This window comes from Oncorhynchus tshawytscha, linkage group LG26 (genome assembly GCF_018296145.1).
Source record: "Oncorhynchus tshawytscha isolate Ot180627B linkage group LG26, Otsh_v2.0, whole genome shotgun sequence".
In the NCBI taxonomy this organism is placed as follows: domain Eukaryota; kingdom Metazoa; phylum Chordata; class Actinopteri; order Salmoniformes; family Salmonidae; genus Oncorhynchus; species Oncorhynchus tshawytscha.
In genome coordinates, this window is record NC_056454.1 from 44,517,557 (window position 1) to 44,639,452 (window position 121,896).

The 121,896-nt window shown below is 43.9% G+C and overlaps 2 protein-coding genes and 1 pseudogene across 3 annotated transcripts; 1 reads left to right on the top strand and 2 right to left on the bottom strand.

Moving 5' to 3' along the window:
- Window positions 1-6,673: 6,673 nt before the first annotated feature.
- Window positions 6,674-16,671, bottom strand: LOC112234359 (NADH dehydrogenase [ubiquinone] 1 alpha subcomplex subunit 10, mitochondrial). The gene is made up of 10 exons (XM_024402415.2): window positions 16,486-16,671; window positions 15,922-16,090; window positions 15,431-15,646; window positions 15,129-15,215; window positions 14,773-14,894; window positions 11,856-11,923; window positions 11,673-11,727; window positions 9,619-9,704; window positions 9,381-9,489; window positions 6,674-6,924 (listed from the first exon to the last, which is right to left on the bottom strand). The coding sequence occupies exons 1-10, from the start codon at window positions 16,558-16,560 to the stop codon at window positions 6,856-6,858; spliced, it is 1,056 nt and encodes a 351-aa protein (XP_024258183.1). The 5' UTR covers window positions 16,561-16,671; the 3' UTR covers window positions 6,674-6,855.
- A 995-nt stretch (window positions 16,672-17,666) lies between these two features.
- Window positions 17,667-19,081, bottom strand: LOC112234323 (annotated as a pseudogene).
- Window positions 19,082-34,677: 15,596 nt separating this feature from the next.
- On the top strand, window positions 34,678-121,510 carry LOC112234324 (aryl hydrocarbon receptor). Of its 2 annotated transcripts, XM_042306690.1 has the most exons (12): window positions 34,678-35,210; window positions 68,601-68,788; window positions 107,292-107,392; window positions 109,294-109,383; window positions 112,902-113,022; window positions 113,215-113,354; window positions 113,855-114,057; window positions 114,329-114,438; window positions 114,537-114,678; window positions 114,810-116,649; window positions 116,845-116,939; window positions 116,970-121,510. In XM_042306690.1, exons 1-12 carry the CDS (start codon window positions 35,152-35,154, stop codon window positions 117,043-117,045), a joined length of 3,165 nt encoding a protein of 1,054 aa, XP_042162624.1. In that variant the 5' UTR covers window positions 34,678-35,151; the 3' UTR covers window positions 117,046-121,510. The 2 variants fall into 2 exon arrangements, with proteins under 2 accessions (XP_042162624.1, XP_042162623.1); XM_042306689.1 differs by having other exon boundaries at window positions 116,845-121,510.
- Window positions 121,511-121,896: the final 386 nt, after the last annotated feature.

The following is a 121,896-nucleotide window of genomic DNA, read 5'->3' on the forward strand; positions in this document are numbered from 1 at the left end:
CTGTGGCAGCTGTCCATCTCATTCACATTTAAGAGGTACTGATCCTTTGACACCCTGTTACACTGCTCTTCTGACACCCTGCTACACTGCTACCCTGTTACACTGCTCTTCTGACACCCTGCTACACTGCTACCCTGTTACACTGCTCCTCTGACACCCTGCTACACTGCTACCCTGCTACACTGCTACCCTGTTACACTGCTCCTCTGACACCCTGCTACACTGCTACCCTGTTACACTGCTCCTCTGACACCCTGCTACACTGCTATCCTGTTACACTGCTCCTCTGACATCCTGCTACACTGCTACCCTGTTACACTGTTCCTCTGACAACCTGCTACCGTGCTACACTGTTCCTCTGACACCGTGCTATTGTGCTACCCTGATACACTGTTACTCTGACACCCTGCTATCGTGCTACCCTGCTACAATGTTCCTCTGACACCCTGCTACCCTGCTACACTGTTCCTCTGACACCATGCTACTGTGCTACCCTGCTACACTGTTCCTCTGACACCCTGCTACTGTGCTACCCTGCTACACTGTTCCTCTGACACCCTGCTACCGTGCTACCCTGCTACACTGTTCCTCTGACACCCTGCTATTGTGCTACCCTGCTACACTATTCCTCTGACACTCTGCTACCGTGCTTCCCTGCTACACTGTTCCTCTGACACTCTGCTACCGTGCTACCCTGCTACACTGTTCCTCTGACACCCTGCTATCGTGCTACCCTGCTACACTATTCCTCTGACACCCTGCTACACTGTTCCTACTAATAATAACTGGCTCTGAATATACAATAGCTCTTCTCAGAAGATGATCTGTGCATGCATGCCAATGTGTGCTACCCACACGCGTGGAGTAAATCTTCTCTTCAAGTCTTTATATAGTAGAACCAGCCTGAATGATGAGGTTTCCCTAACAATCAGTGCAGGAGGGGCTGTAAAAGGGGGAGGGAGCATGTCATTTAAAATGTGTTGGTTTCATGATTGACTTGTCATTGAGACCTCCCATGTCCCCCGCCCCCGCGGTGGCAGCTGTCCATCTCATTCACATTTAAGAGGTACTGATCCTTTTACACCCTGCTACACTACTCTTCTGACACCCTGCTACCCTGCTCATCTGACACCCTGCTACACTGCTACCCTGTTACACTGCTCTTCTGACACCCTGCTACACTGCTACGCTGTTACACTGCTCCTCTGACACCCTTCTACACTGCTATCCTGTTACACTGCTCCTCTGACACCCTGCTACACTGCTACCCTGTTACACTGTTCCTCTGACAACCTGCTACCGTGCTACACTGTTCCTCTGACACCGTGCTATTGTGCTACCCTGCTACACTGTTATTCTGACACCCTGCTATCATGCTACCCTGCTACAATGTTCCTCTGACACCCTGCTACCCTGCTACACTGTTCCTCTGACACCCTGCTACACTGCTACCCTGTTACACTGTTCCTCTGACAACCTGCTACCGTGCTACACTGTTCCTCTGACACCGTGCTATTGTGCTACCCTGCTACACTGTTACTCTGACACCCTGCTATCGTGCTACCCTGCTACACTGTTCCTCTGACACCATGCTACTGTGCTACCCTGCTACACTGTTCCTCTGACACCCTGCTACTGTGCTACCCTGCTACACTGTTACTCTGACACCCTGCTACTGTGCTACCCTGCTACCCTGCTACACTGTTCCTCTGACACCCTGCTACCCTGCTACACTGTTCCTCTGACACCATGCTACCCTACCCTGCTACACTGTTCCTCTGACACCCTGCTACCGTGCTACCCTGCTGCACTGTTCCTCTGACACCCTGCTACCGTGCTACCCTGCTACACTGTTCCTCTGACACCCTGCTATCGTGCTACCCTGCTACACTATTCCTCTGACACCCTGCCACCCTGCTACACTGTTCCTCTGACACCTTTCTACCCTGTTCATCTGTCACCCTCTACCCTGTTCATCTGACACCTTGCTACCCTGCTCCCCTGCTCCTCTGACACTGCTAGACTGTTCTTCTGACACCCTGCTACTCTGCTGTGTCAGATGCTTTGATCTGCTCATTATGTTCTCCAACCCCTGGTGGCTTGCATCTACCTTGTCCTCTTCTTTCGGAATCCCTTCCTAGAGGTGATCGCTCAGTTCCCTTCCCCTTGTCCTGGGGGTGATCACTCGGTTCCCTTCTCCCTCTCCTAGAGGTGATCACTCGGTTCCCTTCTCACTCTCCTAGAGGTGATCGCTCAGTTCCCTTCTCACTCTCCTAGAGGTGATCGCTCAGTTCCCTTCTCACTCTCCTAGAGGTGATCGCTCAGTTCCCTTCTCCCTCTCCCAGAGGTGATCGCTCAGTTCCCTTCTCCCTCTCCTAGAGATGATCGCTCAGTTCCCTTCTTCCTCTCCTAGAGATGATCGCTCAGTTCCCTTCCCCTCTCCTGGGGTGATCACTCGGTTTCCTTCTCCCTCTCCTAGAGGTGATCGCTCAGTTCCCTTCTCCCTCTCCTAGAGGTGATCGCTCAGTTCCCTTCTCCTTGTCCTATTGGTGATTGCTCAATCACTCAGTTCCCTTCCACTCCACCAATCAGGCCTTTATGGTAGAGTGGTCAGGCTGAAGCCACTCCTCAGTAAAAGGCACATGACAGCCCGCTTGGAGTTTGCCAAAAGGCACCTAAAGGACTCTCAGGCCATGAGAAACAAGATTCTCTGGTCTGATGAAAGTAAGATTTAACTTTTTGGCCTGAATGCCAAGTGTCACGTCTGGAGGAAACCTGGCACCAACCTGGCACAGTAAAGCATGGTGGTGGCAGCGTCATGCTGTGGGGATGTTTTTCAAAGGCAGGAACTGGGAGACGAGTTAGGATTCAGGGAAAGATGAACGAAGCAAAGTACAGAAAGATCCTAAGCACACGGCCAAGACAATGCAGGAATGGCTTTGGGACAAGTCTCTGCATGTCCTTGCGTGGCCCTGCCAGAGCCCAGACTTGAACCCGATCGAACATCTCTGGAGACACCTGAAAATATCTGTGCAGCAATGCTCTACATCCAACCTGACAGAGCTTGAGAGGATATGTAGAGAAGAATGGGAGAAACTCGCCAAATACAGGTGTGCCATGCTTGTAGCGTCATACCCAAGAAGACTGAGGCTGTAATCACTGCCAAAGGTGCTTCAACAAAGTACTGTTTTTGCTTTGTCATTATGGGGGTATTGTGTGTAGATTGATGAGGAAAACAAAAAATTGAATCAATTTTAGAAAAAGGCTGTAATGTAACAACATTTGTAAAAGTCTAGGGGTTTGAATACTTTCCGAATGCACTGTAGACATACTATAGAGTCTGTTGGATCCAAATTGTAAGTGAAGGAATATGGGGTCTCAGGCGAATAAACTTCCTTGAGGTTGACGTAGACTGTCAATGTGACTGCTGTTTTAAATGAGAGGGAGCACAAATCTGTTTGGAATGTTTGATATCAGCTGAGATGTAAAGCTTGTCCAATCATTATGAGTGACTCATTCTGACTTACACAACTACAGAACTAACAGATTTTAGTCCACTCAGAAGAATCACGTTGGTGGATCCCAAGAAAGTAGTATTTATCCTTAAACTACAACACGTGAGCAATATTGATTTATTGGCATGATTTTGTTTTTTAAAGAGCATTGATGGATGATCATGGAAAATATTGTTCATTTAAGTGCTCTGGACAGATGTTAATTAAATCAATGTTGTATTACTTTTCAATTAATTGCATTGTTTATTACATTAATTACAATTTATAGTTTCTGATAATATCATATACCTCTGCTATTATAGCCTATTTTACTGGCAGCAGACATATAAGTATTTATATTATATAATAGAATCCTGAATATTCTCTCAAATCAAAGACTAAAGAACCTCCAACAACAACTGCTGGATAAGTCCCTCTGAGGACATTAAAAATGTATATTCTTAAAATGCTGATGTCATAATAGAAGCTTCTTGACATCAACTGCACCCAGGACAAAAGCACGGAGACTAAAAACGACACACCACAGTATGCATATCAAAGACAGAAAATGTACTGTTGCAGTGGCACAACAGTGCCCCCTTTTGAAACTGAGCCTCCTCTCCTACAGTGCAACTGCAAACCATCTCGACTGAGGCCACGGCACCTAATCTGGTTTGTGCTTCATAATCCTAAATCTCCCTCGTAGTCAACTGACAAAGAAATTGAAAAGTTGAGAAAACTTGAAAAATGCAGTTCCATGTTTCACAAATCCAAAGAAATTACTGACATAAGAAAACATTGAAATAGAAACCATTGAAACCAGAGAGCATTTTAGCATTGGACCAAGAAACGTTGGTTTCTTTGATTCAAACTGTCGATTACACTAATTTAATTGGGAGAAAGTATCATATGAAGTCCAAGACCCCAAAATCCCGTTGGGATCTATCAGCAGGATGTGCGTAATTGGAAACTTCCCCTTGTCTCACAGTACTGTTTCAGTACTGGCAATCAGGAGTTGATGAGTTACTACGAGACGCTAGCTCCTCCAGCTGACAAAATAAAGAGACATTTGCACTGCTTCTCTCGCAGAGCCAGAGCGATTTCTACAGATTTGGTCAGTGTGTTCAGGCTTAGACAACCGAGCCAGTGGGACCAAATACTGACTCCAGAGTCCAGACTGGCCGAAGATGGCATCGTATGGCGAAACGATCAAACTGAACTACCACATGGACTGTGCTGCTCAGTTTTCAGAGTTGGACTTAATTAAATATATTTTCAGCTGAATGGTTTATGGCCCCAGATAAAAATGTACTGAAGAAGTAGGCCATAACCTTCTAGAAGTTTAACTTCTTTTTTATCGTCATGATGCAGCTTACTCTTCGTCCTCCAGTTACCCTTTTGAATGTGTTTTCCAATTCTTGCACATGGTTGGTGTCTAGCTTTGTAAAATGATCCGTCTGAGCCGCCATAAGAGAGTTCTGTAAAACGGATTTCAACTGTGACCGTGACATCCTATAACAAGTCATGAGACTCATTTTATAATGGCAATTACCAAACTCTTGCTTCTCTCATGAGCTGTGAAAATCACTAGCCTACTGTCGATTGAATTCAAAGTGGCCCATGTGAAAATGGACTCAGGGGAGGGAGGCATTTGTTCATTGAAAGGTTTCACCCGCTAGAACCATTTGCACAGGAAAGATCAGCAGAGCTTCACTAACAGATCACAGTGACACTTTTAAGGTGAGGTTGACAAGGGCTCCTTTAACCTTCTTAATGTCGTCTTTTCAATTAACACTTTGGTAGAGGACAGCGTCGAATTGCCCCAGCCTACGGCTCTGCTCCTCTCTGTCCGAGAGTAACAGCACCCTGTCGTCTGTCTGCACTGAGCTACAGTGGTGTAGGTGTGTCAATACTGCTGGGTGTGTGTGTGTGTGTGCGAGAGAGAGATAGGGGGGAGTAAATGCTGAAGAGTCAGCTGGTGGTAAATTAATAGCAATCAGGCTCTTAAAGTCAATCTGTAAAAATAGAGAGGAATTGTTCTTGTTTTTTTATCTGAACAACAGAGGGGTATACTATATCTCAGGATCAATTATTTAGCCAGCTAACTTTGATAAACAACCAGAAATAACAATTGATGTTCTGGTTCAATAATAAATCTGAATTTAGATATGTTTTTGGCTGAATCAATTTGACCATGTCAAGCCCTCTGGATAATCCCTTTATCTGATCCACACTGATGGGTTCCGAGTTCTACACTTGAAAATATGAAGTATCCCTATTCATGTCACTGAGGGAGAGAGGGAATGTGGAACATTTACATTGCCAGAATATGTTATCGGTAGACATCAGGGATCCTATTGGGAGAAGTGAGGAATTTGGGGCTGAGGTCAGGTCAGATAAAGTGAGGAAGAACAGATATCACTAAAGTTCTGCCTAGCAATAAAGATGTCATGTTTAGAGGAAAGGAGGATACTTCTCCAAAATTGGGGTATATATATATATATATATATATATATATATATTTGTGCTGGTGGAACCATGTCTTTGTCGTATGCAGCTGTATAACCCAGTGTGTGAATAAACTTGGTTTGAGCTTTACTTATCTGTGAGTTTTTACTCTAAGAACCTAACAATACCACGAGACTGAAATGAGAAGCACCTGAACCGTCATCTGAATGAAACACAATCCTTCCCATTCATGAAATGCAAGCAAAAGTATATGTTGTCCTTAATGCATAGATCATAACTGCCGAGGCACATTTTATACACGTTATTTATAAATGCATTGTGTCTGATATGCAGCTATAGAACAGCTGGAAGCCAATTGGTTTGTGAGCCACTTCATTACAACAGACACGTTCGGTACAACAGGCACACTGTGAAGTCCTGCCGAATTGGCTACCTGCTTCCAGAGCCCCTATGGGGTTGTAACACCTCAATTGGCACTGAGTCAGTCACTGAAGCATCTGCTAAAGAAAAGACTAAAAGGACACATTATAATGATGCAAGTCGCTTAAACTGGGACAGCAAAATTGAAAGTTTCCTGAATAAAAGTCAGTAATATGACTTGGGATGAAAGAGGAGATATTTCAGCTCATCCTAATTGCTATTATCGTTCTTGAAAAAGCTAGATGCATATTTTAAACATGAAGGAACATTGCCATTTTAAAAAGTTTCAATTATTTTAAAAAGTTTTTAATGCGTACATTGATACATAGACAGAAGAGAACGTTGCTGATCGGATGAAATGGATGACCCCATATTTAGACTTCTCTGCCCATAGGGAGGAGTGAGCAGGTGCGTGAGGGAAGGAAACATTCATCTACACCAATCAGCTCCAGAGAAAGTCAGGTCCACGCAATCACTTCAGCCAGATGTTCTTATCTCCGATATCTGCGTTATAACCTTCAGCATACTTCTTTCCCAAGAGCTTTTGGAGAGAAAAGAAACATTTGTGAATTGAATTATATGGAGAGGTGACAGGGGAAATAGCCTATTAGGCATCCTAACACATCTGGGCTGTATTACCTGGAATAGTTGGCAAAAAATATCGCAAGAAAATGTAAGTGAGAAACAGACAGGTTGGCTAAAATTAAACAACTTAAAAGGGATATACTTCAGGATTTTGGCAATGAGGCCCTTTATCCACTTCCCCAGAGTCAGATAAACTTATGGATACCATTTTTTTTGTCTCCGTGTTCAGTATGAAGGAAGTTAGAGGTAGTTTTGCGAGCCAACGCTAACTATCATTAGCTAACGCTAGTTAGCAATGTCCTTCAAACCACAGGCAAATACATAAAAATGGTGTCCATGAGTTCATCTGACTCTGGGAAAGTAGATAAAGGGCCTCATTGACAAAATCCCAAAGTATCCCTTTAATACTGAGCATGTAATTAAATCAATTGGGTAATAGTTGACATGTTCTGAAACCCTCTGAAGAAGGGGGAAAGTCATAGCATACACTTTACAAAACAAATCATTAAAACTAAGCCAAAGCAAGGGGTTTCAATAATCATAAGTCCAAAATCAGTTGTGGGAATTGTTTGGGTAAGAAGAGACAAGTGAGATTCCACAGGACACTTGGGCATCTTTAAGAGTTCTATGATTTAAGGAGCCGGGCCTACTTATTCCCTTAAGCATTGAAGAACTAGCCACTCAAGACTCATCTATCCCTTGGACATGGGATGATAGTAAAGACTAATGGTAAAGCAAAGTGTTGTGTCACTGGGGGCGACATTGCAATCCATCACCCCAGAGACTTGGAAAACAGCACGGTAGGAGTTACTGCTAATGTGATAAGTTACAGCATTAGTTACTGCTAATGTAGTAATAAGTTACTGAATTAGTCACTGCTAATGTGATACAGCCACGCCGCTCTCTGTCACCCGGGCCACGCTACACCATTAGTCTTGTGAGTATGAGTAAAAAAAATAATCATTTTTTAAAAAGAGAGTCTAGTGTTAACAGAGTCCTACACGGCTTCTCTTATCCAGTACTGTTATCAGACAGCCAAAGAAGCTAAAAAATAAAGACATTTATTTACAGCTTCAAATACAATTGAAGATTGGAGAAGTTGTGTTTGATTGGAAATATCAATATTGGAGAGGTTTTATTTTGTTTACTTTGGGTTCTTGGCATCTGCAGTTCAACTCAAGTTTTTTACCTGCCGAAACCTAAATGAATCCCCAGACAAGCCCCTATCGATTCCTAGTTTTGTCAAACAGTACATGCTCCATTGCAGAATCCTACCCTGCACTTCAGCAGAAGTGAACTTTGTCAACATAAAAGTACAGAGGAGAAAATATAGACAACCTAAGCTCGCCATAGTTCATATTACCCCATGCTTATCCTCCCACTTGTTCTAGTATGATAATGCACACCATACAAAACGTTCAGCCCAAAAGACCCTGTAGCACATTTATATACCCCCACTTTACAGCAGCAGCCAGACAACTCATCTCCAGTCAATAAACTTTAAAAAGGTCAGAACAGAATGTTTTCCTGCAACAATGATACCAATGACTATTAGAGACATGAGAATATTCCACATCTGGCATCTCTATCATTCTATACATTTCAGTTTATGATGGAGGAAAAAATGGAGGAAAAAACATTGTGGACGGACACAAGCCAGAAGAGAGGGAGAAGGAAAAATACTACACAAAAAAAAAACTCTAATAAAAAAGGGTGAAAAGGAGTAGTGTTTAGGCCCAAACCTCATTCTCCAGCACGGTTAAGGCCCAAGCCTCATTCTCCAGCACGGTTAAGGCCCAAACCTCATTCTCCAGCATGGTTAAGGCCCAAACCTCATTCTCCAGCACGGTTAAGGCCCAAGCCTCATTCTCCAGCACGGTTAAGGCCCAAGCCTCATTCTCCAGCACGGTTAAGGCCCAAGCCTCATTCTCCAGCACGGTTAAGGCCCAAACCTCATTCTCTAGCACGGTTAAGGCCCAAGCCTCATTCTCCAGCATGGTTAAGGCCCAAACCTCATTCTCCAGCACGGTTAAGGCCCAAACCTCATTCTCCAGCACGGTTAAGGTCCAATCTCATTATTCTCCACTTCTCTCATAGTGTAGATATACCAGGTGATCAAGCACCACAACGTCATAAGAGGGGCTGAAGGTAGCCTAGTGGTTAGAGCGTTGGGTCAGTAACCAAAATGTTGCTGGATCGAATCCCCGTAAAATTCTGTCGTTCTGCCCTTGAACAAGGCAGTTAACCCACTGTTCCCAGGTAGCACCTCATTATTAATAAGAATGTGTTCTTAACGGACTAGCTGAATTAAATAAAGGTAAAAAATAAAATAAAAATTTAAAAAAGAGAATTGGTCTGGTTATATCAGGTCATCGTATATCATAAGATAAGTAGAGTGCTTTTCTCCCTTACCGATTTGAAGGCATAGTAGCCTGCGTCATACTCGTGAGCGCCGATGGTGACCTCAGGGAGGAAGTTGGGTACAAGGGTGAGGTCTGCCACCCTCATCTTGTCTTCCACCCTGGGGAGAGCGAGGCAGGAAAACAGCAGGCTGATGAGAAGGCCATGTACTAAATGTGACAGGAATGTAGCGACAACACTTAGTTTCAGGGCTACACATCTAGGGAACAAATGAAGTGGATCTACTTACAGCATTCTCATGTAGTGTAATGTGACGTCATCCTGTTCTACCCAAGGTCCTTTCTCGAACTTCAAGTCCTCAATGTCTTCTGCAATCTGTAGATGAGATAAACAAAAATAATGTAAGTCTATTTTGACAATAGGATTTTGTGAGGGATTGGATAGGCCTATAAAATAACATCAACAGTATGTTTGTGTTCTCATGTCTCCAATAGGGATGCAGCGATTCATATCGGTCCCATTTTATAGGTTTAAGATATGAGTGCATCAGGCTGTGTAAACCCAAACCGATCCAAATATAGCATGCATTGTTCAGAAAAATCGATTCAAATGTTATGCATCTCAAAAAATATTTTTAAATGCTCAAATTACCTTCTCTCTACCTTCGGAAATTTCCTCATATTTTGTGACAACGGTGTCCTCTCCTTCAGTGTTAAACTAAGCATGTAATTATTTTGGCAGCCATTGATCTACAAGTAATTTTCCAAGCCGAACAACCCCAGGCAATATTTGTATCATAGTCAATCTGCACGCAGCTTCGTGTGCACTGACCAATGAGAGGTAAACCTATTCCTGATCTGGCACATCTGCAGGTCACCTTCAGCATTCAAATGTAGGCAAAATGGCTTGCGCAATATTAGGCTTTATTTTTTTGAGTGACAACCAATGTAATAAGGCTGGGAATTGCCAGGGACCTCAACGATACAATATTATTGCCATACTTCGGTGCCGATGCAATATTGTGGTGAAGCTGTGGGACAGCTTTGTAAGGAATGACGTCACTAAATCATGAACTAATTGCTTGCATCTGCGTGCCTGTCCTGCAAGATGGTGATTTCAGAGCAAAAGTAGTGGAGGACAAAAACCAAAACATTGTCGCCCCCCTAACTGATAGTGTTAGATGCCCAGTGTCCCCTATGGCTCAGGTGACTACACACACACACCATACACAAATCCAGCTCAGAGAAGCCCCAGCTCATGAGCTCAATCAGAAGCAGATTTTAACTCAGAATGGAAAAATGAATGTGTCAATGCAACAAATGTTAGTGCATCGAATCGTATCGATTCATTCCTCTAAAATCAAACCAAATCGTATCGTTCCTGTATCGTATCAGAGCCCATGTATCTATTACTGAACTAAAATATAAAAGCAACCTGTAAAGTGTTGGTTCCATGTTTCATGAGCTGAAATAAGAGATCCCAGAAATGTTCCATACACACAAAAAGCTTATTTCTCTCAAATTTTGTGCACAAATTTGTTTTACATCCCCGTTAATGAGCATTTAGCCTTTGCCAAGATAATCCATCCACCTGACAGGTGTGGCATATTAAGGAGCTGATTAATCTTATGGCTTAGATCCCGCTAACAGGATGGATATGATGATCATTACACGGCATGATCATTACACTTGTGCGGGGAACAATAAAAGGCCACTAAAATGTGCAGTTTTGTCACATAACACAATGCCACAGATGGCTCAAGTTTTGAGGGAGCGTGCAATTGGCATGCTGACTGCAGGTATGTCCACCAGAGCTGTTGCCAGAGAATTGAATGTTCATATCTCTACCATAAGCTGCCTCCAATGTCGTTTTAAAGAATTTGGCAGTACATCCAACTGCCCTCAACCGCAGACCACGTGTAACCACGCCAGCCCAGGACCTCCACATCCAGCTTTTTCACCCTCGGGATTGTCTGAGACCAGCCACCCCGACAGCTGATTAAAGTGAGGAGTATCTCAGTCTATAATAAAGCCCTTTTGTGGACTCATTCTGATTGGTGAGGCCTGGCTCCCCAGTGGGTGGGGCATGGCTCCCAAGTGGGTGGGACCATGCCTTTTCAGGCCCACCCATGGCTGCGTCCCTGCCCAGTAATGTGAAATCCATAGATTAGGGCCTAATGAATTTATTTAAATTGCCCGATTTCCTTATATGAGCTGTAACTCAGTAAATTTGTTGAAATTGTTGCATTCAGATATTTCTGTTCAGTATAGATACACATCAAGTCATCTTGACAAGGGAAAGATGGCGATCCCTGGCCTCTAGTCACACATTGTATTTTCTTACCCTCTCGATGTCTTGTGCCTGCATTGCATCATAAGCAAGCAATTCTGCATTCTCACTGAAATACAGAAAAACTATCTCAGAAAAAGGTTAAACATCAAACAGCATGATGAGCCATCCATGGGGTCATCGCAGAGGTATCGAGCATAGTATTCCCTTCAATAGACAGCTTTGTAGTCCACCAACCTTATTTTGGGAAGGTAGGTCTTCTTGTACGCGTCCTCAATGCTCTTCAGATAGGGTAGGGGCACATCCTGAGGGTAAGACAGGATAGATTAATAAAAGACAGGAACAACACACATTAGTAAATAGGCTATTTGAAAAGTTTAAATAACTACACCACATTCAACACAATTCACTGGCTTAGTGTAAGTGCCTTAAATGGATTGAAGTTAACAAGTGGAACACTCAAAGTGGTCAACAAGCAGAAGAACGGTTTGGAACAGCTGTTGAAACATTCTCACCTTCAATGATCTGATTTGTAGAGCAGAAAGGTAATGAGGCCTAACTTGAGAATACTCTTGGCACACGCTATCACATGGTTCAGTGGGAACGGATACAGATCTATGCCAAGGACAACCCTTGTATTCTTATCCAGGCTTCAGTTTGATTTCATTCCTGTATTGACCACTATTAAGCTTAAACCCTAAAACACAGTGCAGCTTTTGGGCATATAGCCTGAACAAGATATTAGGTTATTTAACATGCATCCGAAACATTGAATAGCATAAGTTCATACACAGCCACATGTGCTTTTTTAACAGCTTTAAAACTGATGGCTGAACTAGGGGTCAACCGATTAATCGGCATGGTCGATTAATTAGGGCCGATTTCATAACAACTAGGGGTCAACTGATTAATCTGCATGGTCGATTAATTAGGGCCGATTTCATAACAAAATCGATAATCTGCCTTTTTGGACGCCGATTATGGCCGATTACATTGCACTCCATGAGGAGACTGCGTGGCAGGCTGACCACCTGTTACACGAGTGCAGCGTCAAAAAGGACCTTGTGGCTGCAAGGTGCCAAGGTAAGTTTCTAGCTAGCTTTAAACTTATCTTCACATAATCACTAGTTAACTACACATGGTTGATGATATTAATAGGTTAACTAGCTTGTCCTGCGTTGCATATAATCAATGCGGTGCCTGTTAATTTATCATCTAAATCACAGCCTACTTCAACTTCGCCAAATGGCTGATGATTTAACAAAAGCACATTCGTGAAAAAAGCCCAATCGTTGCACAAATGTACCTAACCATAAACATCAATGCCTTTCTTAAAATCAATACACAGAAGTATATATTTTTTAACCTGCATATTTAGTTCAAATAAATGCATGTTAGCAGGCAATATTAACTAGGGAAATTGTCACTGCTTGCACTGAACGCAAGAGAAGAGTCAGGGTATATGCAACAGTTAGTGCCGCCTGACTTGTTGCGAACTTGTGTTTCTTTCTAACAAAGACCGTAATTAATTTGCCAGAATTGTACATAATTATGAGATAACATTGAAGGTTGTGCAATGTAACAGCAATATTTAGACTTAGGGTTGCCACCCGTTCGCCAAAATACGTAACGGTTCCATATTTCACTGAAAGAATAAACGTTTTGTTTTCGAAATGATAGTTACCGGATTTTACCATATTAATGACCAAAGGCTCGTATTTCTATTTGTTTATTATAATTAAGTCTATGATTTGATATTTGATAGAGCAGTCTGAGCGGTGGTAGGCAACAGCAGGCTCGTAAGCATTCATTCAAACAGCACTTTACTGTGTTTGCGAGCAGCTTTTAGCAATGCTTGAGGCACAGCGGTGTTTATGACTTCAAGCCTATCAACTAAGTGCCTATAAGAACATCCCATAGTCAAAGGTAAATGAAATACAAATGGTATAGAGATAAATGGTCGACACGTCGTAATTCCTATAATAACTACAACCTAAAACATAATAACTGGGAATATTGAAGAACTGGGAATATTGAAGAACTGGGAATATTGAACCACCAGCTTTCATATGTTCTCATGTTCTGAGCAAGGAACTTAAACATGGGCTTTTTACATGGCACATATTGCACTTTTACTTTCTTCTCCAACACTGTGTTTTTGCATTATTTAAACCAAACATGAACATGTTTCATTATTTATTTAGGACTAAATTGAATGTATTAATGTATTATATTAAGTTAAAATAAAAAGGTTAATTGTTCATTCAGTATTGTTGCAATTGTCATTATTATAAATATATATAAAAATCGGCATCAGCTTTTCTTTGGTCCTCCAATAAATCGGTATTGAAAAATCATAATGGGTCGACCTCTAATCCATATACCACCACCAGGCTACTATTGTACACCATACACCCAAATAGCACCTCTAGCCTGAACATGTTATGTTGTTGGGGCTTTAAACTAAAGGCATTTTAAACTTGTCTCAAAGTCTCTACAGTGGTTGTGATCTATTTCAGAAACAGAAAAAGACTATGCTCAGCCTGTCACAAACGGAGAATGATGTTCTTAATTTGAATTTGTAATTTGCCAAATGCCTCTGGTAATCAGTCACAATTACAGAAATGAGTTGTGGCTTTCCAGCCTGCGCTGCCTATTTAGCACCTCTCACACTTGGCAGGCAGGCGGGCGGGCAGGCGGTCGAGCCTCACAAAGCCTGGTAGTTATTAGCATTGAGGCCCCAGCAATAATCCCCTCTTTAAAGATAATCACGGAGGGTACTACAAAGGAGTAGTCTGGTGCAAAGGAGGAATCTGGTGCAAATCAAGTTACATATGGAGTCTTAGAGTAGTGTTAACGACAAGTCATCAGTGCTTAAAACCTAGGCTATTTTCAACTTGCCTGATTTGATTCATACTTTAGATCAGTTTTCCAAAGTTGTGGGTCTCTGATTGGACTGAAGTGTAAATCAATATATGAAAAACTTGTAGCAGTGCCAGGCATTCACACAATTTACAATACTTTTTGGACAGGTCTCAAAATCGGTTAAATAAACAGTCACATTCCACAGGTTCTACATAACGGATGGTCTTTCACAGACAGACAATATGTCAAGAAGAGGTTAATATGGCTGATATTTTTTTTCTCTCACTACCTTGCCTGATGCCTTCAGCTTCTTCTGCACATCTTCTGCTGGCATGTCCACATAGATGACCAAGTGAGGGGGAAGGAACTCACAGATGCTGATACCTTTGATTTCATTGTAGTGGTCAACACCTGCATTACAGAACATACAAGATTCATCGACCTCAGCAATGTAAATTGCCCTCATGTTATTTATGGTGACATAGAGCAAAAAAGCTTCTTCACCCCGTTTATTTATTGAAAACAATAATGACCTTTCAATATCATGGCATTGTCAAGTTGATGTTAAACCTGATCCGATTCATAACAATACAAAAAGACTATTCAGATCTGTTCCACCCTTGTTATAGGGATTTCAGTACTTACACTGCTTTCTGATGTAACCCTGTTTGAACATGGCATCCACAAACACCATGTCACTGTAGGGGGAGCGCTCTAAGACCACACCTTGGCCTGGAGCGAGAGAAAGTTCATGACAAGAACATGAATAGAATAATGTTTAAGATCTAAATGCAAACAGACATTTAGAATAGCACTAGGCATTCATTTAACTACAGAAACACGTCAAGAGCTAAATGTCTGTTGTTTTTCCCCCAATAGCCTAACACAATCTTGCTGTCATTTTTTTGTGTGATATGCGAGCGCATTCCTTAGCCAACCAGCCATACCTGTGGTGAGCAGGTGTTCCATGGCATCTGACCACTGCAGGAGCCTCATGAGGTACATCCATGCCTGCAGCCGGTAGGAGTTCCCGTCAGCAGCCTTGGGGTCTCCGTAGAACTTCTCCAGGCTGCAGTTACCATTAAAGGCGGTTGGCAGAGGCGCCTTCTCCGCTGTCATCTTGTCCAAGTAGTGCGTGTCAGGCTCGGGCATGTACAGCATCCCTACAGACATCAGGCAACGTGTTAATGTTGTCAATCTTCAATGGGGGCAGGGGGGTCATTGTGCCCTTCTGTTTTGTCCCAGCAGGTAGGAAAGGGATTAAAAAAAGAAAAATGTTGGTACTAGCAGAGAATACCATAACTACGCCACATTGATATGCGCTTTAAATGAGTCATAAAAATGCAGATGATTGGCGTTATCAACTTCTAACCTACCAACTTATAAAGCCTAATAAACAAGTAGTTTATAACTGCATTGACAACAGCCTGATCATTACCCAGCTTTTCAGCCAGATTCTGGGCCAGCGCCCCCTTTCCTGAGGACAGGTTGCCATCAATGGAGATTATCTTGCTGTTCTCCTTGAACCTTGGAGTTGTTCTCTCGCCCAGTGCATATGCCCACCAACCGTACCGCAGGTTCCTTACTGAGCTTGTGTGAATACCAGCCTAAAATACAGAATATATGTTTATCAATGAACAGTAGTTCACAAATCAAATATTGAAATGTACTCAGTGTCAATAGAATGAGCATCTGAATGTCATGCTTCTGTCCTGTCCTGACTAAAATCCACCAGTAATGGCTGGTCCAACAGGCAACCTTCTGAGCTCATCTAGTAAACATTAGCTAATTAATTTAGCAGGCTAGACATCTTGTTTTGAGTTAAATGAAGCTAGCTGTTAATTATTTACAATACATTATTGCAGAATAGTTGTTGACAGACGCAAACCACACATCTGTTAGCATTAGGATTGTTGTTCTGGTGTCCTTGTATCAAAGCTTGTGAACTTGATGTCTTTCGTTGCGCTTGAGAGCATTTTGGCAATTCGTTTTACAACCTTACCGTCCGAATAGTTGTCCCTATTTTGAACACGGCTATCCCCGAGGGGAGGACCAACTGGAGCACCCGTACCACCATGGTTATTTTCCACCAGAACCACAAATCGTCTCCCAAATCGCTCTATTTGATAGTCCTTCGTTGCGCGACAATAACGCGTCGGGAGTTTTTTTTGTTGCCCGTAGTCGCTTAATATTGACGTTTTCATTTCAATGTGTGTGTGTGTGCGCGCGTGTGTGTGTGTGTGTGTGTGTGTGTGGGGGGTTCTTGTCCGTGGTCGCTTAATATTGACGTCATCAATAGTGTGCAATAGAATTGCCTGAAAGAAATAGAGGAATTTCAAATGTTCAAGATGATCTACCTACTGTCTCGTTTAGAAGAGTTACAGGGTGTGTTAACGGGTGGTATCCCGTCCTCCCGGCCGTTGGCATGGTGCAGGAGCAGATAGGATCAAAGTAGTGGAATGGTGTAGTTTGTAGTGGGTTTTTAATGAACGTAGGTGGCAGCTGAGAAGTATGGGTGTATGATATTTTACCGCAGAAGAGTTATAAGATGTTTTTGAGATGTTTTTCTTTTGATGAAATAGTGTTATATAGGGTTGGTTGGTGGTGCAATTTCTTATTTTTCCCCCTTCCTTTTTATTTTTGTATCACAAATGTAACGTGATCGAACACACACTACCAGTAGGTGGCGGCATGCACAAACAAAACGTACGAACACCATGATACCAAAGAAAAAGAAGCTACTGTCTCTTTTCTAACTTCTACTTTTTTTACTTTTTTTTTTTTTACAGTAAATGTTTTAATACAGCAAGTTGCACGCAAATGCTCTAACACTAAATCCCTTATGACGGTTACATGAAAAAGAGAGTTGGAACAGGAGAGAAAACATTAACAGTGTATGCCCCTCTGTGGTCTAGGTTCTAGAACAAAGTACATGCCCAGATTGTAGTAGATACAATTGGGAGACCACTCTAAACAATGTAATTTGCATTACATCAGTGGGACAAGAGATAGTAACAACATATGGCCGTAAGACTTGTTTATTGTAAATGCTTCAACTTTGCTGACCGTAAGAAACAGAAAGGGGTGTGGTATTTGTTATTCCAAAAATTGGAGTAGTTGACATTGGAATAACGGTTCATTCATCAATATATATTCAGAAGAACATTAAATTTTTTCATGAAAACAATGCACTCGGTCCTCATCACTGCAGGTTGTGTATCATCTCCTCTTTGGCGATGAGATGTGTGGTTTTGTTGACCAGGGACATGAGGGAGTTCAGTTTGTGGGACCAGTCGTTGAGCAGGTCGTTGGGGTCCTCTGGAAGTTGATGATGCCGGCTAGCCTGTCCACCTTGGCGTAGATGGTCTTGTTCACCACCAGGTTGGAGAGGAACTCCTCAGACTCGTCAATGGAGAGGTCCAGGAGTCCAGCCATCCTCTTCATTGTGATTCTTGTGTAATATTTGGCCATAATTCTTATATTGTGTTCCACCACTCTATTCTTGAGGTCCTTCCACCTCTTCTCGCCCTCCTCTGAGGAGTTGAATACGTCGGTGGCCGGGCTGTCGGGGGAGCCCTCCCTCAGCTCCTCCCCATAATCCTCCACCAGGGAGGCCCAACGCATTAGCTCAATGGTGGTGAACTGCTTCAGGAGGTCCTTGTATTTGGGTATTTCTTCCAATTTCTTGTCTTCGTTGATTCTGTGCACCAGGTCTGACTGCTCGTTGTCGTAGGGAGCCAGTATCACATACAGAACAACACTTTTCAGGGCGTGTTGCCATTTGGAGCTATCCTCCAGAATGCAGGGGGTATCATAGATGGCACAGTAGTGTTTGTAGATGGACAAGTAGGATCCCTCGTGCTGGTCTACTTGGATCATCAGATTGTAATACTTCAGCTTAGACTCCTCGGTGCCATCCTCTGTAAAGAACTTGGTGTTGATCTTCTTGCTGATGATCTGGGAGCGGATGTAGTCCTTGACAGCGATGCACAGTCTCATTTGCTCCAAGATGAACTCCACCTTCTCTTTCTTCTCCATGGAGCCGTATGTCTCCACCTGCAGCTCTTGGAGGATTGCTGCGGCGTCTTTGACCTCGCCATGCTGCTCCTTGATGTTTGTTTTTGTCAGCCTGGCTCGCTCAATCTCCACATAGATCTTTCCAGCGGTCACTGTGCGTAGTGTGTCAATGAGTCTCAGCTTAACGGTCAGGTCGGTCACGGTATCTACATACTTGTAACATTATTGCACCATCTTAGCAACAGCCCCTTTGAGCTGACTCCTCCTTTTAGAGAGCAGAGCAGCATGATGTTTTCATTCAGGGCATCCATGTCCTTCGCTTCATAGCACATCTGCACAACAGCCACCAGGATTCTGGAGGTTGACACCATGTCAGAAGCCGTTCTTGTTTGCATCTCCAGCGACAAGAGGCTTTCAACGGCCTCCTGCAGCCTACCTTCTTTTGCCATTTTGGCACACTCCGGTAGACGTGTATCTACAGTTGAACTGTAGTCAATCTCCATCTTCACAAGCTTGCCATCTGATCTTTCTGATCGCTCCACCCCTGCTGACATGTTTTCCGACATCGTAAGTTGAATACTACGGCGAATAGTCATACTTGTCATACTTGAGTAAAAGTAAAGATACCTTAATAGAAAATGGCTCAAGTAAAAGTGAATGTCATCCAGTACAATACTACTTGAGTAAAAGTCTGAAAGTATTTGGTTTTAAATATACTTGTCACGCCCTGGTCAAAGTATTTTGTGTTCATCTTTATGTATTTGGTCAGGCCAGGGTGTGGCATGGGGTTTTTGTAATTGTGGTGTGTTTGTCTTGGGTTTTGGTGGTGGTATTGGGATTGTAGCTTAGTGGGTTGTCTAGCAAAGTCTATGGCTGTCTGGAGTGGTTCTCAATCAGAGGCAGATGCTTATCGTTGTCTCTGATTGGGAACCATATTTAGGCAGCCATATTCTTTGAGTTTGTCGTGGGTGATTGTCCTTAGTGTCCTATGTGTACTCTCTGTTAGTTTGCACCAGATAGGCTGTTTCGGTTTTGTTTATTGTTTTTTGTAAGTTCGTGTTTCTTTGTTGTATTAAACATGGATCGCAATCGACACGCTGCAGTTTGGTCCGACTCTCCTTCATCACCACTAGAAAACCGTTACAGAATCACCCACCAACCAAGGACCAAGCGGCGTGGTAAACAGAGGCAGCAGCAACAGCAGCAGCAGGAGAAGCGACAGGTGCAGCAGGAGCAACAGCAGCAGCAGCAAAGGCAGCAGCAGGAGCAAAGGCAGCAGCAGGAGAAGCAACAGAGGCAGCAGCAGCATTGGGAGAGGCTGCACTCTTTGGATAAATGGACTTGGGAGGAGATCCTTGACGGACAAGGACCCTGGGCAGAGCCATGGATGGAATTGGAGCTGTCGGCGAAGCAGAGTGCTGAGTCTGAGAGTGTGGAGGATGTATTGGACAGAGTAGAAAGAAAGGTGTGGGCTTGGCATAGCATGCACGGCATACCAGTGCCAGCACCACGCATCAGGCCTACAGTGCGTCCCACCTGTTCAGCGCTGCCGGAGCCTTTCTCCTCTACAGCGCTGCTGGAGTCTTCCGCCTGTTCAGCGCAGCCAGAGCCTTTCTCCTCTCCTGCGCGGCCGGAGTCTCTCGCCTGTTCAGCGCAGCCAGCGCTTTTCTCCTCTCCTGCGCTGCTGGAGTCTCCCGCCTGTTCAGCGCAGCCAGAGCCTTTCTCCTCTACAGCGCTGCCGGAGCCTCCCGCCTGTTCAGCGCAGCCAGAGCCTTCCTCCTCTACAGCGCTGCCGGAGCCTCCCGCCTGTTTAGCGCAGCCAGAGCCTTTCTCCTCTCCTGCGCTGCCGGAGTCTCACGCCTATCTAGCGCTGTTAGAGTTTTCCTCATCTCCAGCGCTGCCGGAGTCTTCCGCCTGTTTAGAGCAGCCAGAGCTGTCAGTCTGCATGGAGCAGTCAGAGCTGTCAGTCTGCATGGAGCAGTCAGAGCTGTCAGTCTGCATGGAGCAGCCAGAGCTGTCAGTCTACATGAAGCAGCCCGAGCTGCCAGTCTGCATGAAGCAGTCAGTCTGCATGGAGCAGTCAGAGCTGTCAGTCTGCATGGAGGAGCCAGAGCTGTCAGTCTACATGAAGCAGCCCGAGCTGCCAGTCTGCATGAAGCAGTCAGTCTACATGGAGCAGCCAGAGCTGTCAGTCCGCATGGAGCAGCCAGAGCTGTCAGTCTACATGAAGCAGCCCGAGCTGCCAGTCTGCATGAAGCAGCCAGTCTACATGGAGCAGCCAGAGCTGTCAGTCTGCATGAAGCAGCCAGAGCTGTCAGTCTGCATGGAGCAGCCAGTCTGCATGGAGCAGCCAGTCTGCACGGAGCTGTCAGTCTGCACGGAGCTGTCAGTCTGCACGGAGCTGTCAGTCTGTAAGGAGCTGTCAGTCTGTAAGGAGCTGCCAGTCTGCAAGGAGCTGCCAGTCTGCAAGGAGCTGCCAGTCAGCACGGAGCCGCCAGAGCGGTCAGTCTGTAAGAAGCCGCCAGAGCTGTCAGCCTATATGGAGCAGCTAGTGCCGCCAGTCTGCCCAGCGCCGCCAGTGCCCCCAGTCTGCCCAGCATCGTCAGTCTGCCCAGCACCGCCAGTCTGCCCAGCGTCGCCAGTCTGCCAGACTCTTCCAGATCTGCCAGTCAGCCAGACTCTTCCAGATCTGCCAGTCAACCAGACTCTTCCAGATCTGCCAGTCAACCAGACTCTTCCAGATCTGCCAGTCAATACTCTTCCAGATCTGCCAGTCAACCAGACCCTTCCAGATCTGCCAGTCAACCAGACTCTTCCAGATCTGCCAGTCAACCAGACTCTTCCAGATCTGCCAGTCAACCAGACTCTTCCAGATCCGCCAGTCAGCCGGGATCTGCCAGAACTGCCAGTCGGCCAGGATCCGCCAGTCAGCCAGGATCCGCCAGTCTGCCAGGATCAGTTAGATCCGCCATTCAGCCAGGATCCGCCAGTCTGCCAGGATCCGCCAGTCAGCCAGGATCCGCCAGTCAGCCAGGATCCGCCAGTCAGCCAGGATCCGCCAGTCCATGATCCGCCAGTCAGCCAGGATCCGCCAGTCTTTCAGGATCCGCCAGAAGTGCCAGTCAACCAGGATCCGCCAGTCAGCCAGTATCCGCTAGTCTGCCAGGATCCGCCAGTCTGCCAGGATCCGCCAGTCTGCCAGGATCCGCCAGAACTGCCAGTCTGCCAGGATCCGCCAGTCTGCCAGGATCCGCCAGAACTGCCAGTCGGCCAGGATCTGCCAGTCGGCCAGGATCTGCCAGTCAGCCAGGATCTGCCAGTCGGCCAGGATCTGCCAGTCGGCCAGGATCTGCCAGTCGGCCAGGATCTGCCAGTCGGCCAGGATCTGCCAGTCTGCCAGGATCCGCCAGTCTGCCAGGATCAGTTAGATCCGCCAGTCTGCCAGGATCCGCCAGTCTGCCAGGATCCGCCAGTCTGCCAGGATCCGCCAGTCTGCCAGGATCCGCCAGTCTGCCAGGATCCGCCAGTCAGCCAGGATCCGCCAGTCAGCCAGGATCCGCCAGTCTCCCAGGACCCACCAGTCAGCCAGGATCCGCCAGAAGTGCCAGTCAGCCAGGATCTGCCGGAACCACCAGCCAGCCAGGATCTGGTAGATCCATCAACCTGCCTGAGCTTCCTCTCACTCCTGAGCTTTCTCTCACTCCCGAGCTTCCCCTCAGTCCCGAGCTGCCTCAGTCCCGATCTGCTCCTCAGTCCAGTGGGGTTCTGGGTGAGGACTACTAGGCCATGGTCGGCGGCGGGGTGGACTATCCAGGGACGAAGGGAGAGGGGACTAAGACATTAAATGAGTGGGGTCCACGTCCCGCGCCCGAGCCGCCACCATGGACAGACGCCCACCCGGACCCTCCCTATTGTTTTGAGGTGCGTTCGGGAGTCCGCACCTTAGGGGGGTTCTGTCACGCCCTGGTCAAAGTATTTTGTGTTCATCTTTATGTATTTGGTCAGGCCAGGGTGTGGCATGGGGTTTTTGTAATTGTGGTGTGTTTGTCTTGGGGTTTTGGTGGTGGTATTGGGATTGTAGCTTAGTGGGTTGTCTAGCAAAGTCTATGGCTGTCTGGAGTGGTTCTCAATCAGAGGCAGATGCTTATCGTTGTCTCTGATTGGGAACCATATTTAGGCAGCCATATTCTTTGAGTTTGTCGTGGGTGATTGTCCTTAGTGTCCTATGTGTACTCTCTGTTAGTTTGCACCAGATAGGCTGTTTCGGTTTTGTTTATTGTTTTTTGTAAGTTCGTGTTTCTTTGTTGTATTAAACATGGATCGCAATCGACACGCTGCAGTTTGGTCCGACTCTCCTTCATCACCACTAGAAAACCGTTACAATACTTAAGTCTCAAAAGTAAATGTAATTGTTAAAATATACTTAAGTATCAAAAGTAAAAGTACGAATCATTTAAAATTCTTTATATTATATATTTTTAATTACGGAAAGCCAGGGTCACACCAATGCTCAGACATAATTTACAAATTAAGTAATTTGTGTTTTGTGAGTCCGCCAGATCAGAGGCAGTAAGGATGACCAGGGATGTTCGCTTGATAAGTGCATGAATTGGAACATTTTCCTGTCCTGCTAAGCATTACAAATCTAACAAGTAATTTTGGGTGTCAGGGAAAATGTATAGAGTAAAAAGTACATTATTTTCTTTAGGAATGTAGTGAAGTAAAAGGAAAAGTTGTCCAAAATATAAATAGTGACGTACAGATACCCCCCAAAACTACTTAACCTCTCTGGGATAGGCGGGAAGCAAATGTCCCCCCTGGCCAGTTGCCAGGGAAAATGCGGGGCGCCAAATTCAAATAAAATACTATAAAATTCAAACTTTCATTAAATCACACATGTAAGATACCAAATTAAAGCTACACTCGTTGTGAATCCAGTCAATGTCAGATTTCAAAAAGGCTTTTCGGCGAAAGCATAAGAACCTATTATCTGATGTAGCACAACAGCAAACAAAGAGAGAGTAGCATATTTCAACCCTACAGACACCACACAAAACGCAGAAATAAAATATAAATCATGCCTTACCTTTGATGAGCTTCTTTTGTTGGCATTCTAATATGTTCCATAAATATCACAAATGGTCCTTTTGTTCGATTAATTCCGTCGATATATATCCAAAATGTCCATTTATTTGGCGGGTTTGATCCAGAAAAAAAACAGCTTCCAATTTGTGCAACGTCACTACAAAATGTCTCAAAAGTTACCAGTAAACTTTGCCAAAACATTTCAAACTACTTTTGTAATACAACTTTAGGTATTTTTAAACGTTAATAATCGATCAAATTGTAGACGGGACAATCTGTGTTCAATACAGAAAGACAACAAACTCACGCTACTTTTCCAGTCAGGGGCATTCTCAAAAGGTACACTTCAAATGACACAAATTCAAGATGGCCGTACTTCTTCATTACACAAAGGAATAACCTCAACCAATTTCCAAAGACTGGTGACATCCAGTGGAAGCGGTAGGAACTGCAAACAAGTGCCTTAGAAATCTCGTTTTCCAATGAAATCTCATTGAATAGACAGTGACATAAAAAATTAAAAAATCTGAATGGTTAGTCCTCTGGGTTTTACCTGCTACATAAGTTCTGTTATACTCACAGACATTATTCAAACAGTTTTAGAATCTTCAGAGTGTTTTCTATCAAAATCTACTAATAATATGCATATAATATATTCCTGGCATGAGTAGCAGGAAGTTGAAATTGGGTACGCTATTTATCCAAAAGTGAAAATGCTGCCCTCTATCCCAAAGAGGTTTTAAGTAGTACTTTAAAATGTTTTTACTTAAGTACTTTACACCACTGCTGTTGGTCTATAAGTACAACAGTACTTCAAACAAACACTATTTACATTTCAGCAGATGTGATCAAGATACACCATCCATAGACGCTAACTACTTTCGCCCCTATCAACGATAGTATCAAATCAAATCAAATTTGATTTGTCACATACACATGGTTAGCAGATGTTAATGCGAGTGTAGCGAAATGCTTGTGCTTCTAGTTCCGACAATGCAGTAATAACGAACAAGTAATCTAACTAACAATTCCAAAAAACTACTGTCTTATACACAGTGTAAGGGGATAAAGAATATGTACATAAGGATATATGAATGAGTGATGGTATAGAGCAGCATAGGCAAGATACAGTAGATGATATCGAGTACAGTATATACATATGAGATGAGTATGTAAACCAAGTGGCATGGTTAAAGTGGCTAGTGATACATGTATTACATAAGGATGCAGTCAATGATATAGAGTACAGTATATACGTATGCATATGAGATGAATAATGTAGGGTAACTAACATTGTGGTGGCTGTTTAACAGTCTGATGGCCTATTGTAACGACCCTGGGTTTATTATCACAGATATCGACTCTGCCGTTTGAGCATGCTTTTGCGGTACAGTTGATAGCGCACTGGACTTCGGGCTAGAAGGTCGAGGGTTCGAGACCTGCTCCCTGCTGTTTCATTACAGTATCTTCTGACCGGAGAAGTTTTGTTAAGAGCCTGAGGATTGCTCTAAACAAACCAGGGGTGTAAAACTCATTCCACGTGTGGCGGGTTTTTTAAAAGAGTTTTGACCACAAATACCAGTATAGGATGAGTCAACAACATTATTTTGGTATGAGTTGAAACTGCACTATGCTGAAATCGCTCCAAACATTTTCTGGTTGCAAAAATTCTAATAGTTCGCTTTTGTAGAGAATCATTGTACCATCTAAACTGCTGTGAAATATACACTGCTCAAAAAAATAAAGGGAACACTTAAACAACACAATGTAACTCCAAGTCAATCACACTTCTGTGAAATCAAACTGTCCACTTAGGAAGCAACACTGATTGACAATAAATTTCACATGCTGTTGTGCAAATGGAATAGACAACAGGTGGAAATTATAGGCAATTAGCAAGACACCCCCAATAAAGGAGTGGTTCTGCAGGTGGTGACCACAGACCACTTCTCAGTTCCTATGCTTCCTAGCTGATGTTTTGGTCACTTTTGAATGCTGGCGGTGCTTTCACTCTAGTGGTTGCATGAGACGGAGTCTACAACCCACACAAGTGGCTCAGGTAGTGCAGCTCATCCAGGATGGCACATCAATGCGAGCTGTGGCAAGAAGGTTTGGTGTGTCTGTCAGCGTAGTGTCCAGAGCATGGAGGCACTACCAGGAGACAGGACAGTACATCAGGAGACATGGAGGAGGCCGTAGGAGGGTAACAACCCAGCAGCAGGACCGCTACCTCCACCTTTGTGCAAGGAGGAGCACTGCCAGAGCCCTGCAAAATGACCTCCAGCAGGCCACAAATGTGTCTGCTCAAACGGTCAGAAACAGACTCTATGAGGGTGGTATGAGGGCCCGACGTCCACAGGTGGGGGTTATGCTTACAGCCCAACACCGTGCAAGACGTTTTTCATTTGCCAGAGAACACCAAGATTGGCAAATTCGCCACTGGCGCCCTGTGCCCTTCACAGATGAAAGCAGGTTCACACTGAGCACATGACAGACGTGACAGAGTCTGGAGACGCCGTGGAGAACGTTCTGCTGCCTGCAACATCCTCCAGCATGACCGGTTTGGCGGTGGGTCAGTCATGGTGTGGGGTGGCATTTCTTTGGGGGGCCGCACAGCCCTCCATGTGCTCGCCAGAGGTAGCCTGACTGCCATTAAGTACCGAGATGAGATCCTCAGACCCCTTGTGAGACCATATGCGGGTGCGGTTGGCCCTGGGTTCCTCCTAATGCAAGACAATGCTAGACCTCATGTGGCTGGAGTGTGTCACCAGTTCCTGCAAGAGGAAGGCATCGATGCTATGGACTGGCCCGCCCGTTCCCCAGACCTGAATCCAATTGAGCACATCTGGGACATCATGTCTCGCTCCATCCACCAACGCCACGTTGCACCACAGACTGTCCAGGAGTTGGCGGATGCTTTAGTCCAGGTCTGGGAGGAGATCCCTCAGGAGACCATCTGCCACCTCATCAGGAGCATGCCCAGGCGTTGTAGGGAGGTCATACAGGCACGTGGAGGCCACACACACTACTGAGCCTCATTTTGACTTGTTTTAAGGACATTACAAGTTGGATAAGCCTGTAGTGTGGTTTTCCACTTTAATTTAGAGTGTGACTCCAAATCCAGACCTCCATGGGTTGATAAATTTGATTTCCATTGATAATTTTGGTTGATTTTGTTGTCAGCACATTCAACTATGTAAAGAAAAAAGTATTTAATAAGAATATTTCATTCATTCAGATCTAGAATGTGTTATTTTAGTGTTCCCTTTATTTATTTGAGCAGTGTATTTTCCATAACCAAAAATATTGTATTTTCAGCTGTTTGAAGCTGGTGTACAAAACTGAAAGTAGAGAAGACACAAACACTAAAATGAATAACAGGAAGCATAGAAATAGCTCACATAGAACAGGTCAGACACTTCTTAGACTTGATTTCAATGAGACTGACAGATCTGTAACACTAATTTCTATATGAATTTGGTCGGGTCGCCCAAGAAGTTACATATTGCAGCTTTAACAGAATATTAACTTTAAATAGTCCGATGTTCACTGGAACCTGTCATAGACTCTTTTTTTGTTATTGCCCGAGATACAGACTGCTTTATTGATCCGCTAATACAGGACTGGCAAAGGCCCAATGCGGTAGGCTACATAAAATTGGGGAAAATTAGTTAGGCGTATTTGAAAAACGGACAGTGCATTCTGAAAATATTCAACCCCCTTGATTTTTTTTCTCAAAATGCTGTTACTTTACAGACTTATTCTAAAATGGATTAAATTGTGTTTTACCCTCATCAATTTCTTTGCAAATGTGTAAAAAAAATAGAAGGAACGATCACATTTACATAAGTATTCAGACACTTTACTCATTACTTTGTTGTAGCACCTTTGGCAGCGATTACAGCCACAAGTCTTTTTGGGTATGAGGCTGCAAGCTTGGCACACCTGTATTTGGGGAGTTTCTCCCATTATTCTCTGCAGATCTTCTCAAGCTACGTCAGATTGGATGGGGAGCGTCGCTGCACAGCTATTCTCAGGTCTCTCCAGAGATGTTCGATTGGGTTAAAGTCCGGGCTCTGGCTGGGCCACTCAAGGACATTCAGAGACTTGTCCCGAAGCCAATCCTGCATTGTCTTGTCTGTGGGCTTAGTGTTGTTGTCCTGTTGGAAGGTGAACCTTCACCCAAGTCTTAAGTCCTGAGCGCTCTGGAGCAGGTTTTCATCAAGGATCTCTCTGTACTTTTCTCCGTTCATCTTCCCCTCGATCCTGACTAGTCTCCCAGTCCATGCCACTGAAAAACATCCTTGTCCTTCTGGAATGTTCTTCCATCTCCACAGAGGAACTCTGGAGCTCTGCCAGAGTGACCATCGGTTCTTGGTCACCTCCCTGACCAAAGCGCTTCTCCCTCGATTGCTCAGTTTCCCGGGCGGACAGCTCTATGAAGAGTCTTGGTGGTTAAAACTTCTTCCATTTAAGAATAATGGAGGCCACTTTGTTCTTGGGGACCTCCAATGCTGCAGAAATGTTTTGGTACCCTTCTCCAGATCTGTGCCTCGACACAATCCTGTCTCGGAGCTCTACAGACAATTCCTTCGACCTCATGCTTGGTTTTTGCTCTGACATGCACTGTCAACTGTGGGACCTAATATAGACAGGTGTGTGCTTTTCCATATCATGTCCAATCAATTGAATGTACCATAGGTTGACTCCAATCAAGTTGTAGTAACATCTCAAGGATGATCAATGGAAACAGAATGCACCTGAGCTCAATTTTGAGTCTAATAGCAAAGGGTCTGAATACTTATGTAAAAATGTTTAATACATTTGCAAAAATGTCTAAAAAACTGTTTTCTCGTTGTCATTATGGGCTATTGTGTGTAGATTGAAGAGGAAAAACATTTATTTAATCCATTTTAGAATAAGGGTGTAACGTAAATCAAAATGTGGAAAAAATCAAGGGGTCCAAATTCGTTTCGAATCCATTGTATGTTTACTGTCACCGTATCGTATCCTGGGCAGAACATATCTGCCAGGGAGAAGAAAAAAATGTACTTTTCTATTTTTAACTTAACTTTTTTTATATATATTTTTTTAACTTCTTAAAGCATTGTTGGTTAAGGGCTTGTAAGTAATCAATTCACTGTAAGGTGAAATGCTTACTGGTGATTCACCTGTTGTATTCGGTTGTATTCGGTGCATGTGACAAATAAACATTTGATATAAGTAATTGTAGCCTTGAATACAAAAGCTCTCTTATTGCTTTGGAGTAACACCTGTAGCTCCCTGGTCCACTACACTTCCTTTCTGTCAGCTCAAGGTCATGACTTGGCGGCTGTTTCCCCTGTTGTCCTGGAGACCATGAATGTTGAACATGGCCTACTGTCAGCCTCAATCTTCTATATTTCATTCCTCCGACTTCAAGCTAATATTTCTCACTTAATTTCTGAAAAAAGAATGCACAAAGAGAAAAAAAGGTCAATGTATGTGACTACTTGCCAAGACTTGGTTAGAAAAGGTTGGGAAAAACTAAAGTAAAGTACCCTCCAGTAACCAAGAGACACCTAATCATGTATTACAGACATTTCAAACCTCATCATCTATAACAGAGATTGCATACCTCATCACGGATTGCAAACCTCGTCACGTATTGCAGAGATTGCAAACCTCATCATGTATTACAGAGATTGCATACCTAATCATGTATTACAGAGATTGCATACCTCATCACGTATTGCAGAGATTGCAAACCTCATCACGTATTGCAGAGATTGCATACCTCATCACGTATTACATAGTTGGCAAACCTCATCACATCTTACAGAGATGGCAAACCTCATCACATCTTACAGAGATTGAAGACTAATATTTGTTTAGGCCTCGCTTTATGAAAGATAGTTCACAGAAAGCTGTGAATGAAGATGGGCTGAAAGTAAAGTAACATAGATGCTGACTGACAGTTGCTGAGGCCAATGCAAAAGGGGCGATCTTCAAAACTTCTAGTGTGCAATTTGTGCTTCCGTTTAAAGATAGGCTGCACATACACATACAAGTAAGACACACACAGAGCATAGAAAAACCCATCCACCAAGCTCATCAATACCCACAACCCCACATAGACACATGTAAGTGCACCCAAGCACACCCCATTCATCCACACACACATGCGTCTTGAGACACACACACACACACTTATCTACAGGAACCAGGGTAATTAGTGAATAAAGTACAGCGGAGTAAAACAACAATACGCAATATTCAGGTATCACGGCTCGAACCCTGTGAGGCCAGTTATGGCATTTGGCAACGCATCTCTGACGAATTTCCTCTAGTTTATGGCAGGTTTTATTGAACTTTTCTGCAGTTCAGTGGATTTTACAGTGCCAATAAGGAGGCAATTTGCCTGCTTTGTTTATCATTAAACAACTGGACATCCATGGCAACAAAAGTAGGTTTTAGCGTTCAACCCGGTACTTCACTGAAATAGATACTTCATGGGAGTGATTTATATTCATTTGCCAAATATTGCATTGCTGTTTTGATCTGATCTGTGTAACCAATCTGCATGCTTTCATTCCATACTATTTATATTGCTGACCTATAATAGGAAAGGATACAGTACATTTGCTTCTGTTTATTAATGAAACAGACATAGTATATTTGATCGCTTTTTCAGTATAGAACATTTTTTGTTCTAAATCAAAGATTTCATGCAAGAGGAGAAGGTAGAGCTGGTAGTTGACCCCACAATCTGTTTCTTCTCCAGAGAGCAGAGGAAGATGTGAACACCGAGGGGCGGGGAAAAGACCACAAAAAATGGGACAACAATTATGGTCCTCTCTTCCCTGCATGACAGACATTGTGGTTTCTCCCCAACTCAGAACACACAGAAGCGATTGCCATAATTAGCTAATAACATCACCATTTACAGCTCGCCCGTTGCAGTCCAAATGGGCAAAAACCATGACACTCCCTGGACACATTATATGACCTGATGGTAATGGAGTAGCAGTTTTACAGTCTATAATGAGACTGAGTCACAAGTTGAGGTGTTATCATAATGCATGTGCAGCCTTCACATGCTACTGTCTTCCCACAGGATGTCACCCTGACCTTAGTTATCTTTGTTTTCTTTATTATGTTGGTTAGGTCAGGGTGTGACGAGGGTGGTTTGTTTAGTTTTGTATTGTCTAGGGTTTTTTGTAAGTCTAGGTGTTTATATGTCTATGGTTGCCTAGATTGGTTCTCAATCAGAGGCAGCTGTTTATCGTTGTCTCTAATTGGGGACCATATTTAGGTAGCCATATTCCTTGGGTATTTTGTGGGTTCTTATTCTATGTTTAGTTGCCTGTCTGCACTAGCTATATTAGCGGCACGGTTTGTTGTTTTGTATAGCTTGTTCAGTGTTATTTATTTAATTAAAGAAGTATGTAGGCTTAGCACGCTGCGCCTTGATCTCCTCCATATGACAACCGTGACACAGGAATAGATAGCATCATGTTTTCTCTCCCACTTCCCCCAGTGTGTATAGAATAGGGTTCCATACGAGTCTGCATTGCACAGAGGCTGGAGTAAAGATTTCTCCATCAGCAGCACAGTACTGTACATTTATGCATCATGCAATCTTGTGCATTCCTGCATTTCCTTTACTATTCAATTCCAGTTGTAGGCCTTCATGAGACTCAAACCAGTATGCAATTGGAAGAACAAGTTTATCAGCCCTGGATGTGATGCATGTGGTTGAAGCCTGCGCCCCTGTGAAAAAACAAGCTTCCAAGTCATACTAAAATTAACCTCATAAAGTAGCATCCCATTGTTGACTACAAGATACAGCACTTAACATTGCTGTGCTTAAAATAATATGGATAATATATATCTGGGGCTCCCCAGTGAGGCACTACATCTCAGTGCAAGAGGCATTACTACAGATCCTGATTCAATTCCAGGCTGTATCACAACCAGCTGTGATTGGGAGTCCCATAGGGTGGCGCACAATTGTCCCAGCGTCGTCCTGGTTAGGGTTTGGCCGGGGTAGGCCAGCATTGTAAATACGAATTTGTTCCTAACTGATTTGCCTGGTTAAATAAAAAATTGAAAATAATATCTGTCTGATGAACTGTACATCAAACATACTGAACTGTACATCAAACATACTGAACATCAAACATACTGAACTGTATATCCAACATACTGAACATCAAACATACTGAACATCAAACATACTGAACTGTATATCAAACATACTGTACATCAAACATACTGAACTGTATATCCAACATACTGTACATCAAACATACTGAACATCAAACATACTGAACTGTATAACCAACATACTGAACATCAAACATACTGAACATCAAACATACTGAACTGTATATCAAACATACTGAACTGTACATCAAACATACTGAACTGTATATCAAACATACTGAACTGTACATCAAACATACTGAACATCAAACATACTGAACTGTATATCCAACATACTGAACTGTATATCAAACATACTGAACTGTATATCAAACATACTGAACTGTACATCAAACATACTGAACATCAAACATACTGAACATCAAACATACTGAACTGTATATCAAACATACTGAACTGTACATCAAACATACTGAACATCAAACATACTGAACTGTACATCCAACATACTGAACATCAAACATACTGAACTGTACATCAAACATACTGAACTGTACATCAAACATACTGAACTGTACATCAAACATACTGAACTGTATATCCAACATACTGAACTGTACATCAAACATACTGAACTGTATATCAAACATACTGAACTGTATATCCAACATACTGAACTGTACATCAAACATACTGAACTGTATATCCAACATACTGAACTGTATATCCAACTTACTGTCAGTAACAGAGAACAGTGGAGTGTGAGAGCAGCAGTCGGGTGAGAGAGCAGCAGCCGAGTGGGAGAGCAGCAGTCGAGTGGGAGAGCAGCAGCAGTGGGAGAGCAGCAGTCGAGTGGGAGAGCAGCAGCCGAGTGGGAGAGCAGCAGCCGAGTCCACAAAAACTCAGTCAGCCAGCCATGTAGCTTCGCTTCAGACCGAACCTGTCTAAAAAAGACATCTTGCTACGGCGGTGATTGCCCTGCACCAGTGGCTGTCACGCAGGAATGTAGCGTGGCCGCATAAGCAAACGAGCATAATGAATTAAGTCCAACAGCTGCATGCTGGTTCTCTTTCCACCACCACGGTCGGAATTCTGTGGCGAGGACAGCAACCATGATGCTCAGCTCCCACATTCTGAATAGAACTCTGTCTGAATTGTTAATCTGCTGCATGTGTCAAACCTCCATTACTACTGGACTTCTGCTGAAATGTGAGGCAAGCTGGCTGGCCACAGTGCAGAGCAGAGAGAGAGATGCTTGGCCTGCCTGCAGCATTATGGCAACAGGAGTTTGACAAAAGATTAAATGTTGAAAAAATACAATTTGACAAAAACACTCACTCGTCTACAACTCTCACGGTTGTGTTTAATACAGTCGTTTCCCACCACCCTATGATGTTTTGTAATGAGAGCTTGAATCCAGGTAACAGGTAATGGGCTTGCACTGGTAAAAGAGAAGCCAGACCTGAAAAGCAGGTGACTGTTGGAACGTCGTGGCATTTGGCACAACCACAAATTCTCGCCCTATTTTTTTTCTCTCCCATCACCATTGGTTTAGTTGTTAGGGAAACAATTTACATGTCCCTAGGGCAGAATGTATCCTCTCCTATTGACAGACATGGAAGATACTCTATACATGCAGGTAGAGCCCCACTCAATTACCTCTCAATCCTGACCCTGTGTGGTAGATCACGAGTGTAGCTATGAGATTGTGAGCAATGTCTGTTCGTCTTTTGTTTGTGCAAGGCAATAGTAGCCTACTTTTACTGATAGAGCAGGAGGTGAATGGCGTTCACTGTCCGAATTACGAGCACACTATGAGGAAGTGTAACAGGGTTTTCTAGTCAACATATAGATATCCATTAGGATTTTGAATGGGCTAAATTGAACTTTTTATCAATCTTTCTCACTCTCCAGCCTGTACGTCAGGGTTGCACCAACCTGATGCTGATCCTGTTGCATACCTCAGCCCACCATCAATACCCCACTAGTCAGAAATGAATGTATTGTGATCAGTAGGTATATTATTACTGTTATTGCTATTATTATGTTATTACTGTTTATACTATACCATTAATAGTTGTATTTCACAAATACAGGCACAGATCCGCCAAAAACATCTGCACGAACTCTACTAAGCTGTGGTTCCCCCTAGCCAGACATGTCACCCATGATTATGCTGCTGAAGCACCTCGATACACCAACTCCTGGATACAGTAACTCCTACTGAAATGGCTTAGAAGACAAGCATTGGAGGACAGGTATATTAAACATTGTGTGTTTGAGCTACAGACTTCTGGGTTTCTTTTGCATCTGATGGTACTGACCATTAGTCTGTGTGGTTAACAGGGGCTGAGCTAGAGCAGCGGCGTTTGTTAAATAAGGCCAGGTCTTAAACCAAAATTGTCTAGTGTCAGAATGCTTTGGAGCTACAAATTACTAAAAGCTATCATGTTTTGCTCTATGATGCTACAAAAGAGTTGTTAGAAGGCCATAGGAAAAACATTTACCAACCAAAACCAACTTACCTGGTAAAATAAAACATGTTTTTAAACATTTACATAGTGTCTATAATACTGTAATAAACTCACATTCTGTAGTTGCTGTCACAAACCCCAAACTCCACAAGGTTGTCACTGACTAGTTTTGTTCCCCACCGAGCAAACAATTTCTGTACTTGCATCCATATAATTTGTTTGTTGTTTATTTTTATTTATTTTATTGACATTTGAATGCAAATGTTTATGACAAATAGTTTGGTGTTCTACTTGTAGCTCTGGTTGTCCTGAAAATAAAATTGTAAAACACTTAATTGTGAGGCTAATTACAAGGGCTGCTGGAGATGCAGACAAATGAAAATCAGATGTATGAAACGCTGGGACTCGGGACTGTTAGGGTTAAAAAAAAACAGCTCATAAGTTATCGGATTTCCTGAAAACGCCCCATGCCAGGAACGATAGACACATTTTACCTGCTGCAATAGAGCAGCTCAGAAACTGCTCCGAGCGTTGGGTTGTATACAGTCAAATCTACCCCTTTAGAATAACTATTTTGTTGTTTGTTTGAGGGTCTCTAGAGAGACTTCTCATGAACAAAAAGAACAGGAAATCACGCACATATTATTTACTCTGTTGATCGGGGGAACTTTCCGAAACTTGCTTCATCCCCCAAGCACTTCTGGATTTACGCAGCACGTCTATTACGGTCGACTTTGCCAGTGACTTTGACCGCTTGGGTCTGTCAAGTTAACGTCGCGGGGGATCTGCGTTAAGGAGAGACCGCTCTATTTGAAGGGATTCACGCACGTCTGGATATTAACTTCCCTTGTTAATTTGAGAACGGTCTCTGAGGAAGACAGTGGATGTTATTGTGTTCGTGTTTTTGGACATTTTGTACCAACTAATACCGCAGAAGCGTCAACATGTTGAGTAACACTGGAGTCTATGCTGTCAAGAAGCGGAAGAAGCCCGTTCAAAAAACGTAAGAATGTAATTTAAACCTGTTTGACCTGACAATAAATGTTTTGGGAAGTTCGATTTAAGTCTAGCATGAGCTGGATACAGAATGGCGCTTGATTTGATAATGTGCTGCATATCGAGTTCCATCGCGTATCATGGAGTTGAGCATTCTTGGCTATACATAAGCCTAGCCTATACATAAGCCTAGCCTATACATAAGCCTAGCCTTTTTATCCTTTACGTAAGGCATCTAAAGCCAATCATTCACTTCGTGTTGTTGGATTATTTTCTTCATAAATTGTTATTGGTTTTGATTTATTGCTAGTTTGCTTTTCCTGCTTTCTTCTGGGGTAACTGGGTTTCTTTCTGCACAGAGGACAAAGTCTCATTGTACGCATGCACCGCTCGTAAGAGCATGTGTGCAGTATTGATGTGTTGTGTAGCTGTAAATTTGTGCCTGACCAGAAGTTCTCGTGCCTCCCGTTTGTCTTTATCCCGGTCACCTTAAGAATCTCTCTTCGTGTATAGTTTATGTCTGGCATGGAATAGTAAGTACTCTTGCTTTAATCACAATCAAGTTTGAGAGTCTGCTGCACTCTCACGCGATGCTTACAGGTGGGCGGGGCGCGCGGGGGATTGCTGGCATGAGGTATGTTATTGTAATCTGATACGGTTCTCATTATGAAAACACACTTCTGCATCTTTTCCTACTTTTTTCACTTTATTGCACAACCTAGTTACAAAAGAAACATATATTTTGTAATGCAGTTTTTCACAACTAAGTAAGAATTACTAATAGGATAGCTGAGGAAAACGTTTTCCTTTATAGGAAATTCAAGTAGTGCAACGGTTTTGGGTTTGTTGTAATCTATGAGATTACTTTTACGTTTTTTTCCCACAAACATTTGAAGGATTCCAACAAAGTATTGAGAATGTGTCACATGCATTTATAATTAATAAGACCATAATAAGTATTTGCTTACTATAATATATACTTTTCTAAATAAAAAAACCCTGATATTACCAGGTTCACGTCGGTTTATAACAATATTAATGTAGTTATTTTTATGCATTCTAATTCTAAATACGTTTTCTTTACACTACGTGTCGGATTTGTCAAGCAACCAGACAAAATGTATGTTCAATGTAAACGACCTAGAGTTGATGGAATGTTACAGCTGTGTGTACAGTGTGTGTGTGTGTGTACAGTTTGTGCGCTTGCCTGTGTCTTATGTTGTCCCTGTGAGTGAAACAGTGGAGGCTTCTGCGAGGAGGAAGGGGAGGACCATCCTCAGTGACTTACATACAAATAAATTGTGAAAAGTTCAAAAAGTGATCCTTTTTAGATAAAACTATGCTAAATATATTCACATCACCAAATAATTTATTAAAACACACTGTTTTGCAATGAAGGTCTACAGTAGCCTCAACAGCATTCTGTAGGGTAGCACCATGGTGTAGCCGGAGGACAGCTAGTTTCCGTCCTCCTCTGGGTACATTGACTTCAATACAAAACCTAGGAGGCTCATGGTTCTCACCCCCTTCCATAGACTTACACAGTAATTATGACAGCTTCCGGAGGATGTCCTCCAACCTATCAGAGCTCTTGCAGCATGAACTGACATGTTGTCCACCCAATCAAAGGATCAGAGAATTAATCCAGTACTGAAAGCGCAAGCTACAGCTAACTAGCAATGCAGTGTATAAAATGTGGTGAGGAATTGACTCAAAAAGAGAGAAAGACAATAGTTAAACAGTTTTGAACAAATTCATTTCTTCAAAAATGGAGAAGAAGCAAGCGAGAGATTTTGTAGTATTTATATATTTAAAAAAAAAAATACTATCACTTTCACTTACTTAGCTAGCGAATGCAGCTAGCTAGTTTAGCCTACTCAAACACCCAGCTCAAACAGAGAGGGATGCTATGTTAGCTAGCTGGCTATAGCTATCCAATTCTGGAACTCTTCCAAGTCAATGTAAGCTTTTGAGTTTAGTAGTTTATTGCGCCAGGCCCACCGGTGTAACTGCTGAACTGCTTGCTGCTGACTGTACACTGTACTGCATGAATGTAGCGGGTTTACCAACATGTTAGTTCTAGTAGTTATGTTGACAATGACGTTAATATGGTGACAATGATGTAGCTGTTAGCGGTTATGATTTGAAGGTTTGGCTTGGAATGTTTTTTTCGCCTGGTCACAGACAGCTGATGTGTTGTGCACTGAAGTCCACAAGTGAAGGGAAAGGGTGAGAGGAGGTGAGCGCGTAAATGTGATAATTAATTATACAAAGATCAAAGGGATCATGCTGTTTGCATGTGGCTGATATGAAAGTGAACTGTGTTTGTGTTTGATCAGGGGTGTAATCATTCCACCGATTCTTTTTGAAAAATGTTTCTTAAATGAAGCAAACGGAACGAATCGGGGATAAACATACCGGAATTTATCCAATAGAATCTCTCATTTGCAACTGTTGGACTAATGATTACACCCTAGATCAGCTAGATGCAGGCAAGAGTGTGCAGGGCTGTATTGAATGTGTCAATATCTGTCACCTCAAATAACTCTTGATCTGTGCACCTACATTTTAAACGTTCATTCATCGGCTAGGTTCTAGCAACCTCATGATGGGTATAGGGAAAATTTGAGTATCATGTAGTTGCCTAAACCTATCGATGTTACATTAAGCTGGGTGAGTGGAATATGAATGGCAGTCATCCAATATGCTGTAATAGAAATAAGTCCATGCTTATGTAGCCAATGTGAAATGGCTAGCTAGTTAGCGGTGGTGCGCGCTAGTGGCGTTTCAATCGGTGATGTCACTTGCTCTGAGATCTTGAAGTAGTGGTTCCCCTTGCTCTGCAAGGGCCGCGGCCTTTGTGGAGCGATGGGTAACGATGCTTCGTGGGTGACTGTTGACATGTGCAGAGCGTTCCTGGTTTGCTCCCAGGTCGGGGCGAGGGGACGGATGTAAAGTCTATACTGTTACACTTATAAAAAAAATACACTATAAAAAAAATAAAGGGAACACTAAAATAACACATCGTTACCCATGAATGAATGAAATATTCTTATTAAATAGTTTTTTCTTTACATAGTTGAATGTGCTGACAACAAAATCACACAAAAATGATCAATGGAGTCACACTCAAAATTAAAGTGGAAAACCACACTACAGGCTGATCCAACTTTGATGTAATGTCCTTAAAACAAGTCAAAATTAGGCTCAATAGTGTGTGTGGCCTCCACGTGCCTGTATGACCTCCCTACAATGCCTGGGCATGCTCCTGATGAGGTGGCGGATGGTCTCCATAGGGATCTCCTCCCAGACCTGGACTAAAGCATTCGCCAACTCCTGGACAGCCTGTGGTGCAACGTGGCGTTGGTGGATGGAGCGAGACATGATGTCCCAGATGTGCTCAATTGGATTCAGGTCTGGGGAACGGGCGGGCCAGTCCATAGCATCAATGCCTTCCTCTTGCAGGAACTGCTGACACACTCCAGCCAGATGAGGGCTAGCATTGTCTTGCATTAGGAGGAACCCAGGGCCAACCGCACCAGCATATGGTCTCACAAGGGGTCTGAGGATCTCATCTCGGTACCTAATGGCAGTCAGGCTACCTCTGGCGAGCACATGGAGGGCTGTGCGGTCCCCCAAAGAAATGCCACCCCACACCATGACTGACCCACCGCCAAACCGGTCATGCTGGAGGATGTTGCAGGCAGCAGAACGTCCTCCATGGCGTCTCCAGACTCTGTCACGTCTGTCATGTGCTCAGTGTGAACCTGCTTTCATCTGTGAAGAGCACAGGCGCCAGTGGCGAATTTGCCAATCTTGGTGTTCTCTGGCAAATGCCAAACGTCCTCCACGGTGTTGGGCTGTAAGCACAACCCCCCCCTGTGGACGTCGGGCCCTCATACCACCCTCATGGAGTCTGTTTCTGACCATTTGAGCAGACACATGCACATTTGTGGCCTGCTGGAGGTAATTTTGCAGGGCTCTGGCAGTACTCCTCCTGCTCCTCCTTGCACAAAGGTGGAGGTAGCGGTCCTGTTGCTGGGTTGTTGCCCTCCTACGGCCTCCTCCACGTCTCCTGATGTACTGGCCTGTCTCCTGGTAGTGCCTTCATGCTCTGGACACTACGCTGACAGACACAGCAAACCTTCTTGCCACAGCTTGCATTGATGTGTCATCCTGGATGAGCTGCACTACCTGAGCCACTTGTGTGGGTTGTAGACTCTGTCTCATGCTACCACTAGAGTGAAAGCACCGCCAGCATTCAAAAGTGACCAAAACATCATCCAGGAAGCATAGGAACTGAGAAGTGGTCTGTGGTCACCACCTGCAGAACCACTCCTTTATTGGGGGTGTCTTGCTAATTGCCTATAATTTCCACCTGTTGTCTATTCCATTTGCACAACAGCATGTGAAATTTATTGTCAATCGGTGTTGCTTCCTCAGTGGACAGTTTGATTTCACAGAAGTGTGATTGACTTGGATTTACATTGTGTTGTTTAAGTGCTCCCTTTATTTTTTGAGCAGTGTATATTGTCCTACCTCATCTTAAATGGCACCAACCACCACTGGAATGAAATCATATACAGCTTTCTCAAATACTTGCCCAGTATAAATCCCCAAATGAAAAAGGAGTAACTTTAGGCCTGTGCAGAAATACTTCTCTGTGTTTCTGAAGATGTGGCCTGAGGATTCCTGGACAGCCAAGGCACAATTTATTTTATTTAACAAGGCAAGTCAGTTCGGGAACAAATTATTATTTACAATGACAACCATTGAGACTGACATCATCTTAGCATTCCAATATGGTTCAGTCCATTTAATTATCTCCTTCTATTTTTCTTCTTGCTTATGTACATTCACATTTGAGTAATTTAACAGATGCTCTTATCCAGAGTGACTTACAGGAGCAATTCATGTTAAGTGCCTTTGCTCAAGGGCACATAGTCAGATTTTTTTTTTTTTTTACCTAGTCAGCTCAGGGATTCAAACTGGCAACCTTTCATTCACTGGCCAGACACTCTTAACCACTAGGCTACCTGTCAGCCCAGGTAGGCCTATGCCTTCAGAAGTTTCTGGCCACGTGTGTGCAGTAAGTTAAAGCATTTTACAAGTGGTTATAGGCCTAATCATGTAAGACCAAATATGTGGATTACAGTAAAGGTATCTGATATTTTCTTTTTATTACCTGTAACTATTCTTTCCATATAAATTACATTTTTTTCTGTTAGGCCTATAAAATATACAATTGAACAGTACACGGACAACTGACACAGTAGCTGATGTAAAGTGTTTAACCGATCTGAGACTTTTCTACATCTTGTTGGGATTACTCCCAGAGCCAACTGTGTGAAAATATGGCTTAATTATTTCCTAAGGGTCATTAAAGTCCTTGTGGGAAAGATTGTGGGAAGGTGTGTGTTGGTGGGTGCGTCCATGCTTAAGTAGTATGTATGCATGTGTGTTTGTGTTTGTTAATACATGAGTGTGAGAGAGTTACAGATGGTTAAGATTTAACCTGTTAAATTCTGATTAGTTGTTTTTGGGCCTGGCAAGTTTAGGGCAGTAAATTGAAATTTAACTGAACTCTTACTGCTGGCAATATCATAAGAATCACCCTCCAATAAAGGTAATGCATAATGCGTTATGTTCATATTCATAGAGTTTGCAATGTATGTCAAGTCACCAAAAGTGCAAACATTTAGTAAGTATGGAAAGTAGAGGCCTTCACGTTCTGAAATGGACCACGGCCTTTTCCCATCCGGACCCGATATGCATAATAAAGAGACCCGTCTCAAACGGACCAGAGGACAACTAGTCCCTTTCTGTATATACCTGATCGGATCCAGACCTGATCAGAGTGAAAGAAACACCAGAAAAGTCCATTTTTAATCTACTTTATTAACCAGAGCTGATAAAGCGCCAGGGAGAGGACGTAGATAGAGGTGATGCTCTAGCAGGAGCCGTGCGTGCTGTGTGTGCAGGCTACTGTGAGTGAGCGAGTGACACAAGGAGCAGGGAAGATTGAGTGAGAGGCGAGCCAGAAACCAACCAAGCCGTCTCGCCCTATAGTAGACTAATAGCTGCCACTGCTAGGTTATTTATCATCCAATATTATTGGATGTTGTACCTTGTCTTGACTGTATCAAACCGGGAGAAGAATAGAGTTATGGTTAGATTTGCCAAATGGAGGGTGAGGGAGAGCTTTGTATGCTCTGTGTCTGGAGTAAATGTGATCTAGAGTTCCCCCCCCCCTTTCATTGCACAGGTGGCATGCTGGTAGAAATGTAGTAAAACAGATTTCAGTTTTCCTGCATTAAAGTTACCGACCACTAGGAGTGCCGCCTCTGGTTGGGCATTTTCTTGTTTGCTTATGGCTCTATAAAGCTTGTTGAGTGCGATCTCAGGGAAAGGGGGATACCTAGTAAGTTGTACAACCCGAAATGTGTCTTCCGCATTTAACCCAACCCCTCTGAATCATAGAGGTGCGGGGGGCTGCCTTAATTGACATCTGTGTCATCGGCACCCAGTGCCGGCCAGCAAATGTTTGGGGTGGTAAATAAACAGCTATAAAAAAAGAAAACTCTCTTGGTAAATAGTATGGTCTACAGGTTATCATAAGGTATTCTAAGTCAGGTGAGCAGAACCTCAAGACTTTGTTAATATTAGAGATTGCGTACCAGCTATTGTTAACAAAGAGACACACAACCCCTCTGAGCTTCTCCTCTGAGCTTCTCCTCTGAGCTTCTCCTCTGAGCTTCTCCTCTGAGCTTCTCCTCTGAGCTTCTCCTCTGAGCTTCTCCTCTGAGCTTCTCCTCTGAGCTTCTCCTCTGAGCTTCTCCTCTGAGCTTCTCCTCAGAGCTTCTCCTCTGAGCTTCTCCTCTGAGCTTCTCCTCAGAGCTTCTCCTCTGAGCTTCTCTGAGATATTATTGCATTTGAAAGTTTTGGCAATTGCAATTATGTATATGGTGTTATAGTTGTTAATAGGGTTGCACAGGGTCGGAAACTTTCCAGTAATTTTCAAGAATTCTTCCGGAAATTTTAATGGGAAGTTAAGCCCTGGAATTTGGGGAATTTTGCTTAAATTTATCAAAAAAGTTAGCTTATAACAGTGAACCTTTTTTTGGGATACACATAAGGCAATTAATTCTAGGTATTGTGGCATATTTTGGTTAAACTATTCCCAATTCAATGGAATTGCAATCGTCTGCATGCACAGTGTATTCTTACATCACATGTACAGTCGTGGCCAAAAGTTTTGAGAATGACACAAATATACATTTTCATAAAGTCTGCTGCCTCAGTTTGTGTGATGGCAATTTGCACATCCTCCAGAATGTTATGAAGAGTGATCAGATGAATTTCAATTAATTGCAGTCCCTCTTTGCCATGCAAATGAACTGAATCCCCAAAAAACATTTCCACTGCATTTCAGCCCTGCCACAAAAGGACCAGCTAACATCTTGTCAGTGATTCTCTCGTTAACACAGGTGTGAGTGTTGACGAGGACAAGGCTGGAGATCACTCTGTCATGCAGATTTGAGTTTGAATAACAGACTGGAAGCTTCAAAAGGAGGGTGGTGCTTGGAATCATTGTTCTTCCTCTGTCAACCATGGTTACCTGCAAGGAAACATGTGCCGTCATCATTGCTTTGCACAGAAAGGGCTTCACAGGCAAGGATATTGCTGCCAGGAAGATTGCACCTAAATCAACCATTTATCGGATCATCAAGAACTTCAAGGAGAGCGATTCAATTGTTGTGAAGAAGGCTTCAGGGCGCCCAAGAAAGTCCAGCAAGCACCAGGACCGTCTCTTAAAGTTGATTCAGCTGTGGGATCGGGGCACCAACAGTACAGAGCTTGCTCAGGAATGGCAGCAGGAAGGTGTGAGTGCATCTGCACGCACAGTGAGGCGAAGACTTTTGGAGGATGGCAGCAAAGACGCCACTTCTTTCCAGGGAAAAAAACATCAGGGACGGACTGATATTCTGCAAAAGGTACAGGGATTGGACTGCTGAGGACCAGGGTAAAGTATTCTCTGATGAATCGCCTTTCCGATTGTTTGGGGCATCCGGAAAAAAGCTTGTCCGGAGAAGACAAGGTGAGCGCTACCATCAGTCCTGTGTCATGCCAACAGTAAAGCATCCTGAGACCATTCATGTGTGGGGTTGCTTCTCAGCCAAAGGAGTGGGCTCACTCACAATTTTACCTAAGAACAAGCCACGAATGAAGAATGGTACCAACACATCCTCCGAGAGAAAGTTCTTCCAACCATCCAGGAACAGTTTGGTGACGAACAATGCCTTTCCAGCATGACGGAGCACCTTGCCATAAGGCAAAAGTGATAACTAAGTGGCTCGGGGAACAAAACATCGATATTTTGGGTCCATGGCCAGGAAACTCCCCAGACCTTAATCCCATTGAGAACTTGTGGTCAATCCTCAAGAAGCGAGTGGACAAACAAAAACCCACAAATTCTGACTAACTCCAAGCATTGATTATGCAAGAATGGGCTGCCATCAGTCAGGATGTGGCCCAGAAGTTAATTGACAGCATGCCAGGGTGGATTGCAGAGGTCTTGAAAAGGAAGGGTCAACACTGCAAATATTGACTCTTTGCATCAACTTAAACTTCTTATGGCTTCGCTAACGGGATCGATATGACAACAGCCAGTGAAAGTGCAGGGCGCCAAATTCAAAACAACAGAAATCTCAAAATTAAAATTCCTCAAACTTAGAAGTATTTTACACAATTTTAAAGATAAACTTGTTGTTAATCCCACCACAGTGTCCGATTTCAAAAAGGCTTCACTAGAAGCACGCCAAACGATTATGTTAGGTCTGCACCTAGTCACAGAAAAACACAGCCATTTTTCCAGCCAAAGAGAGGAGTCACAAAAAGCAGAAATAGAGAGAAAATTCATCACTAACCTTTGATAATCTTCATCAGATGACACTCATAGGACTTCATGTTACACAATACATGTATGTTTTGTTAGATAATGTTCATATTTATATCCAAAAATCTAATTTTACATTGGCGCGTTACGTTCAGTAATGTTTTGCTTCCAAAACATCCAGTGATTTTGCAGAGAGCCACATCATTTTACAGAAATACTCATCATAAATGTTGCTGAAAATACAAGTGTTATGCATGGAACTTTAGATAAACTTCTCCTTAATGCAACTGCTGTGTCAGATTTCAAAAAAGCTTTACCGAAAAAGAACACCATGCAATAATCTGAGTACAGCGCTCAGACAACAAAACAAGCCATACAGATATCTGCCATGCTGTGGAGTCAACAGAAGTCAGAAATAGCATTATAAATATTCACTTACCTTTGATGATCTTTATCAGAATGCACTCCCAGGAATCCTAGTTCCACAATAAATGTTTGATTTGTTCGATAAAGTCCATCATTTATGTCCAAATACCTCCTTTTTGTTTGTGCGTTTAGTACACAATCCAAGCTCACGAGGCGCGGGCAAGTCCAGGCGAAAGTTCAGACGAAAAGTAATATTACAGTTCATAGAAACATGTCAAACGAAGTATAGAATCAACCTTTAGGATGTTTTTAACATAAATCTTCAATAATGTTCCAACCGGAGAATTCCTTTGTCTGTAGAAATGCAATGGAACGCAAGCTAACTCTCACGTGAGCACGCGTGATCAGCTCATGCCACTCTGGCAGAGCCCTGACTCATTCAGCTCTCATTTCCCCCTCCTTCACAGTAGAAGCATCAAACAACGTTTTAAAGACTGTTGACATCTAGTGGAAGCCTTAGGAAGTGCAATATGACCCCATAGACACATCCTGACTGATATTCGATAGGCAATGACTTGAAAAACTACAAACCTCAGATTTCCCACTTCCTGGTTGGATTCTTTCTCAGGTTTTTGCCTGCCATTTGTGTTCTGTTATACTCACAGACATCATTCAAACAGTTTTAGAAACTTCAGAGTGTTTTCTATCCAAATATACTAATGCTATGCATATATTAGCAACTGGGCCTGAGTAGCAGGTAGTTTACTCTGGGCACCTTATTCATCCAAGCTACTCAATACTGCCCCCAGCCATAAGAAGTTAATGTAATTGTCAATAAAAGCCTTTGACACTTATGAAATGCTTATGAATTATACGTCAGTATTCCATAGTGACATCTGGCAAAAATATCTAAAGACACTGAAGCAGCAAATGTTGTGAAAATTTACATTTGTGTCATTCTCAAAACTTTTGGCTACGACTGCACAGCGGATTCTAAAGACCTTGCACACTAATGAGATGCTATTGAGCCCACACTACTACACTGTCTGAGCCAATGACTACATGCTTTCTGGTAAGTTCTGATTACAATACTGGGTGGGGTGAATATATTTTATATGACATACATAATTTCAAGTGCAAAACACCAATTGTTTTATTACTTTATTACTTGTTTTATTAACTTCTTGAGTGTAGGGGGCAGGATTTTTGTTTTTGGCTAAAAAACGTACCCATTTGAAACTGCCTATTTCTCAGGCCCAGAAACTAGAATATGCATATAATTGTCAGATTAGGATAGAAAACACTCTAAAGTTTCCAAAACTGTCAAAATATTGTCTGTGAGTATAACAGAACTGATATTGCAGGCGAAAACCTGAGTAAAATCAAACCAGGAAGTGCTGTTTTTCCTGAAAGCTCCATTGGATGCCTTGTCTCCATTTAAAGGGATATCAACCAGATTACTTTTCCTATGGCTTCCTCAAGGTGTCAACAGTCTTTAGACATATTTTCAGGCTTTTATTTTTAAAAATGAGCGAGAAAGATAACATTGCGTCAGTGGATAGCTCGGTGTTCGCAGAGTTTTGCTTGCGCAACAGAGTGGGGCAGCCATTGTCTCTCCCTCTCCTATTTAAAAAGCGACAGTCCCGGTTGATATATTATCGATGATATATTTTAAAAACAACCTGAGGATTGATTGTAAAAAACTTTGACATGTTTCTATGGACATTACGGATACTATTTGGAATTTTCGCTTGTGATGCCGTGACTGCTCGAGCCTGTGGATTTCTGAACATAACGCGCCAAACAAATGGAGGTATTTTGGATATGAAAATAATCTTTATGGAACAAAAGGAACATTTATTGTGTAACTGGGAGTCTCGTGAGTGCAAACACCCGAAGATCGTCAAAGGTCAACAAACAGATTACCGACTATTTCGAATCTCACCATACCCTCTCTGCTATGCAATCTGGTTTCAGAGCTGGTCATGGGTGCACCTCAGCCACGCTCAATGTCCTAAACGATATCTTAACCGCCATCGATAAGAAACATTACTGTGCAGCCGTATTCATTGATCTGGCCAAGGCTTTCGACTCTGTCAATCACCACATCCTCATCGGCAGACTCGACAGCCTTGGTTTCTTAAAAGATTGCCTCGACCTGGTTCACCAACTACTTCTCTGATAGAGTTCAGTGTGTCAAATCGGAGGGTCTGCTGTTCGGACCTCTGGCAATCTCTATGAGTGTGCCACAGGGTTAAATTCTTGGACCGACTCTCTTCTCTGTATACATCAATGATGTCGCTCTTGCTGCGGGTGATTCCCTGATCCACCTCTACGCAGACGACACCATTCTGTATACTTCTGGCCCTCCTTTGGACACTGTGTTAACAACCCTCCAGGCAAGCTTCAATGCCATACAACTCTCCTTCCATGGCCTCCAATTGCTCTTAAATACAAGTAAAACTAAATGCATGCTCTTCAACCGATCGCTGCCTTCACCTGCCCGCCTGTCCAACATCACTACTCTGGACGGCTCTGACTTAGAATACGTGGACAACTACAAATACCTAGGTGTCTGGTTAGACTGTAAACTCTCCTTCCAGACTCACATGAAACATCTCCAATCCAAAGTTAAATCTAGAATTGGCTTCCTATTTTGCAACAAAGCATCCTTCACTCATGCTGCCAAACATACCCTTGTAAAACTGACCATCCTACCAATCCTCGACTTCGGCGATGTCATTTACAAAATAGCCTCCAATACCCTACTCAACAAATTGGATGCAGTCTATCACAGTGCCAAGCACCAAGCTTTCAGAGCAGCTCACAGATTACTGCACCTGTACATAGCCCACCTATAATTTAGCCCAAACAACTACCTCTTTCCCTACTGTATTTATTTTATTCATTTATTTTATTTTGCTCCTTTGCACCCCGATATTTTAATTTCTACTTTGCACATTCTTCCACTGCAAATCTACCATTCCAGTGTTTTACTTGCTATATTGTATTTACTTTGCCACCATGGCCTTTTTTTTGCCTTTACCTCCCTTCTCACCTCATTTGCTCACATTGTATATAGACTTGTTTCTACTGTATTATTGACTGTATGTTTGTTTTACTCCATGTGTAACTCTGTGTCGTTGTATGTGTTGAACTGCTTTGCTTTATCTTGGCCAGGTTGCAATTGTAAATGAGAACTTGTTCTCAACTAGCCTACCTGGTTAAATAAAGGTGAAAAAAAGGTAAGCGATTTAATCTATTGCTTTTCTGACTTTCGTGACCAATCTACTTGGCCGCTAGTGTTTGTAATATTTTGTCTACTGAGAGAGATGTTCTTACATAAACGCTTGTTATACTTTCATCGAAAAGCTGTATTGAGATCTGACACGCCAGGTGGATTAACAACAAGCTAAGCTGTGTTTTGCTATATTGCACTTGTGATTTCATTTTTAGTAATTTAATTTGAATTTGGAGCGCTGCAATTCAGCGGGTGTTGATGAAAATAATCCCGCTAAAGGGATGGGTGCGTCAAGAAGTTAACGAGAATTTTATCTTTAAAATGGTGTAAATTACTTGTATGCTTGAGGAATTTTAATTATGATATTTGTTGTTTTGAATTTGGTGCCCTGCACTTTCACTGGCTAGCGGAACCCCAGTCCTAGACAGGATATAGCAATACCTCCCCCATAAGCATTCCTATCACTTCCATAGATGTTATATCCTTGTATTTATACTTCTGTGTCATCAAAGGAATCATCTAAGTGAGTCTTAGTAATGGGTAATATATGAATGGTGTTTTGCACTTGTAATTTCATGAAAATGAAATATTTTTAGTAATTCATTTGAATTTGGTGCGCTGCAATTCAGCGGGTGTTTATGAAAACGATCCCGCTAAAGGGATGGGTGCGCCAAGAAGTTAACTAGTAAATAGTAGCCTACAGCAAGTGTATTTAAATAATTTTTAACCTAACAATTTCTGCTTGTTAGTTTTTGCCACCATGTGGGTTTTAGCTTGCTTGAGCCTGCTAACTGAGAAGTGTTAATTCACCTGTTTCCATACATGTTTAATTTTTAAACATTTTATCTTACAGTTGTTTAACTGCTTAAATATTTATCTGTACATGGAATTATATTTGGGTTTCTTTTACACATTTTTTTCTAATCTTTACAGGCAAATGCCACCGTCACTATCTGATGTGTGTAGACATTTCACTGCAGCTAATTTTGAAGGAAAAGCTATGTACATTTGCAAATACTGTGCCAAATCATATGTGAAGAATGCAACAAAGATGCCGAATCATCTGCCCAAGTGCATAAAGTTCCCTCAGTGCTCACAGCAAGCAACCTCTGACAAAAGTCCCTCTATCTCTATTAGAGGTTGACTGATTATGATTTTTCAACACCGATACCGATACCGATTATTGGAGGACCAAAAAAGCCAATACCGATTAATTGGCGATTTAAAAAAAAAAGAAGTATTTGTAATAATGACAATTACAACAATACTGAATGAACACTTATTTGAACATAAAATAATACATCAATAAAATCAATTTATCCTCAAATAAATAATGAAACATGCTCCATTTGGTTTAAATAATGCAAAAACAAAGTGTTGGAGAAGAAAGTAAAAGTGCAATATGTGTAATGTAAGAAAGCTAACGTTTAAGTTCCTTGCTCAGAACATGAGAACATATGAAAGCTGGTGGTTCCTATTAACATGAGTCTTCAATATTCCCAGGTAAGAAGTTTTAGGTTGTAGTTATTATAGGAATTATAGGACTATTTCCCTATATACCATTTGTATTTCATTAACCTTTGACTATTGGATGTTCTTATGGGCACTTTAGTATTGCCAGTGTGTGTAACAGTATAGCTTCCATCCCTCTCCTTGCTCCTCCCTGGGCTCGAACCCTGGGCTCGAACCAGGGACACAACTAAAACAGCCACCCTCGAAGCAGCGTTACCCATGCAGAGCAAGGGAAACAACCACCCCAAGGCTCAGAGCGAGTGACATTTCACTTCGGTTACACCAGCCTCATCTCTGGAGTTGATAGTCTTGAAGTCATAAACAGCGCAATGCTTGACGCACAACGAAGAGCTGCTGGCAAAACGCACGAAAGTGCTGTTTGAATGAATGTTTACGCGACTGCTTCTGCCTACCACCGCTCAGTCAGATACTTAGATATTTGTATGCTTTTATGCTCAGTCAGATTATACGCAACGCAGGACACGCTAGATAATATCTAGTAATATCATCAACCATGTGTAGTTAACTAGTGATTATGATTGATTGATTGTTTTTTATAAGATAAGTTTAATGCTAGCTAGCAACTTACCTTGGCTTACTGCATTCGCGTAACAGGCAGTCAATCTCCTTGTGGAGTGCAACGAGAGAGAGGCAGGTCGTTATTGCGTTGGACTAGTTAACTGTAAGGTTGCAAGATTGGATCCGCCGAGCCGACAAGGTGAAAATCTGTAGTTCGGCCCCTGAACGAGGCAGTTAACCCAACGTTCCTAGGCCGTCATTGAAAATAAGAATGTATTCTTAACTGGCTTGCCTAGTTAAAGAAAGATAAAATAAATATTTAAAAAAATAAATAAATCGGCAACATCGGTGTCCAACAATACCGATTTCTGATTGTTATGAAAACTTGAAATCGGCCATTCTGATTAATCGGTCGACCTCTAATCTCTATGCGAGGTCAAAATTATGAATCAGACACCTTATCAATAGCAACAGCTCATGGTCCTCCTGGAATCAGAAGTTTTTTTTTTACTCAATGGGGGAACGTAGTCAGATAAATGCTGATTAATGTCTTGCTCGAGCTATGTATGCAACTGGTTCACCTCTGATGCTCACAGACAATGTGTATTGGAAGAGATTTCTGAATGTTCTTCACCCAGCATACACCCCCCCAACCAGACATGCTTTACCTACTCATTTTCTGGATGCAACAGAGTTCAAGTGAAGCTCAAGCAAATCATAGAGAAAGCAGACTGTATTGCAATCATCTCTGCTGGATGGTCGAATTTTCATGGGCAAGGAATAATTAACTACATAATCTCCACCCCTCAACCAGTATTCTACGAGAGCACAGCCACACCGGTCTCTATATTGCAGATGAGCTGAAGGCAGTCGTCAATGACCACAGAAGGTATTTTCACTGGTGACAGACAATGCTGCAAACATGAAGGCTGCTTGGTCTAAAGTGGAGGAGTCCTACCCTCACATCACACCCATTGGCTGTGCTGCTCATGCATTTATTCTGCTCTTCAAGGACATCATGGCACTGAAAACAATGGATACACTCTACAAGAGAGCCAAGGAAATGGTTAGGTGTGTGAAGGGTCATCAAGTTATAGCAGCAATCTACCTCACCAAGCAAAGTGAGAAGAATAAAAGCACCACATTGAAGCTGCCCAGCAACACCCGTTGGGGTGGTGTTGTCATGTTTGACAGTCTCTTGGAGGGGAAGGAGTCTCTCCAAGAAATGGCCATATCACAGTCTGCCAATATGGACAGCCCCATCAAGAGGATTCTCCTGGATGATGTATTTTCGGAGAGAGTGGTAAGCAGCCTGAAAATCCTGAAACCTATAGAAATAGCCATTTTACGGATTGAGAGAGGCCATCCTGTCTGATGTTCAGACTCTGCTTGCAGATGTAAGAAATCCGTACTTCCCTGCCCACTTCACTGTTGCTCCAAGCGGAAGAAACTGCAGTTCTGAAATACATTAAAAAGCGTGAAAACTTCTGCCTGAAGCCCATACACGCCGCAGCGTGTTGGACCCCAAGTATGCTGGCAAGATCATCCTGTCTGGTGCAGAGATTAACAAGACCTATGGTGTCATCACTACCGTGTCTCACCACCTTGGCCAGGATGAGGACAAGGTTCTTGGCAGTCTGGCGAAGTACACTTCCAAACAAGGGCTTTGGGATGGAGATGCAATATGGCAGTCGTGCCAACATATCTCATCAGCCAAGGGACTTTGTGGATCTGAGGTGCTTCCCCTGTTGCCTTCATCCTCCAAATCCCACCAACATCAGCCACCTCAGAGCACAACTGGTCCTTGTTTGGGAACACACACTCCAAAGCACGCAACAGGCTGACCAATACAAGGGTTGAAAAATTGGTGGTCATCTGGACAAATTTGAGTCTTTTTGAGCCTGTCAACGAGACATCCTCAACAAGGTTGGAAAGTGACAGTGATGAGGCCTCAGAGTCTGATGTTCAAGAGGTGGACATTGAGGAGGTCCAGGGAGAAGACATGGAAGCCTGGGAGGAAGACAACCAAAGCTTTAGTTTCTAGACTATAATTTTACAGATGTATGTTGAAAACATTTTTGGGAGATGCGATTGATCATTGGGGATCATTCAATGTTCCCTTTCTTTTGTTGTTCAGCGAGATCATCCCATGTGAAGAGTCAACTAATTTCATTAAAGTTAATTTCGTAACTAAAAAATTTTTTTTTTTTTGGAAGGATTTAATCATTTGCAATTATGTCTACTTATGATAAGGTAAAGGTTTATGTTTCTGTCTCCATATGATATGGTCAATTTATCCAATGCAAAAAACATCTACATTTAAATGGTGGTCATATTAATTTGTACATATTTCCGTTAATTCCCATATATTCCCGTTAATTCCCACGGAAAGTTTCCACCTCTGAATATTTCCCAAAATGTGCAACTCTAGTTGTTAATTTATTTCAGAAGGCGATAAAATGCTCACTATGAGAGTGCTTACCAGTTCTGCTGGTGTCAACATTATTTTTGGCCAACGGTGAGGTAGGGGGATTAGTATGTCTCTACTAGCTAACAATAGGAGAAGTGTATGTGTTGGTTCTTCTATCCTTATGGGGACCTAAAATTCCCAAACGTCCCTACAAGGATAGTAAAACAAGGAAACGTCTCCCTTGTGGGGACATTTCCCACGTACCCTTGAGTACAAAGGTTATTTTAAGCTTAGGGGTTAGGTTTAGGGTTACAATTGGGGTTAGAATTAGGGTAAGGGTTTAGTGGTTAGGTTTAGTTTTTTGGTTAGTTTTTTGGTTTGAAATGGAAATACATTTTACGTCCCCATGAGGATAGAAGAACAAAACAGTGTAGCTAATGGATGCGTGGCACAAAGCCAAAACAAACATACTACACAACAACATAGTGGCTCAATGTTCTATAGTTGTCTCATCTACAGGGAGGCCTCCACAACAGCCTAAACAAGTCAGTGTTCTACAGGGAGGCCTCCACAACAGCCTCAACAAGTCAGTGTTCTACAGGTTAGGCCACCACAACAGCCTAAACAAGTCAGTGTTCTACAAGGAGGACTCCACAACAGCCTCAACAAGTCAGTGTTCTACAAGGAGGACTCCACAACAGCCTCAACAAGTCAGTGTTCTCAGCTGAACTCTGGCTACAATACAAGTGCACTAGGATCAGTTTATTCTAACAGTACCTTAAGTGGTTGTTAGACCAAAGACAGATTTGAACAAACTTGTAAGGGAATAATGTACCTGAGTGTGCTACTGTTGTTTATGTGGTAAAATAAAATGTACTTTTAACTCAAAAAAATAATTTAGAAATCTCCATTGTCTCTTACCTTGCCCAGCCTAATCTGGGGAATGGGTTTTAGTTCGAGACAAGAAACCATTCTATTAAACAGAGTAACATGGATGGTGATATCATGGTGATACCAGCCTTCATAGCCAGTCTTTCTCTTTCAGACAGGCAGCAGCCATCATTCTGTCCAGTGGTGGGATTCAGCTGATCAGGCTGCAGCCCCCTGGGGGTTTCCTTGCCCAGGAGAGATGCCCGTCAGGCTGGCTGCAGGAGACCTTGAAGTGGGGTGTACATATGGCATGGGTGGTGGTGTGGAGCCGGAGCAGAGGAAGTAGATCAATCCATTTTCAGCCGTGACTAAGAGAGCTGAGGTGGAAGGAATGTTCAGAGTTCACCTCAGGACACACAGAGAAAAGTAGACGATGAAGAGAGGATATTGTGAAATGAAGGAGCTCTCGGTTTGTGTGTGCAGCCTATCCTTCAGTCTTTCAGTAGTGTACCAAGATATCCTTCAATCTTTCAGTAGTGTACCAAAATATCCTTAAGTCTTTCAGCAGTGTACCAAGATATCCTTCAGTCTTTCAGTAGTGTACCAAGATATCCTTCAGTCTTTCAGTAGTGTACCAAGATATCCTTCGGTCTTTCAGTAGTGTACCAAGATATCCTTCAGTCTTTCAGTAGTGTACCAAGATATCCTTCAGTCTTTCAGTAGTGTACCAAGATAGCATTCAGTCTTTCAGTAGTGTACCAAGATATCCTTCAGTCTTTCAGTAGTGTACCAAGATATCCTTCAATCTTTGTGTAGTTTACCAAGCTCCCTAGTGGCTCAGTGGTCTAAGGCACTGCATCTTAGTGCAAGAGGTGTCACTACAGTCCCTGGTTCAAATCCAGGCTCTATCACATCCAGCTGTGATTTGGAATCCCTAGGGCAGTGGGCCCAGTGTCGTCCGGGTTTAGCTGTCATTGTAAATAAGAATTTGTTCTTAACTGACTTGCCTAGTTAAATAAAGGTTCAATTAAAAAAGTATTTTGTAATGTCTATCCTTCAGTAGTACCAAGCTATCTTTCTGTAGTGTAGTAGGCTATCCTTCAGTTTTTCTGTAGTGTAGTAGGCGAACCTTCAGTACGGTATTTCAGTAGCCACTGTTGCAGTTTGAGTGTGTCCAGTCCACTATGTGGCTGAATAAGTCCATGGTTTCAATAATATTTCGATATGATTGTAGTTGAGGGTGTAGCCTACACATTTTTGGATGTATTCTCGGCCTGTTGAAAATACTCTTTTCATTTCATGATCCCCAACCACTTTGAGCAGACAAAAGCATGCCAATGGCATTACAACGTACTCAGTGCAACTTGATTCCCTTTGAATCAGAGTGAAGGGTCTTTGGGTTCAGCCAGACCCTGAAAGAAAGAGGGAGAGATGAGAGGTGAGGTAAACCTAGTTTGTTCTATCTCTAACAATGACTACCCTGATGTCCGTGCATGAAGCCCTGTGATGCACTGCAACCAAAGATGGAAAAAATGGGTCTGAATACTGGCTTTTGTCTCTGCAGGCATTTTTTTAAAGTGAGGTCAGTCTTGCTCTATTTCTGGGAAGTTATTGCTTGGGTCTAATGCCGGGAATTGAGTTATGGCTGAATTCCCTGCAGGCAATTCAATAGGGAAGAGGAAAAAAACAATGCCTATTATCATCAGCAATTGGGAAAACCTGTAATGGGAAAGTCACAAAGTATGGAAGAAACAGCTCTGGGAGAAATGGTGTGGTTTCTGTGGTTGTTGAACTTGACCAACAGCTGTTAGCCCCTACTGTTCACTAAGCTAAAGTCTACCAGTACATTGAGTTGGGTCTCTGGGATTAAATTGGTCTGTTGTGTTGAAATGAATTGAAACCTTATCAGGTTCCCCTTATCATGTTTTTTTATCTAGTTGGTGTGAATATGATTTCTGTCCCCTGAGAATTCATTATCATCCGTGTTTAACATTTAGCGCCGGCTGTCGGCCGTAATCAGCCGGGTACAGAGTCATTTAGTGCCGGCTGTCGGCTAATCAGCCGGTTACAGAGTCATTTAGCACTGGCTGTCGGCTAATCAGCCGGGTACAGAGTCATTTAGCGCCGGCTGTCGGCTCATCAGCCGGTTACAGAGTCATTTAGCGCCGGCTGTCGGCTCATCAGCCGGGTACAGAGTCATTTTCAGCCGGCTACATTTTCCACTCCACATTAACTAGGCTATTTTTTTAATTTAAAAGTTTAAATTCACTAGTCCGTCGAGCCAATTTCCCGCTAGAATGACCGATCTGCATCTGCTAGCAATCCCATTGATAGGAGAGGCGCCTGCCTGTCAGTCACAAAGTGAGCGATGGACCGTAAAGGAAATCGCACTACAAACTATCACCCTCGGGCACTTAAGGAGATCATGAATGTCATGGATATATTGGAATTAGTAGATATATGGAGACTTAAATATCCTGACCTAGTGAGATATACATGGCGGAGGCTTAATCAAACTAGTCATCTTGATGACATAAGAAAGTAATTCTCTCTGGCACCAAAAGTTTAAAAAGTGTTGATAGGGGACGGAATGCGGTCGTACCATCACGTAATTGACATATATATTACTCTTACAGAATTTCCACGTGGGCGAGGATACTCACAATTTTATCAAAGCCTACTGGATGATACATGTTTTTTAACTAGGACAGAATAATTTCTAACGGACATTTTCCGTCATAACATAGGTACAGCAGATCCCGTTATTGTATGGGACACTTTTAAATGTGCCTTTAGAGGCCATGCCATCCAGTACTCTATAAAACAAAGGCAATTTAGGTCAAGAGTCCATATTAACAAAATAAATTGGGACAGTGTTCTAGGACTAATAGTACAGATAGATAGCAATAAAAACTGTACCATAGAGGCACAGAATAAGTTTGAGGAAAAAAGAAAGGGAGGAACTTATTCAAGAAAGAGCCAGTGTAATATATTATAAAAAATAAAGCGAATTGGATGGAATATGGGGGAAAATGCACCAAATTATTTTTCAATCTTCAACATAGACATGCTACCAAAAAAATGTATTGAAACTTGTCACAAATGATGGAGTCACTCATGATTCACCGAACAATATTTTGAAAGAGGAAGTAAAGTACTTTAAGAATATGTTTTCATTTCAGTGTCCTCTATCTCCACTAACCGAAGCTAATTGTATGGATTTGTTTTCCTGTTAATAATGTCAAATTAACATCTGTACAGACAGACTCATGTGAAGGCCAAATTACAGAGGAGGACCTTATTGATGCAATTAAAGCCTTTAAGTCCGGGAAAACTCATGGACTGGATGGCATACCAGTAGAGGAATACCAAACTTTTTTTTTGTATACTCAGAGGACCATTATTAGCACGTTTTAACCACTCCTATATAAATGGTAGATTATCGGACACGCAACAAGAAGGTCTGATATCATTATTACTGAAACGGGATCCAAGTGGTATATGTAAAGATCCAGTCCATTTAAAAAATTGGAGGCCTCTTACACTTCAGTGCTGTGATGCAAAAATCCTAGCAAAATGCTTGGCGCATAGAATTAAAAAGATTTTGTCAGATATTATTCATCCTAATCAGACAGGTTTTTTTTACATGGACGATACATTGTAAGTAATATAAGACAAGTACTGGAAACAATAGAATACCATGAAATATCGGGGAAACCAGGCCTGGTTTTCATAGCTGATTTTGAAAAGTATTTTGTTAAAGTACGACTGGAGTTTATATATACATGCCTGGAATATTTAAACTTTGGAGAATCTCTATAAAATGGGTTAAAGTTATGTATCGTAACCCTAGGTGTAAATAAGGGCTACATCTCAGAAAGTTTTAAACTGTCAAGATGAGTAAAACAAGGTTGTCCACTATCGGCATATCTATTTATTATGACCATCGAAATGTTAGCTGTTAAAATTAGATCCAACAATAATATTAAGGGATTAGAAATCCGTGGCTTAAAAACAAATGTGTTGTTGTACGCTGATGATTCATGTTTTCTTTTAAAACCACAATTTGTATCCCTGCACAGCCTCATGGAGGATCTAGATACTTTTTCTAACCTCTCTGGATTAAAACCAAATGATGATAAGTCTACTATATTATATATTGTATCACAAAAAAAGACAACTTTTACATTACCGTGTAGTTTACCAATAAAATTGTCTGACGGGGATATGGACATATTCGGTATACATGTCCTGAAAGAAAGAACTTATCTCTTTTTTATAGAAAGTTAGGAAGGAAAATACCTGTCTATTTGTGGAAAATTCACCCTGATTTAACTCTTTAGTCATATCACAGTTTACCTATTTGCTTATGGTGTTGCCTACACCTACAGACCTGTTTTTTAAATTATATTAACAAAAAAATTATAATTTTATTAAAATTGCCTATTTAGGAATATGAATTCGGAGGACAGAAATGATTAAATATTAAAGCATTAGACCTCTCACTAAAGGCATCAGTCATACAAAAGTAAGAATGTCTCACCCCATGTTCAAGAATGGCCTTTTTCCCTTTTTTCAGTTTACAACGGCTCACTTTCGGCTATTTGAAAACGTAATAATCTCCAAAATATCATAATTTTTTAAACAAGCCTTAGAAAGTTGGTTGCAATTTCATTTTAATCCACCTGAAAAGATGGAACAAATAATACAACAACTGTTGTGGTTAAACTGAAATATACTAATTAATAAATAAAAAAACATATTTTCCGATAAAATACCATGTGGTCAAGCTGCTCCCACAACAGCTCAATTGGGTTGAGATCCGGTGACTGTGCTGGCTACTCCATTATAGACAGAATACCAGCTGACTGCTTCTCCCCTGAATTGGACTAGCATAGTTTGGAGCTGTGCTTTGGGTCATTGTCCTGTTGTAGGAGGAAATTGGCTCCAATTAAGCGCCGTCCATAGGGTATGGCATGGTGTTGCAAAATGGAGTGATTGCCTTCCTTCTCCAAGATTCCTTTTACCCTGTACAAATCTCCCACTTTACCACCACCAAAGCACCCCCATACCATCACATTGCCTCCACCATGCTTGACAGATGGTGTCAAGCACTCCTCCAGCATACTTTAATTTCTTCTGCATCTCACAAATGTTCTTCTTCGTGATCCAACACCTCAAGATTGGTCTGTCCAGTGTCTGTGTTCTTTTGCCCATCTTAATCTTTTCATTTTATTGACCAGTAGAAGGTATGGCTTTTTCTTTGCAACTGCCTAGAAGGCCAGCATCCCGGAGTCGCCTCTTCACTGTTGACATTGAGACTGGTGATTTGCGGGTACTATTTAATGAAGCTGCCAGTTGAGGACTTGTGAGGCATCTGTTTCTCAAACCAGACACTCTAATTTACTTGTCGTCTTGCTCAGTTCTGCACCGGGGCCTCCCACTCCTCTTTCTATTCTGGTTATAGCCAGTTTACGCAGTTCTCTGAAGGGTGTAGTACACAGCGTTGTACAAGATCTTCAGTTTCTTTGCAATTTCTCGCATGGAATAGCCTTAATTTCTCAGAACAAGAATAGACTGACGGGTTTCAGAAGAAAGGTCTTTGTTTCTGATCATTTTGAGCCAGTACTTGAACCCACAAATGCTGATGCTCCAGATACTCAACTAGTCTAAAGAAGCCTGTTGTATTGCCTCTCAACAGTTTTCAGCTGCGCTAACATACTGTAAGTGCAATTCCTCAACAATATCTTAAGATTTCATGATTTTCTTACAGATGTCTTAAATTTCTTCTTACAAACTTCTTAAATATCTTCTTAAGATGGTTGTCGCTAGGCAGCCAATTTAGCTAGCTATCTAGCTATTAATGGCAATCATGTTATCATATTTCATGCTGAGATTATTGTTCAAAAACATGTTCTTGGGTTTCAAATAATCAATACTAAAAATTTGAGATTAAACTTGTGAGTGAATTAAATGTCAAATTGCTTTTATTAGCTTATTCTTTCACTGCCCTGAGTTTAAGACAAGGGTACAGCTATCTTGGAATTAAGAACATTTCCAAGGACAAATCCAAGAGCTTTATTTTATTTTTGCTTAAGGAGAAACATAAGAAATAACACTAACATTTCCAAAAACCTTTGTGAGGAATAGCAACTTTGCTGAACTTTCTTCATAAGTCAATAGTGAAGGAAACAAAGAATACATTTATTCTTAAAGAAGGTTTTGTGAATTTTGGCCCTGGACTAGAGTTTACTAGGCTGGTTAACTAGGTAGCTAATGCTGGCTAGCTAGCTAGCACAGAGTTTGTAACATGCTAACAATAGCATGCTAACGATAGCTAGCTAATGACCACATAGAACAATGACGGTTAGTTGTAAAAAAAATATTTGTAATAACGATACTCCATAATCGTAGGTTCCCAAAATCAAGCAAATGGTACTGAACTCATGACAAAATAACGTTTTGAAATTATAGTGGCTTTTTATATATATTATTTGCTTAGTGACATTGTGAATATCATATTTTGGGCTTTTATGTATCTTGTCTGGTTTAGGCATGAGAAAATGACTGAAGTCCCAAATTCTCACAAGATACTGTGAGAATTTGCACACTCACGGATATGGAGCCTCAGACATAAAATATCCAGTCACGGATTAGGAGCCACTCCTTTCCCAAAAACCTTCTCAATTATATGTTAACTAGCCATATAGTTAACTATCATATAGCTGTATGCTTACCTGGCAGAATTATATTATAATTATTTTGAATCAATCCAGTGGATATTTGTTTTGCAAGCTCTACCATCATGTATGCTACATAAACACAGCTAAACAACAGGCTCTTGCTAGGTGTGCACTTAAATGAAAGAATAGCTACACCCAAAAATCTAAATTTCCCAGAATTCAAAAGTGGTCTCCTGATGTGGTTTAAGTATTGTTGTGAACTTAGAACATCCAATGTAGTTGTTTTTATATTTAAAAAGTGTGATTTTGAGAGTCAAAACCTGGGAAAAACTGGAAAAACAAAACTTTAATAATGTGGGCTATTAACGTAATTTTCTGTTTGAATAAAATACATAATCTGAAGAACAAACATCATTGTGGCATCTCATATCTTGCTGTAAAGCTGTAAATAAGACTAATCCCAAGACAGGTTAAATGTTAAAAAGGTTTAATGTTCTCTTAGATAAAAGTCCTGATCATATAGGCATATCTAAAACAACTAACAATATTTTTTTAAATTGTAAAGTCACATGTAAAGTCACATCTTTCTCAATAAACTCATTAAAGTATTCAATCATATAGCTGTGTATTTCTGATAGTCAAGTCATTAGAATGTACCAGAGGACACCAAAATTTTGGCAAAGAAATAACGAACCCATACCCTCATCCATACCCTCATCCATATCGACAGAGCCGTGGTGGAGCTTCAAGTTACTCGGTGTCCACATAACTGAGGACTTAACTTAACCTGGTCCTCTCACACCAGCACAGTTGTGAAGACGGGACTCTTCCCCTCAGGAGGCTGACATGATTTGGCTCCTCAGATCCTCAGGAACTTTTACAGTTGCACCATCGAGAGCATACTGACTGGTTGTATCACCGTCTGGTATGGCAACTGCACCGACCTCGACCGGAAGGCCCTTCACAGGGTGGTGCGGATGCCCCAGCGCATCACTGGGGAACAGCTCCCAGCAAACCAGGACGTACATCCCAGGCGGCTTTTGATAAAGGCCCGAAAAATATCCAAAGACTCCAGCTACCCAAGACATGGACTGTTTCTCCATGCTCCCGTCCGGGAGCCGGAACCATTCATCAAGGCTCAGACCAACAGACTCCTAAACAGCTTCTGTCCCATGGCCATAAGATTGTTAAATAGCTAACAGGTACTGCACTCCCTCTCCTACAAACTGTCCATATGGACTCTATGCCCATCCACAGGTCTCTACACACATACACACACACACACACACACACACACTTTATCTGTCACTCTTACTCACACGCAAACACAAATTTCTCATGCACACACTCACATACACCCTCACTCATACACTCATTACTGACCACACACACTTACACCACCTCACATCTACGCTGCTGTTATACTGATTGATGATTAGATGTATTAATAGCATTACACTGATGTTCATTGATTATTGTTTGCCATTACCATTAGTAGCTAATATTTATCCTGCTACCGGTCACCATTACTCATATTTTTATGTATAAACACACCTCAACCACTCCAGTACCCCTGCACATTGAAAAAAGTACTGACACGGACCTGTATATACTTGTATTCTTGTGTTTCTTCAGCTTATAGCGTACTTGTTGTGTGTTTTTTATTTTAATTATCTTTTCTATTATTATTTTATAGTTATTACTATCACTGCAGTGTAGGGAAAGAGCTCTCAAGGTTAACATTTTCACTATACTGTTTTACAGCTGTTGTATCCTGTGCATGTTGCTATTAAACTTAAACTTCAAACTTTGGAACAGATGCCATTTAAACAATGCCCTTGAGATAAATAGCAGCTGCCAGTCCCCCAACCCTTAACCCACATTTGAAAAAGTGAAATGGTGTATTGAAGACGTGCACTTTAGTTCAGAAATGAGCCTGGGTTCTGTTCTTGCTCCAGCGGGTGCGAGGGGAGTTAGAGCCTCCGGACTACAGTCCCAGCAAGCTTGGCTTAAGCCTGAGCACGTGTGTCTGATTTGCAGTTAATGGCATGTGTCTGCAAGAGACTCATAAACTTGACTTTGGCCTTCAACAAGAGTTTGTCCCAAGACATTATCACCAAGTTGCCTGTGAAGTGAAATACCACAGGGAGCAAAACAAAACAAAGACCTCTGATAGCTTCCGTTGTGCTTGAAAGTACTCTATTTTGAGAGTGAACATTTACAAAGGAGCATTGTGTTTATTCTATAGATGTGAACGTTTACAGACATTATTTGTTGACATTAACAGATGTCCATTTTATTTCCATATTTTTTCACTATACAGGCTTTTTGTATTGCAGAAAGTTTAGTCTTGGAGAAACTGTAGAGAGGAGTGGCTAGGAGTGATGTACAGTACAGTACGGAGCGCTTTGCTCCTCAAAGCAGGAAATCTCTGGCCTCAGATGCTGCGACTGCCTCCACTGATTCCTATCTCCTTTGGCTAATAATGTACACTATAATATACACTGCTCAAAAAAATAAATTGAACACTAAAATAACACATCCTAGATCTGAATGAATGAAATATTCTTATTAAATACTTTTTCCTTTACATAGTTGAATGTGCTGACAACAAAATCACACGAAAATGATCAATGGAAATCAAATTTATCAACCCATGGAGGTCTGGATTTGGAGTCACACTCAAAATTAAAGTGGAAAACCACACTACAGGCTGATCCAACTTTGATGTAATGTCCTTAAAACAAGTCAAAATGAGGCTCAGTAGTGTGTGTGGCCTCCACTTGCCTGTATGACCTCCCTACAACGCCTGGGCATGCTCCTGATGAGGTGGCGGATGGTCTCCTGAGGGATCTCCTCCCAGACCTGGACTAAAGCATCTGCCAACTCCTGGACAGTCTGTAGTGCAACGTGGCGTTGGTGGATGGAGCGAGACATGATGTCCCAGATGTGCTCAATTGGATTCAGGTCTGGGGAACTGGCGGGCCAGTCCATAGCATCAATGCCTTCCTCTTGCAGGAACTGCTGACACACTCCAGCCACATGAGGTCTAGCATTGTCTTGCATTAGGAGGAACCCAGGGCCAACCGCACCCGCATATGGTCTCACAAGGGGTCTGAGGATCTCATCTCGGTACTTAATGGCAGTCAGGCTACCTCTGGCGAGCACATGGAGGGCTGTGCGGCCCCCCAAAGAAATGCCACCCCACACCATAACACACCATGCCACCCCACAAGTTCTCCACGGCGTCTCCAGACTGTCACGTCTGTCCCATGTGCTCAGTGTGAACCTGCTTTCATCTGTGAAGAGCACAGGGCGCCAGTGGTGAATTTGCCAATCTTGGTGTTCTCTGGCAATTGCCAAACGTCCTGCACGGTGTTGGGCTATAAGCACAACCCCCACCTGTGGACGTCGGGCCCTCATACCACCCTCATGAAGTCTATGTCTGACCGTTTCAGGAGACACATGGACATTTGTGGCCTGCTGGAGGTCATTTTGCAGGGCTCTGGCAGTGCTCCTCCTGCTACTCCTTGCACAAAGGCGGAGGTAGCGGTCCTGCTGCTGGGTTATTGCCCTCCTACGGCCTCCTCCACGTCCCTTGATGTACTGGCCTGTCTCCTGGTAACGCCTCCATGCTCTGGACACTACGCTGACAGACACACCAAACCTTCTTGCCACATCTCGCATTGATGTGCCATCCTGGATGAGCTGCACTACCTGAGCCACTTGTGTGGGTTGTAGACTCGTCTCATGCTACCACTAGAGTGAAAGCACCGCCAGCATTCAAAAGTGACCAAAACATCATCCAGGAAGCATAGGAACTGAGAAGTGGTCTGTGGTCCCCACCTGCAGAACCACTCCTTTATTGGGGGTGTCTTGCTAAATGCCTATAATATCCACCTTTTGTCTATTCCATTTGCACAACAGCATGTGAACTTTATTGTCAATCAGTGTTGCTTCCTAAGTGGACAGTTTGATTTCACAGAAGTGTGATTGACTTGGAGTTACATTGTGTTGTTTAAGTGTTCCCTTTATTTTTTTGAGCAGTGTATAATGATTCACCTAGAAAACAGTGTGCTTCACTGTGTTTATTAGTCATGTTTACGAGTTGCCTCGTCTTTCCTGCGTTCAAGCTGGAGTTTCAGTACTGTAAGCGGTGCACCACTATTGCTCACTGGGTTTCGAAACTATTCATGTTTTTATTAGCGTGTGTCATAAACCCAACTCAGAGGAAGCCATGCTCATGCAGGGCCTGCTAGCCAGGGTGACTGAAGTGATTCAGCCTGGGTTCAAATCAAATTTTATTAGTCACATGTGCCAAATTCAACCGTGAAATGCTTACTTACAAGCCCTTAACCAACAATGCAATTTAAAAAATTGAGAGTGGGGTGGTCAATGTAAGTAAATATTCCAGGTGGCCATTTGTTCAGCAGTCTTCTGGCTTGGGGGTAGAAGCTGTTAAGGAGCCTTTTGGACCTAGACTTGGCACTCCGGTACCGCTTGCCGTGTGGTAGCAGAAAGAACAGTCTATGACTTGGGTTACTGGAGTCTGTAGCATGGTTTTAATAACTTCCTGTTCCCCTTTGCTTCTTTCAGTGTTAGGAAATTCTTCCATTGTTACATGATTCAGGCTTCTTATTTCAGTGGATGTCACTCTTGCCAGGCGTTACAAGCATTACAAGCTTATGAAATGTAGCTATAATAGCATTACCATATTGTGGCTAAGCTGTCTAAAGTTATGATGTGTCCAGTCTTTGTTGCTGTTGTGTTGTCATCAAATCAAATGTATTTATATAGCCCTTCTTACATCAGCTGATATCTCAAAGTGCTGTACAGAAACCCAGCCTAAAACCCCAAACAGCAAGCAATGCAGGTGTAGAAGCACGGTGGCTAGGAAAAACTCCCTAGAAAGGCCAAAACCTAGGAAGAAACCTAGAGAGGAACCAGGCTATGAGGGGTGGCCAGTCCTCTTCTGGCTGTGCCGGGTGGAGATTATAACAGAACATGGCCAAGATAATCAAATGTTCATAAATTACCAGCATGGTCAAATAATAATCACAGTAGTTGTCGAGGGTGCAACAAGTCAGCACCTCAGGAGTAAATGTCAGTTGGCTTTTCATAGCCGATCATTAAGAGTATCTCTACCGCTCCTGCTGTCTCTAGAGAGTTGAAAACAGTAGGTCTGGGACAGGTAGCACGACCGGTGAACATGTCAGGGTTCCATAGCCGCAGGCAGAACAGTTGAAACTGGAACAGCAGCATGGCCAGGTGGACTGGGGACAGCAAGGAGTCATCATGCCAGGTAGTCTTGAGGCATGGTCCTAGGGCTCAGGTCCTCCTCCGAGAGAGAGAGAGAGAGAGAGAGAATTAGAGAGAGCATACTTAAATTCACACAGGACACCGGATTGGACAGGAGAAGTACTCCAGACAGGGCCAAACAGGCAGGATATAACCCCACCCACTTTGCCAAAGCACAGCCTCCACACCACTGGAGGGATATCTTCAACCACCACCTTACGATCCTGAGACAAGGCCGAGTATAGCCCACAAAGATCTCCGCCAAGACACAACCCAAGGGGGAGCGCCAACCCAGACAGGAAGATCATGTCAGTGACTCAACCCACTCAAGTGAAGTACCCCTCCTAGGGACGGCATGGAAGAGCACCAGTATGCCAGTGACTCAGCCCCTGTATTAGGATTAGAGGCAGAGAATCCCAGTGGAGAGAAGGGAACCGGCCAGGCAGAGACAGCAAGGGTGGTTCGTTGCTCCAGAGCCTTTCTGTTCACCTTCACACTCCTGGGCCAAACTACACTCAATCATATGACCCACTGAAGAGAGGAGTCTTCAGTAAAGACTTAAAGGTTGAGACCGAGTCTGCATCTCTCACATGGGTAGGCAGACCATTCCATAAAAATGGAGCTCTATAGGAGAAAGCCCTGCCTCCAGCTGTTTGCTTAGAAATTCTAGGGACAATTAGGAGGCCTGCGTCTTGTGACCGTAGCGTACGTGTAGGTATGTACTGCAGGACTAAATCGGAAAGATAGGTAGGAGCAAGCCCATGTAAGGCTTTGTAGGTTAGCAGTAAAACCTTGAAATCAGCCCTTGCCTTAACAGGAAGCCAGTGTAGGGAGGCTAGCACTGGAGTAGTATGATACTTTGTTTGTTGTTCTAGTCAGGATTCTAGCAGCCGTATTTGGCACTAACTGAAGTTTATTTAGTGCTTTATGTGGGTAGCCGGAAAGTAGAGCAGTAGTCTAACCTAGAAGTAACAAAAGCATGGATTAATTTTTCTGCATCATTTTTGGACAGAAAGTTTCAGATTTTTGCAATGTTACGTAGATGGAAAAAAGCTGTCCTTGAAACAGTCTTGATATGTTCGTCAAAAAAGGGTCTCCAGAGTAACGCCGAGGTCCTTCACAGTTTTATTTGAGACGACTGTACAACCATCAAGATTAATTGTCAGTTTCAACAGGAGATCTCTTTGTTTCCTGGGACCTAGATCAAGCATCTCTGTTTTGACCGAGTTTAAAAGTAGAAAGTTTTCAGCCATCCACTTCCTTATGTCTGAAACACAGGCTTCTAGCGAGGGCAATTTTGGGGCTTCACCATGTTTCATTGAAATGTACAGCTGTGTGTCATCCTCATAGCAGTGAAAGTTAACATTATGTTTTCTAATGACATCCGCAATAGGTAAAATATATAAAGTGAAAACAATAGTGGTCCGAAAACGGAACCCTGAGGAACACCGACATTTACGATTGATTTGTCAGTGGACAAACCATTCACAGAGACAAACTGATATCTTTCCGACAGAAGATCTAAACCAGTCCAGAACTTGTCCATGTAGACCAATTTGGGTTTCCAATCTATCCAAAAGAATGTGGTGATTGATGGTATCAGAAGCAGCACTAAGGTCTAGGATAGAGGTCGACCGATTATGATTTTTCAACGCCGATACCCATGCCGATTATTTGAGGACCAAAAAAAGTAGATACCGATTAAGATACCGATTAAATGTATTTGTAATAATGACAATTACAACAATACTGAATGAACACTTATTTTAACTTAATATAATACATCAATAAAATCAATTTAGCCTCAAGTAAATAATGAAACATGGTCAATTTGGTTTAAATAATGCAAAAACAAAGTGTTGGAGAAGAAAGTAAAAGTGCAATATGTTCTATGTAAGAAAGCTAACGTTTCAGTTTCTTGCTTAGAACATGAGAACATATGAAAGCTGGTGGTTCCTTTTAACATGAGTCTTCAATATTCCCAGGTAAGAAGTTTTAGGTTGTAGTTATTATAGAAATTATAGGACAATTTCTCTCTATACCATTTGTATTTCATATACCTTTGACTATTGGATGTTCTTATATGCACTTTAGTATTGCCAGTGTAACAGTATAGCTTCCGTCCCTCTCCTCACTCCTCCCTGGGCTCAAACCAGCAACACAACGACAATTAGCGAGCGCTAACTAGTTAGCCATTTCACTTCGGTTACACGAGCCTCATCTCGGGAGTTGAAAGGCTTGAAGTCATAAACAGCGCAATTCTTGACGCACAATGAAGAGCTGCTGGCAAAACGCAGGAAAGTGCTGTTTGAATGAATGTTTACGCGCCTGCTTCTGCCTTCCACCGCTCAGTTAGATACTTAGATACTTGTATGCTTTTATGCTCAGTCAGATTATATGCAACGCAGGACACGCTAGATAATATCTAGTAATATCATCAACCATGTGTAGTTAACTAGTGATTATGATTGATTGTTTTTTATAAGATAAGTTTAATGCTAGCTAGCAACTTACCTTGGCTTACTGCATTCACGTAACAGGCAGTCTCCATGTGGAGTGCAACGAGAGAGAGGCAGGTCGTTATTGCGTTGGACTAGTTAACTGTAAGGTTGCAAGATTGAATCCCCCGAGCTGACAAGGTGAAAATCTGTTGTTCTGCCCCTGAACGAGGCAGTTAACGGACCGTTCCTCGGCCTGTCATTGAAAATAAGAATGTGTTCTTAATAACTGACTTGCCTAGTTAAATAAAGGTATACATTTTTTATTTTTTTTATCCGATTAATTGGTCGACCTCTAGTCTAGGAGCCGAGGACAGATGCAGAGCCTCGGTCTGACGCCATTAAAAGGTCATTTACCACCTTCACAAGAGCAGTCTCAGTGCTATGATGGGATCTAAAACCAGACTGAAGCATTTCGTATACGTTGTTTGTCTTCAGGAAGGCAGTGAGCTTTTTCAGCTTTTTCTAACATTTTTGAGAGGAATGGAAGATTCGATATAGGCCGATTAGTTTTTTATATTTTCTGGGTCAAGGTTTAGCTTTTTCAAGAGGCTTTATTACTGCTACTTTTAGTGAGTTTGGTACACATCCGGTGGATAGAGAGGCGTTTATTATGTTCAACATAGGAGGGCCAAGCACAGGAAGCAGCTCTTTCAGTAGTTTAGTTGGAATAGGGTCCAGTATGCAGCTTGAAGGGTTAGAGGCCATGATTATTTTCATCATTGTGTCAAGAGATATAGTACTAGAACACTTAAGTGTCTCTCTTGATCCTAGGTCCTGGTAGAGTTGTGCAGACTCAGGACAACTGAGCTTTGAAGGAATATGCAGATTTAAAGAGGAGTCCATAATTTGCTTTCTAATAATCATGATCTTTTACTCAAAAAGTATGCCAGTATGCAGCTTGTCCTCAAGTAAAGTCATCCAAAGATTGTTTACCTGTAATGCTGGTATACACATTCATTTTACAACAAGGTACATCATCTCTCAACAATAATGATCACAATCAGATTTCCTTCTACAGAGACCACTGTAGTAATTTAGAATCAGCACAATAAGTACCTATTGTCTAACTAACCATAATGATCTTGTCTCCTTTCCCCTCAGCAAGAAATCTCCTGCTCCAGATGTGGTCAAGTCGAACCCATCCAAACGCCACCGGGATCGGCTGAATGGGGAGCTGGACAGGCTGACAGGCCTCCTACCATTCCCTGAGGATGTGCGCTCTCGCCTGGACAAACTCTCTGTGCTCCGCATCAGCGTCGGCTACCTGAAGGTGAAGAGCTTCTTCAAAGGTGAGTTTCATATCAAGTACCAGTCAAGTACCAAATTAACCTCTCTAGGGTACGTGGGATGGTAGCGTCCCACCTCGTCAACAGCCAGTGAAACTAGGGCGCCAAATTCAAAACACAGAAATCCCGTAATTAAAATTCCTCAAACATACATGTATTTTACACCATTTTAAAGATACACTTGTTGTAAATCCAGCCACAGTGTCCGATTTCAAAAAGGCTTAACGACGAAAGCAAACCAAACAATTATGTTAGGTCAGAGCCAAATCACAGAAAAACACAGCCATTTTTTAGCCAAAGAGAGGAGTTACAAAAAGCAGAAATATAGATAAAATTAATTACTAACCTTTGATTATCTTCATCAGATGACACTCATAGGACTACATGTTACACAATACATGTATGTTTTGTTCAGTAAGTTCATATTTATATTTAAAAAATCTGAGTTTACATTGACGCGTTATGTTCAGTAGTACCAAAACATCTGGTGATTTTGCAGAGAGCCACATCAATTTACAGAAATACTCATAATAAACATTGCTAAAAGATACAACTGTCTCCTTAAGCAACCTCTGTGTCAGATTTTTAAAAACTTTATGGAAAAATCACACCTTGCAATAATCTGAGTACGGCGCTCAGAGACCAAAACAACCCAAACAGATATCCGCCATGATGTGTAGTCACCAGAAGTCAGAAATAGCATTATAAATATTCACTTACCTTTGATGACCTTCATCAGAATGCACTCCCAGGAATCCCAGTTCCACAATAAATGTTTGTTTTGTTCGATATTGTCCATCATTTATGTCCAAATACCTCCCTTTTGTTAGCGCGCTCAGCCCAGTATTCCAAACTCATGACGCGCGGTCACTAGCAGCAGACGAAAAGTAAAAAAGTTCCGTTACAGTCCGTATGTCAAACGATGTATAGAATCAATCTTTAGGATGTTTTTAACATAAATCTTCAATAATGTTCCAAGCGGAGAATTCCTTTATCTGTAGAATTGCAATGGAACAGAGCTAACTATCACGTGAACGCGCGAGATTGAGCTCGTGGCTCTCTGGCAGAGCCCTGACTCATTCCCATCTCATTCGCCCCCACTTCACAGTAGAAACATCAAACAAGGTTCTAAAGACTGGTGACATCTACTGGAAGCCTTCGGAAGTGCAACATGACCAATATCCTACTGTATCTTCAATAGGGAATGAGTTGAAAAACTACAAACCTCAGATTTTTTCTCAGGTTTTTGCCTGCCACATGAATTATGTTATACTCACAGACATCATTCAAACAGTTTTAGAAACTTCAGTGTGTTTTCTATCCAAATCCACTATATATGCATATTATAGCTTTTATGGCTGAGTAGCAGGCAGTTTAATTTGTGCACGCTTTTCATCCAAAATTCCCAATGCTGCCCCCTACCCTAGAGAAGTTAATCAACCAGACAATTAACAACTTATACTCTCATCAAAGATCAGTGCAGTTTACAGATTTACAAAGCAGTTAAGGAGAGAACTTGGTGAATAAATGGTGTTGTGTACAGTATGTCCTGTCAGCGTCAAAATAACCCAAAGAGAATAGACAGATGCAGTAAGAAACTAAAGCCTCTTGAGGAAATGTTGTGTAGTAGACTACAGTATTTAGCAGAGCATCAGCTGACCCAGGACATGTAAACATGACAACAATGACAAGTGGGTGGGCAGCAGGACAGCAACAGAGCGCAGACATTAATAACCCTTGTGTAGTCTTAGCATTCTGTATACTCCCCTTGTCCTAAGGGTAAAAAAATGACCCGCCTTCACTAAAACCCTAAAATAAAGCAGCTTAATTGAATTTCAAACCCCAAATCTATTTTGCATGAAGAAACAACCTGTCATTCATCACAAACTTTGTAAATATCTGGGTTGTCACTCTTCACAAAGCAGAAAGAATGCATTTAAATCAGTGGAAACCACTCATTTTTAGTACAACACACCCGTCATAATTGTTTTCTTTCCTGTTACTTTATTATTGTTATTATTATTATTATTGCTCTAGGCACTGAATAGGTATAAACATACATTTTTAGGCAAGAGATAGCACTTGTATAGCCTAAGAAAGTACCAGAAATGTGAAAAAAGTTGTTTTGAATTCATTTTATTGAAGGGAAACAATAAGTCTTGTACTTTTTGACAACATTGTGATATATTCTTATATACTGTACAATGAGGAATTCAACTACAAAATACTAGTCTTCTCACATTTTTTGAACCATTGCCCCCACCCACGAGGTTAATAAACAACAACAATAAATAAGAATAAAATAAAATAATAGATACAAAACAAAAACATGCTGAACATAAATCAATCAACTCTATTTAGCACATGTAGGACAGTATACAAGTGTGTGTGTGCATGAACTTTGCAGATATATTCCTCACGTGCAGCACATAGTGTTTGTTTTACAGTCCTTCTTTGGGGGGCAGAATTGGCATCTCCTCCTCTTGCATGCCCCAGCTGCAGCCTCAGGTGGATAAGGACAAGATTCAGCTCCCTGAATAGCTTTCACAAGCGTTGCAGAGGCTGCTGTGCGGGCAAGGCGCTCCCTTTTTTGAAAGTGCCTTTCCCAGCTGTAAAGGCCTCTCTCCCCCTTGTTGAGAGGAGTACAGGTTGGAGCTCAGGCTTGTTCTTTCTAACTGTGCCAACCATGGTGATCTTCCTCTTCATAAGAGGTGAAGAAATTGTCATACGTGACATTGTGCCCCCTCAGTCCATCTGTCACATCAAGCACAACCCGCATCCCCTGGTTCTTCTCCGGGCCTCCGCTGGTCGGCTTCCCTGTGTAGACTTGCATCTTCCAAGCGTAGCTGGATTGTGCGTTACAGGCCACCCATATCTTGATGCCATACCTAGCTTGCTGGGCATATACTCCCAGAAAGGGAGTATCCGTGTCACAAAAAACAATCACATAAATCACTTACATTACAGATATGAAAATAAAAACTTACCTCTGAATGGAACCAGTTGCTCATCCATTACTTCAGGCCCAGGGTTGTAGAGGTATGGCAGACGCTCCACCCACTTCTCCCAGACCTCTCTTATGGCCGCCAGTTTGTCTCTCACACGTCTTGCAGGTCTTGACTCACATTTATTAAATATTTATTTAAACCCTCCAAATTTGTCATCTCTAGGATGATTTTTTTGATGGCTGGTGTGATGAACATGTAAAATGTTGAGTCGATGTCCTGGGAATGGGCAAATGCATGTCTTGTTGGCCCTGGGGTCATCCTTATGACATTTTGTGCTGCCATCCTGCCTTGGTTGTCATATGGTGACAAGGACCATGTTATTATGCTGGTCTTTTACAGAAATGTCTCTTTCAGCTTGGGTTGTATTCTTCTTCATCTGAAGATGATGCATCGTGCTCAGGGTTGTATTCTTCCCCATCTTCTTCTTCAGATACATCCTCCTCTTCAAAATCATTGTCCTCTTTTTCCTCCTGGACATCTGAATAAATCAGGTCTACGACCTGTTGGCCACTGAAACGTGCACTCATTGCTTCAGCAAAGAGAGAACTGGGGGGGACTGTCATCTGCAGCACCTTTATAGTCTCTGACTGCATTCCCCATTAGTAAACAATGCTTTCAATAAATATTTATTTTGTCTGACATTTTGTTTATTTTGTCTGTGAACTTGAGTCATGTGTGGGGTCACTGCACATTAGTTTTGTCTGATTTCAATCAGTAGCGCACACAATCTCAATTTCTCATGTGTGTGTGTGTCTTTGTGGTTTTTGTGGTGTGTGAAGGATTTTATAACTGCCTGGTCAAAAATGACCCTAACAGGCTGACTACCCCACTCAAGTAGCGTGCACGATTTATTGCAAAATAAATGTAGAAATCTATATTATTAAATTATTGCACCCACACAGCTTGCGCGCACCAACGAGCGTCTGCATTGCCAAGGGATAAAATAGATAGATTGTGCTGCAAGTCCTGCCTCTCCCATCTCCTCATTGGTTTATAGAAGCAGGTACTGCAGGTGGGTGACTGAAAGACGAACAAGGTCAGTGGCGGTAATGCACCTAATTTATCAAAGTTGCCAATCGCAATATTAAGTCATGAGAAGAAAAGGCCTAGAAGGACGAGAGATGATTCGGTTGACTGTTTTATGTGTGGATTAATTGTTGGAGTAGATGACCTTGTGCATTTCAGGTAACATAACAATGTTTATATCCCAGGACAAATTAACTAGCAACAGCAAGCTAGCTAAATAGGACAAATTAGCTAGCAAGGGCAAGCTAGCTAGCTAAATTGCCATAAAGGTTTAATGCTTTTTGACCAGTCCCCAAATTAATGTAATTGGTTCAGAGTTTGTTTTGATATTTTAACCTTGCTGCCGTGATCGCATTTGGTGTAGGGAGACAAAATAAATGTATTCACAATGGAACACGATGGCGCTTGCTCGCAGCTGGTTTGGGTTCCGTGTTAGACTATCTTTGAAACCTCTAGGAAAAGTCATCAAATTTCAAGTTGAAAAAATATTATTTAGGGGGTTTTCTCTGCTGTTACACATAGTGGTGGGTTATTTTTTGACACAAGGGATAAATCAAGATGTTGGTTGTCTAACCTGAGTCACCCATATGTTTGGAGCCTCTGGGTTCATTTTTACTTTCAAATCAGACCACAACAAACTTGTCTCCAGTAATGCACTTGGTTAGTAGACAACAAAATAGGAGGCTTTTTATTATACTGTATCATTTAAATGGATTACTGTACATCAGTGAATCTCTCTGATACGTCATGGCTGTGATGGGGAACATGGCAACAAAAATAGTCAAATAAACGGGCTGTGGAGAACATGATTCCTGAACCAAAATAATTGTTTAAAAAAATACTCATAGCAAAATACTCCAATCAGCATCTGTCTTGGTTAACCATGTCTTAATGGTCCTTCTATCTAACCATTTCTATGAATTTCCGATCATCAAATCTTTAACTCTTTTTACCATGTGTTGTTGTGGTTGATGATAATCGATAGGAGAAAGTCCTCTGTCCCCAGAGGAGAACCCTTTGTAGAACTATTTTTGGTACTAGGTATAACCCTTTTGGGTTCCTTTCCACAGAGGGTTCTACCTGGAACCGAGGGTCCTCCTATGGGGACAGCTGAAGAACCCTTTTGTGACCCTTCCATGTCGTTGTTGTATCCCCCCCCATACACACACACACTTATCCTGTGACTAGGACCAAGACACTGACATAAACCAAATGTTTGGTTCTAAATTATACAGAACAATGTCCAGTGACTCATAAGATGACTCATCATTGAAAAACCAACTCCAACACCCTCAACATGTCAGCCATTAAGGGTTAACAGACATCAAAGCCGGAGTGTTGGCAGATGACTTGCTGAGTCAGTTATCTTGGCACCTCTGGCACCGCCACCATATCCTCTCAGTCTCCATGTCCTTTTCCACTCTCAACCCTGCACAACTCTAGACGATGGTGTATATGGGAAGTTATATCTGTACAAACAACCAATGGCTTGTTTATTCACATTCTCATTGAATCCTCAGTAACTCAACCTCTACTGCCATAGGCAACAACATGAGGTGCTGAAGGGGGCTGGGCAATGGTTTACGAGGTGTTAGAACTATCCCTCTCTTCCCACACTGTATTTAGCTCAGAAATATGCCTGGGCTGTGTACAGCACAAGGCTTTGCTTATGTTAAGAATGGGTAGGCGTCGCTAGTGTTGAACGAGTGCAGCTCAGCTCATCTTCAACCAGAGGAGATTACATTCCTAAAGATAGTTGACTCCTGCCCATACATCTTAGTGCCCTCTCACCCCTTTCGCTCCCACACAAGAGACAGTCACGCCAACAGGCTCATTCTCAGAGACAAGTTCTTATCTCACCTTTGCATAGGGTAAGTGTGTGACTTGGTGATTCATACATGTCTAGTCATGTCTAATTTCACAGATGAGCTATGAAGGATTGAAGTATGATTCTGGTCTGTTGAGGTGGATAGAGAGGAGAATGATAAATATGTCTGTGAGGGAGATTATGCCCTATCTCTTTCTCTCTCTCTTTTTCTTCGTCTGTCTCTCTATCTATCTGTCTGTCTCTGAGGTGTGTTGTTCCTCTGTCATTTCTTTTTCACTTTTTTAAAGTAGAACTGCACTTCCTGATTTGGCCTCATTTTTCATCAGTGCTAATTTAAAAGATGCTAGCGGCCATGACTGAGGGCAAACAAGAGTTGTCTTTGGGGTGTGCTTTCATGTGGGTGGTGTTTTGGGGTGTGTCTTTGCCATTCCATCACACCAAACAATAGCTAATTCGGTTATATGTGGGCTAAAGTAGAGAATAAGAAGTTAACAGAAAGTTAAGCCGGCGCTGACCTTGTGTTTACCAAGCTGACAGCATAATAGCTAGCTGCAGCTGGCTAGCCTATATAATGATAGCTAGCTGATATTTCTTTGTCAAATCAGAGTTATGCCAAGATAGACGTGTTTGTGTGGGTTCCTCCTGCACACTCTGCTCCCTAAAGAGTAATGTGACTGGATAAAAGACCCACGCCTCCCTTCACACTCCTACTGGCACTGTGTGACCCACAACTCCCTACACACTCCTACTGGCACTGTGTGACCCACAACTCCCTACACACTCCTACTGGCACTGTGTGACCCACAACTCCCTACACACTCCTACTGGCACTGTGTGACCCACAACTCCCTACACACTCCTACTGGCACTGTGTGACCCACAACTCCCTACACACTCCTACTGGCACTGTGTGACCCACAACTCCCTACACACTCCTACTGGCACTGTGTGACCCACAACTCCCTACACACTCCTACTGGCACTATGTGCCTTCGTCCACGGGGGGGATCTTTTACAGCACACACACAACGACACAGACACACATAAGCACACACACACACACACACACATCCAATGTCAGCACACATTTGTGCAATGGCAGCTTCAAGGGCACTGGACCCGTCCCGTATATAACGGTCAGGTTTTTTTCTCCTGACACTGTGAGGCTACTTCCCCGTTATTATCATGTGCTGGAGGAACAGACAGATGGTGACACCGCAGCGATGCAGCGGCATTCCCATACTGCTATGAGTGGCATGTTTATGGGCGTACAGCACATGCCAATGTTACCCCGAACACTTTGACCCTCCTATGGCATCCACAGGTTGTGGACAAGCTGCACCTGAAACGAAGCACACCTGTCTCAGCCCCAGCCGGTCAACAAGTTTAAAGAGCATAGTGTCCATGCCAATTTAGCCTTGCATGACATGGTGTTTTAACGACCAGGCTGGTCAACTTTTAATCAGAGCTCAAAGGGTCTCGGTTGTATTGATTTTCATTCTTAATTTGATATGAGAGAACAATGGACGCAAGGTCATTTATACACTTGGCAATATCAGATTGTGAAGTAACCAAAGAGCTTTGATGTCATTCATTGTGATGTCGTTCATTGTGATATCATTCATTGTGATGTCGTTCATTGTGATGTCGTTCATTGTCTTATGTTTCCGTCGGACGGGTTGAATTCCCAGAGACCGTGGTATTGTATTGTGTTATGTAGTGTAGTTGGATATCTCAAAGGGGTCAGCGATCACAGAAGAGTATGCACTTAGAACAGTAGCAAAAAGAATCATGAGCCGTTTTCATTGTATGTTTTCTGGTGAATTATATAATACAACATTATATAATATATTTATCTTAGCATCGCAGGAGCACAATAGTGAGGCATACATGTAGTATACAGTTTAGAGGTCGACCGATTATGATTTTTCAATGCCGATACCGATACGGATTATTAGAGGGCCATAAAAGCTGATACCGATTAATCGGACGATTTTTTAAATTTTTTATTTGTAATAATGACATTTACAACAATACTGAATGAACACTTATTTGAACTTAATATAATACATCAATAAAATCAATTTAGCCTCAAGTAGATCATGAAACATGTTCAATTTGGTTTAAATAATACAAAAACAACGTGTTGGAGAAGAACGTAAAAGTGCAATATGTGCTATGTAAGAAAGCTAACGATTCAGTTCCTTGCTCAGAACATGAGAACATATGAAAGCTGGTGGTTCCTTTTAACATGAGTCTTCAATATTCCCAAGTAAGAAGTTTTAGGTTGTAGTTATTATAGGACTATTTCCCTCTATACCATTTGTATTTCAGTAACCTTTGACTATTGGATGTTTTTATAGGCACTTTAGTATTGCCAGTGTAATAGTATAGCTTCCGTCCCACTCCTCGCTCCTCCCTGGGCTCGAACCAGCAACACAACGACAACAGCTACCACATCGAAGCAGCATTACCCATGCAGAGCAAGGGAAACAACCACCCAAGGCTCAGAGCGAGTGACGTTTGAAACACTATTAGCGCACGCTAACTAGCCAGCCATTTCACTTCGGTCACACGAGCCTCATCTGGGGAGTTGATAGGCTTGAAGTCATAAACAGCGCAGTGCTTGACGCACAATGAAGAGCTGCTGGCAAAACGCATGAAAGTGCTGTTTGAATGAATGTTTACGTGCCTGCTTCTGCCTACCACCGCTCAGTCAGATACTTAGATACTTGTATGCTTGTATGCTCAGTCAGACTATATGCAACACAGGACACGCTAGATAATATCTAGTACTATCATCAACCATGTGTAGTTAACTAGTGATTATGATTGATTGTTTTTTATAAGATAAGTTTAATGCTAGCTAGCAACTTACCTTGGCTTACTGCATTCACGTAACAGGCAGTCTCCATGTGGAGTGCAACGAGAGAGAGGCAGGTCGTTAATTGCGTTGGACTAGTTAACTGTAAGGTTGCAAGAGGCAAGTCAGTTAAGAACACATTCTTATTTTCAATGACGGCCTAGGAACGATGGGTTAACTGCCTTGTTCAGGGGCAGATGACAGATTTTCACATTGTCAGCTCGGGGGATCCAATCTTGCAACCTTACAGTTAACTAGTCCAACGCTCTAACCACCTGCCTCTCATTGCACTCCACGAGGAGCCTGCCTGTTACGCGAATGCAGTAGAAGCCAAGGTAAGTTGCTAGCTAGCATTAAACTTATCTTATAAAAAACAATCAATCAATCATAATCACTAGTTATAACTAGACATGGTTGATGATAGTTTATCGTGTCCTGTGTTGCATATAATCGAAACGTGGGATGACTTAACAAAAGCGCATTTGCGAAAAAAGCACAATCGTTGGATGACTGTACCTAACCATAAACACCAATGCCTTTCTTAAAATCAATACACAGAAGTATATATTTTTAAACCTGCATATTTAGGTAAAAGAAATCCAGGTTAGCAGGCAATATTAACCAGGTGAAATTGTGTAATTTCTCTTGTGTTCATTGCATGCAGAGTCAGGGTATATGCAACAGTTTGGGCAGCCTGGCTCATTTCAAACTAATTGGACAGAATTTTACGTAATTATGACATAACATTGAAGGTTGTGCAATGAAAAAAGAATATTTAGACTTCACCCGTTAGATTCCACCCGTTAGATAAAATACCGAATGGTTCCATATTTTACAGAAATAATAAACGTATTGTTTTCGAAATGATAGTTTCCGGATTCGACCATATTAATGACCAAAGGCTCCCATTTCTGTGTGTTATTATGTTATAAAATCCATCAAGGATCTCTCTGTACTTTGCTCTGTTCATTGTTCCCTCGATCCTGACCAGTCTCCCAGTCCCTGCCACAGAAAACTTCCCCACAGCATGATTCTGCCACCACCATGCTTCACCGTAGGGATGGTGCCATGTGTCCTCCAGACGTGACGCTTGGCATTCAGGCCAAAGAGTTCAATCTTGGTTTCATCAGACCAGAAAATCTTGTTTCTCATGGTCTAAGAGTCCATTAGGTGTCTCCAAGTGGGCTGTCAAGTGCCTTTTACTGAAGAGTGCCTTCCGTCTGGCCACTCTACCATAAAGGTCTGATTGGTGGAGTGCTGCAGAGAGGGTTCTGGAAGGTGCTCCCACCTCCACAGAGGAACTCTGGCAGAGCTCCAGAGTGACCATTGGGTTCTTGGTCACCTCCCTGACCAAGGCCCTTCTCACCCAATTGCTCAGGTTGGCCGGGTGGACAGCTCTAGGTAAAGTCTGGGTAGTTCCAAACTTATTCTATTTAAGAATAATGGAGGCCACTGTGTTCTTGGGGACCTTCAATGCAGCCAAACATTTTGGGTACCCTTCCACAGTTTTGTGCCTCGACACAATCCTGTCTTGGAGCTCTATGGACAATTCCTTCGACATCATGGCTTGATTTTTGTTCTGACATGCCAACTGTGGGACCTTATTTAGACAGGTGTGTGCCTTTCTTCTAAGTCATGTCCAATCAATTGAATTTACCACAGGTGGACTCCCAAGTTGTAGAAACATCTCTAGGATAATCACTGGAAACAGGATGTACCCGAGCTCAATTTCGAATCTCATACAAAGGGTCGGAATACTTATGTAAATAAGTATTGTTTTGTTGAAAAACCTTGTTTTTGCTTAGTCATTATGGAGTATTGTGTATAGATTGATGAGGGGGGGGGATTATTTAATCTGTTTCAAAATAAGGCTGTAACGTAACAAAATGTGCTACTTGGGCGAGGCAAGAACCTGTGACCTCTAAAGGCCTGCTACTTGGGAGAGACAAGAGCCTTTGTTTTGTAGGGGTCTTGTCGTTTTTTATTGAATCATGATTAACTGATCATCAGTCCAAGCTGATTTGTGTAAAACTCTTTAAACTCCAGTTGTAATTCACCTGTCAACCCAATATCAACATATCCAAGAGAGGCCATTTTATTGAAGTGACAGGTTGTATTCCACTCACTCAGTGTTTCGCCTTTCAGTATAGCTTGAGAATCCATCGTTTTAATTATGTTTTCATCTCTACTAACCAAATTTGGTGTTCTGATCCCACTGCTGACACCATACCCCCCTTTTCTGCCTTTTTTTTGGATACGAAGAACGTTAGACGTTGGAACATGCACACCATTCTGCCCAGGACACAGGCATTAAGATTGGTCCCAAAAAACAATCCAGTTTGATTGAAGTATAACCTGGGTAACTAACATACAGTAAGAAATGGCATAGTTTATGATTAGTTATCTTTTGTTGGAAGGTTGACGTGAGGGAGGCAGGTGTGGGTCAAACCTTCATTAGATCCACTGATGCTGTGCTCCTTCACCCTCTCACTGCCGTTGTCCTCCTTCACCCTCTCACTGCCGTTGTCCTCCTTCACCCTCTCACTGCCGTTGTCCTCCTTCACCCTCTCACTGTTGTCCTCCTTCACCCTCTCACTGCCGTTGTCCTCCTTCACCCTCTCACTGTCGTTGTCCTCCTTCACCCTCTCACTGCCGTTGTCCTCCTTCACCCTCTCACTGCCGTTGTCCTCCTTCACCCTCTCACTGTCGTTGTCCTCCTTCACCCTCTCACTGCCGATGTCCTCCTCCCTCTCACTGCCGTTGTCCTCCTTCACCCTCTCACTGTCGTTGTCCTCCTTCACCCTCTCACTGCCGATGTCCTCCTTCACCCTCTCACTGCCGATGTCCTCCTTCACCCTCTCACTGCCGATGTCCTCCTTCACCCTCTCACTGTCGTTGTCCTCCTTCACCCTCTCACTGCCGATGTCCTCCTTCACCCTCTCACTGCCGTTGTCCTCCTTCACCCTCTCACTGCCGTTGTCCTCCTTCACCCTCTCACTGCCGTTGTCCTCCTTCACCCTCTCACTGTTTGTCCTCCTTCACCCTCTCACTGCCGTTGTCCTCCTTCACCCTCTCACTGCCGTTGTCCTCCTTCACCCTCTCACTGCCGTTGTCATCCTTCACCCTCTCACTGCCAATGTCCTCCTCCCTCTCACTGCCGTTGTCCTCCTTCACCCTCTCACTGCCGTTGTCCTCCTTCACCCTCTCACTGCCGTTGTCCTCCTTCACCCTCTCACTGCCGTTGTCCTCCTTCACCCTCTCACTGCCGATGTCCTCCTCCCACCCTCTCACTGCCGTTGTCCTCCTTCACCCTCTCACTGCCGATGTCCTCCTTCACCCTTCTCACTGCCGTTGTCCTCCTTCACCCTCTCACTGCCGTTGTCCTCCTTCACCCTCTCACTGCCGATGTCCTCCTCCCTCTCACTGTCGTTGTCCTCCTTCACCCTCTCACTGCCGATGTCCTCCTCCCTCTCATTGTCTGCCTGTGTGTTGTTTTTTGCTCTTTCCAGGCTGGCCTGCTACCATGGTTTATACTCTGACATTTAACAAATTCCACCGATGATCACTCTGTTGTTTTTTAAAGCTATAATCAACAGACTATGACCTAATTCAGAGCTTTATAGAGAATTGTCAGGCAATGAGAAACATGGAGGATGCATTAGTCTTTCTGTGAGTCATATCTCTCAGGGCATTGAAGAATTGTGAAATATCAACAACAAAATACAAGCTAGGCAAGATGACACCAATTCCCCCTCCTTTAGAACAGCAAAGAATTCAGAGGAAAACAAACAACATTTTGTGATGCTAACAAGGAGACCCTGTTTTGGGAGAACGGTTATATTTTGTCTGTGTGGCTGTGGGGGTGTCATGGAGGTCGCGGAGTTAGCGTAGCAGTTAAGAGTGTTGGGCCAGTAGCCTCTGCCGAGTGCCCAACAATGTTCCGGTTTTCATGGAAAATGGAAAACAGGCCTGTGACTTGACTTCCGCTTATGGACATTAAACAAGGTGACACTCCATCTTAGCTCCTCCTCCACATTTACTGGATTGGTTCAAACAGTGCTGAAGAGAACCTCCCCCGACAGTTTTTTTTCTTCTTCTGGTCAAGACCAGTATGTAGGGGATCTAGTTTCAGGCATTTATGCCTGCTATGTAAGGTTATTGGGCCAGTAACCGAAAGGTCGCTGGTTTGAATCCCCAAGCCGACTAGGTGAAAAATCTGTCTGTGCCCTTGAGCAAGGCACTTAACTCTAATTGCTCCTGTAAGTTGCTCTGGATAAGAGCATCTGCTAAATTACTAAAAATGTAAATGTAACAATCTAACATGGCTCACATTGACCCCATTCTCTTCTCTGAAAGGGAAGGTCACAGAAGGAATATAAACCACCATTACCACTCACACCCTATCAAGCATAATACCCTCCACTATTACTCACCACCATCACTATCTGATCAGAGGGGCTAAATGTAGACAGGACATATGCAGTGACTTTGGAAAGTATTCAGACCCGTTGACTTTTTCCACATTTTGTTACGTTACTACCTTATTCTAAAATAGATTAGATTGCTTTTATCCCTCATCAATCTACACACAATACCCCATAATGACAAAGCAAAATCAGGTTTTCAGACATTTAATTTATTAATTTATTAAAAATGTAAATATTAAATATCACATTTACACAAGTATTCAGACCCTTTACTCAGTACTTTGTTGAATAATCTTTGGCAGTGATTACAGCATCGAGTCTTCTTGGGTATGACCCTACAAGCTTGGCACACCTATATTATTATCCCATTATTCTCTGCAGATCCTCCGAAGCTCTGTCAGGTTGGATGGGGAGCGTTGTGCACAGCTATTTTCAGGTCTCTCCAGAGATGTTCGATTGGGTTCAAGTCCGGGCTCTGGTTGGGCCACCCAAGGACATTCAGAGACTTGTCCCGAACCGTTGCCCTCAGTCTGAGGTCCTGAGCGCTTTGGAGCAGGTTTTCATCAAGGATTCTTTTTTTCAATTTAACTAGGCAAGTCCGTTAAGAACAAATTCTTATTTACAATGACGGTCTACCGGGGAACAGTGGGTTAACCGCCTTGTTCAGGGGCAGAATGACAGATTTTTACCTTGTCAGCTCGGGAATTCGATTTAGCAACCTTTCGGTTACTGGCCCAATGATATAACCACTAAGCTACCTGCCGCCCCCTAGGCTCTCTCTGTACTTTTCTCCGTTCATCCTTCCCTCGATCCTGACTAATCTCTGTCACTGAAAAACATCCCCACAGCATGATGCTGCCACGACCATGCTTCATTGTAGGGATGGTGCCAGGTTTCCTCCAGACGTGACACTTGGCATTCCGGTCCAAAAAGTTAAATCTTGGTTTCATCAGACCAGACAATCTTTTTTCTCATAGTCTGAGAGTCTTTCGTTGTCTTTTGGAAAACTCAAAGTGGGCTGTCATGTGCCTTTTACTGAAGAGTGGCTTCCGTCTGGTCACTCTAACATAAAGGCCTGATTGCTGGAGTGCTGCAAGAGATGATTGTCCTTCTGGAAGGTTCTCCCATCTCCACAGTGGAACTCTCGATCTCTGTCAGAGTGACCATCGGGTTCTTGGTCACCTCCCTGACCAAGGTCCTTCTCCCCCGATTGCTCAGTTTGGCCAGGCGGCCAGCTCTAGGAAGAGTCTTGGGAGTCTTGGGAGTTTCAAACTTCTTCCATTTAAGAATGATGGAGGCCGCTGTGTTCTTGGGGACCTTCAATGCTGCAGAAATGTTTTGGTACCCTTCCCCAGATCTGTTCCTCAACACAATCCTGTCTCGGAGTTCTACAGATAATTCCTTAGACCTCATGGCTTGGTTTTTGCTCTGACATGCACTGTCAACTGTGGGACCTTATATAGACAGGTGTGTGCCTTACCAAATCATGTCGAATCAAATGAATTTACCACAGGTTGACTCCAATCAAGTTGTAGAAACATCTCAAGGATGATCAATGGAAACAGGATGCACCTGAGCTCAATTTTGAGTCTCATAGCAAACGGTCTGAATAGTTCTGGTATTTCTGTTTTTAGTTTTAATACATTTGCAAAAAAAAATTAACCCGTTTTTGTTGTGTCGTTATGGGGTTTTGTGTGTAGATTTTAGAATAAGACTGTAAAATAACAAAATATGGAAAAAGTCAAGGACTATACGGCACTGTGATAAAAGGCAGAATATGTTTCCTTTCCTTACAGTCATAACAGGAAATAACAAAATGTGATTCATTTTCCTCTGGTCATAACAGTAAGTAACAGATGTTTCCTTTCCCTGCTGTCATAATAGGAAGTAACATAAGATGTTTCCTACCCTCCTGTCATAACAGGAAGTAATAGAAGATGTTTCCTTTCCCCCCGGTCATAACAGGAAGTAACAGAAGATGTTTCCTTTCCCTCCGGTCATAACAGGAAGTAACAGAAGATGTTTCCTTTCCCCCCGGTCATAACAGGAAGTAACAGAAGATGTTTCCTCCACTCCGGTCATAACAGGAAGTAACAGAAGATGTTTCCTTTCCCTCCAGTCATAACAGGAAGTAACAGGAACATTAATCAAGTGAATGAATGAGGGATGGCCTTATAGGGAAGCTGGCTCACACCATTGGCTCTCTCTGTCGTTATACCCACCCTTTCCTGCACACCTGCGTGAGAATAGAGAGATCTGTGTTCTAGATCTGCTAGAACTAAATGTTTTCAAATCAAGATAATATTCCCGTATACATAGCTGGCATGGTTTCATTTCTCTCCCTCTTTCTGACGCTGTGCCGCCAACCCCCTCCCCCCACTACCCTGCCAGCCCCTCTCTCTCTCTATGACAACATATTGCACTTTCCTTTATTCTCATTAACTCACTTTCTTGCACAATCTGACTTTCATCTGACTGTCAACTGCATTAAACATTTTCTCTATTATTCTCTATTTTAGAGCTCCTTTCAGTCTTGTAAGAGCTGGTACTCAGTATCTCTTTCTGGCTAGCACGGTCTCCCTGGCTATCGCGGTCTCTCTTTCTGGCTAGTGCGGTCTCTCTGGCTAGTGCGGTCTCTCTGGCTAGCGCAGTCTCTCTTTCTGGCTAGCGCGGTCTCTCTTTCTGGCTAGCACCCTTTTTCTTTCTGGCTAGCACCCTCTTTCTTTCTGGCTAGCGCGGTCTCTCTTTCTGGCTAGCACGGTCTCTCTTTCTGGCTAGCATCATCTCTCTTTCTGGCTAGGACCCTCTTTCTTTCTGGCTAGCACCCTCTTTCTTTCTGGCTAGCACCGTCTCTCTTACATAAATCTACTTTCTTATCTCGGAGGTCCAGATTTAAGTATGAAATCAGTGTATTCAGGGAACACAATGCACTACCTTGATGGGCTATTAAGTCATGTCTTTCATGTACATAATACACTGTAGATAACGCTCTCCTAAATAGCCAACCCAGCTGTATTACCTCCCCCTCTTTCAGTTAATTAAATACTGTTGAAAATATGTCAACTTCTATAAGGGCTACGGCTCACTCCTCTTGCCTGGAGGGAATCACATCGAGGAAACATCAAACATCAAAAGCTTGTTCTACAGTTCTAGAATCCTCTAATGGTGTTTGTGACAGACAGAGGAGGCCACAGTGGGCTGCTAGTTATTAAGGCTCTCTCAGAGCGGTGTCGGGTTTCATAGCCAGGCATACTGAAAAACACTGACATGGACAATCAGCCATGGTAGAATAGGGTCAAAACATCCTATTCTCTCTAGTCAAATGTCATTGGGTGGATGATGATATCAGATATACTCATAAAACATATGGATTAAAATCAGACACTTCTGCTGCTTGTTTTAGTAACGCTTGGAGGGTGGAAAGGGAGATTGATTTGTTAGCTATTCTACGGTACGATCGTGTCTAGCTGCTGCCCAAACCTTTAACTTAATCATGTATTTGCTTACTGTTATTTAAACGGAATCACCTGGTTGTACGCATGAATGTATGCTGACAGGAATGAACCAGGGGCTGTGAATTGAGGTGTATGCTGAGTAAACATATATAATGGACTGTGAACAGACGTCTTTTGGTTTTCCTAGTAGATAATAGAGGCCTTATGTAGGCCCCATTCAGGCTCTTTGAAAAGCCTCTGTCTTCAAATCAGCTGTGGGTTTTGTTCAAAGTTTTCATGAGAAAATTGATGCGAGCTTGTCTTTGTTTCATGGCTCATCTGTGATCGTAAAAGAGAATGCTGGCATTATGGCAAGGTGTTGCATAAGCAGCTGACTGTGTGAAGGATAAGAGTCCTATCAGTAATCAATGCAGGTTTTTTACAGTATGAAAATGCATGTCTTTTACAGATGTAGGATCTTAATTTGAGACAGTTTTCTACAGCAGGAAAATAATCCTACAGCAACAGAAAATTTGAATTATTATGTGGATTATAATTCATGGACATTTTTGTAGGAGTTGATACATTTTTCATAAGGGAAATGTGGAAGTGGTCATTTCAGAAACTTCAGAATCCTTTTGAAACTTCAAAATACACTACACGTTTTAAATCTCCTGCATTCCTACATGTATTTGTAGTACATCATTTTGTAATGACTGCTGAACTGAGAAAGAACAAATACAGAGAGAACAGTGTAGGAGCTGTGAGGTTCTGGAACTATCTGGATGACCACCAAACAGTCCAGCCGATCTGGCAGTGTCGGCTGTTGATTGTGTTAAACCTTGAGTCTGTTCCAAAGACAGGTTTTCGTATTGCAAGCATATAGCAGCTTACACACACACACACACACACACACACACACACACACACACACACACACACACACCCTCCTCACTCATGGGCCCCTAGGGCTTTTGTAAGCAATACCGACAAGAACGATTCCCTTATCTGAGCAGCCGCCACAGGAAAATCCCAGGATGTGGCCTCTCCCAAGGTCGTCCATCCACTCTAGTCACGCAATGCTTTTAGGGGGAACTCACACCCCCCTGCCTGACTCCTCTTGGCAAGCGCCTACACAGTACACACACACCCCACATATAGGTGAATGTAAACACGCTCACACAAAGTCATGCACATCTAGAAACAGACATTAACAAGCACACACACATACTGAACGCTGCTCAGGCTCAAGTCTCTGAACAAACTCCCAGGCAAAAAAAGCATTGTGTCAAACAACCAAACAGACAAAACATCAGATCGCATGACAAACACTCCACTCTACCTACTGTGCAGCCCTACCGCCTTTCTCTGACAGGCACACTCTCCAAAACACACACTGCAAGACAGGCCAATCCAAGGCTAAATCTGGAGCATCCAAAACACACACTGCAAGACAGGCCAATCCAAGGCTAAATCTGGAGCATCCAAAACACACACTGCAAGACAGGCCAATCCAAGGCTAAATCTGGAGCATCCAAAACACACACTGCAAGACAGGCCAATCCAAGGCTAAATCTGGAGCATCCAAAACACACACTGCAAGACAGGCCAATCCAAGACAAAACCTGAACCCTCCAACCCATGTTGGTGATAGTAAGTGGGCCCTTAGCAGCACAATGTTTATTTTTACTCTGGTTTTCTTTCCAACTGGTGTTCTGTGTTCTTTCTTTTGTTTCTGTTGTTAACTGCTAACGTTTATTGCACTGTTATGTGTGGTGGTGCACCATGTAGTACTGTGTGGTTACTGCTCTCCTGGGTTGTCACCATGTAGTACTGTGTGGTTACTGCTCTCCTGGGTTGTCACCATGTAGTACTGTGTGGTTACTGCTCTCCTGGGTTGTCACCATGTAGTACTGTGTGGTTACTGCTCTCCTGGGTTGTCACCATGTAGTACTGTGTGGTTACTGCTCTCCTGGGTTGTCACCATGTAGTACTGTGTGGTTACTGCTCTCCTGGGTTGTCACCATGTAGTACTGTGTGGTTACTGCTCTCCTGGGTTGTCACCATGTAGTACTGTGTGGTTACTGCTCTCCTGGGTTGTCACCATGTAGTACTGTGTGGTTACTGCTCTCCTGGGTTGTCACCATGTAGTACTGTGTGGTTACTGCTCTCCTGGGTTGTCACCATGTAGTACTGTGTGGTTACTGCTCTCCTGGGTTGTCACCATGTAGTACTGTGTGGTTACTGCTCTCCTGGGTTGTCACCATGTAGTACTGTGTGGTTACTGCTCTCCTGGGTTGTCACTTGGCTGCCAGACTGGGGAGGTCAGTGGTGTTCCTGCAGCTGAGGAGGAGAGGCCTGAAGGGATCCCATTACCCAGCAGACCCAATAGAGCCAGGCTAGTCCCCCAGTGAACCCAATAGGACCAGGCTAGTCCCCTAGTGAACCAGACCCAATAGAGCTAGGCTAGCCCCCCAGTGAACCAAATAGGACCAGGCTAGCCCCCCAGTGAACCCAATAGGACCAGGCTTAGCCCCTAGTGAACCCAATAGGACCAGGCTAGTCGCCTAGTGAACCCAATAGGACCAGGCTAGTCCCCTAGTGAACCAGACCCAATAGAGCCAGGCTAGTCCCCCAGTGAACCCAATAGGACCAGGCTAGTCCCTAGTGAACCCAATAGGACCAGGCTAGTCCCTTAGTGAACACAATAGGACCAGGCTAGTCCCTAGTGAACCAGACCCAATAGAGCCAGGCTAGTCCCCCAGTGAACCCAATAGGACCAGGCTAGCCCCCCAGTGAACCCAATAGGACCAGGCTAGTCCCCTAGTGAACCAGACCCAATAGAGCCAGGCTAGTCGCCTAGTGAACCCAATAGGACCACGCTAGTCCCCTAGTGAACCCAATAGGACCACGCTAGTCCCCTAGTGAACCCAATAGGAACAGGCTAGTCCCTAGTGAACCAGACCCAATAGAGCCAGGCTAGTCCCCTAGTGAACCCAATAGGACCAGGCTAGCCCCCAGTGAACCCAATAGGACCAGGCTAGTCCCTAGTGAACCAGACCCAATAGAGCCAGGCTAGTCCCCCAGTGAACCAGACCCAATAGGACCAGGCTAGTCCCCAGTGAACCCAATAGGACCAGGCTAACCACCAGTGAACCCAATAGGACCAGGCTAACCCCCAGTGAACCCAATAGGACCAGGCTAGTCCCCCAGTGAACTCAATAGGACCAGGCTATCCCCCAGTGAACTCAATAGGACCAGGCTAGTCCCCCAGTGAACCCAATAGGACCAGGCTTGTCCCCCAGTGAACCAGACCCAATAGGACCAGGCTAACCCCAGTGAACCCAATAGGACCAGGCTAGTCCCCCAGTGAACCCAATAGGACCAGGCTAGTCCCCCAGTGAACCCAATAGGACTAGGCTAGTCCCCTAGTGAACCCAATAGGACCAGGCTAGTCCCCAAGTGAACCCAGTAGGACTAGGCTAGTCCCCCGTGAACCCAATGGGACTAGGGTAGTCCCCCAGTGAACCCAATAGGACTAGGCTTATCTCCCAGTGAACCAGACCCAATAGGACTAGGCTAGTCCCCCAGTGAACCCAATAGGACCAGGTTTAGCCCCCAGTGAACCCAATAGGACCAGGTTTAGCCCCCAGTGAACCCAATAGGACCAGGTTTAGCCCCCAGTGAACCCAATAGGACCAGGCTAGTCCCCCAGTGAACCCAATAGGACCAGGTTTAGCCCCCAGTGAACCCAATAGGACCAGGTTTAGCCCCCAGTGAACCCAATAGGACCAGGCTAGTCCCCCAGTGAACCCAATAGGACCAGGTTTAGCCCCCAGTGAACCCAATAGGACCAGGTTTAGCCCCCCCAGTGAACCCAATAGGACCAGGTTTAGCCCCCAGTGAACCCAATAGGACCAGGTTTAGCCCCAGTGAACCCAATAGGACCAGGTTTAGCCCCCAGTGAACCCAATAGGACCAGGTTTAGCCCCCAGTGAACCCAATAGGACCAGGCTAGTCCCCCAGTGAACCCAATAGGACCAGGTTTAGCCCCAGTGAACCCAATAGGACCAGGTTTAGCCCCCAGTGAACCCAATAGGACCAGGTTTAGCCCCCAGTGAACCCAATAGGACCAGGTTTAGCCCCCAGTGAACCCAATAGGACCAGGTTTAGCCCCCAGTGAACCCAATAGGACCAGGTTTAGCCCCAGTGAACCCAATAGGACCAGGTTTAGCCCCCAGTGAACCCAATAGGACCAGGTTTAGCCCCAGTGAACCCAATAGGACCAGGTTTAGCCCCCAGTGAACCCAATAGGACCAGGTTTAGCCCCCAGTGAACCCAATAGGACCAGGTTTAGCCCCCAGTGAACCCAATAGGACCAGGTTTAGCCCCCAGTGAACCCAATAGGACCAGGTTTAGCCCCCAGTGAACCCAATAGGACCAGGTTTAGCCCCAGTGAACCCAATAGGACCAGGTTTAGCCCCCAGTGAACCCAATAGGACCAGGTTTAGCCCCCAGTGAACCCAATAGGACCAGGTTTAGCCCCCAGTGAACCCAATAGGACCAGGTTTAGCCCCAGTGAACCCAATAGGACCAGGTTTAGCCCCAGTGAACCCAATAGGACCAGGTTTAGCCCCCAGTGAACCCAATAGGACCAGGTTTAGCCCCCAGTGAACCCAATAGGACCAGGTTTAGCCCCCAGTGAACCCAATAGGACCAGGTTTAGCCCCCAGTGAACCCAATAGGACCAGGTTTAGCCCCCAGTGAACCCAATAGGACCAGGTTTAGCCCCCAGTGAACCCAATAGGACCAGGTTTAGCCCCAGTGAACCCAATAGGACCAGGTTTAGCCCCCAGTGAACCCAATAGGACCAGGTTTAGCCCCCAGTGAACCCAATAGGACCAGGTTTAGCCCCCAGTGAACCCAATAGGACCAGGTTTAGCCCCAGTGAACCCAATAGGACCAGGTTTAGCCCCCAGTGAACCCAATAGGACCAGGTTTAGCCCCCAGTGAACCCAATAGGACCAGGTTTAGCCCCCAGTGAACCCAATAGGACCAGGTTTAGCCCCCAGTGAACCCAATAGGACCAGGTTTAGCCCCCAGTGAACCCAATAGGACCAGGTTTAGCCCCAGAGAACCCAATAGGACCAGGTTTAGCCCCCAGTGAACCCAACATGTCTAGGCTGGATAATATTATACTGTATGAGTCCAAAGGCCCATATGTTTCAGGACATCAGTAAATATACAGTAGATTAGATTACACAAGAACGCTGCAGGCCCTAATGCTGGAAAAACCACCTCAAAGAAAAACAAACAAGGTTTAATATGCTTCCCCAGAAAGGGAACAGTCATTGTAGTAAACTGTGATCTTGTCCTATTCTAACTCCTATGCTGATTCACTCAGACATGCTGTGCAGCACATGAATACACAGTACATTACTACAACTCATATCACACATAGTAGTGCTAGATCTCTCTCTCTCTCTCTCTCTCTCTCTCTCTCTCTCTCTCTCTCTCTCTAGCTGTTCTGCAGGTCAGAACCTGCTTATCGACTGATGATGCACGCGACTCAGACACCAGAGGAGAAACCAAAACTCCATTCAGCTGTGGGGATTTACTGGCTTTGAACTCACACAGATTGGGTGGGCTCAGGAGGGCTGAGGTGTGTGCGTACAGTACATGCGTGTGTGTCACTTGGATTGGGCATGTTTTTAGGGGAAAGACGGAAATAGATTGGGCTCTGTTTTGAAGACGATGCCCTTTGCAGACGGGGACGTGTGACAAGAAAATATTACAAGTGTCATGCCCTGACCTTAGAGAGCCGTTTTATTTCTCTATTTGGTTAGGTCAGGGTGTGATTTGGGTTGGCATTCTATGTTTTCTATTTCTTTGTTTTTGGCCGAGTGTGGTTCCCAATCAGAGGCAGCTGTCTATCGTTGTCTCTGATTGGGAATCATTACTTAGGCAGCTTTTTTTCCCACCTAAGGTTGTGGGTAATTATTATTTTCTTTGCGTGTTTGTGTGCTCCACGGTTGCGTCACGGTTGTGTCTGTTTACCTGTTCTTTTTGTGAAGGTTTCACTACGATTAAAAGAAAGGTGGAATTAAATGCACGCTGTGCCTTGGCTCATCTATGACAGGGAGTTTGAAGACAGTGATTGTGACAGAATTAACCACCACAAAAAGACCAAGCAGCGTGCGCCAACTTGGAGGACGAGCTGGACCGGGGAAGAGAGTATGGCAGGAGACAAGACCCGGTCACGGAAGCCCGAGAGGCAGCTCCCCAAAAACATTTTTTGAAGCCTGTAGTGATGATCCATGGCATGAAGCCTCCAGTGATGATCCACGGTCCGGTTCCTCCGGCAACGATCCACAGTCCGGAGCCTCCAGCGACGGTCCGCAGTCTGGAGCCTCCATCGGCGGTCCGCAGTATGGAGCCTCCAGCGAAGATCCACGGTCCGGTTCCACGGAAGCGGAGGGATCAGCGTGCGTAGCGGGGGCTACGTCCCGAACCGGAGCCGCCACCGAGAATAGATGTCCACCCGGACCCCCCCTATAGAGTCAGGTTTTGCGGCCAGAGTCCGCACCTTTGCGGGGAGTACTTTTCAAGCCCTGACCTTAGAGAGACGTTTTATTTCTCTATTTGGTTAGGTCAGGGTGTGATTTGGGTGGGCATTCTATGTTTTCTATTTCTTTGTTTTTGGCAGCCTTTTTTCGTGGGTAATTATTATTTTCTGTGTCTGTTTGTGTGGGCCACGGTTGCGCCACGGTTGTGTCTGTTTACCTGTTCTTTTTGTGAAGGTTTCACTACGATTAAAATAAAGGTGGAATTAAATGCACGCTGCGCCTTGGCTCATCTATGACAGGGAGTTTGAAGACAGTGAACGTGACAACAAGTTGGAACCACAGACAAAGTGAGCTTCTCTCTCATTTTCTTTGAAACAATGACATGAAGTGACAAATTAGAGCGACAGCTTTCACCGTATACAGTCAGACGTTCAAAGATCAAAGGTGGAAAATGAGGCAAGTTTCAGTGGTCTACCATCTTGCTGAGAGCTTTTCAACTTCCTGATGGAGCGCTTCACTCACATTGGCAAAGGGGGCATCTTTCTCGCTCCTCCATAAATCTCACAGCCAAAGCAAACAGACAAGCTAAGTGCCAGTAGACGAGTTTGGCACAGACTGTCTCTCTCTCTTCTCCATAAATGCCAGTAGTCGAGCCTGGTAAAGACTGTCTGTCTGTCTCTTTCTTCTCCATAAATGCCAGGCGCTGTGCAGTAATAAAATAGTTACACACTCCCTGCTGCCTCTCGCCCGAGGCGTTATGTGTACCATTAGCAACATAAGCAGTGGGATCTCAGCCTTCCTTTTACAACTGGGGCTGTGCCGTCTTTTGTAATCCCTTCAATGGAAGTGGTTGTCTAAACAGGCTTCGTAGCTCTTCGGCGATGACACACAGTGTTCCAGGTACAGACCAGTGGCATCACTCCCATTTCACATCACCTGTCAATCAACCTCGTTGGTTGTGTAAATGAAGAGTGATTGCAGTTTCAAGAGGGGTACATTCTGTCTGAATAATCCCCTAGAATGTTAGTCAATGTGTACCCACAGATAAACACTGCTACAGTCTGACTCCTCAAATAATGATGTGAAAAAGATGGCATAGAATGTCGTAGACACCTTTCATAAAAGCGATCTGAGACATTTGTCTATAAAAGTTTTAATTCTACACAATTAAAAAATACATTTAAGGTTTATTTGTCAAATATTTGACTTGGATTATACGATACTACCCAATATCCACAGGTGCAATAGGTTTTGATTTTCCCATTGCTAGAAGTGCTTCCAACATTTCACACCAATGCAAAGCTTTTCCTTTCAGGATTAAATGTAAAACTGCAGCCAGACCGGTGATCAGGTCATGAAACCCTTAATGTATTTTCTAACCATACGAATGGCATATTTGGGCTGTTTAGTTCTCGTTCTTCTGAAAGTCTGCCCAGGTAGGGTAGGGTAGGGAAAGGTAGGGTAGGGTAAGGTAGGGTAAGGTAGGGTAGGGGAGGGTAGGGGAGGGTAAGGTAGGGGGTAGGGGGAGGTAGGGTAAGGTGGGGTAGGGTAGGTAGGGTAAGGTAGGGTAAGGTAAGGTAGGGTAAGGTAAGTTAGGGTAGGGTAAGGTAGGGTAAGGTAGGGTAAGGTAGGGTAGGGTAAGGTAGGGTAAGTTAGGGTAGGGTAAGGTAGGGTAGGGAAAGGTAGGGTAGGGTAGGGTAAGGTAGGGTAGGGAAAGGTAGGGTAGGGAATGGTAGGGTAAGGTAGGGTAGGGTAAGGTAGGGTAAGGTAGGGTAGGGTAGGGTAGGGTAAGGTAGGGTAAGGTAGGGTAGGGAAAGGTAGGGTAGGGAAAGGCAGGGTAAGGTACGGTAGGGTAAGGTAGGGTACGGTAGGGTAAGGTAGGGTAGGGAAAGGTAGGGTAAGGTAGTGTGGAGTAGGGTTAGGTAGGGGGTAGGGTAGGGGGAGGGGGTAGGGTACGGTAGGGGGAGGTGGGGTAGGGCAGGGTAAGGTAGGGTGTGGTAGGGTAAGGTGGGGTAGGGTAAGGTAGGGTAGGGTAAAAGTAGGGTAAGGTAGGGTAAGGTAGGGTAAAGTAGGGTAAGGTAGGGTAGGGTAAAGTAGGGTAGGGTAAGGTAGGGTAGGTAGGGTAAGGTAGGGTAGTGTAGGATAAGGTAGGGTAGGGTAGGGTAAGGTAGGGTAGGGTTAAGGTAGGGTAAGGTAGGGTAGTGTAGGATAAGGTAGGGTAGTGTAGGATAAGGTAGGGTAAGGTAGGGTAAGGTAGGGTAAGGTAGGGTAGTGTAGGATAAGGTAGGGTAAGGTAGGGTAGGATAAGGTAGGGTAAGGTAGGGTAAGGTAGGGTAGGGTAAGGTAGGGTAGTGTAGGATAAGGTAGGGTAGGGTAGGGTAAGGTAGGGTAGTGTAGGATAAGGTAGGGTAAGGTAGGGTAGGATAAGGTAGGGTAAGGTAGGGTAAGGTAAGGTAGGGGGTAAGGTAGGGTAGGGTAAGGTAGGGTAGTGTAGGATAAGGTAGGGTAGGGTAAGGTAGGGTAGGGTAGGATAAGGTAGGGTAAGGTAGGGTAGGGTAGGGTAGGATAAGGTAGGGTAAGGTAGGGTAAGGTAGGGTAGGATAAGGTAGGGTAAGGTAGTGTAGGGTAGGGTAGGATAAGGTAGGGTAGGGTAAGGTAGGGTAGGGTAGGATAAGGTAGGGTAAGGTAGGGTAGGGTAGGATAAGGTAGGGTAAGGTAGGGTAGGGTAGGGTAAGGTAGGGTAGGGTAAGGTAAGGTAGGGTAGGGTAAGGTAGAGTAGGATAAGGTAGGGTAAGGTAAGGTAAGGTAGGGTAAGGTAAGGTAGGGTAGGGTAAGGTAGAGTAGGGTAAGGTAAGGTAGGGTAGGGTAAGGTAGAGGTAGGATAAGGTAGGGTAAGGTAAGGTAAGGTAGGGTAAGGTAAGGTAGGGTAGGGTAAGGTAGAGTAGGGTAAGGTAGGGTAGGGTAGGATAAGGTAGGGTAAGGTAGGGTAGGGTAAGGTAGGGTAGGGTAGGATAAGGTAGGGTAAGGTAGAGTAGGGTAAGGTAGGGTAGGGTAAGGTAGGGTAAGGTAGGGTAGGGTAAGGTAGGGTAAGGTAGAGTAGGGTAGTGTAGGATAAGGTAGGGTAAGGTAGGGTAGGATAAGGTAGGGTAGGGTAAGGTAGGGTAAGGTAGGGGGTAGGGTAAGGTAGGGTAGGATAAGGTAGGGTAGGGTAGGGTAAGGTAGGGTAGGGTAAGGTAAGGTAGGGTAGGGTAGGATAAGGTAGGGTAAGGTAGGGTAGGGTAGGATAAGGTAGGGTAAGGTAGGGTAGGGTAGGGTAAGGTAAAGTAGGATAAGGTAGGGTAGGGTAAGGTAGGGTAGGGTAGGGTAGGGTTAAGCCAGGGAATGTTCACCCGAGAGCCTAAAAGCCGTTTGCCACATACAGTCAGTCAACACACATCATACCATTCTCATTGTCATGTAAATAAATACACATACTATATTTTTTTTACGCATATTTAACCTCTTTCAAACACTGACATACAGTTGAATGTGTTAGTATTTTTCCTGTTGGGAATCTGCTGCTTTGTTTTTGTGAACGATTTCTCTGAGAAGAATGCCCGGTTCGACTGGTTGTGTTTCATGTTGTCTAAAGAAGAACCCTTTCACACAGAGAGAGTATCCACAACTGTCATCATTATAACTGCTAGCCTCTATGTAAACATGCCCTATCTGTTTGGCGATCTTGGGAATACCCTCTCTACAGTTTATTGTATGTTCTCTTTCATTTTAATTGCGTAGAATAAAAGTTGTTTGTATAGGGTTACATGTTTTTGCCAGAAGCAAGTCAACATATCTGTGAAGCACCAGAAATATGAGGAGTTGTTTTGTAGCAACAGCAGGTGCTTCACAGTTCCATTTATTTAATGGAAAAGGATTTTCATAGAAATCAACTAGAGTTTTACAGTGATGAATTATGCTCTGATCTGATATGGAGTATTAAACTCTTCAGTCTGGCCTTGTCTTTCTTATGGGATACTATACCTATAATGTCCACAAGCATGCTGCAATAAAATCACGAGTGGTTTTGTCTTGCATCAATATTACACAGTTCATAAAGCCTGTTACAAAATATTAATAATTCATATTGTAAAGAGAGGCATTCTCCTTAAAGCTGGTGTCCATCTGTTTTTCAGTGAAAACCTGGCAAGTTGACTTGTTCAACCTTTTGATCAAGGTATTTTTAACAAGGAGTTAAAGACTGAGCATAAATAGCCCATGTTTTTGGTACGAACTGGCAGCCAATATTGTAATTTAGAGGAGAGCAGAAAAAGTAGATTTAGTCAGTGGCAAGGTTTCAAACCCATTGAGTGAGAGCAGAACCATCTCTCGTAATCTTACACATGCCAGTTGTTCACTCTGCGTCTCCTAATGTTTGGCTGTGGTACAGGGACGAGGATGGGACAGGGATGGGACAGGGACTGGCACAGGGACGGGACTGGCACAGGGATGGGATGGGGACAGGGACTGGCACAGGGATGGGATGGGATGGGATGGGGACTGGCACAGGGATGGGATGGCGACTGGCACAGGGAAGGGGTGGGATGGGATGGGGCCTGGCACAGGGATGGGACAGGGACTGGCACAGGGATGGGACAGGGACTGGCACAGGGAAGGGATGGGGACAGGGATTGGACGGGGACTTGCACAGGGATGGGATGGGAACAGGGACTGGCACAGGAATGGGACAGGGATGGGACGGGGACTGGCACAGGGATGGGATGGGACAAGGACATTGATGGGACAAGGATGGGACGGGGTGGGACGGGGACAGGGGTGGGAATGGGATAGGCACAGGGATCCGACGGGGACAGGGATCAGACGGGGATGGGATGTGATAGGGATAGGAATGGGATGGGGATGGGACAGGGATAGGATAGACACAGGGATCCGACGGGGACAGGGATGGGATGGGATGGGATGGGACAGGGATAGGAATGGGATAGGCACAGGGATCAGACGGGGACAGGGATCCGACGGGGACAGGGATGGGATGGGACAGGGATGGGATAGGCACGGGGATCAGACGGGGACAGGGATCCGACAGGGATGGGACGGGGACAGGGATAGGAATGGGACAGGCACAGGGATCAGACGGGGACAGGGATCCGACGGGGACAGGGATGGGATGGGACAGGGATGGGATAGGCACGGGGATCAGACGGGGACAGGGATCCGACAGGGACAGGGATGGGACGGGGACAGGGATAGGAATGGGACAGGCACAGGGATCAGACGGGGACAGGGATCCGAAGGGGACAGAGATGGGATGGGATGGGATAGGCACAGGGATCAGATGGGGACAGGGATCCGACAGGCACAGGGATCCAACGGGGATAGGGATGACATGAAGAAATACACTGCAGGGACAGAAGAGCAATACGAGACAGGAATTATTGCGTCCTGTAGAATCACGTAAAGCCTCGTTTTAGAGACCAACTCTGTGTTTCTGTCCAGTAGAGGACAGGACATAGATAGGGGTGTGTGGTGGCTCAATGAGTAATGACAGAGTAGAGAATTACAGAAAGAAAAGGACAGAACAGGCCATGAGAGAGAGAGAGAGATCATTGGCTGATGAGTGAAGCAGGCATGACAAGGGGAAGGAAACCGGTAGAATAGTTGAGCGGAGTAGAGAGGAGGAGTTGGGCCAGTGAGGGGGAGAGGAGGAGTTGGGCCAGTGAGGGGAGAGGAGGAGTTGGGCCAGTGAGAGGGAGAGAGGAGGAGTTGGGAGAGGGAGAGAGGAGGAGTTGGGCCAGTGAGAGGGAGGGAGGAGGAGTTGGGCCAGTGAGAGGGAGGGAGGAGGAGTTGGGCCAGTGAGGGGGAGAGGAGGAGTTGGGCCAGTGAGGGAGAGAGGGAGGAGTTGGGCCAGTGAGGGAGAGAGAGGAGGAGTTGGGCCAGTGAAAGGGAGAGAGAGGAGGAGTTGGGCCAGTGAGGGAGAGAGAGGAGGAGTTGGGCCAGTGAGGGAGAGGGAGGGAGTTTGGACAGTGAGAGGGAGAGAGGAGGAGTTGGGCCAGTGAGGGGAAGAGAGGAGGAGTTGGGCCAGTGAGGGAGAGAGAGGAGGAGTTGGGCCAGTGAGGGGGAGGGAGGGAGTTGGCCAAGTGAGGGGGAGAGGAGGAGTTGGGCCAGTGAGAGGGAGAGGAGGAGTTGGGCCAGTGAGGGAGGGAGGAGGAGTTGGGCCAGTGAGGGAGGGAGGAGGAGTTGGGCCAGTGAGGGAGAGAGATGAGGAGTTGGGCCAGTGAGGGAGAGAGAGGAGGAGTTGGGCCAGTGAGGGAGAGGGAGGGAGTTTGGACAGTGAGAGGGAGAGATGAGGAGTTGGGCCGGTGAGGGGGAGGGAGGGAGATGGGCCAGTGAGAGGGAGGGAGGAGTTAGGCCAGTCAGAGGGAGGGAGGAGGAGTTGGGCCCGTGAGAGGGAGGGGAGGGGTTGGGCCAGTGAGCGGGAGAGGAGGAGTTGGGCCAGTGAGAGGGAGGGAGGAGGAGTTGGGCCAGTGAGAGGGAGGGAGGAAGAGTTGGGCCAGTGAGAGGGAGAGAGGAGGAGTTGGGCCAGTGAGAGGGAGAGGGAGTTGGGCCAGTGAGGGAGGGAGGAGGAGTTGGGCCAGTGAGGGAGGGAGGAGGAGTTGGGCCAGTGAGGGAGAGAGAGGAGGAGTTGGGCCAGTGAGGGAGAGAGAGGAGGAGTTGGGCCAGTGAGGGAGAGGGAGGGAGTTTGGACAGTGAGAGGGAGAGATGAGGAGTTGGGCCAGTGAGGGGGAGGGAGGGAGATGGGCCAGTGAGAGGGAGGGAGGAGTTAGGCCAGTCAGAAGGAGGGAGGAGGAGTTGGGAGAGGAGGAGTTGGGCCCGTGAGAGGGAGGGGAGGGGTTGGGCCAGTGAGAGGGAGAGGAGGAGTTGGGCCAGTGAGAGGGAGGGAGGAGGAGTTGGGCCAGTGAGAGGGAGGGAGGAAGAGTTGGGCCAGTGAGAGGGAGAGAGGAGGAGTTGAGCCAGTGAGAGGGAGAGGAGGAGTTGGGCCAGTGAGAGGGAGGGAGTTGGGCCAGTGAGAGGGAGAGGGAGTTGGGCCAGTGAGAGGGAGGAGGAGTTGGGCCAGTGAGAGGGAGAGAGAGAGGTCATGAGCAGATGAGCTCCTGCATCTTTCAGCATGTTCTTGGAAAAATATAGATTTGGAGTTAGATAAACTTAGATTTTTCGGCAGGGTCATTTAAAGGATTCTACCCTCCACAGCATAACCTTCGCTCCAGATCAAAACTCAAAACCTACAACCTGATTTTGGACGGAATTACTGAATTACCTGGAAGGCCCAAGCTATACAGCAAATGCTCTGGCAAACAAACTGAAAACACCATCCAACCTGGAACTGAGTGAGTAATGTTTAGTCTGAAGCTAGATTTTATTTTCAATAGCCAAGAAGAAAAATATGTTACAATGATATATTTTACTTTATGGGGCTGAATGCTGAGTTGGACTACCAAGCCTGCTAGGACAAGGAGTTGGACTACCAAGCCTGCTAGGACAAGGAGTTGGACTACTAAGCCTGCTAGGACAAGGAGTTGGACTACCAAGCCTGCTAGGACAAGGAGTTGGACTACCAAGCCTGCTAGGACAAGGAGTTGGACTACCAAGCCTGCTAGGACAAGGAGTTGGACTACCAAGCCTGCTAGGACAAGGAGTTGGACTACCAAGCCTGCTAGGACAAGGAGTTGGACTACCAAGCCTGCTAGGACAAGGAGTTGGACTACCAAGCCTGCTAGGACAAGGAGATGGACCACCAAGCCTGCTAGGACAAGGAGTTGGACCACCAAGCCTGCTAGGACAAGGAGTTGGACCACCAAGCCTGCTAGGACAAGGAGATGGACCACCAAGCCTGCTAGGACAAGGAGATGGACCACCAAGCCTGCTAGGACAAGGAGTTGGACCACCAAGCCTGCTAGGACAAGGAGTTGGACCACCAAGCTTGCTAGGCCAAGGAGATACAGCTTCAATTAGCACTGACGTGTCAGATGAGAGGAGTCAGATCCCTTTAGTCCAACAACGGCAGGAGAATCAAACCGGCTACTCCAAACCAAATGCAGAAGGCTTTGAAGCTGCATCCCGCTGATCAGAGGTCATTAAAATACAGTACCCTCGGTATATAAAAAATGATAAGGCAAGAAAAGAGTACAAAATGGAGCTCCTTATGGAAAATCAAGAGATACTGTTAAAAAATTGGGAACATAAGCAACTTAATCTTCCACACAGACCATCCCCTGGCATAGCACAGTGCTATATTAACACACTACCCCTCTGTTAAGAGGGGGGGGAGGGGTTAACGAGGGGTGGAAACTCAGGATATTGAACAATGAGGACTCTGAGTCAGAAATATAAATCTCTATAAGTCTGGAACAGTATTGGTAACCCCAAACAGTTTCAGGTGGACTTTCACCTAATCAAAGAATTAGCTCAGCAGGAGAAGCTCTCCCTTGAGAAAGATACCCCAACACTGAGCGGGTCAGACTAGACTTCTTCATTATATAACCCCACAGACGAGCAACCCAAGTGGAAAGTCAAACTCACAGCACAGAGTACTACTCCTTCATTGAAATGGAGGATAAATTCACCCAGCTGGAGGTAAGGCAGGTGGAGCTGGAACAGCAGGTGATTACACTCCAGTCAGCACAGATCCAGACAACGGTCCAGCACAACAACACCCCCTTAACTAGATCTGGAGAGCTGGAGGTGGAGAGAGACATATCTGCACGCTGGACTGTAGTGAGACAACTTCAACAGGAGAAAGAGCAGGATCAGGAGAAGAACAGAGCACAAGAGAACAGAGAACAACCTACTAGAGAGGTGGCTACCCCCACAGAGAAGCCAGCAGAACAGCCCATCTCAGCTCCCGACAAAAGTCTCGACACCATAGCAGAACAGTCCACCCCTGACCATAGCCTCAAAATCACAGCTGGTACAGACAAATGAAGAACCCCCAAGCCCAGGGGATCTCACCCCCTCTGAACACCCCCCCGTCCCCCCCGTCAGCCACCCTGATAGCCCTCCTGGCAACCCTCCTGACAACGCAAGTATTTCCCGTGACTGTGCCTGAAAAAACACATTTTGTCCTGGCCCACCACTCCACCCTGGACTTGAACAGCCTTTTTATTTTATTTGATTTATTTCACCTTTATTTAACCAGATAGGCAAGTTGAGAACAAGTTCTCATTTACAATAGCGACCTGGCCAAGATAAAGCAAAGCAGTTCGACACATACAACGACACAGAGTTACACATGGAGTAAAACAAACATACAGTCAATAATACAGTAGAAAAATAAGTCTATATACAATGTGAGCAAATGAGGTAAAGGCAAAGAAAGGCCATGGTGGTGAAGTAAATACAATATAGCAAGTAAAACACTGGAATGGTAGATTTGCAGTGGAAGAATGTGCAAAGTAGAGATAGATATAATGGGGTACAAAGGAGCAAAATAAATAAATACAGTAGGGGGAGAGGTAGTTGTTTGGGCTAAATTATAGATGGGCTATGTACAGGTGCAGTAATCTGTGAGCTGCTCTGACAGCTGGTGCTTGAAGCTAGTGAGGGAGATAAGTGTCTCCAGTTTCAGAGATTTTTGTCGTTTGTTCCAGTCATTGGCAGCAGAGAACTGGAAGGAAAGGCGGCCAAAGGAATAATTGGTTTTGGGGTTGACCAGAGAGATATACCTGCTTGAGCGCGTGCTACAGGTAGGTGCTGCTATGGTGACCAGCGAGTTAAGGGGGGACTTTACCTAGCAGGGTCTTGTAGATGACCTGGAGCCAGTGGGTTTGGTGACGAGTATGAAGCGAGGGCCAGCCAACGAGAGCTTACAGGTCGCAGTGGTGGGTAGTATATGGGGCTTTGGTGACAAAACAGATGGCACTGTGATAGACTGCATAACATGTATTGAGTAGGGTATTGGAGGCTATTTTGTAAATGACATCGCCGAAGTCGAGGATCGGTAGGATGGTCAGTTTTACAAGGGTATGTTTGGCAGCATGAGTGAAGGATGCTTTGTTGCAAAATAGGAAGCCAATTCTAGATTTAACTTTGGATTGGAGATGTTTGATGTGAGTCTGGAAGGAGAGTTTACAGTCTAATCAAACACCTAGGTATTTGTAGTCGTCCACATATTCTAAGTCAGAACCGTCCAGAGTAGTGATGTTGGACGGGCGGGCAGGTGCAGGCAGCGATCGGTTGAAGAGCATGCATTTAGTTTTACTTGTATTTAAGAGCAATTGGAGGCCACGGAATAAGAGTTGTATGGCATTGAAGCTCGTCTGGAGGGTTGTTAACACAGTGTCCAAAGAAGGGCCAGAAGTATACAGAATTGTCTGCGTAGAGGTGGATCAGAGACTCACCAGCAGCAAGAGCGACATCATTGATGTAAACAGAGAAGAGAGTCGGTCCAAGAATTGAACCCTGCGGCACCGCCATAGAGACTGCCAGAGGCCCGGACAACAGGCCCTCTGATTTGACACACTGAACTCTATCAGAGCAGTAGTTGGTGAACCAGTGTCGTGGAAATTTCCTGTATTACCAAATCATGAGAGAGCAAACCACACACAAGTCAGCGTTATCATAAAGTCCATCTTTAATTATATGAGCTTCACCATAGCCCTGTGACTCTCAGATCAATTCAGTGTCTATAAATTAATTCTCTGAGAGTGCTTACATATTGGCAACTGAGATCCTTTATAGCAAAGACACACATAGCCAGACATCATTGGCTATAAATTATCGTTCAGTTTGGTCTCCTAAACTAAGTTCTTATCTCGTTCTTGGTACCACTTAGGACCAAAAACATTACCTCATCCAATGGCATATATCAAATACACCCCCTCCTGGTCAAGATCACAGAGAGACGTGACTGGCACACAGACATTGTGGAGCCACCTAACTGGTTCCCCATTAATCTCACCATCCCTTCACATGGTTTAGGAATAGTTTACAGACACATTCACAGATAAGACTAACCCAACTTCTCCCCTCTCTGGGCCCAAGTAACTTTTTTACCACATAAGCATGCTTATGAAAATTAATAAACATCTTATTTATAAATGTTACCTAAAGAATTCTGATTCTGCCACGACACCAAGCAAGGCAATCATTTTAGAAACCAAGGCTATTGTGTATGCCGATTAGGATGTGGTGATTGACAGAGTCGAAAGCCTTGGCCAGGTCAATGAATGACCAGCTCTGAAACTAGATTGCATAGCAGAGAAGGTATGGTGGGATTCAAAATGGTCGGTAATCTGTTTGTTGCCTTGGCTTTCGAAGTCCTTATAGGCAGGGTAGGATAGATATACTGTAGGTCTGTAGCAGTTTGGGTCAAGAGTGTCTCCCCCTTTGAAAACAGGGATGACCGCAGCTGCTTTCCAATCTTTGGGAATCTCAGAAGACACGAAAGAGAGGTTCAACAGGCTAGTAATAGGGGTTGCAACAATTTCGGCAGATCATTTTAGAAAGAGAGGGTCCAGATTGTCTAGCCCGGCTGATTTGTAGGGGTCCAGATTTCAGCTGACTGGATTTGGGAAAAGGAGAAATTGGGAAGGCTTGGGCGAGTTGATGTGGGGGGTGCAGTGCTGTTGACCGGGTAGGGGTAGCCAGGTGGAAAGCATGGCCAGCCGTAGACAAATGCTTATTGAAATTCTCAATTATAGTGGATTTATCAGTGGTGAAAGTGTTTCCTATCCTCAGTGCAGTGGGCAGCTGGGAGGAGGTGTTCTTATTATCCATGGACTTTACAGTGTCCCAGAACTTTGTGTTGCAGGAAGCACATTTCTGCATGAAAATGCTAGTCTTGGCTTTTCTAACTGCCTGTGTATATTGGTTTCTAGCTTCCCTGAAAAGTTGCATATCACAGGGGCAGTTCAATGCTAATGCAGAACGCCATAGGATGTTTTTGTGTTGGTTAAGGGCAGTCAGGTCTGGAGAGAACCAAGGGCTATATCTGTTCCTGGTTCTAAATTTATTGAATGGGGCATGCTTATTTAAGATGGTGAGGAAGACATTTAAAAAAAAAAAAAATAACCAGGCATCCTCTACTGACGGGATGAGATCAATATCCTTCTAGGATACCCCGGCCAGGTCGATTAGAAAGGCCTGCTTGCTGAAGTATTTCAGGGAGCGTTTGACAGTGATGAGTGGAGGTCGTTTGACCTCTGACCCATTACGGATGCAGGCAATGAGGCAGTGATCGCTGAGATCTTGGTTGAAAACAGCAGAGGTGTATTTAGAGGGCAAGTTGGTTAGGATGATATCTATGAGGGTGGCCGTGTTTACGGCTTTGGGGTGGTACCTGGTAGGTTCATTGATCATTTGTGTGAGATTGAGGGCATCAAGCTTAGATTGTAGGATGGCTGAGGTGTTAAGCATGTTCCAGTTTAGGTCGCCTAGCAGCACGAGCTCTGAAGATAGATGGGGGGCAATTAGTTCACATATGGTGTCCAAAGCACAGCTGGGGGCAGAGGGTGGTCTATAGCAGGCAGCAACGGTGAGAGACTTGTTTTTAGAGAGGTGGATTTTTAAGAGTAGAAGTTCAAATTGTTTGGGTACAGACCTCTGTAGGGCAGAACTCTGCAGGCTATCTTTGCAAGATTGTAACACCACCCCCTTTGGCAGTTCTATCTTGTCTGAAAATGTTGTAGTAAGGGATGGAGATTTCAGAATTGTTGGTGGTCTTCCTAAGCCAGGATTCAGACACGGCTAGAACATCCGGGTTGGCAGAGTGTGCTAAAGCAGTGAATAAAACAAACTTAGGGAGGAGGCTTCTAATGTTGACATGCATGAAACCAAGGCTAATACGGTTACAGTCATCAAAAGAGAGCGCCTGGGGAATAGGAGTGGAGCTAGGCACTGCAGGGCCTGGATTCACCTCTACATCACCAGAGGAACAGAGGAGGAGTAGGATAAGTGTACGGCTTAAAGCTATGAGAATTGGTCGTCTAGAACGTCCCGAACAGAGAGTAAAAGGAGGTTTCTGGGGGCGATAAAATAGCTTCAAGGTATAATGTGCAGACAAAGGTATGGTAGGATGTGAATACAGTGGAGGTAAACCTAGGTATTGCGTGATGATGATAGAGATATTGTCTCTAGAAACATCATTGAAACCAGGTGATGTCATCGCATGTGTGGTTGTTGGAACTGAAAGGTTGGATAAGGTATAATGAGCAGGGCTAGAGGCTCTACAGTGAAATAAGCCAATAAACACTAACCAGAACAGCAATGGACAAGGCATCTTGACATTAAGGAGAGGCATGCTTAGTCGAGTGATCATAAGGGTCCAGTGAGTAGTGAGTAGTGTTGGGGTAACGGCGATTCAGACAGCTAGCCGGGCCATCGGTAGCAAGCTAGCATAGGATGGAGGTCTGTTTTTAGCCCCTCGTGCGTTTCCGTCGGTAGATTAGTGGGGTTCCGTGTGGTAGAGGGGATCAATCCAATTGGCAAAATAAATATAGTTATACTGACCCAAGAAAAAATAGTCCGATAGACCTATTCAGATAGCAGTCGATAAGACAGCTAACGATTAGCGGGCCGCAGATGGGCGTTCAGGTAACGTCACGACGGAGGGGCCAGTTGGATAACTCCCTCAGGCAGATAACGTCGGTAGTCCAGTTGTGAAGGCCCGGTGGGGCTCCGCGTCGGCAGTAAAACGGGTCCGGATAGGTGATTGTAGCCCAGGAGTGGCTGATGGAACTCTTCAGCTGGATAGCTCCTCAATAATTGATGTTTGCTCCGGGATCAACGTAAGCCAATAGTCACACGGATAGCACCTAGCTAGCTGCGAGATCCAGGTGTAAATGTCCAGAGCTTGCTGTTGAAATCCGGAGATATGGAGAGAAAAATAGGTCCGGTATGTTCTGGTCTGAGTTGCGTTGTAAAAAACTAGCGATAGCTTTTCGAGCTAAAGGATAGCTGATGACCACAAACCGTGGTTAGCTGAATACTAACGTTAGCCAGTAAACTGGCTAGCTTCTGGGTAGCTTCTGGTTAGCTTCTGGCTAGATTCTGGTTAGCTTCTGGCTAGCTCTGGCTAGCTTCTGGCTAGCTTCTGGTTAGCTTCTGGCTAGCTTCTATTGTGGGTTTCAGATTATTTACGACCAGGTCCACCCACCCCAACCAATCAACACCCCCCCAAGTCAACCATGCCCACACCCCATTTAGGCCCCCTCAGATCAGTCCTATGCCCCTCCTGCCCACCCATGTCCCCTACTCCCGGAAAGAGTGCCTCAACATGAAAGTTACACATACTCCCAGGCCGTGAGCGGACAAACAGGCCCTACTCTTACACTAGCCCAAGCTAATGGAATATACCAGATGCTCAGCAGGCTATGCTCACACTTACTGGCATGAGGCCAAACCACCCAACCAACAATATTGGACACTTTATGGAACACAAAGCCTTCACTATCTCATCCTGGAATTTCCAAAGCCTGAGGTCATCTGCCTTTGGCCTAAAGAGCAGGAACCTGGACTTCATCAAATATATCTGAAATACAGACATTGTCACACTACAAGAAACATGGTATAGAAGAGACGGACCCAGCGGTTGCCCTCTAGGTTGCAGAGAGCTGGTAGTCCCATACACAAAAACGACCAGGTGTGAAACAAGGAAGGGACTCAGGGGGTATGCTAATTTCGTATAGAGCAGACCTAACTCACTCTATTAAATTAATCAAAACAGGAACATTTTACATTTATCTTGAAATTCAAAAGGAAATGATCTAAACAGAAAAATGTCCTCCTGTGTGCTACCTACAGTGGGGAGAACAAGTATTTGATACACTGCCAATTTTGCAGGTTTTCCTACTTACAAAGCATGTAGAGGTCTGTCATTTTTATTATAGGTACACTTCAACTGTGAGAGACGGAATCTAAAACAAAAATCCAGAAAATCACATTGTATGATTTTTAAGTAATTAATTTGCATTTTATTGCATGACATAAGTATTTAACACATCAGAAAAGCAGAACTTAATATTTAGTACAGAGATCATACGTTTCCTGTAGTTCTTGACCAGGTTTTCACACACTGCAACAGGGATTTTGTCCCACTCCTCCATACAGACCTTCTCCAGATCCTTCAGGTTTCGGGGCTGTCGCTGGGCAATACGGACTTTTAGCTCCCTCCAAAGATGTTCTATTGGGTTCAGGTCTGGTGACTGGCTAGGCCACTAGATGGGAACATCAACTCAGAAGAGTTGGCTGAGGGCAGATGAAAGTTCCAAATATTCAGACCCCAGAAACCCCAGATTCCTGTGTGCATTGCTTTCAGGATAGCGTGCTGATGTGAGCTTGTTGTTCTCCCCTCTCTGTCTGCAGCAACCATGAAGAAAAGCAGTGTCCTGTTTCCTGGGGGGGATGGCCTGAACGTGAATGGGATGAATGCCCCAACCTTCTCCGAGGGGGACCTACTTCTCCAGGTACAACATAGCACAGTACAGACAGACAGACAGACAGACAGACAGACAGACAGACAGACAGACAGACAGACAGGCAGGGCAGGCAGGCAGGCAGGCAGGCAGGCAGGCAGGCAGGCAGGCAGGCAGGCAGGCAGGCAGGCAGGCAGGCAGGCAGGCAGGCAGACAGACAGACAGACAGACAGACAGACAGACAGACAGACAGACAGACAGACAGACAGACAGACAGAGAGACAGAGAGACAGAGAGACAGAGCAGTTTCGGATGGGCCCATAGTGTCTAAATGTCTTGATTGACTGACAGACATTTCAGCACCCAGAACCAAATCTTCTGTGGGCGCTGGCCAGTTTTGAATGTTAAAAGTCATGAGAGACTACTGGCTGGCAGACGAGTAGGTAAAGACCCAGACATTGTTCATGCGTTTGTTAATCCAGGTGGATTGAGTTATAATCCAGGACCATCCATTTAGCAGGAAGTTTTGACAGGGGAAATAGGTTGTCTGACAGGTGAAATAGGTTGTCCTGGTACTTCATGCCAAGGCCTGGTCACGGTTTACTACGCTTAACAAAGCGAACGCTCCCCCAGTGTTCTAGCACGCTGTTTTCTCATTCTCAGATGTCAGGTACATTTTCACACCAAGCGCTGACTGGCATGTTTGGGATTCCTCTCTCAAGATGGAGGCTGGTATGATCATCAGTCAATGCAGAGGGAACTGTGATAGACAGTATACAGGTTGCCAGATTATAATATCCCCTTTGTAAGGACCAACGCCGGAGTTGAGAAGCAGGTACGAGAAGTTGAATATTTTAATGAGGAACAGCGTCAGCACACGGGTAAACAAGGACATATGACAATCAATGCAGAAGCAGGGGACAGAGCGGGGAACCAGACAGATATAGGGGAGGTAATGACAGAGGTGATTGAGTCCAATAATCATTGATGTGCGTGACGGGGAGAAGGCAGGTGTGTGTAATGTTGATGGCAGGAGGGCACAATGCTGGGTAGCCTGGTGCCCTCATGTGCCGGGGAGCTGGAGCAGGCGTGACACCCATAGTAAACAGTTACCAGATTACAATACCCCTGTAGTAAACAGGTTGCCAAGTTATAATACCCCCATAGTAAACAGGGTGCCAGATTATAATACCCCCATAGTAAACAGGGTGCCAGATTGTAATACCCCCATAGTAAACAGGTTGCCAGATTATAATACCCCTTTAGTAAACAGGTTGCCAGATTATAATACCCCCATAGTAAACAGGTTGCCAGATTATAATACCCCCATAGTAAACAGGTTGCCAGATTATAATACCCATGTAGTAAACAGGTTGCCAGATTATAATACCCCCATAGTAAACAGGTTGCCAGATTGTAATACCCCCATAGTAAACAGGTTGCCAGATTGTAATACCCATGTAGTAAACAGGTTGCCAGATTATAATACGCATGTAGTAAACAGGTTGCCAGATTATAATACCCCCATAGTAAACAGGTTGCCAGATTATAATACCCCCATAGTAAACAGGTTGCCAGATTATAATACCCCCATAGTAAACAGGTTGCCAGATTATAATACCCCCATAGTAAACAGGTTGCCAGATTATAATACCCCCATAGTAGGTTGTGAGACTTGCCTAGTTAAATAAAGGTTAAATAAAAAAATATATTTTAAAAAGTAAACAGGTTGCCAGATTATAATGCCCCCATAGTAATCAGGTTGCCAGATTATAAAACCCCCATAGGAAACTGGTTGCCAGATGATAATACCCCCAGATGAACAAAATGTAATCTTTAACGCAACCCTGTCATTCATGCGTTTGTTTTTGAAGCTCGTCTGGAGCCGTGAAATGAAATGTTATATAGTGAGAGTGTGCATTACTGTATTAACACTGTATCTGGTCTTGCAGGCTCTGAATGGCTTTGTGCTGGTGGTCACAGCTGAGGGACATGTGTTCTATTCCTCTCCTACTATCCAAGACTACCTGGGCTTCCATCAGGTAACTACAATATCATCTGTAACATAACTGTAACTACGTTTACATTTGACATTGTAGTCATGTAGCAGACACTCTTATCCAGAGTGATTTATAGTAGTGAGTGCATACGCCAGGGTTGTGGGAATCGAACCCACAACCATGCTCTACCAACTCCAACACCATGCTCTACCAACTCCAACACCATGCTCTCCCAACACCATGCTCTACCAACTCCAACACCATGCTCTACCAACTCCAACAACATGCTCTACCAACACCATGCTCTACCAACTCCAACACCATGCTCTACCAACTCCAACACCATGCTCTACCAACTCCAACACCATGCTCTACCAACTCCAACACCATGCTCTACCCAACACCAAGCTCTACCAACTCCAACACCATGCTCTACCAACTCCAACACCATGCTCTACCAACACCAACACCATGCTCTACCAACACCAACACCATGCTCTACCAACTCCAACACCATGCTCTACCAACTCCAACACCATGCTCTACCAACTCCAACACCATGCTCTACCAACACCAACACCATGCTCTACCAACTCCAACACCATGCTCTACCAACTCCAACACCATGCTCTACCAACTCCAACACCATGCTCTACCAACTGAGCCACATGGGACATCACATCACATCTCTAACACAACTGTAACAACATCACATATGTAACATAACACAACATCACATCACATATGTAACATACAGTGGTTGGCAAAAGTATTCACCCCCTTGGCATTTTTCCTATTTTGTTGCCTTGTACCCTGGAATTAAAATAGATTTTTGGGGGTTTTGTATCATTTGATTTACACAACATGCCTACCACTTTGAAGATGCAAAACATGTTTTTTGGTGAAACAAACAAGAAATAAGACAAAGAAACAGAACTTGAGCGGCTTTGTGATGGCCACCCCAATACTTTGACTTTGTTGTCCTAAAGCCATTTTGCCACAACCTTGGAAGTATGCTTGAGGTCATTGTCCATTTGGAAGACCCATTTGCGACCAAGCTTTAACTTCCTGACTGATGTCTTGAGCTGTTGCTTCAATATATCCACAAGTTTCCTTCCTCATGAAGACATCTATTTTGTGAAGTGCACCAGTCCCTCCTGCAGCAAAGCACCCCCAGAACATGATGCTGCCACTCCCGTGCCTCACGGTTGGGTGTTCTTCGGCTTGCAAGCCTCCCCCTTTTTCCTCCAAACAAAATGATGGTCATTATAGCCAAACAGTTATTTTTGTTTCATCAGAACAAAGGACATTTCTCCAAAAAGTACAAACTTTGTCCCCATGTGCAGTTGCAAACCATAGTCTGGCTTTTTCTGTGCGGTTTTGGATTAGTGGCTTCTTCCTTGCTGAGCGGCCTTTCAGGTTATGTCGACATAGGACTCGTTTTACTGTGGATATTGATACTTTTGTACCTGTTTCCTCCAGCATCTTTACAAGGTCCTTTGCTGTTTTTCTGGGATTGATTTGCACTTTTCGCACCAAAGTACGTTCATCTCTAGGAGACAGAACGTGTCTCCTTCCTGAGCGGTAGGAAGGCTGCGTCGTCCCATGGTGTTCATACTTGCGTACTATCATTTGTACAGATGAATTTGGTACCTTCAGGCGTTTGGAAATTGCTCCCAAGGATGAACCAGACTTGTGGAAGTCTACAAATTTTTTTCTGAGGTCTTGGCTGATTTCTTTTGATTTTCCCATGATGTCAAGCAAAGAGGCACTGAATTTTAAGGTAGGCCTATAAATACATCCACAGGTACACCTCCAATTGACTCAAATTATGTCAATTAGCCTAATCTTCTAAAGCATTACATAATTTTCTGGAATTTTACAAGCTGTTTAAAGGCACAGTCAACTTAGTGTATGTAAACCTCTGACCCACTGGAATTGTGATACAGTGAGTTAGTTATAAGTGAAATAATCTGTCTGTAAACAATTGTTGAAAAAATTACTTGTGTGATGCACAAAGTAGATGTCCTAACCGACTTTCCAAAACTATAGTTTGTTAAGAACAAGAAATTTGTGGAGTGGTTGAATAACGAGTTTTAATGACTCCAACCTAAGTGTATGTAAACTTCCGACTTCAACTGTACACTGAGATCATGTGACAGATCATGTGACACTTAGATTGCACACAGGTTGACTTTATTTAACTAATTATGTGACTTCTGAAGGTAATTAGTTGCACCAGATCTTATTTAGGGGCTTCATAGCAAAGGGGGTGAATACATACACACTCACCACTTTTCACTTTTTATTTTATTTTACATTCTTTGAAGTATTTTTTTTCATTTTACTTCACCAATTTAGAGTATTTTGTGTATGTCCATTACAAAATCCAAATAAAAATATATTTAAATTACAATTGTAATGCAACAAAATAGGGAAAATGCCAAGGGGGTGAATTCTTTTGCAAGGCACTGTAGCATCACATCACATCTGTAACATCACATCTGTAACATAACACAACACATCATCACATCTGTAACATAACACAACATCACATCTGTGAGTTGAAAACAGCAGGTCTGGGACAGGTAGCACGTCCGGTGAACAGGTCAGGGTCCCATAGCCGCAGGCAGAATAGTTGAAACTGGAGCAGCAGCACGACCAGGTGGACTGGGGACAGCAAGGAGTCATCATGCCAGGTAGACGCCATATAGTTCTGGGTTGTCCCCTTCATTACAGTTATACACTATAGGGTATTTTCAGTGCTAACAGGTAACTATGTGTCTTTCATACCCTGCTTTGTAGTTTACTTTGACCCTTTATGAGTTGTCACTCATGGACTGTCTCCACCGGGTGATCAGCACAACAGACACACCCAGAGCTTACTGTGTTTCCCACTTAGGCCATAAATCACAAGGCAAACAGTGTTCATAGTTGTTAGATTATAGTTAGGGTTATGGTTCGCTCAAAGCCTTTCACATTCGTTTTTTCAGTAGAAATGCATCGTTTCAGTTCATTCAAGTTTGACCAAGGCAAAATGTATGAGTGCCGTCTGACTGATGGGCTATGTGGCAATGTGATGTTACTCTGTCGGGTCCCAACTTCCAAGAGTCCGCTTTGGCTTTGACCACAAACCTCATAGTTCCTTTTGTTATGAGAGAAACTTCTAAGTAACAAGTGAATCACATGAAACCAGGAACAAACAGTGTCCAGGGCCCACTTCAGACTTGTGGCTTCAGGGTTTGTTTGCTTAGTCACACACATGCTTTTGTAAGACTTCATAAACTCCGGTCCATTATATTGTCGTTATAGTTTTTCAGGGGTGGGCAACACAGTTGCAAGTCCTACTAAAGTCCTATTAGTTGTCCTATTAGTTGTCCTATTAGTTGTCCATTCCAGTGGAGACTACAAGTGAAGTACCCATGTCATTAAGAAGCCCTGATACGGCTTGTAGACACCATTATTATTATGCCTCTACAATAACAATGGAGGCTACAGCCATAGTCATGAACTAGATTTAACTTTGGTTGAGTTTGCCCTGTCTCTTTGTCTGTCTGTAGTCAGACGTGGTCCACCAGAGTGTGTTTGAGCTGATCCACACAGACGACAGAGCCACGTTCAGACGACAGCTTCACTTTGCCCTCAACCCCAAGCCCTTTGACCCAGAGCAGGGAGGAGACGGTGAGTGACCTGGAGGGAATGGGTTGTGGACAGTTTGGGTCATTTTTTTCAGTGGCTTTTAGTGGAAGTCATCGATTGATGTCAATGGGAGCATGCTCGAGCTAGGTGTGTTTATTTCAATTTGTGATTTGGCCCATGTTTTTTGTTGATAAGCTCTCATTTTACGATCTTTCACCACATTTCTATGTTCAGGCATGGCGAGCAGCAGTGACATCACCAGGAACATCGTGACCTATAACCCTGAGCAGCTCCCACCAGAGAACTCCTCCTTCCTGGAGAGGAACTTCGTGTGTCGCTTCCGCTGCCTCCTGGACAACTCCTCTGGCTTCCTGGTGAGTCTCGCAGCTTCCTGGTGAGTCTCTCAGCTTCCTGTTGAGTCTCTCAGCTTCCTGGTGAGTCTCTCAGCTTCCTGGTGAGTCTCTCAGCTTCCTGGTGAGTCTCTCAGCTTCCTGGTGAGTCTCCCAGCTTCCTCGTGAGTCTCTCAGCTTCCTGGTAGGTGTTATTGACAACTCCTCTGGCTTCCTGGTGAGTCTCTCATCTATAGGGCTGTAGAGAAAACATCCACTTTGTATTGTCACCAGAAAGTACTTCATACACTGTATTGTGTCAAATGAACACACACCACCACTGTTGATTAAGTTGACAATACGATGTGAGTGGTGGGATCTTGGCAAAGTTTGGCAAAACATTTTATACAATCAGTCACTAGGCACGTTTCAGATCAATCACTTGCTAAGTTTGAGATCAATCACTATCACTAGCTACATTTCAGATCAATCACTCAATCGCTAAGTTTAAGAGTCTAACATACCTTTGTTCTCCTCATATCCAGGCTCTGAACTTCCAGGGGCGTTTGAAGTTCCTCCATTGCCAGAGCATGCTGGGGGATGACGGGACGCACAGCCAGCCCAGGTTGGGCCTGTTCACCATCGCCACCCCTGTCCACACCCCGTCCATATTGGAGATCAGAAACAAGACGATCTTCTTCCAGACCAAACACAAGCTTGACTTCACCCCGACGGGTGTCGATGCCAGGTGACTCTAAAGGCCTGAAACTAATTCTCATTGGGTTCAAAAAAAAGAGTTGTCAGGCTTACATTTAGGAAGGAAATATGCTACCATTTAATCTAAGTGCCTTGATCAAATGTAGGACTTGATCAAAATGGAACTGTTTTTAAAATGTCACTATTTTACTTTTCTATTCAACATGTTTGAGGGATGACTTCACAAGTGAACATGATGTGTAATGTGCTGTACTTTCCACTAACACTAACATGGTGTGGCCTGCCCTGTTGTCTCTCTACAGGGGGAAGGTTGTCCTGGGATACTCAGAGATTGAGTTGTGTATGAGAGGCTCTGGGTATCAGTTCATCCACGCAGCTGATATGATGTACTGTGCAGATAGCCATGTCAGAAGTATGTTTACAATGGTTTCATAATAACTCTCTAGCAATTATTTGTTTGATCATTATTTTTTGTATGATTATCTAATAATATGAATATTTTCCCCTCAGTGATTAAGACAGGAGAGAGTGGTCTGACCACGTTCAGACTGCTGCAGAAGACTGGGTGCTGGGTCTGGGTCCAGGCCAATGCCAGGCTTGTCTACAAAGGAGGAAGACCCGACTTCATCATCGCACGCCAGAGAGCTTTACTGTGAGTAATTAATATCTGAATGTACAATCTGTCTGCATCATCATTGACTGTCATTTCATTGCGTCTCAAAATATATGATTGTATCATTCATTCATTCATTCATATGATTTTCTCTCTCTGTATCCCTTTAGTAATTCTGAGGGAGAGGAGAATCTACGCCAGAGGAAGATGCAGCTGCCCTTCAGCTTCACCACCGGGGAGGCCCTGCTGTACGAGACCGGCCCCACCCTGGATGCCACAGAGTTCCAAACCAACCCCCCAAAAATCTGCAAGGTGGAGTCTCTGGACCCCCAGTCTCTACTGGGCTCTTTACTAAAGCAGGACGAAACCGTCTACACCCAGCCCCAGGAGCCTCAGCTACCCATAGACCAGGTATTCATGGACAGCCGAGCGCTCACCAACGTGGCCTGTAACTCCTGGCAGAGTAGCATGGAGCCCCAGGGGCCCGACGGGGTTGATGATGGTGATAGCCCCAGGGAGGTCAAGCACGAGGGGGCGTTGGTAGCCATGATCGATGCCCTGGAAAAGATGGCGCAGGATGGGGACCTGTGTGCGGCTCTGCAGGGGATGGACGTGGGTACGGCGGAGCTGATGGAGTGGGAGAGCACCCTCCTCAGGCTGAGCCAGAACTCTAATGGGACCGGGAGCGGGGACACCTCCCTAGAGCTGGATGACATCATGACCAACGACATCTTCTCTTACGTGGAGGAAGCCTTGTTCAAGGAGAGCAGCGAGGGGAGCGGTAACCAGCCCAACTGCTCCACCATGGTCAACAACGACCCTAACCTGTTCACAGGGGTGCTCGACAACAACAACCAGGGTGGACCATTTACAGGAGTGGTCAGCCCTACTACAGGTGCCGGACAGTGCAAGCCCGGGTTGCTTGACAAATTCAGCTTTGTCCAAAATGGCTCCCCAGTGAACGATCGAAATGGTATCAGCCACAGTCAGGTAACAGGCAACAGAGTAGTTGGTTTGGCAGGACAGAACCAGGCAGGACCACAGCAGTTGTTCAAGAGCACCCAGAGGCTCTCCCACTTCGGCCCCCAGATTCCTCAGACGGGCCTGAATATCCCCATCCTGCAGCAGCTACAGCTCAACGACATCTTCACCCCCTCTCTGGAGCTCCCCGAGCTCAGTAACCCACATAGCTCAGGCCAGAATGAGTCTGTCACGTTAAGCACTAGCATGGCTGGATCCTGTGCTCAGGCACCAAACAACCACATGGGAAGCCCTCAGATCATCGCTGGCCAGGTCCAATCTAACCAGCCACCTCCACAGTGTTTCCCTCATAATGGCTTGCCAGCTGCAATGGCACCAAACGGACCAGAGGAGATCTCTGTTCCACAGTCCAACCATCTACCACCTATTCTGGTGGATGCTTGGGCATCTTTGATTCCCAGTAATGGCTTTGTTTCACCCCAGATTGCCTGCAGTGCACCATTTCAGTCACTAAAAACCCAGAAAGTGCAGCAGTGGCCCCAGAACCAGCAGCATCAGCTACCACCACCCGCCAGCACAATGAAAAATGGACACCAATTCATCCCAGACTGTCACAGTCAAGCCACAGAGACCCAAAGAGTCCCTCTCACAGGCCTTTGGCCACAGAACACCAACGGATTGTACCACCAACCCCAGCAGGGGCGATTGGCCAACGGCCAGCCTGCTCCATCCGGCAGCTGTATGTTTGAGAACGTCTCACCCCCCCTCCCCAACAGAAACAGCCACGTGGATGGCACCATTCTGCCTCCCCCCTTGTCTGTATGCCAGGGGAGGATGGTGGACCCCCAGGACCAGAGCTACTTGCAGTGGGGCCCCAGTGAGCCGGTGGTGGACACGTCAGCCATCATCCAGGACAACACCGGAATCAGCTTCCCGGCTCGCCCGCTTGTGGCCAACATCACCACCCCCGAGAGCCTACTGGCCATGCAGCAGTACCTTTCTGGACGCAACAGAGTCGGACAGACACAGGTAACTATGTCCCCTCTCTCTGTTGTGGATGGAGCACTGACTTTTTCCTTACCACATAACCTGGTTCTACTGGTCAAGTCACGTGGTTAGGAAAACTCAGGGCCCTAACTAATTATGAAGTAAATTTATTGATATTATTAATTGTTACTTTATGAAACAAGCCAGGCTCTAATTGTCATACTTTTCCCCCAACAGATCCCAAGCCTCTGTGTAGTAGACAGCAATGGAACATTCTCCTCATCCCCACTTGTCAATGGAACATTCTCCTCATCCCCACTTGTCAATGGAACATTCTCCTCACCCCCACTTGTCAATGGAACATTCTCCTCAGCCCCACTTGTCAATGGAACCATGTGCTTTACAGACCACAACCAAACCAACTATTGTGACTTCTAAACACGAGTCACATTTTACTCTGTAAACATCATGGACAAAAAGAGGAGGAAGCCATCCATGGATCTGTTCATCCATCCATCCGTACACATTCAAAGACAACACACTGCCTTAAGAGCTGCCTCAGGGAGGGTGTCGTGATGACAAGCCATCTCCTAGTCAGACACACCATTCATCTCCCCATATCAGTGTTTACAGGAAATACAAAAGGACTCTTTTGATTAAGCACTTGTCACTTCTGTCAGCAATGGAACAAAAAGCAGCAACTTTACATGGAACTGGTTTTCTTTCTTTTTTTGTTGGGTTGTCTTCTGTTTTGTTTGTTGTTGCCTTGTCTTTGCTTTTATTACTGTGGAAAAACAGTATCTGTCACAACTTCAATGATATGAATGAAGTTTGAATCCTCACTGGTGAATTTGGCTTGTGTTATAATGGCTTTTTAGGGTCATGCCCAATTCCCAAAATGATTTATATATATTAATGAAGCAGGCCATATTCATTTCTTTTTACGGTTGTTTCTTCTTACATTTAAAGTTGGATGGTGACAGGACACCATTCAAGTTTTCACTCGTGGAGAAACATACAAAAAAATGATATTGTACTCAGAGATTAAAAATAAAGGCAAAACATCCTCAATTTATATATGGAGTGTAGGGTTGCAAAATTCTGTGAGCTTTAGATACATTTCCTAATTTTTACAAAATCCCAGTTGGAGAATTCCTTGAATCAGGAATCAGGGAATAAGCAGGAAATCCAGAATCCTCCAACCAGGGAAAACCAGGGAATTTATTGAATGTTCCTGGAATTTTGCAACCCTAATGAAGTGTAAATACAGAAATGGCCTCTATATTATTATAAAGATATTATTGTTTTTATTATGTGAGTGTGTTATGGCTGTGATGAATATGACTGTGTGTACATGGGGTGTGTTCCTGTTTGTGTTTGCTTGTTCTGAAGAATGAGTGAAGCAGTGTACAAATAGAATTTCTGAGGAAAAAGCAACGTATTTCATTGAAATGTCTGCATTGGTTGCAGAGTAGGCTATAAAAAAACAAATTATGTGCTTTCAGATTGTACTTCTTGTAATGCTATTGGTATCCAAATGTCATTACAATTTAACAATAGTCTGATATAGTACGTTGATAATGCTATATCAATAGTATTCAATCCATTTATAGTTGTTTCTTTGTTTAATCTAAACTTCACTGAGCCATATGCTAACTTGTGGTAATTTTTTTACTTTATTTTTTTTTCATAATATCAACTGTGGAGGAAGGTGTAGTGCATGTTAAGGAGACTCAGGAGACATACAGTCGCTAGTGAAAGTCGACACACCACTTGCACAGTCTTCACATTTTGCTACCTTAAAATCTGAAAAGAGATTTTTTTCCTACCGATCTAAACAATCTACACATTTTCAAAGTGAAAGAAAAATGTATAAAAAAGAAATAGGAAACAAAGATGTTTTGATTGCGTTTGTCTTCGCAGCCGAGAGGTTAATACTTGATGGAAGACCCCTTTTTGTTGTAATTTTTCTCTCCCCAATTTCGTGGTATCCAATGTGTAGTTAGAATCTTGTCTCATTGCTGCAACTCCCCTATGGACTCGGGAGAGGTAAAGGTTGAGAGCCATGCGTCCTCCAAAACACGACCCTGCCAGGCCGCACTGCTTCTTGACACACTGCTCGCTTAACCCGGAAGCCAACCGCACCAATGTGTCGGAGGAAACACCGTCCGACTGACGACCGATGTCAGCTTGCAGGTGCCCGACCTGCCACAAGGAGGTCGGTAGAGCACGATGAGACAAGGAAATCCCAGCCGGCCAAACCTTCCCCGAACCCGGACGACACTGGACCAAACCCTCCCCTAATCCGGATGACGCTAGGCAAATTGTGCGCTGCTTCATGGGTCTCCCGGTCACGGCTGGCTGTGGCACAGCCTGGGAACGAAACCGAGGCTGTAGTGATGCCTCAGCACTGCAATGCTGTTCCTTAGACCACTGCACCACTTGGGAGTCTCCGGTGGAAGCACCTTTGATAGTCATTACAGCTGTGAATTATTTTGAATAAGATTATACCAACTTTTAGAGAAACATATTTTCATTGTCTATGTCAAAATTGCTTAAGGTCAGTAAATTTGTTCAGGAGTCATTGATCGGCAGCCATATTCAAACCTTGTTTCTGATTGTCAAGCAAATTTAAGTCAAGGCTAAGAAACACTCAAGTACACTCAAGCCATTCTGGTGTCTTTGGCATTAACATTTTTGTAACTGTGCCGCTGAAAATAAAACTCTATTCCAGGGTTTTCCTCAACTTTTTACCTAGGCTTTGCTCTTTTCATGTTTCTTTTGATCCTGACAAACTCCTCAGTCCCTACTAGTGACAGGCATACCCATAACATGATGCTTCCACCACAATACTTGAAAATACAGACGGTTTATATTGGATTTGACAAAAGCCTGTAGTTTTTTTTATTTAGGCCAAAAAGTGATTTATTTGCCGTGTTGCCTTGCAGTATTACTTTAGAGCCTTGTTGCAACCAGAATGGATGATTTGTAATGGATATTGTAACACAGGCTTCCTTCTCTTCACCTTATCATACAGGCCAGTAATGTGGAGTGAATGTAATGTTGTTGATCCTCTGTATTTTCAAGTATTGTGGTGGCAGCATCATGTCATGGGTATGCTTGTCATGCCAGTGGCTGGGGAGTTTCTCAGGATCAAAATAAATATAAAAGGAGCAAAGCCCAGGTAAAAAGCTAGAGGAAAACCAGCCTCAGTCTTCTGAATACCTAACCCTGGGATAGATTTTTAAATTTCTGCCGGACAATTTCACGAAAGTCAAATGCCAAAGACACACCAGTATGCCTTTCCAATAGGTGTTGCGTGGTCCTGAATGGTCCAGTCTCAGTCCTGACTTAAACCTGCTCAAATCAGAAACATCATTTGAATATTGCTGCGCATCAATGATTCCCAACTTAATGTACTGTGCTTGAGCAATTTTGACAAAAACAATGGATACGCAGTATGCTGCCCTAAGAGTAGTAGAATCTTATTCAAAATTATTCACAGCTTTAATGGCTGGCAAAGGTGCTTCCACCAATTATCAACTCTGGTGTGAAGACATACGCAATCAATACATTTTTGTTTTATTTGTAATTAATTAGGAACATTTTCTATACATATTTTTTCAATTTGAAAACTTGGCGTAGGTTGTGTACATCAATAGGAAAAAAATTGTAATGCAATTTTTAGATAACATTTTAATGTGAAGGAGTGTGCAGACTTTCACTAGGCACTGTAGGTCCTAGAAGTCTAGTGTGGTAACCATGGTTACTATAGACATGGGACTGGAAGTAGAACTTCCCACGAGTCCACATGTTGATCAGCATATTCGACAAATGGAACTTCCCATTTAGTCCCATGTCAGTTGATGATTTACAGTAACATGGCAGGTCCTCCCGTTGTAAAGGCCCCCTGACACTGAAGTCTCCCGTCATCACTCTGACTCCTCCCTCAAAGGCATCTGAGGCTAAATCAATAAGGCTGCCCACCTTTTATTTCCCTTGACCTATTTCCTCATTCTGGTCATATGAAAAGACAAGGCAGGTTTCCGCCATATTCCCCTATATGGCGGAAACTAAACCCGGCCAACTAGAGGGCCTCTCCTGCCAAACTGCTCTCACTGACAGTTCTCTCAGCTCAATAAGGCAGAGGAAGTTACACATAGCAAAGGGAGCTGTTATATGTATTGGGTGTATTCACATTTAGCTTTGCTTTTGAATTATATTTAGCAACTTTTCTCATGCTTTTTGCTTCACCGAGCTGATTTATAATATAATGGGTGGCAAGTTTTCAAAGCGCCTGCCTTGAAATGTTGATAAAGTTCCTTGTATCAAAGTTGATATGAAAGAAAGGGAAGGGTATACATTATATATCACCTCTAGGGTTGCAAAACTCCAGGAACTTTCAATACATTTCCTGGTTTTCCAGAAATCCTGGTTGGAGGATTCCAGATTTCCTGCTTATTCCTTCCTGATTCCGGGAATCCTCCAACTGGGATTTCAGGGAAAAACCTGGGAATTTATTGAAAGTTCCCAGAATTTTGCCACCCTAATCCACCCCCTGCTATATATCTATTCGTTAAGCTTACTCTTCAACGGTCTCCGACATCAGGCAGTTGCAGAGTTCAGCATCAATATATTATGAATATTTCAGTTTTTGCATTTGTTTGTCGTATGTTTGGTTATTTCATGTTGTTATTATGTCTCGTGGCCTTACAACATCTGTTAGACATTTGTTCTCCTTGGAAATATTTGTCTCCACATAAATATTTAATTTAGTGTAGTTCACTTGTATTTAGGCAAGTATAGCGTATGCATTGTATTGATATTTACCACCTTGTGTTTGTTACCTTATATTCTCACCTGTAAAATTAATTATCATATAAAAAAGATTTCTAATAACTTACTAATGTGTTACTTGGTCATTATTAAAGTGCAATACTTCTGTTGGACACTGGAGGGCACATCTTTTTTTTTTACTGCTGACTGAATAATATAATCTCAATTAACTATGTAAACAAATATCACCCCACACTGCCCATCCAAAACCTCTCTTTATGGATCTGCATGAGTTGAATTTACAGCGAAAGGACTTCTATCATCAGTGAATTAGTGCAGGTATGGCTTTATAATGAAGGGATAAGGGCTTCTGTGCTGTGGCAGAGACATAAGAAACAGAGATAGCCGGTTTTGATGAGATTTCCATGGCACTGCAGCCACAGGTTGGCACACAGCCAATGTTAATCATACCATACTAACCAGGGCTATCCGGCCCAGCCCGTAGGTAGCACT

Excerpts from the sequence above, each read along its gene's own strand:
- LOC112234359 (XM_024402415.2), bottom strand. The coding sequence starts at position 16,560 with ATGGTGGTACGGGTGCTCCAGTTGGTCCTCCCCTCGGGGATAGCCGTG. Across the intron at positions 15,647-15,921 it reads GAATCTGGCTGAAAAGCTGG|GGATGCTGTACATGCCCGAG; the intron begins GTAATGATCAGG and ends TGATGTCTGTAG. Across the intron at positions 11,924-14,772 it reads AGCTGAAGGCATCAGGCAAG|GATGTGCCCCTACCCTATCT; the intron begins GTAGTGAGAGAA and ends TCTTACCCTCAG.
- LOC112234324 (XM_042306689.1), top strand. The coding sequence starts at position 35,152 with ATGTTGAGTAACACTGGAGTCTATGCTGTCAAGAAGCGGAAGAAGCCC. Across the intron at positions 113,023-113,214 it reads CCCAGAGCAGGGAGGAGACG|GCATGGCGAGCAGCAGTGAC; the intron begins GTGAGTGACCTG and ends TTCTATGTTCAG. Across the intron at positions 116,650-116,844 it reads ACAGAGTCGGACAGACACAG|ATCCCAAGCCTCTGTGTAGT; the intron begins GTAACTATGTCC and ends TTCCCCCAACAG.